The sequence below is a fragment of the Furipterus horrens genome, unplaced genomic scaffold (assembly GCF_987537825.1).
Source record: "Furipterus horrens unplaced genomic scaffold, mFurHor1.1.pri manual_scaffold_2, whole genome shotgun sequence".
NCBI lineage: Eukaryota > Metazoa > Chordata > Mammalia > Chiroptera > Furipteridae > Furipterus > Furipterus horrens.
The window spans coordinates 4,439,124-4,540,572 of record NW_028327172.1 but is presented as its reverse complement, the minus strand read 5'-3'; the positions used below and the strand labels follow the sequence as shown (position 1 = coordinate 4,540,572).

The following is a 101,449-nucleotide window of genomic DNA, read 5'->3' as shown; positions in this document are numbered from 1 at the left end:
CTGGGTTGCAGCCAGGTCCTTGGTCGGGGACGCGTAAAAGTCAGCCAGTCGATGCTTCTCTCCCTTCCCCTCTCTCTAAAAATATATAAAATCTTAAGGAAAAAACCCCACACACCTCCTAAGGGCAGGTGTACAGGGAGAACCTAGGAGTTACTGGGCAATGCCAGATGCCCCAGAGTCCCCACCCTGGGCCTTTCCTGAGGCCAGCTAACTCCTGACCTGGGGTTCAAGAGATACTCCTGTATCCTCCCAAGGCACTGCGCCCCCTTTTAAAGTTAATCTGTCTTGAGTTGATTTCTTTACTCACAAGTGAAAGAATTAATCTAAGAAGTGAAGTGCTTGGCACAGGGCCTGGCACACGGTAAGTTAAAGGAGCAGTGGCTGTGATTCTGAGGCCAGACCAGGCCCTGGAGCCGCCCCAGCCAAGCTCCGCTCTCAGAGGTGGCCGATATCCGATATCCGAGGTCCGGTGTGGGAGACCGGGGATGCTGGGCCACCCCGCTTGTCTGCTTTGCCCCCGCCCCTGCCCCCACTGGACTGTGTCAGGCCTGCTCATCCATGACACAGTGGGCTGTCAGATTACAGACTTTGCCCTTTCTGCTGTCTGCAGGGGACCAAGTGGGTGGTGTGACAGTCGGCCTCCGCTGAGACGTTCCTGGCGCTGCTCCCACTCTCCAGGCCCCGCCTGGCTCCCCAAGGGGTGCTGGCTCTGCCTCCAGCCCCAGACCTCCGACCCTGCTCTTTCTTGCCTAACGCACTATGATGGTTGCTTTCCAGCTCCCCTTGTTTCCTGGGGAACCAGAGCCTTTTCATCCTGGGACCCAGGTGTTCTTGAAAGGCCAAGTGGGCCTCCTCCCCAGAACTGCTCTTTGGACCCCTCCCACAGCCAACCCGGGACTTCCTCTAGCCTTCCCGCCTGAAGGACAGCTGGATTTAACCCTTTTATGGCTAAACGCCTTCCCATCCTCTACCACTCTGTTTTGACCCCTAAGGAATCAACATCCCATTAGTTTTTCTTCTAAACTCTTAGCTCTGTGCTTTGCAAACTTTGTTTTTAATCACAGAACACGGTCTAAACATCTTGAAGCCCCATCTGTAAAGCAGAAGTGGAACTGTCCTGGCGCTCCAGGGAGCACAGTTGGAAAACCGTTGCCAAATTCAGGCATTTTTGTGTCACCTCTCAACTTCTGCCGTGTCCTCAAAGAAACCAAATACTTTTCTTTAAACTAATTTACTTTTAAACTTACTTAAAAAGGAAATTGTAATCATATTAGCTAATATGCACCTATATAGTGATTATTAAGTGCCAGGCTGTTCTAAGCACTTTACATGCATTAACCCATTTAATCCTCATGACAATACTACAAGGAAGGTAGGTTCTATTATCCCAGGTTAAGATAAGGAAACTGAAGCACAGAGTGGTTATGTAACTTGCCCTAGGTCACACAGTAGTAACATGGCCCAGGTGGTCTGGCTCCAAGTCTACACTCTGAACCACTATAGTGGTCCTCATTGTAAAGTATGGAAGGCAAGATTCATTTGTCACAGAGAGAAGTTTGCTAGAAAAAGAATGTACATGGCTATTAAAATAAAAATTGTTTGACCAGACCCTGGCCCAGTGGCTTGGTTGGAGCATCTTCGCATACTATACACCAAAAGTTTGAGGGTTTGATCCCTGGTCAGGGCACATACCTAGGTTGTGGGTTCAATCCCTGGTCAGGGCATGTACGGGAGGCAATGGACCAATGTTTCTCACATGGATACTTCTTTCTCTCTCTCAAAAATAAACATATCCTTGGGTGAGGATTTTTTAAAAATTGTTCAGCCAGGAGTTGCCCCAAATGGTGTGTAAACTCAGCGGTTTTTGCACTGCAATTCAGGAAACACACTTTCTTTTGCCCCCTGTTCTCTCAGCCCCCATTTAGTTATCTCCCCTCCCCCTGCTGCTTTCTCAGGGGCCCCCAGCACCAGCCTCCTTGTCCTCATGCCTTTGGGACTTCCTGTCTCTCGCCCTCCTTCCGCAGGCCAGAGTGTACCCCTTCTGGCATTCCCTCCGCAGTTATGCCTGGGATTCCACATTGTGTTTTGTAGAGCTGTGAGCATTTAAAGAGCCTTTGTTGTCCCCAACTGAATCGCAACAGAGGAGCCGATCAGAGCCCCTCTTCAGAGCGCTGGCAGAGCCTCTTTTCAAGGACTCCTGGCTGTTTCTGAGACAGGAAAGTAAGAAGCTATAAAAATTCCCTGACAGGTGGAATAGGAAAACTGAGACAGACTGTTACAGAGTGGAGGTCTCCAAAAATCCCCAGAGCCTGCGAGTTGGGGGATGGGGAAAAGGGAACAGCTTTTAAGATGCCTTTGCAGGACTATAGCTAGTGGCTAGTGTCTTAGTTATGCAAATGGTTTGGTTCTTCCAAGGCCCCAAGGAGATGGGAGGGAATTTGACTATGAAATAGGGAGGGAAGAGCACACAGTTCTGTGAATGGTCAGAACTGGTCACCACTCCCACTGCGTCACAGGAGGCAGTCAGTGATTTAAAAATAGGCGGCAGACATTGTAGCTAGAAGAATACCATGCTGCTTTGAAAGGGAAAGGAACGCCATGCCCCTTTGAAAGGGCAAAGGGGAGAACCGTTTGTGTTCTCCTGGACTGTTATAATGAGGCTGATGACATCGTACCCCAGATCCTGAAGAAGAGAGCTGACAGATAAGGGATGGGGAACTTCTGGGAATGTTTTTGGCTTCTAGCCTTTTGGGGAGCAAGGGAAGTGCTGGGTCCCGTGGGAGAACAGGGCTCTGAGCTGAAGTGCTCACTGCCCTCCCCAGTTTGGAATACTGTAAATAAAGACCTGTTTTCCTCAACACCAGTTGCTGGGTTTTACACCAAGGCGCCACATGAAAGAACCCTCATTCACTCTGTTAACAAGATGGCTGAACAAACTGGCCAAGCAATTTGCAGCCAGGTGCAGACAGTCACCAGGGCAGAAGGCCTGGCAGGGGCAAAGCTGGGAGAACGAGGAGGACCTTGCCCCCAGGGTAACCTTTTCTCCCTGGAGATAGCATCCAGGCCACGAAAAGCAGCAAAACCAGGTGGGCAATGCCAGAACCAACTGCAATGACTAAAGAGCTGCCCTGGCACTGACCAATCAGTGGAGACCATGACCCTGAAAGGGCACACGTGGAGAACTGATGAATATTCTGCTGAAACCCTCCCCTGATGCCTCCCTTAAGACTCTCCTGCAAGAGAGAAAAACTCTAGACAAAGGATCCAGCACATGCGGCTTCCCTCTGGAAAGCATCTCATGCCATTCCCTCTCCCTCTCTCTAAAAATAGTCTAAGAAAAAATACTAAAAAAAACCCAAAACATTTTCTATATGATGTCAAGAACCCACACACTACAGCTGGCCCTAGGCAGCCCCGCTCAGGGCCAGGCCCCTGCCCAGTAACATTTCTACTACCAGTGGCTCTCAAGAGGGGGCCCTTGTTCCTGGACCAGCAGCATGACTGTCACTTGGAAATGTTTGGAATGCAAATTCTGGGGCTTTCACTCCAGACTCACTGAATCAGAAACTGTGGGTGGGTAAAAAGAAAACAGCAACAAAAGGAACAAATTAAAAAAAAAAAAAAATTGTCAGAATGTAGACACAGCCAGGATGCAAACCTAGTCAGAACAACCAGATGCAAATGATCTACTGAATATGCTAATGAGACAAACTCACCCCCGCTGAAGTGTGTGGTGGGCAAGTTTAAAAAGCGTGCCTGCAGAAGTCTTGGTGGGACTTCTACGGGCCCGTGTGGAGGATTGGGAGTCCCCGTTCCCTTGCTCCCTATTCCTCTTGCTCCTACTGGCCCCCGAGTTGGTCCAGGTGTTGCCTTTCCCCTCCACCCCCTTCCGCTTTTTCCCTCAATAAACCCCTTGCCTGCTGTTAGGGATAAAGAAGCAAGCCAGTGACTCTCAAACCAGTAGGAGGTAATTAACAGAGGAATCATGGAAAAGGGGTGAGAAAATTACATTCCTCAGCCCCTCTTACATATCTCTGGGATCAAAAAGAGGAAGATGTCATCACCAAACAGAGAAATGGGAAGATGTAGCTAGATAACTTTGCAAATAAATTGGAGATAGACCTATAACTAGATTACCCTTACTTAATCACACCCTGAGTTAAGTAGTTTATTGAGTTAGATTGTGAACCCAGATTAACCAGTAATGAAGAAATAGGGAAGAAGGAGAGGGGAGAAGGTGCTAATCGCATTAGGGAGGAGGAGCTAATCGTATTACTATAAAACCAGTTTTCTTTGTCTACTTCATGCACACATGCTCCTGGCTGGCTGTGCGCCCGGCTCTGCAGACTCGTGAATAAACGCTTTGCTTTGCTGCTCAGGTCCTGTGTCCCAGTGTTTTATTGTGAGCATTTCCCAGAGGAGGGAGAAAGGGAGAGAAACATCAGTGAGTGGTTGCCTCTGATGCGCCCCCAACTGGGGACCTGGCCTGCAACCCAGGCATGTGCCCTGACTGGGAATTGAACCAGTGACCCTTTGGTTCACAGGCCAGCACTCAATCCACTGAACCACACCAGCCAGGGCAAAGAGGGAAAATTTTTAAATATTTATTTATTTATTTTTAGAGAGAGGGGAAGAGAGGGAGAGAAACATCAGTGTGTGGTTGTCTCTCCTGTGTGCCCAACCAGGCGCCTGGCCTGCAACCCAGGCCTGTGCCTTGACTGGGAATCGAACCAGCGACCCTTTGGTTCTCAGGCTGGAGCTCAATCCACTGAGCCACACCAGCCAGGGAGAAATTTTTTTTTAAGATTTTATTTACTTACTTTTAGAGAGAGGGGAAGGGAGAAAAAGAGGGAGAGAAACATGGATGTGCAAGAGAAATACACATTGGTTGCCTCTCGCATGCCCCCAACTGGAGTCCTGGCCTGTAACCCAGACATGTGCCCTGGCTGGGAATCGAACTGGTAACCCGTCAGTTTGCAGGCTGGCGCTTAGTCCATTGAGCCACACCAGCCAGGTTTGTTACCATGTTTATAACAGTTTATGTTGTACATTAGTGGTGTCATTGCACTGAAAAGACTATTAGCGGTTACTTATTTACTTATTTATTTATTTTATTACTATGATAGGTTGATAATGGCCCCAAAGTTATCAGGTCCTAAACCCTAGAAGCTGTCAGTGTTACCATATTTGGAAGAAGTAACTACATAGGATAGTCTGAAATTAAAATTAAGAGTAAGTCACGGCAGGTAGTCAGTCATGTCCTAGGCCTGTATCTTTCTCGACAAAGGTCAAACTTTACCTTAACTGAGCCTATTTTACTGTGTTTTTTCATCTGTGATAACATACCTTTGGAATGCCAGAGTAATTTCCTTTTTCCGGACCCCTCAGGACACAATCTCCCACTGGAGAAGGAGAACACAGAGCCCCTCATTGTTATTGTTCTTATGTTAATTAACTGTTCACAATTCTATACCCACCTACATAAAAGAAATATGGGTCTAAAAGAGAAAAAAAAAGAGAGAAATATGGGTCTATTCATTCTTTTTACTTTTTTCCCAACCCCAGAGATTTCCCAGGTTTGCTTTCTCCTGTCCCCTAGTCTATCACCAATCCACTCAGCCACAGCAGCCAGGGCTGGACACTTATATTGACACCAAAGTTTAGTTTACTCTAAGTTTACAGAATTTGGGTTTAGGTCATTGGTTTTCTTTTTTTAAACATATATTTTATTTATTTCTTTTTAGAGAGAGAAGAGAAGGGAGAGAGAAAGAGAGAGAGAGAAACGTTGATTGGTTGCCTCTCACACGCTCCTAACTGGGGGCCTGGCCCGCAACCCAGGCATCTGCCCTGACTGGGAATTGAATCGTTGACCCTTGCTTCGCAGGCCGGCGCTCAATCCACTGAGCCACACCAGCCAGGGCCAGGTCGGTTTAGGCTTATCTTGAAGCATCCTTTGACACTATTGACACTATTTGCTGGTGGATGTTTCCTTTTTCTTTTCGTTTTGTAAAGATTTTATTTGTTTATTTTTGGAGAGAGGGGAAGGAAGGGAGGAAGAGAGGGAGGGAAACATCCATGTGTGGTTACATCTCGCACGCCCCCAACTGGGGACTCAGTCTGCAACCCAGACATGTACCTGGACTGAGAATCAAACCAGTGACACTTTGGTTCGAGAGCCGGCACTTAGTCCATTAAGCCACACCAGCAATGGCTGCTGGTGAATATTTCTGAGTGTCATCTTCTTCCCCACTCTAATTCCCCACACTTGGTTCTGAATGACATGGGGTTATCTTTAAAAATCAGATGCATCACTGTAAGAAACAAGGACATAGTGACTCCCAAACCAGTAGAAAATCATTAGTAGCAAAGGGAAAATGTAATTAGAGGGTCTTAAGGGACATCCTGAGGGGGGAAAGATAGTCATCACCAGACAGAGGGAAAATGGGAGAAGGGAGTTGACAGTAGTAACATATTTACAAATCACAATAGGACATTTAGATAATCTCATTAAATTGTAATTCCGGAGTAACCGGTAATGGAGAAACTGGGGAGAAGGAGGGAGGAGGGGGAGCTAATCGCGTTAGGGAGGGGAGCTGATCGCATTACTATAAAACCAGTTTTCTTCATCTACTTTGCGCCCACACTCTCCTGGCTGAGGGTGTGCCTGGCTCTGCAGACTCGTGAATAAACGCCTCGCTTTGCTGCTCAGGTCCTGTGTCCCGGTTTTTATTGTAAGCATTTCTCACATCACCAATGCTAAAGTTCTGTTTTTCCAAATGATGTCTTTTCAAGATCTGAAGGCCATTTCAAGAGGAAGGCTAAACCTACACTAGCCAATATGGCAGCCATTGGTCACATGTGGCTACTAAACATCTAAAATGTGTGTTCTGGCTGGTGTGACTTGGTGGATTGAGCACCAGCCTTCAAATTGAAAGGCCCTTGGTTAGATTCCCAGTCAGGTCATATCCCTAGGTTGTGGGCTAGGTCCCCAGTTGGGGGCTTGTGGGAAGCAACCCAGTTCGGGGTGTGTGAGAGGCAACCTACTGGTGTTTCTCTCCCTCTCTTTCTCACTCCGTTCCCCTCTCTCTAAAAATAAAAAAATAAAAAACAATTTAATTTAATTTAATTTTATTGTTTTTCTATTAGTTATCTCCTTTTCCTCCATTTGCTCTCCCTTGCTCCACCCACCTCCCCCCTCTCCCACAGTCAATCCCCATTTAGTTGTCCATGTCCATGGGTCATTCACATTAGTTCCCCCCTTTTTCCCGCTCCCCAATAAAATCTTTAATAAACATCTGAAATGTGGTTAGACCAGATTGAGATGTGCTGTAAGTATACAATACACATTGTATTGTATTGAATTTCAAAGACTTAGAATAAGGGAAATAATGTAAGATATTAATAATTTTTATATTGATTATATGGTTATAGTTTTTAAAGAAATATTGGGTTAAATAAAGTATATCACTAGAATTACATCTTTTAATTATTTTTTTAACGCGGATGCCAGACAAATTAAAGCACATAGGGGTTTTCCCATTATATTTCTGTTGCACAGTATTCTGACCCTGACCCCTACCAGCATTATTGGAACCAGGACGGAACTGCCCTCATGATATCTGTCAAACGGTTTTGCTTACTGAGTGGCCTGCTGATGCTCACTCTGGGAATACTGTCAGCAGTCTGGACTTGTGAAGACAGATATCAGAATGGTATCAGAGTGGTGCCCCTCTTTTCCTCCTTAAAATGTATTTACTTTTTGATTATAAAAGAATTAGATGCTCATTGTTAGAAGTCTAATGATATGGAAATAAATAAAAAACTAAGTCCCCATCTCATCACCTTGAGTAATTAATGTTATTTCTCTATGCTGAAAAAAAACAGATGCACTTCTATAAAGGGTTTTCCCCCTATGGCATAGGAAGACATAACATTATATAATTATATTGTATTTTTTTCCTGTTAAGTTACAGTTATCCTTCCATATCAATGAATTTTGAACTATTTGTTTTAATGTGCTTCAGGCATGAAATAGCTCTGGCCACCAACACAGGCATCAAGCTAGGATGAACTAAGGACTGTATGTCTGCTTTGCTCCTGACTGATATAGAGCAACACCACCGATCAGATATCTCTTTTCCCATTGTCAGGGGTTTTGAACTATTTTTAATAGCAATAATGTTCTATCATAAAGCAATACCTAATTCCCTTATTAATGGACATTCAGGTTGCTTTCACCACTTACTACTACAAACAGTGCTACAATAAATAAATTTATGCCAATACCCTTATTGATGAGTTCTTTGTAGGCCAGATTTCCAGTAGGATTATTATGTTAAAGGTTCACCACATTTAAGGTTTCAATATTGCCAGAATACTTCCCAAGAAGGATGCAGAGTTCACACAATCATCAGCAATGCGTGAGTGTATTTTCTCATACCGTTACCAGCAATAGATAGAAATCTTCTAATATTCTTGCAAATCTGAGGGATGAAAAATTTCTCATTTTCTCAGGAAATTGCATTCCCCTGATTGCCAATGGAGTTTCTTATTTGTCGGCCATTTGCGCTTTCTCTTTTTAAAATATTTTATTTTACGGTTGTTCAATTACAGTTGTTCCAATTTTCCCCCATTGGTGTCTCTAAAAAAGTACAAAAATACAAAGATTTGAAAATGATTTTTTTTTCGCTTTAAAAAAATTAAATTTATCGGGGTGACATTGGTTAATAAAATTATCTACATCATCTGCATAGTCATCTGTATATTTGCATGTGTGCCTCATCTGCCTTCTTTTCCTATAGAATTGTCAGTTCATATCCTTGGCTCATTTATCTCATCTTTTTTTCCATATCAATTTGTAGGAATTCTTTGTACAATACAGATATTAGCTCTTTAGATTCACAAATTTATATCCTCAACACAGACCCTTTGCCCTGAACAGCAGATACATATCTGCCATTGGTATCTGCACTTGGATGATTTAGAGGCATCTCAAACTCATCATGTTCAACACTGAGTTTCTGGTCTTCCCCAGAAAATCTGTTCTGCAATAGTTCCCATCTCAATTAATACTTCCGCTTGCTCCCTGTCCTCTCCGACTCCTCTTGCACAATGCGTATCCAGTTGCAGCTCTGCTGTCAAATCTGACCACTTCTCCTGAATTCTATTGGAACACCCTGATTCAGGTCACCATCATCTCTCACCTGGATTTTTTTAGTAGTGGTAATTTTTCTGAGCAAACAACTGTTTTCTCTTTGTTTTACCCATTTCTTTCTTTTTTGGGGGGCGGGGGTAGGAAATAATTTTTGTTTTTACAAGGTTACTTTATTTTAATTTTCTTTTCTTTATCTGTTTTTAGAGAGAGGGGAAAGGAGAAAGAGAGGAAGAGTAACATCAATGTGCAGTTGCCTCTCACATGTCCCCAACTGGGGACCTGGCGTGCAACCTAGTCATGTGCCCTGACTGGGAATCGAACCAGTGACTCTTGGTTCCCAGGCTGACATGCTCGATCCACTGAGCCACAGCCGCCAGGGGGTATGAAATAATTTTTAATGATTTTCTTCTTGCAAACACATCAGAGAATCATGCAATGCTGCCAGCACTGGATGCAAACCTGGACCACAAATCTGCACACTCCTTTGCAACTGGCCCCGTGATGGCAGAACCTTTCATTGCCCCTTTATTATTTACTATGACCCCTGCATTATCTTCAAAATTAAGAAACATACCATCTTTTCTCCAGTATGACTTTTGTGTCGAATTACTACCACTGGATGCACCTTCTTTCTGAGCTCTGATTTGCCTTTTTTGACTGTGGCCATCACCATGTCACCCACACCAGCAGCCAGAAGTCTGTTCAGTCGTCCCTTGATCCCCTTCACAGAGATGATATACAGATTGTTGGCTCCTGTACTGTCAGCACAGTTGATCAGGGCTCCTAAAGGAGGACCAAGGAAAACCCAGAATTTCTCACCACAGGACCCGCCATGTCCACTCTTCGACATCTTGAATACCAGAAAGGCATAGAAAGCATTTTCCCCCGTTTCAATAGCAGCAATATAACACTTAATAAAATAACCAAGGAAAAGTCCTAACAGATGAACCCCTCTGCCCTATGCTCTCCGTAACTTCCAGCCTAAGAGTGAAAGCCAAAGTCCTTCTACAAGGTGCTACACTTCCGCCCATCTCCACCCCCCATCCTTATGCTCTGTTATTCACTTGGTTTCCCACCTCCAGCCATACTGGCTTCTAGTAATTCCTTGAACAGGCTTTTGCCTTTTAAATTTCTATTGTACTTTCTGACTGGAATGATTTCTCCAAATGACTTGGTTACTCCCTTGGTTACTTCAAGTCTTTAGCACTAACCAACGGGCTACATGTTTACTTGTTAATGTCCCCCCACTATAATATAAGCTCCAAGAAGGTGGGGAGTTTTGTTACTTTTTGTTCACTGCTGTATTCTCGGTGCTGCCCACATGGTAAGTGCTCAATAAAATTTGTAGAATGAGCAGGTAGGCAAATACTTCCGAGTTTGTCACATGCTTTTGTTTTGATATCTTCTGCCCACAGGCAAGACCTTTATTTACATCTGTGGGCTTTGAAATGTTTCGTTTTATGCTTTTTTAAAGACTCGACTTTTGCTCCCTCAAGGACAGTTCTTTTGATCTCATTTTATATTAAACTTTTTAATGTGGAATATGTCGAACGTACAGAAGAGCTACATCTCATTAACTCTCGTTTGTAAATTCCACAAAGGCAGAGGCGTGCTCTTATCTTTCGTGTCTCCAGCGTCTGCCAGGACCTCAGCAACCTCGGGAAATGTGTTCTCCCGAGGCAGATGCCTTTCAGATTCCCTCAGATCGCCCTGCACCGTCCCAGAGGCGGTAGTCCCGGGAGCCGTTTGCTGATTGAAGGAGTTTGTTCTGTTTTTTCCTGCCAGGCCCGGCCTTCCCGTGGACCTAATTCCTGCCACCTCCAGACGCACGTTTGGCTTAAGCTGCCAGAATGGGAGAAGCTCTGACTTCCGATTGAACCAAGTTTTTCCTTGGGGCCCACCGGTTCCGGCCCCACCCGGGCCAGAGGCCAGCTCTAGCACTAGGCCGCTCGACTGCCTACGTCCCTCCAGCCCTCCCTCCCCCCGCTTCCACCTCCCCCGCCGGCAGTGGCGGTTGGTCGCGGACACTCTTCCCTCTCCCACCTCTCTACTAACGAGCGGGCGCAAGGCCTTCTGGGATTGGCTGCGCTTGCGTGAATCTTCTCTCAGACTCTCTGGTTGGCTACAGGGCGCGCGGAATGCGAGTCCTGATTGGTTAGATCAGAGCGCCTGCGCGGCGGGGTTCTCCGTCGCCAGCCATTCCTGGGGAGGACTGCCGGCTGGGCGGACGTGTCGCCTGTAGCTTTAGGAGAGGTCCAGGCTCTCCGGGAAGGCGGTTGCGGCGACAAAATGAAGATATTCGTGGGAAACGTCGATGGGGCGGATACAACGCCGGAGGAGCTGGCAGCCCTTTTCGCGCCCTACGGCACAGTCATGAGCTGCGCCGTCATGAAACAGTTCGCCTTCGTGCACATGCGCGAGAACGCGGGCGCGCTGCGCGCCATCGAGGCCCTGCATGGCCACGAGCTGCGGCCTGGGCGCACACTCGTGGTGGAGGTGTCGCGCCCACGGCCTCTTAACACTTGGAAGATTTTCGTGGGCAATGTGTCGGCTGCGTGCACGAGCCAGGAATTGCGCTGCCTCTTCGAGCGCCGCGGACGCGTCATCGAGTGTGACGTGGTGAAAGGTAACGCGAAGGCGCGCGCACGGGGCACTTTGCTTGTTAGCCATTCCCTTTTCCCGGGGGTAGGTCACTGCGAGGTGGGGGTTGGGGGTGGCGAGAAGTCCGCGGGAGCGAGGTCGGAGTTGGGGGCGCAATGGGTAGAGCCATCCTCCTCCCCTGCGGTCCAGGCACCATTCACGAGTGGGAGGAAGCGGCTCGGGGGGACGGGGGCGGTGCGGTGCGGCGGCCACTGTTGGCCGAACTACGGGGCCGGGGACGCGCCTGAGAGACTTGCGAGTGTACCGGGGGCGCGCCTTCTACTGTTCTCCTGGGCCTGGCACCGAGCGGAAATTGGGAAGTGACGGGCACAAGCCGGATCATGGAGCGGGGAAGATCTCTACACTTCCCCAGACGGCGGTCAGAGCGAGGGAAGAGGGAAAAGGTGGGGGCTGACGCCCCAAGACCACCCTCGTGTTCCCTCCTGGTGAATGCTCCCGAGCGGAAGGTAACGGGGCCCTTGGACGTTTCTTGGGCTGGGGTCATTTTAGTATTCTGTGGCATGGGTGTACTCATGGGTATAGATACTCATCGGGACAGGAGGGGGCCCTTCCGATCCACTTTGATCTTTCAATATTGTTAGGTGGGTTAGGCGTGGCAACTCTGCGCATCCAGCTCCTTCAAATTTGGGTTTTTTTAATTGGGGCTCGATTTTGCATCTATAAACTGGAAATCCTGATCTCTCGCATGTGGAAGGAGGCCTGTTTTATAAAGACCCCTTCTTAGACTTTACTTGCTAAACCTGTGCCTCAGGGCAGTGTCATTCTTTTAATAAGCGTGGTGATTTTGCAAGGGGGCTTACTCTGTGGCTGAGGGGAAACGTGGGAAGGGGTCGGTGAGAGGTCTTCCTTGATCCCTTAAACGGTGGTTAAACAGATGTACTTACTAGTTGTCTTTGCTTGATTAGCCGGATCCTCAAGACAGATCCCTAGTTTGCCTTTTAAACTTTGGGAAAAATGTATCACCATAATTTCGGCCCGACCTCTTTTTTGGAACCTAGTTGATTTTTTTCATAGTATGGGTTCTTATTCCCTAAGCTCTATTTTATGTTGGCAGGGTTTGGTGGGCCAGCCCTTGTGTGTGTGGCTGGTCTCTGTACCACTTGGGAGCAGATCAGAGTTAACTTTGCCCTGCCATCTTTGAGGATGCAACCTGGGAGTGTCTGATGCCCTACTCCTGGTATTGGATCCGTACGTGCTCATGACCCTCTGTGAGAAGTTTTGAGGATAAGAATAAATATGGGTGTAGGTGCTATTTAATTCCCACCAAGATACTTAAGTTGCTGTCCCGGAGAGACATCTTTTGGGGCATTCCTTGTCCTTTCCGTAACTGGGGCAAGTGTAAAGGGTTGTAGTCTCCACTCCTAGGATCACTTCCTGGTTCTGCATTAATACTGCATTCTATTTTCCTCAACTCAGGTTATGCAAGTTCACGACTATCCGGAATCGGACTCCCCTGCTTTGAGGCAGGCTGTATGGCGCACGGATTCTTGCTTTCGTTTAAAAGAGTGGGAAGGGCCTCAGATTGGGCACCTGGCCAGAAAATGGATGGGGATGTATGGCTTATTATGAGAGTGCTGTGTTTAATTGACCTACTGTTTTTCTTTTGTGGTTCTTAGGCAGGGTGGCTACTAGATTGGAGTCTAGAAACTAGTATCTTCAGGGACAGTCTCCATGGAACTTGTTAGTCAAGAAGCTGGCTTTCAGATGGTAGAACAATCAGAAAATTTGCCTAAATTTGCTTGGGATGGACACTTAAGTGGCCGTGGGAGGCAGGGTGAAGTGTACAACTGCATGTGATTTTTAGAACTCTCGATTGACCCCTTGTGATAGAAAGTTCTGTGCATTTTGTCCCTTTGTAAATGTTTGAGTAGTAGAAATGCCTTGACTTCTTCAGGGAGTGGTCGTCAGCTGTTCGTTGTTTGCTGATGCGTAACACTTTGGTATAAGAGACTGGGAAAGATTTGAACGTCGTATTTTTCACGCGTGCCTTTCTGTGTCTGCGGGATGAAGGAAAGTGAGGTTTTTAAGTTGGAAATGTAGTAGAAGAAACTAGCTCTGGCTCTATAAATAGCTTATTTCTTGGGATGGGAATGGGCATTTTACTGAATCTTGTGCTTGGCTGTCAGGCCTTGGAAAAGCACAGAAGCTTGGCACAGGACAGGACAACCAGTTCTGTTTTATTTCACAGGGGGAAAAAAAACCAGAGTTGCTTGGTTACCCCAGGAACTTAGATATGACTTGATTTGTAGAGTAAAAATTTCCATAACAACAGCAGATTATAACCACTCTCCACAGCTACATTCTTTTGGTGTTCAAAGATGAAGTAGGAGAGTCCCTTACAGCTGGGAACCTTCTAGACCTCAGGGGAGTCTGAAAGGCAGAGGAGGAAATTGTCTCCTCCTTTTTTGTGGGTGGCCACTCTTTTCTCCAACACACAACACAGCTCTGGTTTCAAGTTAAGAGTTTTTTGCTCTTCTCAGGATAGGAATACTAATTTTTCTGGATTCTCTTAACTTGGTACTGGAGGAATTATAATGCCACCAAACCATTAGGCGATCTCTAAAACATTGCTTGCTAGTCCCTTTAAGTGCAATGGATTTCCTTCAGAGGTCACCGTTTCCTGAACTCTCTCCAGGTCTCTGGAGTTCTCGAAGTCTTGTTTTTTTCTTTATTCTCCTAGTAGATGGGTTCCAGGAATCTTCGATAGTGTTAGGTCTGTGTTTGGCTTTTCACTGATAGGATTAGTTAGCCTGATGTGATTGAGTCAGCTGGACAGCCTATTCCCTCACGTATCAGGCTTAGGAAATTTCTGATTTAAACTGGTTACAATCTTATCTGATGGCTTAAAAAAAATCAGTTGAGCTGTCAACTGAATTGCTGAATTGCGCATGTGAAATCTCAGTTTTCAAATTTCTCAACTTGATCCCTTGATAGAACTCAACTAAATAGGGAGTAGATAGTGGGATGCCTTGTTGCTCTTGTAAACACATGAAAAATTTTTTTGTTGGGTGTTCTTTTCCCTAGCTCATTCTAGTTTCAGGTTAGCCAGGGATATAATATGCTTCTTTATTATTCCCTCGTGGTGCCTGGAGGTTTTTTCCCATTCCCCTTAATCTGCCTACAAGCTCCTGGTGGTTTTGCCATTCTCCTGAGGGTCAACTCAGCCTCTTCTTTTTAAAGAGATCTCCCACCACGGGCATCTATTTTTGGCTCTCTTTATCCAAAGTGGGGGTGAGAGATCAAAGGATAGTTCTAGTGCCCTGTGGCTAGGCTGGAAGGAACACTGTAGCATTTCACACTTGGTAGATAAGGAATCAGGTTCTGGCCAAGTGTGAGAACTGAGAGTTGTGATAGCTGGTTCTAAGTTCTCAAGCACAGTTAGCATTGTATCGCTATTTATTTATTTTTTATTGATTTTAGGGATAGGAGGGAGGGAAGGAGGGGGAGAGAGAGAGAAACATGGATTGATTTGTTGTTCACTTATTTATGCATTCATTGGTTGATTCTTGTATATGCCCTGACTGGAGATCAAACCCACAACCTTGATATATTGGGATAACGCTCGTATCAACTGAGGTACCTGGCCAGGGCTGTGGCATTGTATCTCTGGTGTTTTATTAGAGATGACAGATAATATTCTGGAGGGAAATAAGCCTATTTCTAGGCTTGAATAATCATAATTCTTTATATAAGTATTTAAGAAATTATTTTTATTTACTTATTTTTAGAGAAAGGGGAAGGGAGGGAGAGAAACATCGATCAGTTGCCTCTTACACAGCTCCAGCAGGGGACCTGGGCTGCATCCCAGGCATATGCACTGACTGGGAATCAAACTGGTGACCTTTTGATTCTCAGGCCGGTGTTCAATCCACTGAGCCACACCAGCCAGGGCTATATAATTATTTTTATTTTACCAGGCACTTGTATATTCTCATTTGAATCTTCTAACTCTGAGGTAGGTAGGACAAATTTGTCAGGTGAAAAAATAAATCAAAGTTCCTTAAGGGCTTATAGCAAGTCAGTGATAATCTGGATCTGTAAATGAAGCCTTTTAGCTCCTAGCCAAGGATTCCTTGTGCTGTACCATACTTCTGACTTATACCTGTTGATTAAATTTTTATTCTCATGGGAGCTGGTTGGTGGCATTGCCTTAGATCCAGGAAAATGACTTTCTCTGTAGGAGCAGCAAGAGAGGGCATCCCAGTATGTGGAAGTTTCTAGAAATTAGGACACTTATTTAGAGCCGATTTAAAGGGAATTCTTATCTTCAAGAATGGGACCTTAGTAATTTCATTCAGGAAGTTCTTAACTTCTTAAACTGGTGTTACGAGAGATGGGGTCCTGGTACTGGACTATATCTTAACATTGCCATAGGTCCGGGTGGGGTGAAGTGCATGGCCTTATTTCTCACAATCGTGGTCTTACCATTGTTCTTCATATCCTCTTTGTACCATCGTGGTTTGTGAGTTTAGATGTGAACAAGAATTTCTTCCCACCTGTCCCCTTCCTAAAATTTTCTTTCTAGATGCATAGGTCTTTGAGATCAACATCCTGTCTTATAGTCTATCCCACCAAAGCTCATTCAGATCTTGAATGAGGACCTCAGGGGTAACCTGTTTAGCAGAGCTAGCGTGCTGCAGTAATTGCAGCAGCTTCTTTGAAGCTGAGAAACCAGATCTTTCCTCTAAACAGTTTGCTCTGTGAACACGGGCCCAAGGGGTAAGGTATACCTTTGCCCCTTAAAGAAGAACCTGGTGGAGGATGTAATGTAGCTTGTGGGAGGAGGCTTGAGCCTGATCTCAGCCAGGAGGCTCAGTTTGCATTCCTGTACCTCGTTGGTTTACACGGGGTCCAGCTTCTCCCCTTTTTAGTCCTATTACATAGTCCTGCCATATACATTGACTTCTTGGGGGTAGACTGGTGTAGTGAAGGGCATGGAGAGCTGGGATTCTGTTCATGGCTCTAACACGTTTTGATTTGGGGCAAGCCATATCAATTCTTTGAGCATGTTTGCCCACCTGTGAGCATGAAAGCGCTTTGGGAACTGGGAAGTACTGTGGGAAAGGGAGAGATCATTTTGGAGAAATTTCATGCACTGCACATTGCAGTCTAGCTCTGTTGGCTTAATTGGCCCCTAGGATGAGATACTGGTCATGCCAAGACATAAGAGGTCATTTCCAGGGTTTGAGAGTTAAGCCTCAAAGGTGGAGCAATAGTATTTGGTGACCTTAGAGAATACTGAATTATTAAGTGATCCAGGCACCCTTTCTGCGTTTTTTTTTTCTGCTGGTTTATACTTACAGGAGCTGTGAAGATTTTTATCCTGTGTTGCAGTTCATCTTTGCTCTTTCTTCTCTCACCAGGAAGTTGGGTGAGGTGGCAGGGGGAAAGGGAAGAATGGGAGAAGACCACAGGCAAAGATGGCTTCTTGGGACAGTCAGAAACTTTGTTATATGGGAACCACATTATATGACATAACTCGTGGAGAGGAGGGTTTGGAGGCCTGGAGGTAGTTGGCAACAGCTGGGTGCTGTTGGTGTGTCCAATTTGGGACCCGTTGGGTAGCATGCCCTACCCCCCTAATTGCTAACCCTCTGTCTGCTGCTTTATCAGACTATGCGTTTGTTCACATGGAGAAGGAAGCAGATGCCAAAGCCGCCATCGCGCAGCTCAACGGCAAAGAAGTGAAGGGCAAGCGCATCAACGTGGAACTCTCAACCAAGGGTCAGAAGAAGGGGCCTGGCCTGGCTATCCAGTCTGGGGACAAGACCAAGAAACCAGGGGCTGGGGATACGGCATTCCCTGGAGCTGGTGGCTTCGCTGCCACTTTCGACTACCATCAGGCCTTTGGCAACAGCACTGGTGGCTTTGATGGGCAAGGCCGTCAGCCCACACCACCCTTCTTTGGTCGCGACCGCAGCCCCATGCGCCGTTCACCTCCCAGAGCCTCCTATGTGGCTCCTTTGACGGCCCAGCCAGCCGCCTACAGGGCCCAGCCCTCAGTGTCGCTGGGAGCTGCCTACAGGGCCCAGCCTTCTGCCTCTTTGGGTGTCGGCTATCGGACTCAGCCCATGGCAGCCCAGGCAGCCTCTTACCGCGCTCAGCCCTCTGTCTCCCTTGGGGCCCCATACAGGGGCCAGTTGGCCAGCCCTAGCTCCCAGTCTGCCGCAGCTTCCTCGCTTGGCCCATATGGTGGAGCCCAGCCCTCGGCCTCGGCCCTTTCCTCCTATGGGGGTCAGCCAGCTGCGGCTTCCTCGCTCAACTCCTATGGGGCTCAGGGCTCCTCCCTGGCCTATGGTAACCAGCCATCCTCTTATGGTGCGCAGGCTGCCTCGTCCTATGGGGTTCGTGCAGCTGCCGCCTCCTACAATGCCCAGGGAGCAGCTTCCTATGGGGCCCAGGCAGCTTCCTATGGGGCCCAGTCTGCAGCCTCCTCACTGGCGTATGGGGCCCAGGCAGCTTCTTACAATGCCCAGCCCTCAGCCTCTTATAATGCCCAGTCCGCCCCATATGCTGCACAACAGGCTGCTTCCTACTCTTCCCAGCCTGCTGCCTATGTGGCACAGCCAGCTACAGCTGCCGCGTATGCCGGCCAGCCAGCCGCCTATGCTGCACAAGCCGGCACCCCGATGGCTGGGTCCTATGGGGCCCAGCCAGTTGTTCAGGCCCAGCTGAATAATTATGGGGCTCAGGCATCAATGGGCCTGTCAGGCTCTTATGGGGCTCAGTCAGCTGCTGCGGCCACTGGCTCTTATGGTGCTGCAGCTGCCTATGGGGCCCAGCCTTCTGCCACCCTGGCAGGTCCTTACCGCACTCAGTCAGCTTCATTGGCTGCTTCTTATGCTGCCCAGCAGCATCCCCAGGCTGCTGCCTCGTACCGTGGCCAGCCGGGCAATGCCTACGATGGGGCAGGTCAGCCGTCTGCAGCCTACCTGTCCATGTCCCAGGGGGCCGTTGCCAACGCCAACAGCACCCCGCCGCCCTATGAGCGTACCCGCCTCTCCCCACCCCGGGCCAGCTACGACGATCCCTACAAAAAGGCTGTCGCCATGTCAAAAAGGTACTGTATGCCCCCCCGCCTCTGCCCCAAGCTGGGGCTTGGGGCAAGGGGCTGAGGTTGGCATGGGAGGGGAAACTGGAGCCACTGGCCCCTCCCTCGGTCTTCTCTAATCCTGTGGGATGTCCAGAGGCTGAGGGGTTGATGTGTGTGAACTTCCCTGGTCACCAGGGTTCAGGTGGAGCATAGTGCTCAGACTGGGGTGGTATCAGCTAGTCAGGCTGGGAAAAGTGTCACCTGTCTAGGTGAGCCCAACTGCCATTGGAGCTGCCGCCTGCAAGCTTGTGGCCCATAGCCTTTCCCACTGTCTGTAGGATCCTTAAACCTGTTACGTGGTTGTCCTGGCTGTGGTGGGGGTAGGTCTGAAAGAGTAGTCCCTTTGGCACTCATTGGCTGAAGGCAAGGTATATGAGGTGCGTCCACTCTGTGGGAAGTTGGGGACCTTGCTTTCGTCCGCCGTTCTACTGATAAACAACAGTCTTTCTGTGCAGGGCCCTGGGGTGGGAATAGTTTGTGGTTTGGGAAAGCGGACCAAAATCCACCTCGGCCAGTTCAGAAGGGAGGGCTTCAGTGGCGGGCTTGGTTTCCCACTGAGTTGAACCAGGCTTGATTTCTTCCCCTGGATAGGGTGATGAGCCTTCTGACAAGTCTTGTGTGTTGGAGACCAGTCTGATCACACCCTCCCTATCCCCATTGGCATCTCCCCCATGCACACCTGGAGCCCTCCCCTCAATTGTCTCATTCACCAACTGTCTTCTTCTCTCGACTAGGTATGGTTCCGACCGGCGTTTAGCCGAGCTCTCTGATTACCGCCGTTTATCAGAGTCGCAGCTTTCATTCCGCCGCTCGCCGACAAAGTCCTCGCTGGATTACCGTCGCCTGCCCGATGCCCATTCCGATTACGCACGCTATTCGGGCTCCTATAATGATTACCTGCGGGCAGCTCAGATGCACTCTGGCTACCAGCGCCGCATGTAGGGCCGACCTGGGATGGGGCACCACTGGGAGGGGAGTAGAGAAGTGGGGGAGGGTGCAGACCCAGGTTATAACCAGTGGCCCGTACCTCTCCTGCGTGTGGTTTTTTCATCCCTTCTACCACGTGGGTCTTCCCCAGGAGACGATCCATTTGAGTGTTCGGCAGTAACCTACTTTGTTCCTTCGCCTCAGCAGCAAATCGTGCTCTTGGCTCTAGATCTGCGGTTTCCCCTCTCCCCGCCTCCCATCTCCCCAGGATGGGAATTTCTTTTATGTTTTTATTTTTCCTGGGCTCCCTTTTATTTTTGTGCGCGATATTTAAGGTCGTCTGGATGGGGAAGCAACCTGCAGCTGAGGTCGGCAGCGCCTTTTTCTTCTTAGATATGAGGGAGGCCAGGAAAGGATCAGCTTAACCGTTTCCTGTGCGCCAAGCTGTGCCAGCAATTCAGGGCTCTGACTGTCCTAGACTGTGTTGAGACTGAATTCCTGTTGGAACAGTCAGTTGGTGTATGTCCAAATTCCTACTGATGCCTGATGTTCTAGCTGATGCAGAGTGGCACAGTCCCACTTCCCTATCTCCCCAAGTAGGTGGTGTTAGAAAACCTAATTTTTTTTCCCTTTTGTATGGACTACAAATAAAACTTGGGGCAATTTGCAGTTTGGAAACCTGGTTGTCATTGTCTTGATTGCACTCAGTTTCAGAGGAGCCAGTTTGACATCCAGGAAGACGTGACAGCCAAATGGAAGGCAACCAGAGAACCCAGAGCAGATGAGGAAGGGGGATTGAACATGGAAATTAGAATGCTTTCCCTGCTGCCCAGTGGGATTTAGCTCATCGTTGGCCTGCTGGTCTGCCATCCTTAGGAATGGAGAGTCCAGATCAAGTTGCTTGGGTGTCTTCAGCCCTCGAATTGTGTTAATCACACCCGGATGCAGTAAATTTATTGCCCATTTTCCTCTGCCTGTGTGTGAACGTTTTCCCTGGCTTGTTTCCAGTTGAGAAGCAACCCGTGCTCCAGCAGCATGGTTCTGGGGTTTGGCTTCTCAAGTGAGAAGTGGGGAATGGGCTGCTTTGGTGCTTATGAGGCAAGTGGATCCTTTAGGCCATGGGCTCGAGTGAGTGCTGGGGCTGGAACCCGAAAAGGAACCAGTAGTGGGGTGGGGTGATGTCTGTGTCTGATTCTGCCCTGTGGTTGGAAAGGGGGGGCGGGGCCATTGGAAGAAGGTATGGGAGAGTCCGGTCACAGACCCGATGCTTCGCCTGTTGAACATCACCATGGAGTGTCCTTCCTGCGTCCTGCCCGTCCCCTACCATCATGGTCACCTGATACTCACTTTCCCTATGTCCATTCTTTAGCGTTTCCAGATGTTTACTTGCTGGGTTTATATTTGAAGCTGTCATGGTAGACTCCGGGAATGGGTTGAGGTGCTGGAACAGGGTGAGGAATTGAAGATCCTTTCTGTACTTATATTTAGGGGCTGGGGGTTGAGAGGACCTGGGTGAAAAAAAAGTTCCAGCCAGGGACAAGATGGGAGACTTGGATTTAATGATGGATGAATGGAAGAAGACTCATTGGGTAGGGTGGTCACGAGACAACCTACTGATGATCCTTGGGGTAAGGCAATTTTCGGGATGTGCGTGTGTCATGGAATCCAGGTGGGTTGTCTTCTGCTTCCTTCCATGGCTTGTGAATTTGCCCGTGACAAAGTAGTTGCCCCGGATGTTCTCTCTGCACAGTGGGCAAAAGCATATGGATAGTCTATAACCATGAACTCTTGTGGATCGATTGGATCCTTACTGGGGTGATCTCAGCAGGGCACTGGGGCCATAGCTCTTTTTCTTTTATTTCTGCTTCCTGCTTTGCTTTCAGGTGCTTTGCTGCTCCTTTTCATTTCTTTGCAGGACTGGAAGGGGGAGTTTGCTAGGTTTCTTGTCACTTGTCTGCAGTGAGGGTGGGTTATCTGAGGGCCAACCTAACAAGCTTAGAGCTCTGGTTATTACCCTGGAAAATGGAGTGTTGGTTGATTGTAGGCCTGTGTATTTGTATTTGTATTGTTTGTCAGTGTGGCTTTCTGTCATCTTTCTTTCCAGTGAGGGTTCCTGTGAGAAACAGCTCATTGTGCTCTTGGGGCCAGTGTTGATGTTCTCTGTATTGTAGCTGAAGTTCTTCAATGTGACCTTGCCTAGACAATCACTATGCATGTCTTCTCAGCCCTCAGGCTTTTTCATTGTTTAAGCCAGACTGAGCTACAAAGCTAAATCATTTGTCACTTTCTTCTTGCAGACTTTTAAAATTCCCTCTACTCTTAAATTATACCACCTGTGTTAATCCTGTAGTCTACTCATGCTTTGCTTTTTGTGGATTTCTGATTTTCAGGGTCCTATAACTTTGAGATGGTTGGGTTGAGTAAATGGGAGGACATACCTTTGTGTTTTGGGAAAAGGGGTGGGGAATATGGGTTCCCAGTATCTTTTAAATCTTCGCCCTTTTGCATCTTTCACCTCTACAACTTGGCCCTCATTCATTGGAGACGTTGTGGATGATTTGTTCCTGGACAAGACCACGTAGAGGCTTCTAGCCTCCGCCTGCTTGAGGTTTGGACCTTGTTTCAAATTTTGTGGAGCCCCATCCCTTCATTTAACTGGAGGTAATGGGACTTGTGACTAAGTGGTCAGCCTCTGTGGTAGGTGACCTTTCTCGTCATGCCTATCAGTTAAAGTATGCGGAAGTCCATGCACAGATTGTTGGTTCTCTGGTCATTTTGTTCTATCAAGCCAAGTTGACTACAACATGGGTTGGCTGAGGTTATAATGAAAATAAATTTACTAAATTTATGAACTAATATGCCATGTAGTCTAAATTCTATAGGTACTTTTAAAAAGGTCATAAAGGGGAGAATCTAGAATTTCCCAGAAAAAGTTCTTAAATGACTTAGTTCTTCACGTCTGGCTCTAAATCATTTGAAATACTGTGTCCAGAGTGCTGAAAATATTGTGTAGGTAGCTGAGCCCTTGGGCTGAGCCTAAGGAACTGACAGTCTGGGTAGGAAGAACCTACTTTAATGAACTAGTTATAGTAATAAGCAATGTTAGGGAAGAACATAGGTACAGGGAGAATGACTGAGGGGTGCTGGCTCTAAAATCAGGTTTCCTGAGTGAATCCTGGTTCTACCACTCAGCTGTGTGACCTTGGACTCTACCTGTTTTTTCATCTAAAATACGAGGGTAATGGCTAACATTTATTGAACACATGTTAAGCATTGTTAAAAGTGTTTTCCATATAATAACTTATTCTTCATTATAACCCAACTGTTCTAGGTATTCCTAGATCTTTTTATAAATGGGTAAGTTGAGGCTGTAGGTTAATAACTTCTTAAGATCACATGGTTAGAAAATAGTCAATCAAGGAATTGAGCCAGCCATTTTGAACCATCCTGGACTTTGCTTGTAATCAGTATGATAATACTACTGTTGGAAGGATCAAATGAGAACATGTGACAAGTATAGGGCCTCATATATAGTCATCTCATAGAAATGAGTTAGAACATTCCAGGGAGATTGTGATGGCCTGCTGGAGCACACAGCTGAGCATAGAGTTTTGTTTGTAGGCGTGAGTGCTGTACATATGAGTAACTGAAGGCAGTGGATTCTGTAATGCCTGGTACCAGTTTTGCTACCTCCAGCCTCAGACAACACTGTTCAGTGTCTCAGGATCAGATTTCTCCTGGATATGGAGAAGAGAAATAATGGGCCTGCAAAGACTGTAAGGGGAGGTTAAGAATTTGTAGTTCGGAATAGGATTGGAGGCATAGGAAACTTGCTTAACTGGCCTAGTGGCTCCTTCCGAACCTCCCTGGAGAATACTGGTTTTTATTTTGAGGCCTTATAAGACTAGTAATTCATTTCTGGACCAGGACCCAGAGTTATTTATTAGGTGTATAAAGTATATTCACCCCTAAGGGTGTGAAATTTACACAAATTGTTTACTCATATTGGAGTTTTTCACTGGCACCAGTGTTTCCCTTCCTAAATTTGGATTCGTCCCTAATTTTCCTTTCAAGAGTCCAGGGTCCAGGCTTCTTTCAAGATCTGTAGCCAGAATATATATTAATTCTTGACTCTGATAGAACATAAGCTGTCTAGATGACTTTTTGGACAAATCACTAGGGCCTGCTAAACTGGTCAGCAAATTAAGAATCAGCAAAAAGGCTCTACAAGTGTTCCAGACAAGGTACTTCTAAAACATCCCATTCAATCCCATTTTCTAAGGTTAGGTTTGTAAGGTAGAGGATTTGGACTAGATGTCTTTAATTAAATGAAAATAAAATAAGCTATTAGTTTTAAAGGGACAAACATTAAAGTTCCTTTAGTACTCGATAAAATACATTGGTTAGATGAACATTGGTATGGAGACACTTGAGCTATAAATCTCAATACCTAAAGCTCGATTTTGTAGCATTTGTCAAGCTGGTAATCCGGGTTATGAAAAGCTGTAGCATAGGTTACCCCCTGGCTTTTGGGTACCTGCTTTTTCGGTTTGAGGGAGACTGGAAAGTGTACTTAGCTGATGGGAGTAAAGGTGCTTGTTTTTAGTAATAAGTATCAAGAGATTAACTCCTGCATTCATTTATCCATTTGTTAACTTAGTCAACAGATAAATATAAGTGTCTACCATATTCCAGGTGCAGTTCTAACACAGGGCATAGGGGTTAATAAGAAAAGATCCCTATCTTTGTAGAACAAGTATTTGCTTGGGACAGAGGGTGGGAGGAAGGCAGAAAATGAATGAACAAGTAGGGTATCAAGTTGTAAGTATTTGGAAAAATAGCATGGAGTCATCATGGGATAGAATGCAAGGTCGGGTTGGAGTAGGGGGATGTTTTTAGATGGGTGGACAGAGAAGGGCCTGGAGAAAGAATGTCCTGATCTGAGCTTGGGACAAAAAGGCCAGTGTGCGGGAGCAAATAGTTAGGGGTGGGGGTGATGCGTTGTGGGGCAGTTAAGGAGATTGGGAGGTTCTGGCAAGAACCAGATTGGGTAGGGTGAATTTGAAAGTGTCACAATTGAAGTGGGTTCTAAAAGAGCCTGGGGGTGATTTAATGTGGTTTACTCAGTTGGATAAACTTGCAAAATGAAACAATAACTGGATCTGGAGGGCTTTCACATGGTAAATCAAGTAATTAGGCTGGGAGATGGGAGTGGTCTGTGGTCTGCAAACTGGCTTAAATTGTGATCCGGAGAAGACTGATATTTCTGGTCTCCTGTGGACTTGGAGAGATTCCTATTTTCATAGTGAGTTGATCTCATGCTTTGGCATTTTGAAAGAGAGTTTATCTCCAGGGCTATTTGGACACAAAATATTTTGGAAGATCAAACTCAAAGGTGCTGAGAGGATTTTTTTAAAAAAAACCCAGATGTGTTTCCCTGCTGAATGCCTTGTGACCACCTCCTGACGCTGGCCCCCTCCAAAGGGTGGGCACCCAAGGAGATGAGTAACTTGGAGTTAGTTGTTTCTCTTCATCACTGATCATATGGCCTTTACTGGGGCCCAGAATGAGCTTCAGAATCCACAGTGAAAATGGACCAAGATTAATGGCCATTAGGTCCTTAACCTTTTCCCACTTCAGAAGGTGGAGTCATGGCGTTTTTATTTTTTTAGTTTATTTTTAGAGAGAGGGAAAAGGAGGGAGAGAGGAGGAGAGAAACATCAATATGTGGTTGTCCCTCACACTCCCCCAACTGGGGCCTGGCCCACAACCCAGGCATGTGCCCTGACTGGTAATCGAACTGGCGACCCTTGGGTTCTCAGACCAGCGCTTAATCCACTGAGCCATACCAGCTGGAGCGTATGGCAGGTTTATAAAGCCACTTACATAGCCTTGCTTCACCTTTCTCTTTATGATCCCGAACTTCTGTGCGGGGGTGGGGTGGGAGTGGGGACTGCTTTTGGAGGGGAGCATGTTCTACTTAACGTCATTTCCACTCCTGATGATCCCTTTTCCTCAAACAATTCACTGATTTTATCATGTTTTAAGTTCGTATTTTAAATTCTTCACCCAGTGTTTGTCAGTTCCCTCTTGCTCTGCAAAAGCTTCCTTGTGAAGGGGTCATTCCTTGCTCAGTGAATATGAGGTTGTATGAAGAAGTGGGAGGATGAGAAAGAAAATGTGATGAGGGAACCGGGACCCTCTGGAGAACGGTGCTTTGATTGTATTTTGTTTACAGCTGGTTGTGATTAGGCTCTTCCCTCTAAGGTCCGTTCTAGGAGTTTAAACCTACAGATCTGGCTGATGGCGCCCAATAAAATAAAACAAAAAACTTCTCTGCTCCCGTTTTTTCTCAGGGCAGGGTTGGGGGGTTTTCTCTGTTTCAATGGCCACAGACGCATAAGCCGCTTCTTTATCTTGGACTCCAGGAGACTGGTTCCTCGGGGTGGAGCTGGGTGGGGGGGGGTGGCTTGTCTTCTCGGCACCTCTTAAATAATGCTGCCGCAGCCAGGCCGACCTCCGGGCTATTACCCTATTTGAAGCTGCGTTCATTTACCTTATAGAGAATTCTTTTAATCACTATGAAAAGTTTAATTTGAGGGAGCTCCTGGGACTCCCAGGGAGACAGTATGAATTCTTAAGAGTTGATTTGGTAAGGTGAAACGCTTTGCTGTTTTTCTTACCGGCTTTTGGGTCTGCGTAAAGCTAACGTCCGCAGCGTCCTGGCTGTGAGGGGCTGTTCTGGGAGGTTTGAGGGGGAAATTTGGAAAAGGCAAAATGGAGCGTAGAATCCTATCGGTATGCACGTGGAAGTGGTGAAATGAAGTTTTAACAAAGTTGGCGCCATAAAGCTAAGGCTGCCACACCTGGATCTAACTTGCTCCGCCTAATGGCGGGTCGAACATTGCCGGCGGAGCTCACGTTTGTAGTCCCTCCCCTCGACGCCAACGTCTTAGCCAATCAGTGGCTCTGGCTTCGCGAACTTCGTGCTCATTGGCTGTCGCGTAAAAGCTCGGGGTTACTGACGTTTCCACCTCTTCCCGGCCTCTCAGGTAATGGGCATTCCTGGCAACCAATCAGGAAGGGGATCTGGGCGAACGCCGGCCTTTTACTTTACTGACTGACCAATGCGGTGGTAGGCTCACCTCCCCCTCTACCCAGACTCACTGCTGCGGCCGCCGCCATTTTAGCGTTTTGTCAGAAGCACCCGCGCCGCGAGGAAGCGTTTCTGTTGATTTCCGTGCGGGTGAGAGACTTCGATCCCTTCCACGGTCTTTCTTTTAATCTGCTAAATCTTACCTCACACCCTTGGGTTTCAGGGGTGTCTCAGTGGGGTCGCGGCCTCCGCACCGATAATAGCTGATATCGGTGCTCGATACTTCGCGGTAAGCCTGAAGCGTCCCTTCCCCCACGACCTCCTCCGGGAATACCTTGCGTTCTCCCACCCCACCGTGTACCCGACTTGGCTCGGCTTTTTGCATCGAGGTTTCCACCGAGAGAGCCGCTCTTTCTTTAGACTTAGAAATTATACCCCGTTTCGAGAATTTCTCAGGCCTTTATGCACTGGTGCCTTGGCTCATGAAGCTGAAGCCCCCTTTCTCTGGCCGCGCATTTTCCATTATGCAGGAGCTCTGAGAGAGGCGTTCCCCATTCCAGCACTTACTGTGTTCTCACCCCTCGCGGTCTGGGCCTAATCGCCCGTTCGCTGCTTCCAAAGGAAGCTCTAAAACGTAGCTGTTACGAGGCCCACTTTTCCGGGAACCGTGGCTACTCGGCTATGAGAGGAAGAGCCGATTCATAATGGAAGGCAGTCCAGCCAGCAGTTAGACCGTCGTTTTCTGACGAGTCCTGTAATGGATAGAAAAGCCCGATTCCGTCAGCGCTACGCTTATGCTCTCACTTTAATTTCCATTCCCGTTTGAAGCTATTATCCATCTCGTACCAAACCCTTTGTGTACTAAGTAGCCTCTTACATGTCTCTTGTTCTTTTATTATTTTATTTTAAGATAGTATTTATTTTTAGAGAAAGGGGAAGGGAGAAAGAGAGGGAGAGCAACATCTATCAGCTGCCTCAGTTACCACTCTCTGGCCCCCAAGTCGGGACCTGGCCCACAACCCAGGCCTGTGCCCTGACTGGGAATCAAACCGGTGACCGGTTGGCTTGCAGGCCGGGGCTCAATCCACTGAGCCACAGCAGCCAGGGCTCTCCTCTCCTTAATAGGTCTGTGGCCGCTACTGTAGGGGGCCTCCTTAATCCCACTTCTTTTGTTACTGTCCGGAGGCGGGTGAGTGGAAGGGCGTGACAGTATGTGTTTTTTAAATTGATATGAGCTTAAGGTCTTTTTAAAATTGTTCTCCTCCAGGCAGAGATGGTGAAGCTGTTCATAGGAAACCTGCCGCGGGAGGCCACGGAGCAGGAGATCCGCACGCTGTTCGAGCAGTATGGGAAGGTGCTGGAGTGTGACATCATAAAGAACTACGGCTTCGTGCACATAGAGGACAAGACGGCGGCGGAGGATGCCATCCGCAACCTGCACCACTACAAGCTGCACGGGGTGAACATCAACGTGGAAGCCAGTAAGAACAAGAGCAAAACCTCCACAAAGCTGCACGTGGGCAACATCAGCCCCACCTGCACCAACAAAGAGCTCCGGGCCAAGTTTGAGGAGTACGGTCCCGTCATCGAGTGTGACATCGTGAAAGATTACGCCTTCGTGCACATGGAGCGCGCAGAGGATGCGGTGGAGGCCATCAGGGGCCTCGACAACACAGAGTTTCAAGGTGAACCACCACCCTCTTTGGGAAGAGGGCTGGACACAAGGCTGTCTCTGTGCAGAGGATAGGTGGGATAAGTAAGGGGGGGCTTTGGGGTACAGGTTCGGCTGGTGGCTGCCAGAAGTTAAAGGATTAAGTGTGGGTGACGAACCTGAGATGGAGAATGCACAGGGTTTAGAGGCTTTACCTTGGGCGACTCAAGACTGGGGGTAGAACCAGTTGGCTTTCATTTGGAGCCCCTAAGGCTTTTCTGCCTGTTAGTGCAGAAGTTCTTTCCTCTGAAGACTGACCCAGTTGTGTTGTCTTTGGGGGGTGGGGTATAGAGCACTTCGTAGTTCTCCCTCTGCATTCACTGCCTCAGCACGGCCCAGGCGGGCCTCAGCTCTGCAGGTCCAGGCGCAGCCTGCTGCGATAACGTGGGCATTGGCCTAAACAGCGGGTCAGAGTCGAGCACGTTTGGGGGAGGGTCTGGCCTAAAAGTTGGGAGGGAGCAAAGCAACATCTGTGAAGCACAATAAAGCAAGGTATGCCTGTATCAGCATTATTCTTTAATTGATGAAGAACCTGGCAAAAGCTGTTTAAGTGGCGCATTTAAGAGGAGGAACCGTGTTAAGCTCCTCTGCCGTATCCCAACTCACAGCTTCTCATAAAGGTGATGAGTGGTTAGGGAATGGGGGCCTGTAACGGGCCACAGCTCTTGTTTCTTGCACCAAGAGGTTCTATTTTGAGGATGAGGCTAATTTCAGGGATTTCTGAGGAGAAGGTATTGAGATGCTGTGGGGGGTAGGTCAGTAACGGCAGTGCCTGGACGCTGGTTGGGGGGGGGGTTTGACCTTCCTTTATGAATAGAGCACTTAGATGGGTGTTGTCTTGAAGCCTTGACTAGGTGTTTCGTTTTAGTGTGCATGGAGGTCAGCCTGAGGGATGCTGTGGCCTGTCCCTTTATTTGCAAGGTATCTTTTCTTGGTTTAAGATCTAAGCTGCTGTGGCAAAAGTGGTAAATCATGAAGGGGTTGGTAACCATGGTGAGTTGTTAATTCTTCTTTCACTTCATTTGGGTCCACAGTGTCAAAAACGCTTTTTCCCTTTGATTCTAACTACTTCCAAATTGTTGGGTATTTCCACAACTGCTTGCTACATTTTTTACCTACGTTTCAACCCTTTTAGCCCAAACCAAGGTAGTGGCTTTCCCTGAGCACTCTTTTAAGAGTAATTGCTGCCGTCTTTGCTGTTTATTTCCCTTAGATTGGACCTTTCTTAGAGCTGGAGGTGTGATCATCATTCCCCCAAGTAACAGGTGCTCTGTGTCATGGGTATTGCTGTGCGTTATTAAGGAGACGTGTCATCGGTCTCTTGGGTCTAGTTTGTTTTCCTTTTCTAATTGGTAAGTTGAGAATTATTTTGTGTCAACAACTTAATTGGGAGCAAAGACTGCTCTTGTGGAGGGTTTGTGGTCTGATCCATGATTTTTGGACAAAAAGACGTGTGGTGTCTGCTTGTAGCAGTTACACGTGTAAGGGAGGAACAGTGTGGACTGATTCAGGACAAATCCTTTAGCATTTGAATTCTAGCTTCTCTCTTTGCCGTTGCTATTAGACATTCCCAGTACTGCCACGCAGACTTCTTTGTGTATGCAGAGTAGTGGTGTTTACTAGTGGTCTTTTCCCCTTCAGTTTCTCAGTTTTGGGTATACAGCTAGGCCCACCCTCTGCATAAGGGGATTCCCACCCTCAGGTTGAAAATACAGTTGAATCTTGAATAATACAGGTTTGAATTTTGTGGGCATAAGTGCACCCATGCAGTTCAAACCAATGTTGTTCAAGGGTGAACTGTTTTTATCGTTTGCCCATTAAAAAAAATTATTTTGGGCCTTCTAAAAACAGCTTTTTCTAGATTGTATCAGAGCATTTATTAATGATCTTTTATGTCTTGAATGTGTTTGGTTGGTTCATCGGTTACTCGTATTTTCTCAGATTTTGTTGGTGCCAAAGTGGCCCTGTGAGCAAATGCCCAGGGGACACAGGTTAGCACTTTAAAGAACTCAGATATTTAATGGCGTATCTTAGCTCTTAGCTTGCAGCCTACACTTATCAGAACGTAGTGTTTAAACGAGGACTTTTTGGTATTTTGGTCCTTCCACCCCTTTTACCTTTTCTAGCTCTAGGACCTTAATTTTACAAGTAAAGTTGTGTATTTACTACTTTCTGTAATGTTAGATGGACAGATGACCTGTTGACTCTCCCCTGGTTTTAACCATTCACTTCTTTGACATCTGCCATGTTTGGGTGCATCACAGCCTTATATTAGAAAGTTGTTTTGGAATTTTGCATACCATGAAATTGGTAGGTCTTGTTAGGTGGAAACACTTCTGTGAAAAGGTTTAAAACTCAAACCTTTTCCAGAAGAGTTGTGAGGTTTTTGGAAGTGATATTTTGCATTTCCAGAATACAAATTGTAGTTTTCAGCAAAAATAGTAATAAGTGCATATTCTTTGAATATCAGGTCCCTAGTTTAAGGTGAAAACACAGTAATCTTGCTAAAATGAAGTTTGATCCGCTGCCTGATATTATTGGTTACTCTCCACTTCTCTACCCCCCCCCCTTTTTCTTCCATGTTTTTCCTAATCTTTAAAATAAAATTCAAGCATCTTGTGAACTCCCTGCCCTGTTTCCTTTGGTTCTACCAGGGGTCATCAAGGTTAGTTGTCAGGTTGTAAAGTATCCTTGTTAGGATGAATAGAAGAACCAGCAGTTCAAAGAATCCAGCTTACAGGGTGGGCAGTCCCTCAACTTGTATTTTATTCCTCCTCCCCTTGTTCATGAGTGTTTTTTCCAAAAATCTGAAAGTTGCTTATCGTGCTCAGCCATGGATCAAGTCTGGACCACTCTGCCAGTGGTCACTTTATAGTCTTATTCTCTTCTCTCTGATTTTGGAGTGGGGTGGGGTCTGGGGGACTGGTCTTTGCATTCTCCTGCCTAACGAAATCAAGAGTCTTGATGGCAAAGATTGGAAGTTCCAGAATCTTGCTGAGTACACTAGTGGTTTCTTTTGACATTGGGCCATTGTTCAGAGTAGTTTTTGTCCACAGTTACTTGGCAGAGATGGAGATGCTTGTTTTTGAAGGAGTAGTTTCTTTCTTAAGCATTAAACTAATGATCAGTGTTAGATGAAAACATTTCTTCATCTTATCTTTGTCTGAAATCAGGTCATTATACTAAATTTATGTATTGGACTTAAAAAAAAACCTTTCTGGCATTGAGTCCCACATTAGCGTTGTGTAGGTAAAGCCATTGCTATGACCAGTATCTGGGGTAGGGGCTGGGGCTATGACTAAGAGTGATAGCAACCCTTCTTGCGTCTGTTTCTTCAAGGCAAACGAATGCACGTGCAGTTGTCCACCAGCCGGCTTAGGACTGCGCCCGGGATGGGAGACCAGAGCGGCTGCTATCGGTGCGGGAAAGAGGGGCACTGGTCCAAAGAGTGTCCGATAGATCGTTCGGGCCGCGTGGCAGACTTTACCGAGCAGTATAATGAGCAGTACGGAGCAGTGCGTACGCCTTACACCATGAGCTATGGGGATTCACTGTATTACAACAACGCATACGGAGCGCTCGATGCCTACTACAAGCGCTGCCGTGCTGCCCGGTCCTATGAGGCAGTGGCGGCTGCAGCTGCCTCCGCGTATAATTACGCAGAGCAGACCCTGTCCCATCTGCCACAAGTCCAGAACACAGCCATGGCCAGTCACCTCACCTCCACCTCTCTCGATCCCTACGATAGACACCTGTTGCCGACCTCAGGAGCTGCTGCCGCTGCTGCAGCAGCCGCTGCTGCCGCTTCTGCAGCTTCCACTTCATATTACGGGCGGGATCGGAGCCCCCTGCGTCGTGCTACAGCCCCAGTCCCCACTGTTGGAGAGGGCTACGGTTACGGGCATGACAGTGAGTTGTCCCAAGCTTCGGCAGCCGCGCGGAATTCCCTGTACAACATGGCCCGGTATGAGCGGGAGCAGTATGCGGATCGGGCGCGGTACTCAGCCTTTTAAAGCTTTGAGGTGAGAGCGGTGGGGTGTCACCTGTTCTGGTTTTGCCGTCCCTCCTGCAGCCTAAAGGCTCCAGTTAGGCTGCCCTGCTTGCTTGCTTTTGCAGGGTTACGGTAAGGTTCAGAGGCTAGGGAAAAGTCCTAACTAGTTAACTTTTTGAAATATGTAAACATCCTTGGCCCTCATGGCAATTTTTTCAGGGCTCTTGGTAGTGGGAGTCAATCTGATTCTGTTTATGTCTGGAAAAAAACAAAGAATGGTGTGATGAATCTTGGGTCACACCTGTGTGCTGTAATTGAACTGAAACTGAGACCCAGACATTCAGACTCTCAAGTGTGCTGTTTTTCAGAGCCTTTGTTGAAATTCCTAGGTCTGAAAGTTCCCTGTTCTGCTTTGTGCTGTGTGAAAGGTCTGATATGACCTGTAATGATGAAATCAATAACTGTATAGTTACCTGGTCATTACTGCTCAGGTCCCAGTTAGTATGAAGACTACCCAAATGGCATCTTAATCTTGAAGCAGCATATTTCTGGTATTCCTGAACAGTTCACTCCCCTAATGAGCTTTATAGGAAAAAAAAAAACTTCCTTGATGTTAAGTTGGCGCTGAGAGGAATATCTTTTAATTTATAAAAATGAGCTCAACAAGGAATCTGGGGCATGGATTCAAACCCATGTTCTCCACGCGCCTCAGATTCATTCCCTGAATAGAGTGCCCACTCCTTTGCTCTACCTTTGAATCTGTCCTGTAAGAGCCTTTTTACTTTGTTCTAAACTCCTCACAGTGTTAGATTTGACATTCTCTCCATGTCTTCAAGATGGATGATAATGTAAATATGCATGCACACCTGTAAATTTTACTCTTTGATAATGTTGAAATATACAGGGGTGGGAGTTTTGCCTTAAGCCAGTGATTTTCAACCAGTTGTGCCACGAGAATTTTTAAAACCTGCAGTACCTCACTACTTAGTCAAGGGCACTGACTGCTCTTTCCTTAGATTGTCAGATAAAAAAATAACAGCCACCACAACAATAGCTGTCTGGTGTGAATGAATGAAAATTATACCTTTTTTTGGTGAGATCAGCAAAAATATTTTTTAGCGTGCCACAAAATTTTATTACTTACTTTATGTGTGCCATGAGATGAAAAAGGTTGAAAATCGCCGTTTTAAACAGATCGCTCCCTTCATCTTCCCACTAGTTACGGGCATTTAATCCTCTTGAACAATCTGCTCTACCTTGAGTCCTCTGGCGACCTCCTCTGCTGTGCATTTTGAACCTCATGATTCATTTGGCTCGACTTGAGGATATTCTCTTTCGATGCTTGCCAGCTTTGGACTCGAGGTGTGGGAGATTGCTGTTGTATTAAAGGGTGATTATTCTCAGTGCCCTTTGTTTTGAGTCTCCCCTAGTGTGTCCCAGTCATTGATGCAAAATCCTGCAGTGACAGGGTGGGTGGTACTCTTGTCATCTTTTCCATTAGGGCAGAAGGTATGTAATGTAAATCACTCAAAGGGTTCAAAAAGAAATTTGATGTGTAGCTTACACTTGCCCTCCAGTACATTCTTTTAGTTGCTTCCCTAGGCAGGGTTAGATGCCCTCAGGTCTTAACAGTTTGTTCAGTTGATGCTACATTTGCCTAGACTTTAAATGATTTTTAACTTGGACCTTGGTAGTAACTCCCAGATTCAAACGTAATTTTGACTTTTTACCCCAGAGAGCTTGATTGGAACCTTACCCTTTTTACTGCCTTCCAATGACAGTTGGTGATGTGGAATTACCTTCTCTGAGGAATGCCAATGTTCACATCAAGGGAAATGCAATGTCTTTGCCTACGCTACAGAAAAAAATTTGGCAATTTAAAGAAAGGCCCGATCTGGGATTGCTTGGCCTTTCCCAGTTACTCTGTCCGTCAGGCTCTTTTCACCGTTAGTGATTATTGTGATACCATACATGGGTACAAGTCCGTAAACCTACCAGAGTCAAGTTAGCGGGCTTTGTAGAGATGTTCTTTGAAGTTTTAAGTGGGAAAGCCCTTTTGAGCTTTGCTGTAAAGCCCCTGTGTTGTGCTCTCTTTCAGGTGGGATGTGTGTGGGCTGAAATTCCGAGCTGCGGTTGTGCATGAGAATACACCCTTCGTGGTACCCCGTCTCCGGGACGTTCTCGGCTCTGTGCGTTCAGTCCCTCAGGAACTATGGACCTTAATTGATCTTGCTAAGTTCAGACCACCTCTTCCTCTCCTCTCTCCTGCCCCTTTTCCTGTCCTTCGGTATTTCTGTAGCTCCCCATTCATGTTCTGTTCTAGCAGGCCTCATTGTGTGCAGAGACTGTGGTGGGGGCTGTGCCATCTCCTCACCTCCTGGCTCCCATGGGGGTTGGGTTTGGGAATGGCCCTGGGGAGTGTCACTGCTGCTGAGTCTTCGGCCCAAAAGCTTGTGGCAGGTGGACACAAAGAGTTGGATCACTTTTTTCTTTCCAATGAAATAAATGGTTTTTCAACTTAGGATATGTGTGCTTTGAGAGAATTCTTGCTTGGGATGTGTCTGGGTTCTTTATTTGTCCCTGAAAGAGAGGGGGGAGGATGTAAAGTCTGACATTCAGCTCTGAGTGGACATCACTTTATTTTCTTGGAGATAGACTTTCAGGTGCCAAAGGAAAAAGCAGTGTCATACAGAGGAACCCGGCAGGCAGCCTTGTCCCAGGAAGACCGCCGCCCCCTGGCCCACCTTTGTTGTAAAACCATTACTTACTAGGGGATTTGAGATGTAAGTCCTTTCCTGCCCGAGAAGCAGTCATCGCCTCCCTTTGCTGCTACCGTTCCAACCTCCCAATCAGTAGTACATCTAGCTGGGCTGACTTCCAGGGCACAGGTCTAAAAAAGGAAAGGTTTGAGGGAACTCTGTCACCTTTTACATCATGTAGAAAATTGTGTCTCCAACAGCACTCTATTCCTCTAGGCAGTAAGTAACACTTTTTAATCCCTCTCACCACCTATTTGTAGAGTTCTGACAAAGTCCAAAGAGTCCCACTGGCACCTCATTGCTTGTACTTAAAGTATTCAGAATACCCTAGCATTGAGTTTTAGATTATTTTAACAATGAGGATGGGTTGGTGAGTGCTGGGAAGAGCCCCTTCTTAGCTCTGTGCTTATGGAAACAGACTGTTCCAGATTTTTTTTGTCTACATTTTCTGCTCCAGTTTTAACATATATATATTTATAATTAGGGCATTTCCCAGAATCATTCCTTCAGCATGCTGAACACCTAACTATGCCAGGCATTGTGCTTCTAGGAAAAATGGATTATAGTGATGGGAGGTAAGAAAAAGGAGCTGGTCTTTACTTGGGTGATTTCCCAGATTTTTTTTTTAATGCTTCTACCTGACTCTTAAATCATATATGGCCTAGATGGGTATACCTTTGTTACTGATACCACTTGTAATTTATTGACTATTTGCTCTATGTGAGACCCCTTGATAGGTGTTTCATGTGTTCTTTAATGCAGTAAATTTCTTGTTAATTGCAATCTTGTTCTGCCCTGAAGACAAATATTTGCTGAACATGGAAGCTGTCTTTGGTGAAAGATTGTGATTAAGACAAGGGGTGGAAATAGCTCCAATGGACAAGAAGTGGTCAGCAATGAAGAATGCAACTGACACCTTGGCTACGTTGGGTTGGTTTCTCACCACTTGGACGGTTATGTCTTATTTTGATCCCTTTGTTTCTTAAAAGATTCATCACAAATTAAACTTGTATCGATATACCCCTTAGTCTGATGGGTGGGATTAGGTTTTAAAAGATGGAGACCTAACAGTATTCATTGATACAACAAATGTTTTGAGTGCTACACTGCAGGGTGTTTTAGGTGTTGGGGATAGAGTATTCCCTCACTTATCGCGGGCACTATGTTCTAGGACCCCCCACCCCCCCACAATAGGTGAAAATCTGCGAAGTAGGAACCTTACATTTATTTTAGTATTTATATATATTTTAAGGCTTTATAAACCCTTCCCACACACTTAGAAACTGTTCCCACTCCCTTACTAACCTTTTGCACACTTTTATAAACACTACTTATGTTCTTAAACACATTCTGCACTCTTAAACCTATGTAACTTTAACAACATATGTATACAGTACCGCAAAAGCCCGCAACAGCAAAAAATCTGCGATAGTTTAATATTAAAATCCCACGATACAGTGAGGCCGCGGTAAGTGAGCCACGATGTAGAGAGGGACTACTATACCTACAGTTCTGAAGCTTATATGTATTCTAAGGGGAGACAAAACCGTTTTTTAGATGGGAATGTCAGTGAAAGTTTCCAGAGGTAACATCATGGTAGATTAAATATGGCAGGAATAATAATTGTATTATGAAACATTTTGTCTAGTTGAAAATGTAAAGGGAGTCATTTTTGCTTTGTGCTTTGAGAGCATGGTCTCCCTGTAACGGAGCCTAAGCAATTTTTCGTGACTGCCAGAACCCGTGCTGGTTCAATGCTACATTTCCACGAAAGCTTTTTAAAAAGCTGATTACTTGTTAAAGTGAAAAGCCCTATTAAGGACAATGGAAAAATAGTGAATTCTAAAACTTGATTTGAAATTATTGAATTTAACATGCTGATATTCAACATTATTCCTGAAATGACTTAAGCTCCCAGTCAAATGTGTCTCTTGAGGTGAGGCCATGTAGTCTGCTCTGTAATTGACAGTTATACTGTCATTGCCATCACTTAGCTCAGGAGTTATACAGCTTTTCAAGAAGTATTGTATTACTTTAAAACACTGATTTTTCCATAGCCTTCCATCATCATCCATTCTCCTGAGTTATATGTGATTCACATTCACCTCAGAGCTGGCTTTGCACGTAATGAAGTACCATACTTGCTGGCTGCCTAGGGAGTGGAGAGTGCAGGCCTGAACCAGGGCATGGTGACTGCCTCCACAGCAGTTTTCTGTTCAGGTCTTGGGTGTGCAAATCATGGGGGTATCACTGGAAGTCAGGTGGGGATGGGAGTGGTCACATCCTGTAGTGATGGCCTCTGGCCTAGCCTGGTTCTGGATAGGTAACAGGTCTTAGGAGGTCAGTTTTCAGGATGATTTGGGGGTTTGGCTTGGTGTTAGATCTCTTAATGTTGACTTAAAAGTCTAGACATCCTCGAAATTGGGATTGACTTGGGTGAAGGCCATATTAAACCAGGCTTCTTACTGCTGGTTTTATGCTGCATCAGAATTAAACTAGACTCTAAGGCAGTGGTTCTCAACCTTCCTAACGCCGCGACCCTGTAATACAGTTCCTCACATTGTGGTGACCCCCAACCATAAAATTATTTTCGTTGCTACTTCATAACTGTAATTTGCTACTGTTATGAATCGTAATGTAAATATCTGATATGTAGGATGTATTTTCATTGTTACAAATTGGACATAATTAAAGCATAGTGATGAATGACAAAAACAATATGTAATTATGTGTTTTCCGATGGTCTTAGGTGACCCCTGTGAAAGGGTCGTTCGACCCCCAAAGGGATCGTGACCCACAGGTTGAGAACCGCTGCTCTAGGGGGTAGATTAGTGAGGTAGACTTTGCACTGTGGTATTAAGTGCTGTTGTAAACTACTGGAGGAAAGTTTGCTCAGTACTAGAGTTCCCCACATGGTCTCATGCTGAGAAAAATGGAATTCCCAGAATGATGGCAGCAGGAAATCTGAGGACTGCTTTATGCGGAGAGCTTGGAGAACAGTAGTCTAAGCTGAAGCAGGAGACAGTAGAGTTCCAGAAGGGGAAGTCTCCAAGACAGAATTAAGAAATTCCTGTATGTGAATATTTTGAGGAAATTTTGCTTCATTTGAAGAGTTCAGAGCTGAATTACTGAAAAGTACATAGAAAATAAAAAGGGTAAAAACTCAAGAGTAAACAAAAACTTGTAAAATATTACAGAGTTTAACCTTGTCATAATCATGGCCACACTGTAATAAAATAATTGTCATTTAAATTTGGAGCGTGGGGAAGTGCAGATGGGTGAGTAATGAGGTGTGTTTAGTAGCAAAATCCAAATTCCATAATAGAAGTCACTAGAGAATTTTAAAAAGTGGTAAATGAGAATTATGAGCATCTTATCTAGACACAAAGGTAAGGAACAGTTGAAAAGAGCTAAAAGCCACTACTTCTGGGGAGGATGGAGCAAGAGACTTGAAAGCCTTTTATTATTTGCTTTGTTAAACCATGTTCGTTAATTATTTTGATAAGTTTTTTTTTATCATGTTAACAGTTTTTCTCTCTGAAGCTTTAGCTGGTGGTGGCTTACCACTCAGCGTTCCAGTCTCTCACCAAATGTGAGTAGGGACCAAGAGTAGGGACTTCTGTATTATTTTATTGGCAGGTAAATAGCACCCCTGAGATACAAGGCAGTTGTCAAAGAGATAAGATACGCAAGGAAGAGGAAGTGCATAGCTAATGATACCTAAACCTTAAAAGCTGAGTTGTTTTATTATTGCTCTTGTTTTGTCTGACTTGTCAAGGCCAACAGAGGGGAACAGTGCCCTGTGTCCAGCGGAGCTGGTCCTTTACTGGGCTCGCGGGTTACCTTCAGTACCTACATCAGACGTGCCGAGTTTGTACTCAGTTATACAACCCGGTGGGACCTCCTGTCAGTTTCCCTTTGTAAGGAGCATTGAAATGAGATTTGAGAGTTTGGAGCTTCTTAGTGTAGAACTTACATTCTGATCTATTTCACCCAGGCTATTGCAAGGGGAGTGAAGATACTTTTTACCCACTGACTTGAGCTGGATTAGGACATTCTGATTTATTTGTACTGTAGACTCAAAATGGTTTGCAGAGCAGACTTTAGTAGTCAACAATAAAAGTTTTTCCTGGAAAGCCAGAGAAGCATCCTGGCCGCTAGGATGCCCCTGCAAAAGTTTTGTGTGCAATTTCAGCGTGGTACATTTATGAAACGCAGAAGGTCCAGCAAGGCAGCGGATCAGATTTAAATATCCACCTCAATTAAGAAAAGAATTATGGGATGAAATTAATAGGTTATATAATCCTTATATTTTGCCCACATTTTTATTTTATTTTTTTAGTTCTCACCTGAGGATGTATTTACTGATTTTAGGGAAAGTGAGGGAGAATTGATCAGTTGTCTCTTGCATGCATCCTGACCAGGGACCACACCCACAGTGTAGACATGTACCCGACTGGGAATTGAACCTGTAACCTTTTGGTTGATGGGACGATGCTTCAACCAACTGAGCCACACTGGCCTGGAGCTGCTCACATTGTTTAATGTCTCAGAAATTTAAATGTATTGATATTTGTAGTTTTAATTGGCAGTGTTTTGGTTTTAGTGGTACATGAATTAATGATGCATATTAAAATCAATGATATACCTTAAAATCAATGGCATTGGATTAGTTGAAATATGGTTACTTTGCATGAGTACAAGTATATGTGTAAACTATTCCTAAAGATGGAATGGTATTTTCCATTTTGCTACATGTTGTCAAATTGTTCTCAGAAGTTATTTGACTTTGTATTTCTACCAGTAAGGGATGAAAGTGTTCCCTTAAGCCCTCATCAATGCATCTGTTGATCTTGTCCAACCTGATGGGTTAAAATGGTATCTTATAGTTACGCTTAGCATCTGTTTTTATGAGTGAGGTTGGTATATTTTTAAAACTTGATTGTTGACACTATTACAGATGTCCCCATTTTCCCCAGGTTGTTCATTTTTATATTTTAAAGAGCCATTTGTATTTCTTTTTTTGTCTTTTCATATCCTTAGTCTTTACCTGTAAAAACATTGGATGTTGGTTTTACTAATTAGTAGCAGTGTATAGATTAAGAAACTAACTCTTTGGGATATGAGTTGCTAGGGTTTTTTCCAGTTTGTCATTTTTATTTCATGTTTTTGCCCTGCAGGAAAATGAAATATATGGTAGTTGGATTTCCAGTCTTGTCTTTTTAGGACTTTAGTATTTTGTATCATACGTGGGATTTTTGCACTTGAAGAACATAGGAAATTTTGTTTTTTCTGGTACTTTTATGGTTTTATTTTTTAAAACAAATATACTTGAAAATTATTTGATATGAAGTTTGAGGTAGGTATCTAGCTTTGTGTTTTAAGGTGGTCACTCAGTTGGGGATCAAATTGAAACAAATTGCAGTGGAGCTAAAGGGATGAAAATACTGTTATTAGAACATCATATCTCCTTTTCTAATTATAAGAAATTTTATCACCCTTTTGATGGAAGACCAGAATCAGCAGGACGTAGATGACTTCTACCTACTCTAAGAAATTGTTTATCCAGGTGGGACCACTGCCGTTAGACCAATTAAATCGTAGTCTCTAGGGGTAGGCCTGGGGAGCAGAATCAACTCCGATTGCAAATTCGTGCTTAGAGCGGTACTTACGCTTTATGGAATGGGTTAATCAGATTGTTGTGATTTGGCATGCCTGATCTCCAGGGACTCAATTTGTAGGATTCAACCTACAGAACCTGCTGAAGAAACCCGTGGTGCCCACCAGTCCTGTTGTGATGATGCCCAAGGCTGTGGGGACCCACCCCTGTCTGTTGATCAAGATGGGATGAGAATAACATTTCTCTCACCTTTTCCTTCTCAGACAGGTTAACACTGTTTCCGTCTCTGGTGGACAACATACAGACCCATTTGGGGTTAGATACGTAAGTTTTAACTCCTTAATTTCTGAAAATAATTTTCTTTGGCAAATTATCCTCATTGGCAATCTTAAGACAAAGCTTTTATGTGATTTTTAGCATCTCGTATTTGGTGAAAGAGCTCATTTTACTTGATTTGCGATAATTCTGCTCCAGTTCCATCTACGTGCATTGCCATCTTGGCCTGCTCATACGTTTGTTCTATTCTTCATTCAGGTCCCATGGCCTTTTTCTTGAATTAGGCTTCCATACTGTTGGTAGCCTCTTATGATATGTAAGTTGTCTGGTTGCAAGATAAGCCTTTAGACTTGGACCAAGTTATGGTGCCATTGTGCTGGCTTAGGTGGATATCTTGTCCCTCAGGTTTCCTGCTGGGTGGAAGACTTGCTGAACCTTTACCCAACTGGCTTTCTGTAATGCTTGTAGGTCAAGATACAGGTTATATGTTAGCAAATGCCTTTATTTTTTAAAGATTTATTTTTTGAGAGGGGAAGGGAGGAAGAGAAGAGAAGCATCAATGTGTGGTTGCCTCTTGCACACCCCCAACTGGGGACCTGGCCTGCAACCCATGCATGTGCTCTGTCTGGGAATCGAACCAGCAGCCTTTTTGTTCACAGGCCAGCACTCAATCCACTGAGCCATGCAGCCAGGGCTATTAACAGGTGTCTTAATTTCTTGGTGTTCAAAGCCATGTTTTTTCTGTCTCTTGGCATCCAATTCTGGTACATTGTCTTGCTGCAAACAAGAACAGCCCTTCCGTCCCTCCCATTTCATTAAAATTATTTGACTGACTTTACATGGCTTGTTGTGTATAGAACAACAGTCCTATTGGTTGGTCCAGTTGGTCATCAAAGACTTAACTTCTTAATGTAGTGCATATAACTTTGGATTTAGAAAAAGTCATATTAGAACATATTGATTTGCTTTACCAAAATAAGTATTGAAATATAAAAAGTACCTAAGCATCATCAAAAATCAAATTGGTCATAAATATTTTTTAAAGGTTTTATTTATTTTTAGAGAGGGAGAAAGAGGGAGAGAGGAGAGACATCAAGGTGTGTGAGGTAAGCATTGATCCGTTGCCTCTCAGGGCCCCACCCAGGGACCTGGCCCGTAACCCAGGCCTGTGCCCTGACTGGGGATCAAACTGGCAACCTTTTGTTTGCAGGTTGGTGCTAATTTCACTGAGCCACACCAGCTTCTTTAAATAAATTTCCTTTAGATTTTAGTGTTGGATCTCTCTTCTGATGGGTAAGAAATCTGGCTGACAGTATTTTCCCCTTCACCAAGGGGACTGGGTAAATCATATTAGTGGTGCGCCATTCTCAGAAACCAGTTGATGTGAAATGGCGTTTTGTTTTGGAGACAGGCCTTGCTCCTCCTTTCTTGAAATGTATTTCTTGTCTTTATCTCAGCCATCTTCTGTCTCTCCAGATTTACTATTCCAACCCTTTGATCTCACTGGGGCATCCATTCCATTGATCCAAACTGTGGTGGTTCTTCACCTTCTCAGTATTATCGCTTACACCTGACCTGAAATGTACAGCTAGTAACTTACTCCTTTGTCTACACCACCACTTCCTTGCAAGCCCCGGGGCTGCCCAGTTCCCCAGCTTCATCATTCTTGCTTGGCAAAACCACATCCCAGATTAAACCTAATTTATATCTTCACCTGACAGGTGAGGCTGAACGGGACTGGAGAACAACAATCTCAGTGACTAGTCTCACTTTAAGTAAATGGTCACCAACTTTGTGTAGACCCATAATTCTGCCAAGCAGTCCGAACAGATCCCTGGTCCATTTCTCTTCCCTCGTGTTCACTCAGCTCATGGCCTGCTTCATACTTAACCGAGAAAACAAAAGCAATCGGAAGAGAAATGGAGCATTGGCATCACTCACCTTCCAGCGTCTGCACCCGCATCATGTTCTCTCTTGGGAACTGCTTTTATGTGAGGCCAGTTGCTCTGTGTATGCGTTAGGGCGGCCCGTCCTCCTGCTCCTGCAGTTCTCGCACGTCGTCCGATCAGTGTGAACATTGCTAACATTCTGTTCTTTTCATGAAAAAAGTTCTTGACTATTGCCCCTGCCAGTTATGACCACTTAATTTCTTCATTCCTTTGTGTAGCAAAACTCAAAAGCCTTTTCTGTGGTTTGTGTCTCCAGTCATTACCTACATTTTCTATTCAACTCTCCTTCGTCAGGCTTTTCCCCTGGCCACTGCACAGGAATGTTGCTGGTGACTTCATGTTGCACAATAATCTGTCATTTATATTGTGGTTTCTCCTGTATGTTTTCCTCATGATCCAAACTAGTGGAGGTGCCAAAATCTAAAACTTACACTCCAGCCCAAAACAGACTAGGACATAGTAAGTAAACTGTATGTTAGGAGGTAAGAGCTTTGTATTAAAGATAGAGTTGAGTAAGGATTGGGGGAACTGGAACAGTGCATGTGTGTGCAGATTAATAAGTAGGGTGGCCAAGCCTCACTGAGAAATTGACATTTGAGCAGAGTTGAATGAGATGCAAGTTAGCCAAATAAGACTTCTTTTTTTGGAAAATTTTTTGATGTTAGAGAGAGGGGAAGGGAGGGAGAAAGGGAGAGAAAAAAAATTTTTTGATGTTAGAGGGGAAGGGAGGGAGAAAGGGAGAGAAACATTGATGTGCAAGAGAGACATTGATTGGCTTCTTTCTGTACATGCCCTGCTTGGGGACTGAACCTGCAGCCTGGGCATGTGCCCTGACCGGGAATTGAACCAGTGACCTTTCAGTTTGCTGGACAGACCCAAACAAATGAGCCACTTTAGCTGGGCCCAAGGAGACTTCTAGAATTCCAAGTAGAACAGGTTGAGCAAGGGCCCCAAGGTTCTGGATTGTAGCTGACCTGTCCTAATAGCAAGGAGACCAGGGCAAGAGTGGGATGATAGGGGAGGAGCAGTAGGAGAGGAGGTCGGACAGTTAGGTGATGATTGTCCAGGGTCTTCGCTGAATGAAATAGTTTTGCATTGTGTCTAAGCAGAGGAGTATTACTATGTGATGCACTTTTTAAAAAGTGGATTTATTGGGGTATTTTTATACAATAAATGACACCATTTTAAAGAGCATACCACAGTCAAAATATAGAACATTTTTGTCACCCCTAAAAGCCCTTGTACTGCCTTGCAATTAATCCCCCTCAGTCTCTGGTCAGTTCTTAGTCTTCATCTACCTGTTTATATCTTTGGTATTAATATTTTGACATTGTTAATTAGTCTGTTCCTTAACATTTAATTTATTTGAGTTTTAGAACACAATACTCTTGCTTTTCCTATCTTCTCAGTTTCCTCTGCCGATTCCTTTTCCTTTCTGACCTTGATTTTGGAGGCTCCATAGTTCAGATCATGGTCTTTGGTGATTCTGTGGATTCAAATGCCATTCTATATACAAAAATTCCCAATTTATATCTCCAGTTTAGATTTTTCTCCCAAACTCCAGATTCATATCCTACTACCCATTTAACATTTGATATATTTTTGCTTGGGTGTCTGATATTTCAAATACAACTTGCCAAAAACTTAGGGGGGGTATATTCAAATCCACATTCAGTCTGTTTGGAAACCACCTGGTTCTGTTTCTTAGTCTCCCTGCCGGCACCCTCGTCAGAGCCACCATCATCTCTCACCTGGATTTCCTGAGTTCTTTTGTAATTGATCTCCCTGCTTCTACATTGTCTTCCATTTATTCACAATATAGATGCCAGAGTGATTCTTTCTTTTCCTTGTTTCCTAATCCTCGCTTGACATTTTTTTCATTGCTTTTAGAAAGAGGGAAGGGGGAGAGAAAGGGAAACATTGATGAGAGAAATATTGCCTGGTTGCCTCTCTTAGGCTCCCTGACTGGGGATTGAACCCATGTGTGCCCTGACCAGGAATCGAACCTGTGATCTTTTGGTGTGTGGGACAATGCTCCAGCCAACTGTGCCATACTGGTCAGGGGCCAAAGTGATCCTTTAAAAACAGAAGTCAGATAAGGTCACAGCTACCCCCTCATCCCAAGGCATTTTCATTCCGAATAAAAGTCACAGTCCATGGACAAGCCTGTAAAGCCCTGGGATCTGTCTGCTCCTCCTCCTAGCTCTCTGACTTGATCCTCCTTTTCCCTCACTCAGCTTCAGCCATACTATACTGGATGGACTTTTTGTAGATCTGTTGAATACACGCCAGGCCCTTCCTCCCTTAGCATTTGCACCAGCTATTCCTCTGGATAGTTTAACAGCAGATTTGGGTTTTCAAGGTGAAAAGTTGACAAGCTTCCGGGGCATTAAAAATGAAGCTATGTCTCTATCCTCTCTTCTCCATGCTTCTCTTTTATAGACAGTATCACCAATTCCCTTGGCTTTACCTGCTGTCTAGACTATGAAGATTTCCAAATGGGTACCTCCAGCTCCAAATTTTCTCCTTTATGCTTCAACAAGCTGCATCTGGTCGAGAGGCTACGAAAGCTTGATACTTGAATCTGCACTCCTGGTTCCTTCTAATTCGGATAACCCCCAATCTCCAAACAGGTGCATAGAGTTTCTCTTTGAGGACAGTGGGCATCAGTTATGCTACTAGTTGTCAGAGAGGAAGGGGTCAGGAGAGGAGAGAAAAACTAGATTATATATGAAGTGACAGCGGGGGAAGACCTCTTGATGCTGCCATTACAGACATTGGTTGGGTTTTTCATGTGCTAGAAAGAGGGCCTCTGCAGTTTCCACATGAAATTCCCCTACCCCTTCATTCCCCGGGAACCTATAGTCCCTAGGTCAGTGATGCTGAACTTCCTACAGGGTGCCCCCTGCCTCCTCAAAGAAGTATCCAGTCCCAAATGTCAGTAGTGCCAAGGATGAAACCTTGTTCTAGATGATTTCATCAATTCCTTAGGCTTTGTATGTACCATCTGAAGTAGTGCTACCAGTATGACAGCCGTAGCCACATGCTATGGGTGTAAAATACCCATGCTATTTCAAAAGTATGAAAAAGAATGTTAAATACTCATTTTTAAGTGATTGTTGTATATTAAATGCTGTTTTGGGCTGCTCCCTGGCATCTCATTTCCTTCTTCCTTTCTTCCCTTTTCCTTCAGTTTACTCTCAGTTCAGTAGCTGGGATGATACTGATAACTAAATCAGATTGTCACTCCGTAACTTAGCTTTCAGCAATGTCCCATTGTAGTTAATATAAAAGCCAGTCCCCTGCCTTGGCCTGAAATATCTGGCCTCTACCCCACACTCCAGCATGATTTCAGGTCCTTTCCTCAACCATTTCTAACCATATTGGCTCTGCTCCCAGACCCCTATACCCCACGTACTGTCCTGCTGCAAGGCCTTGCCACCCGGGAGAATCTCTCTAGACGACGTCAGGGCTAGTTCTGTTCCCTTCAGTTCTTAGCTGCAGGATCAGGCATCAGAGGGCTCTTACCATTTTCCCAACCATTACATCCAGTTTGTGGGTTTTGTGTGGCAGTCCCCGCTCCCTTTTTTTTTCTTACTATTTTCCTCACAAAATGTAAAGCTAGGGGTTGGGGGATTGCCCCAGCGCCTGAGACGAACAGGCCTTTGATGGCGTGTGTCCGTGGAAGCTGGCGCTGAATAACGGACTCCCCTCGGGAGCACACTACCCTCTGCCCCCACCCACTCACTGCCCTAGTGCTCACCAGGCACTCTAGAAACCGCCACCAGCACAGGGCCGGCTGTGGGGTGGGACCGCGGGTTTGTGGGTGGCTGCGTTAGGGCTGGGGGCTTGCCCACCCCACAGTGTTCAGCCAAGAAAGCAAGGGTCCTGGCTGGTGTGGCTCAGTGGGTTGAATGCAGGCCTGAGAACTGCAGGGTCGCTGGCACAGGCCTGGGTTGTGGGAGGCAGCCCATCGATGTTACTCTCCTTCTCCTCCTCCTTTCCCCTCTAAAGAGTAAATTTAAAACAAAAGGAAAGGAAGAGATGGTGGAACTGTTTGAGAACCTAGGAGGGCCCTTTAGTTGAGATTTGGTGATCTTAAAATGCAGAGCTTGAGTGGGTTTTTCTCTTGGTCCCACAGCTGGGCTCTTTGGAAGGACTGAGGAGGGAATGACAGCTCCCTCCCTTCTGTGTCCCTGCAGAGACGGTATTTCACAGCACCTGGTACTCGTCCCTCCATAGCATTTTCACAGCTGTCATTAAGGCCTGCCTCTCACCTCATGGCTGTCACCACCCAGACCCTGGCTCATAGTGGGGACTGTCACCACCCAGACCCTGGCTCATAGTGGGGACTGTCACCACCCAGACCCTGGCTCATAGTGGGGACTCAGATGAATTCAGTGACTAGTAGTGCGAGAGGCCCAAAGGGACTCTGAAATGGTCTATCTTGGCAAATAGATTTTGTACCTACAACATGCAATTTCTCATGTAAGAGCTGAGGTTTAGAAATACACGTTTGTTCCGATTCAGCAGTCTGACATTGGGTTAAAGCCCCTCTCCCAATGTTATCCAGTTTGAGGGAATGAAAACATTTTTTAAAAAAGATTTATTTTAGAGAGAGGGGCAGGGAGGGACAAAGTGGGGGAGAAACATTGATCAGTGGCCTCCTACCTGCACCCCGATGCGGGAACTGAACCCATAACCCAGGCGTGTGCCCTCGCTGGGAATTGAACTGGCAGCCTTTCATTTTGCAGGAGGTGACCCAGCCTTGAGCCACACTAGTCAGGGCAGAAAAAGAGTTTCTAAGGGAAAAGTATCTTGATTCTGCAAAGCTTTTCCCCTTCATATAAGGAACTTACTTTACTGTCTAAACTCTGTCCAATACAGTAGCCACTAGCCAGCCACATACGGCAAATCAGAGGATAAAAATTCAGTTTCAGTTCACTAGCCACATTTTAAACTAAGTACTTAGGAGCTACAAGTCGGACAGCGCAGATGTCATCCAAAACTTTATCAGACAGTGCTGATGCAGAACTGTTTGCAGAATCGAGTTTTTCTTCTTGCTTGTCCTGGCCGAAATCAAGATAGATTAAATTGCCCTGGCTGGCGTGGCTCAGCGGATTGAACGCCAGGCTACGAACCAAAGGGTCGCCAGTTTGATTCCCAGTCAGGGCACGTGCCTGGGTTGCAGGCCAGGTCCCCGGTTGGGAGCACATGAGAGGCAACCACACGTTGATGCTTCTCTTCCTTTCTTTCTCCCTCCCTTCACCTCTAAAAATAACATAGCAGTTTAACTTTTTACAAAATTTAAAAAATTTTTTAACACAGGACGATCGACCAGAGATTTTGGTGAGGCTAGCAAAACCTGTACATATTCATTTCTGTGCCTGATACTTTGCAAATCAATCATGAGGAAATCCCAGTATCTTTGCTTTATTCTCCCTTTTTGTAAAACAGGACAGTCCTTCTCCTTGGGGAATGTTGAAGCTGAAAAGGGTCTTGTGTACTTCGCCACTAGCTGGAGTGTCTGCACCAATCGGTTAACCTCTAGGTTGTACCTACCCTACTGCTCCCCGCAAAAGGAAAAATTTTGCTTCATCTATGTTAGGGTTATTTTAAGTATAAAGTATGTGGGGAAAATGCTATATAATTATATTCACAGGTAGTCAGAATTTACATGTCAGCATTTCCATATAGGGTAGAATTATGACATGTTTCTCTTTTGATCTGTCATAACTAATTTATTTTAGCCAAAGTCTAACCCTAGCAGAACACCATGGGAAGAGAACTCTTAAAATAGTTTGGAAGTGAATTTAAACATACTTTGAAGTCAAATGGAGTCAACCTGATAGGTCCTTGGTGAAACTCTGGCTCAGCCTTCTCCCGGGGCAGGATTCTCTGTGTGGGGCTTCTCTCACTGGAAAGCACATGTCTGGTTATTGAGAAGGAAGGAGCGTATCTATCAATGTCTCAATGTCTAAATCCTTCCTTCTACATTTAAATTTCAGGCATTGATTCTTTTGAATTCTGTAGTCTGAGCAAAACTGAGAAAGAACCATAAGGCATGGTTCTAAGTCACACAAGCACAAAAAGATACTTAAGTGTTAGAAACGTTTATTTGTCAAAATATCTTTTTAAAAAAAGTGGGAGGGGTGGAGTAAAACAAGACTGAGTTTCAGCCAACTTCGTGTCACGGTCACAGACAGAAAACAAAACAAAACAAACAAAACACCCCGCCCCAGGGGTCCTAGCAGTTTCAGAGGATTAGCTTCAATGTAAGAGTCCAGAGCTAACAGAAGAGCAAAAGGCTGCCTGCCACTACATGGTCACTGTCAAGGGCAGGGAGACGTTGCAGGTAAGGAGAAGGGCTCGACTCCTAAGGAAAGCAAGGTAAGCGGGGTTCCACTGTACAGGAGAAGGGGGGATGCCAGCATAATCCTTACCTAGGGCTGCTCAGGCTAGGAATATAAGGAACAGTGAAAGGCTACAGAGACTTGTATCAGGAGGAAAGAAAAGTCAACTTAGAAGCATTAAATTAAGAAAGAAAACAGTTGGTCACAAACTCCTTTGTTTACTGAAACATGAAGCAATGGGAACATCCCGGCAAAGGGGACCGCGCAGAGCAAGTTCTCATATATGACCGCAGCCCGAGGGTTCAGTCCGCAATTATCCTACCTGAAAGAGAGCACAACACAAGAGGCTTACACAGTGCCTGGGGGCGGCCTGGCTCCGAGTGCAAGGGCCCTGGTCCTGTCCTGTGTTCCGGAGGGAGAAGAAAGAACAAAACAAAGCCAAGTCAGACGGGATCAAACACAGCCCATGTAATTACCCAGGAGTCTATTATGACTATACTGTATGCATATAGGAATCTACTTAATAGCAATAATGGAACAAGAAGCAATCTTATCTGGAAGACTGCTGTGTTGGTGATAATCTTATTCCTCATTTTCTTATCCATCTTTTAAGCAAGACAACCTCTGTGATACAAGACTACTGTCACTATACCAAAGGGCATACAGATATTATCAAGTACCATAACTTAATTTCTGGGTCTAGAAAAGCAGATGATGTCAAGATTTCAAATACGGCAACTGCACTATTTACTCTTTTGTTTCATTTTAATCTTTCACAGTAAACAAGTTTTCAAAAGTAATCACAGGATATTCAAGGAGTGTTTATTTACCCTCCAATATACCTACATGTCATAGTCATAGATTTAGAGCTATAATTCTAGTAATTCCCCTAACTGACCACATCTCCCTTACCAAATCAAAAGAAATCCTAAAATTTTCTAATTCTTCCACCGATGATGGAAGCTCCAGACACCAATGGCTGGGGGGAAAAGAAGTTAACTCACACCAAGCTCCTCTACTTATTACAGACAAAGGGCCAAATCTTGGTCTTGATCTGTGCCAATCGACTTCAAAAGTTGTGACGTTCTTGAATCAGTTCTGCTAGGGAGAGACCCGAATTTGGATTCCCCAGCAGTTCTGGAGTATTTCATTCTGGCAGCCTCATTAACATCAGGCTCCTGGGACTGCAACCAACTCAGGGTTATTCAGTCCATTTGAGGTTCACACCTGGAAGGTAAGTTTCTTTAAAAGTCATCTCTAAAAAGAGGTTAGTTGAACAACCACTGCTTGCAGTCAAAATTCACTTTAAAATACCCAGGCAATACCCTTTAAAGACTGCATATACTAATTTAACATTGAACTTTGAAGCATTAAAAAGAAACAGCAGTTATGTGATTGATGATCCCACCTTACTTCAGAGGCATATCCCACTTCATGGCAGACTTGGATGCACTGGAAGTAAAAATCTATGGCAAGCTACACAAGCAGTAGGTTACCCACTTCATGCACACGAACATACACGGCTACTCGGCGGTCTCAGGAAATCTCAGTCCGGCCATGGTCATACAGGGTGTATCACTTGCCACCAGTTCATGCCATATTTGCTGCTTACTATGAGAAAGGCAAATTCCTGTCACTTTGTTTTCTTCTAAACATACACCAAAGGAACCCCGGAAACTCTGGTAACTAAGTTTAACTTTGCTACTAGGCTTCCCTTTCAAGTGATTCTCAGTTTCAAGGTACAAGGAAAACCACGAGAATACAAAGTTGTCATGGTACTATTTCCAGTTGGATGAAGAGATTTATCAATCTCTAGATATCCCAATTATTCTTGCCATCCTAACATCTTTGGTATACATTTTCTGACATAGGAAAATTTAAATTTCCAGGCTCACCACCAATGAGATTTTATATACATCAAAAAATTACCCGATTTATCTAGTTTCTTAAATATTCCTTTCAAACAAAAAACAAAACTTGCTGGAAAAAATGGGAAGCAGCGGGCTCTGCATGACAATGTCACCGGCTCTATGTGGCTTAAGTGCCCATGTGGAATGAGATGCTCCGAATACTAATAAGGAGGGGACTTCATGGGACAGTGGCATCAAAACACTCTGCTTTCGAGCATCTTCTAAGGAGTTTTACTAGCCAACTGGAAGTCTATAGTTATAGTGAAAATTCTCCCCCTGACACTAACTCCAGAACCTGTACTCTTCATTCTACACCACAGTGACTTTAGTGGGAAGAACAGGTTTAGGGGTCAGCCTCTCGATTACCACATGACTTCAGGCAAAGTACTTAACCTCTCCGAGGTCTAGCTCCCGGCTCTGAAAAGAGAACATACCTTATTGTGTAGATTAAATGATTCGCACAGAGGGCGCCCAGCAAGTGTTCATTCCCTCAACTGTGTTCCTGTAACCCAAACCTGTTTACACCTGATGAAAGAAAAACGATCTCACTCACAAAATGAGTTTGTTCTCTCAGAAGGAAAAAGATGGCTGGAGTCATACACTAAAACCTCAACAGGTCGAATGACCCTATGACTTAAGCTAGAGAAATATTAGACTAACATGTAATTTCGACCTTCTGGATACTGCTGCCCTGACCGCAAACAGGTGGCTTCAGCTTCCCCTACACAGCGTGGGTCTCTTTCAAGGCAACTAAATGGGGTCTCTTAACTGCCCCCACCCCACTCTCACCTCCAGTTTTTAAAAGGCTGAGTACCGCGCTCGGTCCACATACTGCTCCCGCTCATACCGGGCCATGTCATACAGAGAATTCCGTGCAGCTGCTGAAGCCTGCGACAGCTCACTCTCTGGCCCATAACCGTAGCCCTCTCCAACTGTGGGGAGCAGAGATGCAGCACGACGAAGCGGGCTCCTGTCCCTTCCATAATAGGAGGAAGTGGTGGCAGCGGCAGCAGCCATAGCACCTGAGTTTGGCAATAGGTGTCTGTCGTAGGGATCAACAGAAGTGGAGTTGAGGTGACTGGTAACAGCTGTGCTCTGGACTTGAGGCAGATGGGACAGGGTCTGCTCTGCGTAGTTGTACGCAGAGGCTGCTGCTGCTGCTGCCACTGCCTCGTACGAGCGGACCCGGTAACGCTTATAGTAGTCGAGCGCTCCATACGCATCGTTGGGATACACGGACTCCCCGTAGCCCACGGTGTAAGGCGTGCGCACTGCTCCGTACTGCTCGTTATACTGCTCGGTAAAGTCTGCCACGCGACCCGTACGGTCTACTGGGCACTCTTTGGACCAGTGCCCCTCTTTCCCGCACCGATAGCAGCCGCTCTGGTCTCCCATCCCGGGGGCAGTTCGAAGGCGGCTGGTGGACAACTGCACGTGCATTCGTTTGCCTTGAGGAAATAGATATGAGATTTATTATAACTCATTGGCAGTCTTTATCCTGCCCAAAATGAAAGTAAAGTAGTTGGCATAAGACACACACACACAGACACACTCCTGAGACCTTATTTCAGCAATCCTCTCCAAAATAAGTTCAAGTTTTAATACAGATTAGAGCTAGAAAGTTAAGACTCCTCAGAGACCAGCCAATACCTTCTACTTACCCCAGGCAGACCAGATTCCCTCCTACTTCTGTCTCTACAGCCTCCCCCACCCCCCGTGCCCAACAGACTTGAGTTTTTTTTGATGGGGGAAGAGTATTTTTTAGGGGACTGAGATTTTAACAGTTCTGAACCTGCCAATTCTTCCAAATCAAATATCCGACAAAACCTGAGTTATGTTAGGGTTACAAAGTATCTCTCCCCGACTTACTCAGGACCACATTAGGTCTGAGCATTTACTGCAACTTAAAAGCCACAGCAAACTTCTGTCCATCTTGTTTCTTTCAGCCATTACTGCAGGTGTCACAGCGGCTATGTTGGAGACACAAATCACACCCGGCTCATCATATGCTTTACTTGGAAGTTACACAGCCCTCCAGATTTCAACCTCACGCCCAACTTTTCAGCAAGGGTGAATCCATGCCTCCTATGGAAAAGAAAACTACCTGACCAAGGTCTCTCAATAGCAAGAATTAGATCTTGAAATAGCACTGGTTTCTCAGGGACAATGTAATAAAATGATTACCATTTCATCCTGCCATCTAGTTTACAATTCTTTATAGCGGATTATCTACTTTTTAGAAAAATGCAACGTTTGTTTAAAGTCCTCTGGGCACCGATACAAATGAGCCGCATCTAGGGATATGACCAGCACTAGGACAGCTAAGAGAAGAGCAGTCTTTGTCCTGGGTTTGTGTACCACCAAGCCTAGGGAACCCTTACTGATGAAAGCATTTAAGGTCTTTAAAAGGAGTATTTTGGCAATATTTAGTCCCAAACTGCATAAGACTTTGGAGATCAAGTCGGTGCTCTTCAAATTGTAGCCACAACACAGCCAGTACAGACATAGGGAACAGGCTTTGCATCACTCCAGGGCTGCGCAGAACAAATCCCCCCTCCGCCATCAGCAAGTTGCTCTCTCTTTGACAGACCTTGTTCTGGATGCAGTTATGCGATAGGAGGCCTCGCGCTCCATCCACCATCCTGTTGGAAACAGCCCGATTCAGGACGGCAGCCAGAACAGCGCCATGCACTGACCCTGAGGGGAGCGGGTTAGTGCAGTAAAATCACTTCAGTCAAACTCATTTCTGCCCAGTGTCTAAGGTTCCTCCCACCCTGGTTTCCAGCAGTGACTGCTTCTAACTCAAGACCCTTTATTTAGCCCTTGCTGGTGTGTGGCTCTGTTGGTTGGAGCGTCATCCCTTAAACTGAAAGGTTGGGGGTTTGGTTCTGGTCCGGGCACGTGCCTGGGTTGTGGGTTCAATCCCCAGTTGGGTGTGCAAGGGGCAACCTATCAGTTTCTCTCCCTCCCTCCCTCCCCTCCCCTCCCCTGTATAAAGTCAATAAGCATGTCCTAGGTGAGGATTTAAGCAAGAAACAGAAACCTTTCTTTAGCAGCTGCTATCAGAGAGGCTGCTAGTAGAGGCAGCCCCCGCCATCACTACTCATCCAGTCAGCAGATACCAAATGGCAACAATTCTCTGAAAGCATTTAGCCATCTCATTGTTTCCAGATTTAAAAACTTACTCTGATGTTAAGGGCCACAGGCTAACTATGCACAGAACAGAAACACACAGATTTTTGCCCCAATTTATAGCGCAAATGTAGAATTCACCATAATTTAGACAGTGGGATTACAAATCACTTGTTTGTCAACCACGTATGGTGACATTGATTTGTGTGACAGAGAGAAACTGTGCCGCAACTCAGGACAGAGGAAACACACCAACCTAAAAGGCATCCAGTCCAAAGCCTGAGAAGTACATTTTAAGGAAAAAGTTTCAAGTTAACTTGCTCTTTACTTTTATAGATCCTGGGTGCACTTTTTCTATTTTTTTAAAGAAACAAAACCCAGTGATTTTTCCTTGGTGTTTCTGTTACTACATCCAATCTTTATCCCTGCTTTATTTAGAGAGAGGAACTTCTAAGTTTATAAATATCTGTGGCAAAACCTACCTCTTGTAACTATGAAAAGCACTTAGGTAAAATCCTTTTTACCTAGAACTAAAAGATCTGCCATACCAATTAAAAGTTTTTTCCCACACAATCTTCCCAAAGATTGTAACTATGCTTTTAATTTCAATCCCCCAAAGTTCTTATAATAATTGAAACATACCGTGCTTCTCTATTACCTTAAGGAACCAGGGCAAAGGAAACAAAGTTAAATCCTACCACTCTCCTACACTTTGGAGAGGCCAAAAACTTCATAAAAGATTTCCCGAGCTCTTCAAAAGTTACTGAAACCTACTGCCAACATTTTCCATAAAACTAGCCCAATAAAAGTGTTTTCTTTTGAAGTCTAGAACAGAAAAGAATATTAAAATGCTGAGGTGGGCAACCTGGGATCCTGACTGCTGAGCTCCTATCACACCCAGTACCCAGGAGGCGGGAAACGGAGCCGACACACAGTAGTACGTACTTGAATTTAATGCTTGTTTACACACTGGGGAAAAACAGGAGACACCTGAACTCTTACGTATCCTTCCCAGTTCAGCTGCCTGGACGGTTCCGTGGAAGGCCTAAGGATTTCCAAAGCACACAGTTTGCTGACTCAGGAGGGGTGCAGTTCACTGTTGCCTGTGGCAAGAGATCAGATCCTGAAAGACCCTGGTCCTTTCAGAAGTCATACAACGTATGACCTAATGCTAAACTTTCTCCTGTCTTCTGGAGAGAAAAAGAACGGGTTATAAAATGTCTATGATGTGAAACTCAGAGTAGAGTGCTTTTTCCAGAGGGGCCAGGCGAAGATCATCAAATAAAGGATTTTTCTTTTCCAGTGATGACATTAAAAAAATATCTTATGGCTCATGTGTTACTCAGATACCCACTTCTTAAAGTAATTAAACGTGCTTTATTAAGACACTGCTCCCAAGCCAGCTCCCCCAATTAACCAACTCCCACAGACACTGTTTTGTCCCCGTCCCTTTATTCAGTTGCATATCAGAAAGGGAAGGACGCGCAGTATTACATGACTAGGGCATCTCTGCAGTTTGGACCTGATGTTCGCTGCATTCTTCTTACATTTTGTGTATTATCTGTCAAGCGAGAACCCCCATTTCTCGCTGCTACTGTCCATTCGTGATCCCCTCCCCTATCAAATGAAAATAATTAAGAATATGTTTGAAGCTGTCTGAAGCGCAACAGCTTTACCATGAAACAAAAACAAATATAAAGAAGAAGAGCTATCACACTTAAAGCGTTTCTAACCGTAACAGAAACGCACTGCCATGACCAACACTCACCTTTCACCAAACAGTATTTTTACTGTCAGAACACTCTCCTGTCTCTACCTCCTTCTAGCCTCACTGACCATCCTGAGAGGGAGGCACCGCAGGGGGCGGTAACTCTATTGTGAGTGGGGAAGGCGAAGCAGAGGTGAAAACACTTGTCTGCAGTCCTATGACTAGTGAATGGTGGCAAGTATCTAGGACTTTTGCCCTAGGCTTTAAACAGCAGCTAAAGGCCGGGGCACCACTGGCTGTGACCACAGACGTTCGGTGCACGAGCTGCAATCTCCACTATTTGCAAACTTTCTTACCCTTTTCTGGTCCACCTGTCCTCTTCTTCCATTTCTTTTCTCCCCGTTTTCTAGGTTTAGCAGAGGACCCTTAAGTACTCCTTAAAAACCCTGCTACTGGCACTCAGAGAACAGTGTTGATTTATGACCCTGAAAAGTGGCTGTAAATGTGTGCTCCAAGGTTATGCTGTCAACAAAAACCTTGTAGAACAGCGCTGTCCGACGGAACCTTCTATGACGACGGCAATGCTCCGTATCTGCACTAATACAGTAGCCGCTCACCTCACGCTTTCTGAGCGCCTGCCATGTATACAGTACCATTAAGAAACTGAATTGTAAATCTTATTTAAAATTTCAATTTAAACGCTACACATGGCTAGAGGCTACCATATTAGTATAGTTCTAGAGTCATCAGACAACCTCCTGTGGTATTAATGACAATATATGTACCCTTATTATTGGTATAAATAACACGTTATTTACTAGACTCTTACTGTAATCTCCTTAGAAGCAGGACCATCATTCCCATTCAACCTAATCGTTTTAGAATTTATTTTTTCCTTTAGGATTAAACAACAGGCAGAGCAGAATCCCGTCAGTCCTCGACTTACAATGGTTTGATTTTATGATGGTGTGAAATGCATTCAGTAGAAACCATATTTCAAACTTCGATCTGTTCCTGAGTTAGTGGTACGTGGTGCAGTGCTCTCGTGACGCCAGGCCATGGCACACGGTCACGAGGGCAAACGAATGATACTCTACAGTGCGGTGGTACATGTGTTTCAACATCGACTTACGATGTTTTCAACTTACAGTGGACTTACTGGGACGTAACTAGTCATAAGTTGAGAAACATCTAGTCCATGGTATGGGTTTTGGCTCTGCTGGAGCTGAACAAATTTGAGCATTCAAAAGATACGCCCCCAAATCCAGGGCCACCACCCAGATCTATAACACAGGGGTTCCTCAGGTGTCTCTGTTCCTCTTCCCCACAGTAGTTTAAACTCTCAAACATGAGGCTTCCTGGTCCTGACCAAAGCAGCAGGTGAGCCATGGCCTTTAGCCTCCCTTCTCCCAGGAGGGACTCATTTGCCCACGCAGCTTAAACTTCCAACAGCACTGAAGTGAGTGAAGCCTGAAGGACAGACCCCCCAGTTCATGATTCTATGCAGTTGCTGACAACCTAAAAAGGAAGCTGGCAAATCTGAAAAGGGAGTAACCGAAGGCACCACCCTACCAGCCTCATGGTCCTGTGTCCTTGCCTACGTCTCGAGCCAGACCCCACTGAGTTCTGCCACCCAGACCCCAGAGCAGTTCACCTTGAAACTCTGTGTTGTCGAGGCCCCTGATGGCCTCCACCGCATCCTCTGCGCGCTCCATGTGCACGAAGGCGTAATCTTTCACGATGTCGCACTCGATGACGGGACCGTACTCTTCAAACTTGGCCCGGAGCTCTTGGTTGGTGCAGGTGGGGCTGATGTTGCCCACGTGCAGCTTTGTGGAGGTTTTGCTCTTGTTCTTACTGGCTTCCACGTTGATGTTCACCCCGTGCAGCTTGTAGTGGTGCAGGTTGCGGATGGCATCCTCCGCCGCCGTCTTGTCCTCTATGTGCACGAAGCCGTAGTTCTTTATGATGTCACACTCCAGCACCTTCCCATACTGCTCGAACAGCGTGCGGATCTCCTGCTCCGTGGCCTCCCGCGGCAGGTTTCCTATGAACAGCTTCACCATCCTGACAAGAGCCTGGGAGGGAAGCGGCAAGATTTCCAGAGGTTAGGGGTGGAACAGGCGATCTCGGTGCGTTGCTTTGGGGTCACTCTCTCTCAGACCTTCACACAGGCGCCCACTATTTTGTTCTCAGCAGAGGGAGAAAGGTGTGTTCCTAAGGAGTGCTGCGTGGGACATGAGAACGGGAGGTCGGGGATCAGCAGCCACTGCACCCTGTCATCTCCGTGAAATGAGGCGCCTTAAGTCACTGGCTGAGCTGTCTCACGCCCTAAAATGCTCTCTGGGGGGCAGGAAACAGCAGCGCCCGAACCAAGGCCGAGAGACATGTATGTGAGTGTCCCTGGTCACAAGGTTTTGGAGGGAAGTCTGTGTACCTCTCCTGCATGAGGTTTCACTTTTCAAAATACTCTGAGAATAAAAGGGTCCCCTTGGCCCCAATCTGGGGACCCCACAGACCCTCCCCAGAGGCACAGCCTCCCGTTCCTTCGCCCCAACAAAGACTGGACCCGACCCTGCCCCGCCCCCTCCGGAGACCCGGCCCCGCCTCCTCCCGTTGTCTCGTCCGGTTCCCCCGAGGAGGAACCCAAACTGGGGGCCGTCTCCGTCCGCTGAGACCCGGCCTGGCCCGCCCCAGCCCGCCCTCGGGCTCCCCACACACCCACAAGACGCCCTCCTACCTCCGGGCGGCGGCAGCGGCTCCCGCGTCAGAGACAACCCTACAAAATGGCGAAGGCCGCTCGAGCCTCAGAGCGACCCGACCCTTTCTCGCGCGCCAACTCACGCACGCGCGAGTGCGCGCTGCCTGTCCCCTCCCCCTTCGGGCCGGGCGGCCAATCCCACGGCCGCATGTAAATGACTGCCCCAGGTTCAGCTCCCAGTCGCTCCGGCGCGGGGGCGGGGCCAGCGGGTGACGGCGCGGCGGGGCGGAGGTCAGCCAGCCCCCAGCCCCGACTAGCCAATCATTACCCTGGAAGGGGTGGGCGGTGCTCTGGCGTCAGAAGGGCTCCGGACGCAACGATTGCCGTGGTGAGCTCGGGAGGCCGAGGTGTCACTAAGAATCCCAATGGATGGCGCTCTGAGGGCCCGCGGAAGCCGGGGCGGTGGGCCGGCAGCTGATGACGAAGGGTTACCTCACTGGGTCCCCTAAAAGAGAGCTTTCTTAGCGGGCTGGCTAACTTCTAGCGCAGCTTGGGACATTTTAAAAATACAGACGCCACATTTTAAGCAAACCTAGTCATTTTTTGTAGAGCTTTAAACATAATTAAACAGTTTATTTTATTGCAAACATGTTATTCGTTGGTGATGAAACCGAACCAAAGACGGCAGAGCTGGGACGGCTCTGGAAAGCATTCTCTGCAGGCTACCCTCAGGCCCGTTCTGTTTGCTCACGTGCATACGTGGGCTGGCTTCTCTCTAGCAACGGTGTGCCCCTCACAGGTCCTGGTCTGGTGAGCACACCAAAGGAACACTGGGTGCAAAGGTCCAGAGGGGTTCCTCGTTTGGGTGTGGGACAAGGTCTGCACGTCCACGCGAGGCAACGGCGAGTCCTGGGCCACTTTCCAGCATTTAAAATGTAGCTGTGGTCCAAGGGCACCTCCTGGTGGCCAAAGGGGAACTATTAGCTGTATTACTCACTCAATCACTCACCCTTGAACGAAGAATAGACGTTTCTAAAGATGGATGGATTGAGTTTATCTCGGAGCAGAGCATGCCAGCGTGATTGTCAATCGCCCTTCCTCTCTTGTGGTGGCTCCATAGAATCTTTTCTGATATCATCAGGCACAGATTCCTGAGGCTGCCCTCTTCCTCCTCAGCTACTTGGATGTATTTCTTTCAGTAAGTTCTTTCAGAAGAGGCACCGTCCTTGCAATTTTAATAACATTCATGCTTGTCTCCCACCTAATTCTATCTACCTCTCTCCTTACAGTTTCCAGTCGTTTCCAGTCTCTCTACAGTCACTTTTAAAACGTGGGTAGGGACCTCCTCACCCATTTCTGAAATAGCTTTCAATCATCGTCACCACACTGACTTCACTAATGGAGGTTCTGAACCTGCTATCACCCACCTTCATACACTGTTTTGGGTTCTGTTACCGTTTCCAGTTCCTAGAATTTTCCAAGATCACGAAAACTAATGTCCTTTGAACAGTTTTCACCATGTAAAAAATGTCATTTCATTTACCACCCTTTTCCCCTGTCTTTATACTGTTTCTTCGCAAAGCTCTGACTGCACCATTCCATTTCCTTCCCCCATCTATTCCCCTACTCTTACTGATTCCCTTTTATCTCCTCTCCCCATCCCCCATAGGCAACCATTCTAATGAGTTACATGTGTATTAGTTTGTGTTCTCAGAGAAGGAAAACTCTGATTCCAAAAAACCTCCGCTGCCTTGCGGCATACCTCTTCAGGGAAAGGCTAAGGGAGTAAACCCCGACAGAAAATCCGAAGCCGGAGTCCCTAAGGCGGTTTGACGTTGTAGTCAACACCGGCAACTCCTGCGGCGCACCTGAAGCCAAGCTGTATTGACTCCGTCTTTCCCTTGGATCCTTCAGCTGCGAAGAGAGGGGGGGTCTGCTGCATGGGCAACAGCAGACCCTCCATATCACCCTGCCCAGGCTCTGTAGCTTCAGCTTCACTGGAGAGGACACTCCAGCGTCATCGCAAGATGTCGATTCAACACGGGAGGAGACAGATACCGTGTCACTCCCGAGTCGGACTGCACAGCCATTTTCGGCGGTGCAGATAGACTCTTAAGAAGCTACACCATCGTCTCTCGAGACGGACGGCTGCCGAACGAACGAGTTTGTGTTCTTGCAAGACATCTTTTTAGTACACGATCACTTTTTCCATTTAAAAAATGTCTTATGTGAAAAATTTCAAAAAGGCACAAATAGAGACTATTATAATGAACTCCTATGGACCTTTTACCCAGACTAACAATTGTCAGCATTTTGCCCATACTTCATCTAGTGCCTCTATTTTTTTTTTTTTTTTGGAGGGGAGCTGGAGTTTTTAAAAGCAAATCACAGACATAATGTCATGTCTCTTATTAGTACTGCAGTGTCTGCCTCTAATTAAAATGTCCAGTGTTATGCTCTGCTAATATTATCTAATATTTATATTTGAACTTCCCCTAGATTGTTGCAAATGTCTTTTATAGTTGGTTTCTTCTAATATGGATCTAAACAAGGTCCCCTGATTGTGCATTTAGGTAACTTATTGTAATTTATGTAAATGTGTTGCAGAACTCATTGTTTTCTTTCTCACTATGTGCTATGTTGCTGTATCATATCTAATCACTGATAAATATTCCATAGGGTACCACCACCATATTTTACCTGTCCATCTCTGGATGTAGGACATCAGGTTGCCTTCAACCCTCCACCATTATAAACAAGGTTGGAATTAACATCCTTATATTAATTATGAATGCCCTAATGGATCCATGCAAGAATTTGGGAGAGTGTAAGCCCTGGGTGAAATTGCTAGGTTTTTCTCTGGAAAAATTGTACCAGTTTACCCTCCTACATACAGCACACAGGGGCCCTGTATCTCAACATCCCTGTTAATGTTTTATATTATCTAGTTTCCTCATTTTTGCCAGTCTGATACAGTGGCACATAAACTGCTGCTTTAGCCCTGGCTGGTGTGGTTCCATGGATTGAGCATCAGCCTGCGAACTGATGGGTCACCAGTTTGATTCCCAGTCAGGGCACATGCCTGGGTTGCAGGCCAGGTTCCTGGTTGGGGGTGTGCGGGAGGCAACTGATCGATGTTTCTCTCCCTCTCTTTCTCCCTCCCTTCACCTCTCTCTAAAAGGAAATAAATGAAGTGTTAAAAAAAAAAAAACTGTTGCTTTGATTTGCATTTATCTGATTACTTGATAAGTTATTTGGTTTTACTTTTCTGTGAATTTCCTACTTATATATTTTGCCCATTTTTCTTGCCAATTTGCAGGGTTTTCTTGTATATTCTACATATTAGTCTCTTTTTGGTTTCAAGTATCTTCTTTCATTCCACCAAATTATTACCTTGATATCCTTCAATGAACAGAAATCCTTGATTTTTTATGTAATCAAATTAATCAATTTTTAAAGTTTGTGTTTTTGAAGTTTTGTGTAAGTTTTCCTTTTCTACCCGCAGAGTCATATATATTCTTCTACACTTTCTTCTATTAACACTGTTTTTACCTTTCACATTTAGGTCTGTAGTTCATTTTGACCAGTGCTGTTCCAAATAGAAATATGTGAACCACAGATGCAATTTAAAATTTTCTAGTAAACATATTTAAAAAGTAAAATGAACTTTAATACTTTTGAAACCTAATATAGCTAAAAGACCATTTCACCATATAATCAATATAAAAATTCTTAATGAGATATCCTAAATTCTTTTATTCCTCTTCAGTCTTTGAAATCCGGTGAGCCTTTTACACTTAAACACGTCTCAACCCAGACCAGCCACAGTCCCAGAGCTTAGCAGCTATGTGTCGCTCACAGCTACTGGACCGGACCGCACAAACCCAGCCGTCACCCTTGGAGGTGGTGGTAGGTGAGAACGCGAACAGGTCTTTCTCTAAATAATGAATGCGTTTTCAGCTGTCCGTATCCCCCCTGCCCCCCACGGATTTGTGGGGCCCGATTATTGTGCTCTAACCCATCTCAGGTTCCTCACTGCTCCGCACCATTGTCATCTTCCTTGGAGCTTTTCTTCCACTTATATACAGAGGTGTCTCCCAAGACTGACTTCCTGACCTTGTGCTTATCACCTTCTATGTCCCGTCCTCCAGGCTTTGTGCTAAGGCTTCGTGCGCCGTGGCAGCTTCAGCTGTGTGTGTACGTGATGCTCAAACCCCGTTTTCATTCTTTCACCGTTCACAATGACTGGCCGCATTCTGCAGGACCTTCGCTTGGCTGCCCTATTCATGTGTACATTTTACATGTTAAAATGATCATTTCTCCATTCATTTCTCACCTCCATGTACATTTCCTCCTAATATTTCCAATTATCAGCTCTTCCCAACCCCTACCCGTGCTTGCCATCTTGGTGTGTAAATACCCAGATTCCCCAAACACACCACGATGCATGACTTTTCCTTCATAGAGTTAGCATTTTATATTTGCACCTGAAGAAAAAGAGGTTGTAGTGCTAATGTATTCTTCCATTTAGTCCCATGACAGATTTTCTAGTCACATTTATTTACATGTTTACTGTGGATATTTCCAAATCTGCTTTTCTTGAAAAAGAGATAATTATTCTGTGGGCTATTTGGTCTACCCGATCTCATGGTTGGTGATCATTCTGGGGCTGTGTTGTACTAGTCCTGGGCCTGCACGCACCTAACCCTGCCTGTCTTTGTCATGGCTGATGATGGTCAGGGTCAGCCAAGGCCCTCGGCCAACAACGCTAAAGATGGGGCTGCTTTCCTGGAAAGATCATCTCTGAGCCCTGAAAAGAAATGGTTGTTTGTGTGTGAAGGGGAAACAATGAAAGAGCAAAGCTCTTTCTGAAGAAGACCACCAAGGCAAATACCGCCGACCTAATTGCCAAGCGAGAGACAAAGCAGATTCCTTTTTCATACTTCACTGGATTGAGCATATTCTCCAGTGTGTGTTTGTGTATTTACACACTCAGGATGGTTTCCCAGGGTGTCGTCATTCTATTGGTCAGTGGACTTGGAACCTGCTGCTTATCTGATCCCTGTGTAAACTCCCATGACCCTCCCCATTGGGGAGCAGACAGAAGGAGGGTCCATCATCACCTTGTATGTGCTGTTCTCCACTGCCAGGCTGAGCAGTGGCTGAACTTAGGTTGTGGCAATTCTTTCCAGTCTCTCCTTTTTAAAATTTTTTGTCTCTGGCTTTTGAAAACAGTTGAGACTCATGAGTGAGGAAAGTTGTGCACCAGGGAAGGTGCTTTTTAACATTAATTCTGCTTGTTAACATCGCTCTGACCCATGGTGAACTTCTTTGGTCAAAACAGAGGCTTGACATGGGTCAACCAAGCAAACCAGAGGCCATTATCAAAATTATGTGATTCTTCGAGGGCTTGGAGGCAGAGTGGAAACGTGCCACACAGGAGACCAGAGCCAAAGGGAAGAGCATGGGCACAGCAGAGAGGCTGGTGGGCAGGGACGCAAAGACACCCAGAGGCAGTGTGAGAAGCTGAGCTGTTTAATCACCTCCTTGGCCAGACGCAATCAAGGCTGTGGGTGTCCCTGAACAACGCACACCTGGAAGCCATTGAGAGTCCCTGGAGATGGAGTGGCCACTCGAGTCAGGGGACGAGGAAGGATGGGCAGGGGGAGCTTCGGTGTCTCCAACTCCATCATCTGGCCACCTTGCCCCCAGGTCCTGCTTCAGCTCTTAGAGGTTCCTGGCTGGTTCCCAGGGGCAAGGCACCAGATGGCGTGCCCCCGCTGTGGTGGGAGAACGACCCTGAGGCAGGGGCAGCCGTTCCCCATGTGGCCTATACTGAGGGTGCGGCACTGTCCGCACTGTGGTGGGGAGAGAGGTGTAAGGCCGGGGAAAGAGGGGGTAGGGGAGGAGTGGAGTCGGGGGTTGCCTGGGTCCCACCACCAGTCTGGAATTAAATAGCAGAAGAGAAGGGTTGCCCTTGGGAACACTGGCTTGTCCCCAGAGACAGTTCCTGGTGATGGGCTGACCTTGGCAACAGACCCTAGCAGCAGGCAGTTGTCCTGACAAGAGGGTGGTCCCTGTTGACAGTCCCTGGCAGTTTCCTGAACAGAGGGAGGGAGCTGGCCTGGGAGTCTGGCCGCCAGCTACTTATTCTTCTTGAAGAAGCTGAAGCGTTTTTCTCGCTCTCGTTCTCTGCCATCCTTGCCGCGAAATACCACAGGCCCCTCAGCCCCGACGGGCGATACCGGGGGCATGGTCATGGCCCGTGTCATGCCCCGGGTGGCACTGGGCACCGCTGGTTCTTCAGGCTCTCCGGAGGTGGAGGACGCAGTGGCAATGGCTGCATTCACCACGCGCAGCCACGAGCTCATCTCTGCCTACAGGGAGCGTGGAGAGATGACCGGTCAGCTGCACGGTCGCTGTGCTGAGGCAGCCAGCCGGTCTGTGGATGGCAGGGAAGTGGAAGAGGAGGAGGCAGAAAAATGATCTATTTCATCTCATTGGAGAAAAAGACCCCTTAAGAGAGGGACCACATTTTGGAGCGGCCTTCACACACATTGCATCGGCATGTTGTGGACTGTCTGATTACAAAGAATGAGACACGTAAGGAAAAAGCGAGCGAAGCCTGAAGAAAGGGGAGGCCGCAGTTGGAGGGTTCTAAGAACAGCAATGGAGTGATGGGGGCGTGGGAGGAGAGAGGACAGCTCACCTCGTCCTTGGCTTGGAATAAGTATTCTTTTCCATCCTGTAAGCTGTAGAGAGAGAGAGAAACCTCAGGGCAGGGCTGAAAATTTGGACTGGCCCAGTCAGTGCTGGGGAGGACTCAGTTACCACCCAGAGACCAGGCCGGAGGCCGCGCCCGCGGGGGCTTCCAGCCAGATCGGACACCTCCCGCACATTCTTCAGATTCCCAGGGCCGTGCAAAAGCAGATCCTTCCTGATTGGCTACCGAGGGCCAGGGTGAGCTCACCGCCATCCCAGGCTATGCCCCCAGCTCTGGCTGCTTCCTGGCAGGTGGGGGCAGGCCCCTGGAGTCCCCAGAGGCAGGGAATGCCAGCACCCTGCCTTCAGATATCCCATGCAGGATAATTTTCAGCTTGACATTGCCAGCCGTCAGGCCTGAGTCTTGGAGCTCCTGCTTCCCTTAGTGTGGAATACAGCTGGACAGCCCCCACTCGGACCTCTCCCTCCTCTACATCTCTGTTCCCAAATGCCTGGCTCTGTAACTCCATCCCTTCCAGCCCTAGCTCATGGCAGCCCTTCACCTTGTATCACTCTGACCTCCCCTCCCATCCCGAGGGCATGGTTCTGTTCCTACCCCAGCTTGAAGACATGTTTGCGCTTCCGATAATCAAAGGCGACACTGCCCTGGGCCCTGGCCAGGCTGACAGGCACTTCTCCGTGGTATGGCACTCCCGCGCTGGCTGCCTTTGCATCCTTGTAAAAGCCAAGGCTCCCACGCCGCAGGACACAGTACACATTCTGCCATGACCTGGGAGGGAGGCGGTGCAGGTGACGAGGCTGGACAGGCCACGTGACCAGCTTTTGTGGGGCTGGTCACCCCGGGAAGAGCATGGGTGTTCTAGGACTTCCAGTGCCTCTCCTATCCTTGGGCCTGTCATCTCTACATCCTCCTGGCCTTCACCTGAGGCTCCATTCTGCTTCTGCGCCCTATCCGTTTCCTAGAGGACACTCCTCCTCCAGGCCCCAGCATCCCTGCACTCCCCCCCACCCCCCGCCATTTAGGAAGGGGTTCTAGGCAAGCGTCTCCGGAAGGCAGTGAATGGGGAGGGCACAGCACTGTGTGGCCAGTCCTGGTACCTGTTGGCAGCCTTCTTGCCAAAGGCCTCCATCTCCTGTTTGCGGCACAGCATCCCCTCCATCTGTTCCTGGGCAGAGAGCTCTGGGCCTCGTGGGGGCAAGGTGGCAACACGGGCTGACTCGGATGACCTGCTCTGGGGCATGCTAGGAGGGGCCGAGCCCTGTGTCCGGGTCTGCCGCTCTTCCTGTGGCCCGTTGGCTTCGTCCCCTGTGCCAGACCCCTGTGGGGAAAACATTGTCTTGGTCAAAGGATGAGGCGGCACGTACCTAGCCTGGATGTCATGAAGCTTGAAGTCTAAGAGCTGGGCCTTCTGCCCCCAAGTTGCCTTTGGGCCTCTGCCCTGTCCTGTCACAGTGTCCCCACCACCCAGCTCATAAACCTCTTTGTCACTCCAGATATCACACCCACTCCTCCAGGAGGAACTCACAGGCCCTACTGGGAAGCTGCCCTGCCCAAGCCTCTGTGGTTTCAACAGGGGCTACAAGGACCAGAAGCTCAAAGAGGGTGTGCGAGGCGGGGCTGAGATTCCGATGGGGTGCAGGGGGCGGCAGGCTCACCAGTGGGGACTCTCTATCTGTGCAGACTCCATTAACGCTGGCTGGCTGTGTGGATGCTGGTAGCTGGGGGTCGGTTCTGGAATGGCAGGAGGTGACACAGAACAATGTAAGTCCTTGGGTTGCTCAGGTTCAGCCCCACCCTCCTCCCCAAGTGTCCCAGTTCTGATCTGACCTCTCCCGAGAAACATCAGGAGCTGTCCGGCCGTCTACCAGGCCCCCTTCGGGCAGACTGGCTGCGGGCTCTGGAGCAGGCGGCTGTTTCCTCCGTGCTTCCTCCTCCCTCTTTCTTTTCCGCTCCTTCTCCTGCTCCTCCAACTGTCAAAAGATTCTGAGGTCAGAGCATAGAACGTCTCATTGAAGAGGACCAGGGGGCTGAGGAAAGCTGAAACACCTCAGCTCTGACGACACAGGATGGAAAATGGAATTCTAAAAGAAGGTAGGCATTAGAAGCAACTGGGGAGATGGTCTTGCTTAGCGTCACCCAGGGCAACCGACGCCCCCTAAAGCTCTGGGTGCGAGCCTAGCACTCTTGGCTCACATCTGGGAGATGCTGGTGCAGTGGGAGGAGAGGACCTGTCTTCTGCCAGCAGGAGAGCGCACAAGGCTTGGGGCAGCGGGCGGGGGCGTGGCACCCTGGGTCCTGTGGAGCTCACCATGGTGAGCTTCTCCAGCGCGCTGAAGCGCTCCTCCCAGGCCACCGCTGACTTCTGGAAGGCCTCGTGCCGCTTGATGAGGCTCTCGACTTCATCGACGGTGCAGCCGAGCTCAGCACTCCGCACCAGTGGCTCTTGGCTGCACAGCCAGGCCTCCGCCATACCCGCATCTCTCCCAAACATCAGCACCTCCAAAACTGCAGGGATGGAGGGGGTCACAGGAAGATGGCAGGTCAGAGCGGGCACTGGCAGAGCACTGTGGCCACAGCACATCAAGAACAGGGACACAGAGAAAGCTACTGCCCCAAAGCAGGAGCAGAGGACATAGCCAGGCAATACAGTACCAAGGGTGGGCGCCTTGAATCTCAGGCCCAGGATTCCTGGTCTTACTCTAGAAACTGCAGGGTACAAGACTCCCAACCCCTCCTCCCGGGACCTGGTGCCCTGAGCCAGTTTCCTGGTCCCCAGAGTAGCTCACCAAGCTGGAGCCAGTCCATCTTCTCCTGCCATTTGTCCGCTGTCTCCTGGCGCCGTGCCTGCAGCTGAGACAGTTTCTCCGAGATCTGGGGGCAGAGATGTGAGTTAGCGCCCAGCTGGGCTATTCCGGGTCCCTGGAGGACTCACACAGGGGAACCAGTGATTTCTGATTTCAAGAGGCAGACAGTTCTGGGGGGAAGACAGGATGGGAAATCCCGGAACAACACTGAGGGAGAGAAAGAGGAAGGTTCTAGAAAGAAAGGATGAGAGGAAGCAGAAAGACTCGGGAGAAGACTCAGCATTCAGGCCTCTGCCATCAGGATGACCCGGCTGTGCCCAGGCCTCGCCCACCTCCTCTGCCGCATAGTGGTTCCTGGCCAGCAGCTCCTGCCCCATGTCGATGCAGGAGGAGAAGCGGTCGGCCCTGGCCTCTATCTCTGCTTTGATGCCCTGGTGGTTCTTGATAACCAGGTCTGCGGAGGACACATCCCTGGGGGTACAGAGCCCATATCACACTCTGCTGCCCACAACGCCACGCCGGCGAACAGCCCACAACCCCCATAGGCCTTGGGCACTGCAGGCCTCACCGGGGCCGCTCCTGGGCATCCATCTGCAGGTTCACGCCGTCCATCCAGAGCATCAGCTCCCGGACGGCCACGAAGAAGCGGAACTTGTCCGTGGTGTCCAGCAGCAGCTGACGGCGGGCGGCAGAGCTTCCCTGAAGCTGCGCCCAGGCCTCAGCCACAGCCTGCATGTGGCGGCCGATCTCCTCGGCCTTGTCTCCGGCGTAGGCCTTCTGGAGCCGGTGGCCATCGTCTTGCACCTGCTGGACCTGCAGGGCCCCAGGCCAGAGTCAGGCAGGGCCGCAGACTCCGAGGGGCTGCAGTCCCCCTCCCCGCCCGGGGCTCTGCTCTCCCCCGCCTGCCGGTTTTACCAGCCACACAAGCAGACGAGGAGCAGGGCTGATGACTGGGAAGGATGGCGACTGGGGCTTGGGGTCAGCCTTGCCATACTCCGCCCTGTTGGGTCTCTTCTGGGAGCCTGGGCTTAGCCTGGGGAGCCGGCCATGAGCCAGCTGGGCTTTTAGAGGCCTGTCCAGAATGTGAGGGACCCTAAATAATGCTAGATGAGATTTTCACCCTGAAAAAGGGACATGGGTGGGGTCTGACTGGGTTTAAATGGCTGCAGGAGGGATCTATGCTTGGTTTGTGTGGGACTGATTTTAGTACAACATGAAGAATGCTCTTGGCTCTTGGGACCATGTGAATGGCCTTCAGGGAAGCTTGTCATTAAAGGTGTGAATGCGGTGGTGAGATGTCCCTGGCCAGAGGTGTTTATCCGGATCAATTCTACCCCATCCCTAAGTGGCCTTCCAGAGGATGCCAACCCCCAGCCCGTTTCCCACGAAGTCTCCCCCAAGCCACCCCTGACCTCACGTGCTTGAGTCAGACCTGGGCGCTGAGGGCCTGGATGTCATGCTCGAAGGCGCAGTGCCGGCGCTGCAGGGCCTCGGCCGCGTTGAGGTCCCGGCCGGTCCCGTCCGGGAGCTGCTGCTGCTTGTGCTGCACCCGCGCCAGTGCCTGGCGGGCCCCGTGCAGGAAGCGCTGCAGCTCGTGCGCAGCCGCCAGCACCTGACCCCGCGTGTCTAGCAGCTCGAGCAGGTCAGCCCAGGCCTCGTTGAGGCTGTCCTTCCACTCGGCCACCGTGGCCCGGGCGGCATGGCCCCCAGCAATGAGCCCATTGGCCAACGCATTGGCGCTGTCCACACGCTCCTGGCCGATGGTACTTGTGTCCCGGGAGAACTCTCGGAACTTGTCCCGGAGCATCTGGTGGAGGAAACAGTTGACTGTACAGCTCTGACAATGTTCCTGCCTAATGGGTGGCGAGTCCTCTCACCCCAAACTGAGAACCCACTTCTCTCCCTGGGCCACGTGGGCCAAAATAGGTTTCTCCAGCTGGGGTGCGCTCTTGATCAGATGCAACCGGTTCCCAGTGACCGTGAATTTGACTAACACCCCGGCCCCCAGCAAAGGCAGGAGGGGCGCTTGGAGCCTTCGGCCTACAAACCAGGGTACCCTCTACTGTCAAGTCCTGTTGGGAAAGAGTGACTGGTCATTTCCTTCTTGCCCAAGGCCATGCACAGTCCCATGTCCTCCTTCTGGCACAAAACCCAGGAGGACAGCCAGCCGAACCTGGTTCGCACCCTGCCCCCCGCTGCTCTGCACAGGACGAGGCCCTAGGCTCCCAGTGGGTCCTCTGCTCTCCCAGGAGCTGATCTGCAGCTGGTGCCCCCCCCTCACCGTCACGTGCTCGTAGTCCTGGCCCAGCTCGTGGGAGGCCGCCACCACCTCGCGCTCCTGGATCCACTGCTCCAGGTCGTCCAGCTCCCGGCGCAGCTGGCACAGCCGCAGGTGCTCCTGCAGGCGCTCCTGCCGCTCCCCCGCCAGCTCCTTCAGGCTGGCGTACAGCTTGTCCACCTGGGCTTGGCGGATCGATATCCGTGTGCTGTGGGGTTGGGGGCGGCAGCACGGGGCTTAGGATGCACGGCTCCGGTCGCCCGCCTGTCCCACAGGGCCCTGTAACTGCTGGCCAAGTCCCTGCTTCTCCACCTTGCTAGACGCTTCTGTGTGCACCTCGTGCGCAGGCTCCATGATCCCTGCACCTTCTTGGAAGCGCCCCCCCCCGGCGCTGGGCCCGCTTGCTGCCGCTGTGCTCACCTCTCCGGGTGGTTGTGGTCAATCATGTCTTGGCTGCTGGCTGCCAGCTGGTGGATGGTTTGGGCATAGTCGGCCAGGGCTTGCTCCAAGACCTGATGCTTCTTCACCTCGGCCTGGGCGCTCAGCTCATCCTGGCAGATGGGACAGTGGGCATCAGGGAGTGCGGGTCACGGGGAGGAAAGAAGCAGGCACACAGCCTGGGCTCTGCCCTGGCTCTCACCTTGGCTTTCTCCTGGCCCATCATGTGTAACTCCTGCTCGCCCATCCAGGCCTCCGCCTCCGCTGCGTCGCGGTAGAACTGCTGGGCCCGCAGGGCCTCCTCGAGGCGCTGCCCTCGAAGCTCCAGCTCATGGCTCAGGCGCTTCCACGTTTCCTGTAGCTCAGCCAGCTCGGGGCCCGCCGCAGCCGCACCCAGGGCCCGCTGCCGCTCCGTTAGGTCCGCAATCCGCGGCTCGTGGCCCTGGATCTCCTTCTGCAGGGTCTGTCCCCAACAGCAGAGGTGGAATCGCTGACAGGCTTGCTAAGGGACCCCCTTACACCTACTCCCCATCAAACCCCCTCCTGCTCTTGGTTCTCTTCCTTCCTGAATCCTCTCCCTTCCCCTCCCTGCCGGCCCCAGGATGTGAGAGTAGAGCTCCTTCAATCCCCACGATCTACTGAGGGAACCCACCCTCCCATGGCAAGCAGAGTTCACCCCTGAAGTCTAGGGTTACACACACAGCATCGAGCAGGGGGTGGCGATGGGGAGACACGGAGAAACCCCAGGTCTTAAGAAGAAACAAATTTCCATGTCTAAGGAGGCTTTGGGGACCTTTGCCTTTAGCCTCTGCCTCACCTGGTTTTTCTTCATGAGGAGCTGGACGCTGGGCAGGTCCTTGCCGTGTTCCCTGGAGCTTGCCATGGGTAGACGCTCTGTCACCCACAACTGAATGAGAAGGGGTGGGGAGGTCAGGGGAGGTCTGGAGGGCAAAATGACAGCTAGGGGTTGGAGAGTGGGAAGAGCTGGGGGAAGGTTTGCCAGGGCTCCTGGTGTGTGTAGGACATGGTCACCTCTGCTTCTAGGGTAAAGGGACTTAGAGGGCATCTCCAAGTGTCCCTAAAGGGTTGATTTTCAATGTCAGAGGGAAGAGAACACTGTGGCATCTCCCCAGCACAAGGCAGGGAGCAGGCTGTCATGGTGACGACGACCCCATCCCCGACCCCAGTGACTCACGATCTCGTCCTCCACGTCCCGGTGGAACTGGTGCTGCTCGCGAGAGGCCTGCAGGCGCTGGCAGCGCTCCTTCATGGGCCGGCGCAGGGCCCTGAACTTCTCCTCCACAGCCCTGGAGGTCCTCTCCACCTCCCCTGCGCCCTGGTCTTCCTGGGCCAGGGCTTTTGCCTGGGCCTGGATCGCCTCCACCTCCTTCTCCCGCACGGCCATCTCCCGCTCCAGCATCTGCCAGCCAGGAAGAGGAGGGCAACGTTATCACCGAGCTTCCACCATCAGACTCAGAGGGGACCCTCGTCAGTATCAGGCCAGTCACCATGCCTTACCCTGGGCTCACCCCAGGGAGAGTATCTCCTCATGGCCTGCTCAGAGGCTCTCAAACTTTAATGTATGTAGGAGTCCAGGGAAGGGGGACGTGGCAACTGGGCCGGTTAGCAATGCCTCTCGGTTCCAAATCCACCTTCCCCTGTTCTAAGACATCAGAACTGCACGCCGCACACACTTCTCCCTCGCCGGCTGCTGCAACGCTAGGCCTTGTCAGTAGAGGGCGATGGAGGGACCCCACAACGCACAAGAGGAGGGGGCTTCTATTTGTGGTTCCAGTGTGCCTGTCTTCCTGTTCCTACAGACAGGCAGGAGAACCAGTGGCTCTCGCCCTCCAGCAAGTTTTGCTGGCATCCCTGCTTCGGCCTGCCAGCTTCAGACCTTCTCTGGCCCGTGATACCCCAGCAAATTTCTGCCGTCAGCGGGCCTCTGCCCTCTCTGAGGTCTGGAACCCAGCCTTGGGGCGGTCTGAGAATGGCTTCCCTGATCTCAAGACCTATAGCCACCCCCCCCCCCATCTCCTGCCCTTCCCCACCCGTGTCAAAGGCCCCTGCGCACCTGCTGCTTCTTGAGCAGAATGTTGACACCAGTGAGGTCCTTGCCGTAGTCGTCGGAGTGCAGCTGGGCCTGCAGGCTCGCCAGCCAGCTCTCCAGGGCGGAGCAGCTCTGGGCAAACAGCTCAGCCCGGTTGGCATCGAAGAGGCTGCGGGCCTTGGCCTGGGTGGTGGTCTCCAGCTCGTCCCAGCGCTTGTGCAGGTCCTGCAGCTTCTCTGACACCAGGGCTTTTAGCTCTGGCTTCTCGAGGCTCAGCTGCTGCCCTTCCTGGGTGGTGGACAAAGCAGAGTGCGGCGTCAGAACCGGACAACACCGAACCTCGCAGACCGGCGACCTGAGTGCGAGCAGTGATCCCAGGTTCTTGTGTGTTCTCCTTCGCATGCTCTTCTAGAAGGTTTAACCCCCTCTAAGCTTCCCTGTCTCGGTGCTGATCAAACCCGAAACCGCTTCAAGGTGCAGCTCAAATCTCACTTCAGTGAAGAAGCCACTGAGGTCTTCCCCATTTTTAGTGCCTGTGGCTTCTAGTGTTAAGTCGCACGTGGTCTTGTGTGATGTGCTATCATTTCAGCTCCTCCCCCCTCCCCCGACCTGCAGCAAGCGAGTCTCCTGTCTCCCCACTCCCAGCCTTTCTGCTGGAGGTCTTGTTTCTGGGGAGGCGAGGGAAGCACGGTCTCTTGATACTTGCGTGCAAGGCAGGCTGGAAGTGCCAGAGTTATTAGCCCCAGAGCCAGTGACACACTGGGAGTTGGTGGACAAACAGCACTTCTGTGCTTTGGGGGGTGGGGTGGGTAACTCGGATGCACCCTTGTCTCCCAGGGCGCACCACCAGCGTCCACTGGCGTAACTGGGAGGTAGTGGACCCTTTATTGACTACATTCCCTGCCCCGTCTCAGCTCCCCGCTGCCCTACTGCTCCTTCCCGTGGTCACCCCCCATTTAAGTGGCCTGCCCTGGAGGCCCTGTTTCAGGGGCTGCTTCTAGGGGAACACAAACCAAGACACATGCTGCCAGGATGGAGTGTCTGGTCTAGCACTGCTCGGGTGGATTCACAAACCTTCAGCAGAATCCACACTTTGATGGACAGTCGTTACCTGGTGACCAGCGCTTTTCATGACCCGGCCCAGGCTGTTCCCACCTTTTCTCCCATGGGGCCCCTTCATGCATTCTGTGCTTCTAGGGGGACTCAGCCTGTTCGCGCTGTTTTCTCCACCTGGGGATATCTTTCCTCCAATACCTGCTCATCCAGGTCCTACTCGTCCTTCACGACCACCCTGGAGGCCCCTGCTTCTAGGATTCCCTCACCTTCTCTCTCCTCAGCGTCCAGGCTTTACTGGCTCTCACCTACTGCACTCGGGATACAGCATTCCCTCACTTATCACGGGTATTACATTTTAGAACCCCCTGCAAAGTAGGAACCTTTCATTTATGCTACACCCTTAAACCTACGTAACTTTAACACCAGACATATACAGTACTGCAAAATCCCGCAGTATAGTGAAAAATACGTGATAAATAATTAAATATAATATTTTAAAAAATCCCGTGATACAGTGAGGCCGCGATAAGTGAGCCGTGATATAGAGAGGGACTGCTGTATTCCGCTTTGGGTTTAGCTCATCTGCTTGTGTGTGTGTCTCCTATCCTGGCTATGGTGCGCTCCTCAAAGGGGGGGGTGCCCGTCATGGAGGCCCCTGTTGCCCCTCGGTGCCTAACACAAGGCTTTGCGTACAGTAGCACCAAGTCAGTATTTGCTGAACAAAGGGAGACACTGAATATACACTGGACTCCTCTTCTGCCCAACCATTATGCCCACGGGAAGGAAAGGGTCTTTTCATACACCTTGCGGACCCAGCAGAGTGCTTGTGGTGTCCAGCAATACTTGCTGAGTAGAAATAAAGTTTCGCCTGTGCTCAGCCAGGAAGCGCTGGGTAGGAGACCAAATACCAGGAACAGCAAGACTCAAATGCAAGGGCTGGCAAACTGTGGCCTGTGGGCCACATCTGGCCCAGCCCTTGCTTTTATAAATAAAGGTTTATTGGAACGCAGCCACCCTCGTTTGCTTACGTATTCTGCATAGCCGCTTTTGCAGTACAAGGGCACAGCTGAGCCGTCCCAGCAGAAACCGGATGGCCCACAAAGTCTAGAGTGTCTACCATCTGGTCCTTTACAGAAGCTGAGTCCTGACCCCGCTGAGGTGCCGTCCCGCCCTGGACCCAGGAACAGTTCCTGTGCTGACCCCGAGCTGTAGTTGGGCTCCTCACTAATTCATGTTTTCTTCTAGTTCTGGGGTCACTGTCCCACGGACCCAGAACGTTTGGTCCTCAGGCTATAATTTCCCACTTTGGAGGTTTGGCACTGGAGGCGCCATGGCCTCTAATCCTGAAAGAGCCATATCCCAAAGCTTGGGTCCCCCCGTACTGTGGCTGGGACCCTGCCCGGGAGGGCTCCCAGGGGTTCTCTTCTCGCTGCTCCTGTCACACCGCTCACCTTGTCCACCTTGTCCAGCCAGTCCTTATTGGCGGCCAGCTCGGCCATGAACGCCTGGTGTTTCTGCCACTTCGTGTGCAGGTTGCGGGCCTCGTCATAGGACACATCCTGGGCCGTCAGCATCTTCTCATCAATCCAGAGTTTCAGCTGCACCCAGCGCAGAGGGAAGGAGGAGTGAGGCGTCAAGTGGGGGAAGGTGAGCCAGGAGAAGTGGGGGGTGAGGGAGGAAGCCACGGAGGGTTCGTGTGCTCAGGGGATACCGCGAGGGGGAACCGTGCTCACCTCGTGACAGTCTTGTAGGAAATGCTGCTGTTCTCGGTTGTCCCGAAGACGTCCCAAAAGCTGCTGCACTGCTTCTTGATTCTTCCTGTGTCTGTAATGACAGCCTCTTGTGAAACCTGAACTTGCTGTGAAAGGGTTATGACCCTCTAACTAAGCTGGAAGCCTCCAGTCCTCCTCTGATGGGGACAGTGCCTTCCAGGGGCCACTCTAAAACCACCAGGGATCCCAGGTCGAGTGTCAAGCTACCCTGGTAGACTTCATTTTGACCCTGTGTGAGGGAGGCAGACCTTCCCAGCCCACAGCTCCGTCCCTCTCTGACCACCGGGCTCCCCTCCTCTACTTTTCGTCAACTGCCAGCCCACCCGCCAGTCTGACTGCCACTGTCTCCACCTTCGAGGACACCCCGTTTTCACTTACTTCCCTCTTGGGCCCTTCCCTGGCCCGTTGCCCTCATCATACCTCCGCTCGATGGAGTCTGCCTTCTCCCGGATCTTCTCGGCATGGACGTTGCCCTCAGACACCAGCTGGCGCCCGGCCTCCAGGAGCCCGCGGATCCGCTCCCCATTGGCATCCATGGTGCTCACGAAGGCTTCCAGTTTTTTTATGGTGGCGTCAGCAGCCTGGAGTGTCCCCGGCATCTCCGTGTGAGACAAAACGTATTCCTGTGTGGGAGGGGAGGTAGCGAGCTCACTCCTCAAGACGGAATTCAGCTCTCCGACAGACATGGAGGCCAACCAGGGAGGGGCAGGGTGGGCCGTCCAGCTCTGAAGATGGCAGAGATGGCGCCTGATTGTGCCGAGTCTCAGAAAGTTACAAGGAAGCTGGGCTGGAGAACCCTGAACAGTGCAGACCCCACTCCATCTCATTCCTAGCTATTGATTCAGCTTCTCGAATAACTACGGGATGCGCCAGTTTAGGCCCGTTTTGGGAAGTCAGATTCACATCTTTTATTTTTTTCCAATCCCATGACTTTCCTCATGTGTCTTTCCTGTTGGTCCTGTTTCCTGCACTGCTCCGCCCGCTGCCATCCCCCTCCCACCCACCACGCTCCTCCCCCTCCCCCTCCCTTCTCCTTCCAGACTCCGTGCCCTGGGCTCTCACCTGGCTGCTGAGCACGCCCTCAGCCTGGCGAGCATCCCGCAGGAACCCCTGGAAGCCGTGGGCCTGGGCCAGGCGGCCCTGCCGGCTCTCCCACATGCGGCCCAGCTCCTCCCAGCCGGTCCCCAGGGCTTCGAGTCGCTGCCTCAGGAAGAGGCACTGGGGATCCGCCTGGTCCCGAGTCACCTCCTCACCCAAGGCCCGTAGCCGGCTGTACTCGCTCTGGGCCCGCTCCACCTCGCCCCGCAGGGCGGCGTGTTGGGCCAGGAGGGCCTCTGCCTCAGGCAGGGTGGCTGGCCCTTCTTCAGAGGCCACAGCGGTCTGCGTGCGACCTAGCCAAGCCTGGAAGTCATCCAAGCTGCGCAGGAAGTCCTGCAGCCGTCGCGCCTCACCGAGCGACTCCTCTCGACGTCGCATGGTGGCCCTGAGGTCCTCCCAGCCGGCTTGCACCTCTCCAAGCCGGGCATTGATGGCAGGGGCTTGGGCGGGGTGGCCAGTGGCCAGGGCGTTTGCCTCTTGAGTCAGTTCACCCACCCGGGTGGCGATGGCCTCCAGGTCCCGCTCAGTGCCGGCCAGCTTACGCTGCAGGGCCAGCACCCCAGCCAGGTCATTGCCCAGGCCCTGGGTGGACTCGATGACCTTGGTCTTTTCTCTCATCCAGGCCTGGGTCTCGGTGCACTCTAGGTGGTAGTTCTGGATGCTCAGGGCTGACATCAGAGCTGCCTTCTTGCCATCCGCCAGGGACTGGAACTGCTGCCACCTGAACGCAGAGGGTGGGTCTGAGTTCGGGAATGGCTCAGCTTCCCCGCCCTGTCCAGTTACATCTGTAAGCTTCTTCCCTGCCTCTCTCCCCCTTGGTGTGTCCTACCAACTGCTCCATCCTCTTGCCTCCATCTTGTCTCCCAGTCCCGGCCCAGCCGCTTCATATGACCTTGACCCCTCTTGTCTCTTTCATTATTCTCCTACCCCCACACCTCCCAGACCACCTTCCCGCCTCCTTTTTCGCCTCCATTCCATGCCCCACACAACTCTCTTCCAGCCCTCCCCAGCCACCTGTGGTTGAGCTGCTTCTGGGTGGTGACAATGCTGTCCTTGCCCGGGGGGTTGGCCTTCAGCAACTGCTCCGCAATGTCATTCACGGCAGTAATTCGCGCTGCGAGGGCATTCATTTCGGGCTCCAGGGTCTCAAACCTGAGGGGGGTGCAGAGCTGGGCATGATCGGTGGGAGGTGCTGATGCACCGGCCGGCCCTCCTGGACGCTCATGAGAACTCTTCTCCATCGATAGGAAGCTTATTTATAACGGCCTCCGCACCTCTTACGGACAGGGCTCATAGTGTCTGGAGGTCAAGGGGGAGCTCCTAACTCACTCCAAACAAGTAGAAAAACTATCATCTCTAGAGTTGCTCAAAAATATGTGCAAGTTAAAGGTCAGCAGCGGCTGTACAGGTTAACTAATCCTGGCACAGGCCCCACCCTCTCTCAGAGCCTCCCTTAACCCTCCATTGTTCCTCCGGGCCTTACCCCTTAGTTGCCTGCTTTGGGCCCGTCCTACTGATAGGTGTCAAAAATGAACCGATAACCGAACATATATAAGTGATAAAGACGTGAAGCATAACTGCTCCCAGGGACATTTTACATTCTCGTAGATCAGAGTCTGCAAACGTTTTCTGTCAAGGGCCACACAGCGAATATTTTAGGCTCTGTGGGCCACAGGGTCTTTGTCACAAGTGTTCAGCTCTGTCATCTCGGAATTAGTGCTCCTGGGAGATGCGCAGATGAATGAGTTTGCTGTGTTCCAATAAAGCTTTATTTACAAAAACAGGCTGCAGGCTGTATTTGGCCCCTGGGCTGCAGATTGCCAACCCCTGTCATAGGATAGCTTGAAAACTAAAAAAAAAAAAAGTCTTCTATTGCTATTTTTTTTGGTCCTATTCCCCCCCCCCCATTGCTCTCCCCTGCCCTGCCCACCTTCCCTGTCTCCCACAGTCAGTCCCCACCTTGTCTACTGCTATTTCTAAAACCACCAGGAAATCTGACTATAGACTGTGTAGTAGGTGATAGTAAGTAACTGCTTACTTGTTCTAGGTGATAATAGTGTTGTGGTTCTGTAAGAAATATGTCCTTTCTAAATGATCTTAAGATTATTCTGTAAATAAAGCTACTTTTTGAGAAGTCAATTGGTGTCTCTGTCTAAAAGGTTTATAACTTCAAAGCCTTCGCTATTTTAAGTCTACACACACACAATTAAAAAATAATTTGCTATATTTAAGAATACTTCTTGCAGTGGCTGGTGTGGCTCAGTGGATTGAGTGCCAGTCTGTGAACCAAAGAGTTGCTGGTTGATTCCCAGTCAGGGCACACGCCTGGGTTGCAGGCCAGCTCCTTGATTAGGGGCGCGCCAGAGGCAACCACAGACCGATGTTTCTCTCCCTCTTTCTCCCCTCCCCTCTCTCTAAAAATAAATAAATAACATCTTAAAAAAAGAAAAGAATACTTCCTCATATTTCTTAAAGGATAGCATCCGGAAGAATGTAGAGATGAAATGATAACATCAGAGATTTGCTTTTGAAAAAGAAAATCAACCAAACAGAGCAAGATACTGACTATAGAACCCGGATGGTGGGTATATAGGACTCTGCTGCATAATGTTTCCTACTTTGGAGTATGTTTAGCATTTTTCATTAAAATAGAAAAAAAGACTCAAAGGGAGATAGCAAAAGCCGAGGTTCACAGGGAATGCCTCATGCCCCCTCTACCCCAGGCCATCCCAGAGGGAGCTGCGAGGGTGGGGAGGGGCCTACCTTTGCTGCACAACCTCCAGGTCCTCCAGGCGCTCCGGCAGGGCCAGCCCGTTGAGCCACTGCTCCTTCTCCTCCACCCACAGCCCGCAGGCCCCGGCCTCACTGAGCATGGTGTAGCGCGCCAGGGCCGCCTCCAGGGCCCGAGCTCGCTCGCCCGCCCGGGCCTGCAGCTCCTCGTAGTGCCGCTCCAGGGTGGGCACCCTGCCCTGTACTTCCGGCGTGTGGCTCAGCGCCCTAGGCAGGGCCGCAGCCTGTTCCCTCAGGGCATCCAGTGTTGGCCGGTGGCCGCGGATCTCCTCCTCCAGGGCCCGGTGCTGCCGGGCCAGGGCCTGCGTGGAGAACTCCTCGTGCCCCAGCTCGGGGCTGGACACCAGGCGCAGCGCGTCCACGAGCCAGGCCTCCATGTCGTTGGCGTCTGCCTGGAACTGGTAGAGGCTGGCGGCCTGGGCGAGCCTCTGGGCGCGCTCCTCTGCCAGCGCCTCCAGCCGCTCCCACTGCGCTTGGAGCTCGGCTGCCCGGGCGGCGGCCTGGCCTGCCCCAGGGTGGCCCTCGGCCACTAACTGCTGGCCCTGCTCCAGCGTGAGCTTCAGGGGCCCCAGCCGGCCGCTCATCTCGCCCCGCAGGGCTGTGTGCTTGTTGAGCAAGCGGAGGACGCCCGTCAGGTCGCGGCCGGTTTCAGCGGAGGCGAGCAGGTGCTGCTGCTCCCGCACCCAGGCCTCCGCTTCGCCCACTTCCCAGAGGAAGCGCCAAAGGCGCCGGGACTCCTCCAGCCGAGCCCGCCTGGCTGCGGCCAACTCGCACAGTGCCTCGTAGCTCCGCTCCAGGGTGGCCACCCGCTCGGACACCAGCTGTGGGTCGCATGGTTTGTACTCTGGAAAAGGCACGGTGCGGGGTCTGGAGCTGTCACCCAGCCCTCCTGCGGCTCCCACATCCGTCCTGGTTAGGAATCCCTCGCCCTCCTCCCGTAGGCCCCCCTCCCAAGTCTGTCACCCACCATCCTCCCATTATTCCTCCTGTCCCCAGGTCTTCTCAGTCTTGCTCTTAATGTTTCAGCTCCTAATGTTCTCCTACCCGGCCCCTCCCTTTCCAGTGCCTTCCCTGAGGTCTCACCCTTTCCTGGGTCGCAGAAGCGCAGGGCAGAGGCGCTGACAGCCCGCACCCTCTCAGCCTGCACAGCGATGTCTGCCTCGACCAGCTCGTGTAGCTGCAGCAGGTCCTCCACTCCCGCCAGGTGCTTGCCCAGGTCCTGGGACTGCAGCCGGCCCTGCCAGGCACACGTGGCACACCGGTGTCCAAGAGCCGCCCAGCGCCTCCCCGCCGGGCGTCCTTCAGCACCCCCCCAACCCCGGGGCCCGCCTCGCTCCTTCCCCTGGACAACCGCACCTCCCCACCTCTCTGGGCAGCTCCAGGTGCCACTCCCAGGGGGACACACCTGCTCCCATCCGTCAGTCCTCACTCACACACACAGGGACACCCCAGTTCTCTCCGGCCCCCTGGCCTCTTTGTACTCAACTCCCCTGCTGTGAAAAGACCCTCTCTTACCAAATCCTGCCCGGGCACCTCCGCTCTCACGCATCTCATTGGCTCCAGAATTATCGCCCCCCTGTCATCACGGCTCGGTCCCTGGCCCCCCAGCAGCCTGCAGCACCTCTCCAGACCCGTCCGCACCCGTCTCTCGCCTAGACCACCACAGCAGCCTCTACCTGGTCTCTCGGCTCCCACTCTGGCTGCCCACAGCCCCTCTTCACACGGCAGTCAGAGGGTCTCTCCCCTTTTCCAAACCTTCTGGTCATGTTCGAATAAATACCAGTGAAAGCTAAAGTCCTTGACCAGGACTGTAAGGCCCTCAGTGTGCTGGCCACCGCCTTCCTTGTCTCATGCCCCTGCCCCTCCCCGCCCTTGCGGTCCCACCAGCCCCCTCTCCTGCTGACATGCCGCGCGGCCCAGGCCTGGGCTTCCGCCTGGGCCGCCCTCTCCTCAGCTCTCCCCACGCCGGCTCCTGCGTGATTCTGCGCTCAGCTCCAGTGGCGTTTCCTCGCGAGGCCCAGCAGACCACTCGGTCAGGCGGCCCCGTCCCAGCATCCTCACAGGCTTCGTGTCCACCTGCTGCTCTGCTTGTTGCTAGGTCCGCGGTTTCATCCTCATCACCCGCCTCTAGAACGTGACCCCATGAGGACCGGGACCTGCCTGCTTTGCTCATCTGAACTGGGGCCAGGGCCCTGCTCTGGAACGTCCTCTGTGAAGACCCACCGGGCAAGTGACAACCGTACCCCCAGTCATACCCCCACAACCCCGATCACCTGAACCCCACCACAGGCGTCCCGTTGGTACCTTCATCTCTTCCATCCAGTCCATGAGGTAGAGCAGGTCCTGAAACACCTTCTGCAGCTCCAGGTTGATGAGCAGCCGCTCCCGTCGGGCAGCCACCATCTGTCGCAAGAAGTCCCAGAGCCGCGCCACGTTGTGCTGCCGCGCCGAGATGCGCTTGATGTCATGGTAGCGCTCGGCAGCCAGCTCCGCGGCCACCGCGTCCACAGCCTGCACCCGGCCGCTGTAGGCCACGATGTCTGTCTCAATGGCTTCGTGCTTCCTCACCGCTGCCTCTACGGCCGCCAGCTCCAGCCCAAAGTTGTCCTGGGGCAGCAGAGAGGGGCGGCTGGGAGCTCAGGGACACCCCCTCTGCTTGCCCCACTGCCCTCCGGAGCATGTCTACCGCAAGATGCCACCCCCATGTTCTCATCTCGTCCCATCTTGTCCCGTCCCACCAGCCCTGTCTCCTATTCAAGCCTCGGGCCCTGGGACTCTTGGGCTTTCTATCTGTGGGATGCATTTCTCATTTGCTTAGCTCCCCACAGTGCCGGGCTTCTTACCCACCACTCGGTTCCCTCTTTTTCCCCGCCCGTCTGGACAGGCCAAGAGCCTACCTGGGACACAAGGCGCTGGTTCTCGCTAAGCCAGGTCTCCCGCATGGCAGCCTTGCGGTCGAAGCGGGCAGCCAGCTGCTCCAGCTTCTCCTGGCGGATCAACTCAGTGCGCAGGGCCAGCTCGCGTTCGTGCTCGGCCTTCTCCAGCCGCTCCCAGGCCTGGGGGGGTGGGGGGGTTGCATGATTAGCGCTAAGGGCCAGGGTTCAGGAAGTGAGGGCGGGGCGCGGTCATGGGGGCTGGAGTGCGCGGGGAGTCCCAGGGGAGCTCGGTCTGGTGCATCTGTGGAATGTGCTCAGACGCCTGTGCACGGCAGCCAGAGGGACGGGGCAGCGTGAGCGCTGTGGGGCCCCTGAAAGCCACGCCTCCTTATGGGCAAGGACCAGAGAGGAACAGGGAACAATGGAAACCCCTGGATTTGTTTGTGCTGGGGGTCCTGTGGGCGAATGAAACCTATCCCTTTTCTTAATCGCCAGGCTGAACAAGGTAAGGGACTGGGGTATGATTTTATTATGTGAATGCACATGGAGAGACAAGAGGAGGAGGGTGGGGTGTGCAAGACGCATGAGAGAAGGTGTGAGTCACGTCTGCACCGGGGTGGGGTGCAGGCATCTGGGAGCAGTGTCCCATTGGGGTGGAAGGGGCTGGTGCCAAGGGTGGGCCCCCTGTGCGGCACGGAGGGGAGGCCATGGACCTTGTTGATGTCGGAGATGAGCCGGCCCTCGCGGGGTGTGTAGACCTTCTGGTTGTTGGCCCGGAGCTTGCTCTGGATGGTGAAGAGCAGCACTTCCAAGTTCCCTTTCTCCGTGAACCTGGGGCAAGAGGCCAGGCCGGGGTCAGAGTCAAAGGCCACTCGGGGCACAGGGACTCTGTGTTTCAAAATGAAGTGTCCTGGGTTGCTTTTCTTCTCATAGAAGCGATACATGGAGGCCAGAAAATACTGGCACGTCAGAAGAACGTAACTTAAAAACAACTGAAAACCACACAGAAACAGCCTGTTACTCCCTGGCATGCACGTGCTTCATTTCTGTTTGACCCAGATGGGCTCAGGTCACAGCTGTGGCTACGTGTGTCCCAGACTCTCACTGCGGGCCGGGCCATGTGTTTGGGACTTGACACGCGTTACCTCGCTTAGTTCTCACTGACAGTTACATCCTCCTACTGTCCCCATTTTCCAGCTGAGGAAACTGAGGCGCAGAGAGGAAGACAACTCACAACTGCTACATGGAAGAGCCAGGAGCTGAACGCAGGCACTTTGAGCCTGGACACTTAGCCCTTTGCTCTCTGCTGTCCATTAAAAAACTGCTCTGTAAACTGCTTCTCCGCTTATTGGTCATGGACATCTTTTCATGTCAATGAACACACTTCTTCTGCATTATTGTCGGTGGCTGACCCATGACTCATTTTTCTTTTACAAAGGTCACACTGATGACCATCCTTGAAAACACCTCTTTGTTCAATGCCCAGAAGAGGACTTTCTGGGTCAAATCACCCCCAGGAATGTATAGAAATAGATGTTTTCTGGGTTAATATTAGTTTTGGAGCTAAAACATAAAAACACCAAAAGAGCTCAATAGTAGAAAAGCAGACATTTTAGCCTATATTGTACAGAATTGCCTAACAGCAGTTCCACACTTGAAAACGGTTAATTGCTGTAAATGTGCAAGTGACCAGCCCCGCTGCCATGCTGCCTGGCAGCTCCAGTCTCCCCGATCTGGTCCGGAAGCTGGGACCCTGACCAGTATCTGAGTGGCCTGCATGACTCTACATCCCTTAGCAAATCATTTTCACAGCATGATTTTTTAAAAAGTGGATAATCATTTTAAGAACTTACTTGGGAACTGCTTCTGGCGCTTCGAGCTAGGGAAACAAGCCTCCCCTACATTTATGCACTGCCAGCTTTCCCCCCGAAAAGGCCGCCCTGACTTAGGCTTCCTCCCTGGGGAGCAGAGCTCCGGCCAGGCCTGTGGAAGCAGGTCGCGGCCCAGGGGCACCTACTTGGGCGGCTTCTCCACAGTGCGGTAGGAGTTGAAGGACTGTAGCTGGTTCTGGACCCCGCTCAGGGAGTTGGCCAGCTGCCGGTCGTTGAGGGTCACGATCGTTTGCTCGATCCACTGCAGCAGCTCTGAAGCCAGCGACTCGTACTTCTCCACCAGGCGCTCCGCTTCCATGGCATGGTCTAGCACCTGCGCGACAGCGATGTGGGGTCCTGCCCGCAGGCCCCCTGGCCCAGTCCTGCAGTCCCCCCTGCCCCTGCTGGAGGGGAGTCAGACCCGAGGCCAGGCCTCAGCTGGCCTTCCCGCCTCCTGCACAGCGGTGGACAGTACCTTCCCAATCCTTTTGCCTTCCACAGCCAGGGCCTTCATCTTGGAGAAATAGTGATAGTAAGTAGCCACATAGGTAATGATTGATTTCTCATCTGGTTGGTCCACATTCACGTCTGAGGAAACAGCACACTCAGGTCAGGCAGAGATGAGACACCCGCCTTCAGAAGTACACCTGCAACCTGCGCCTCCTACCCCAACGCCGCACCCTCTCCGTCCTCCCGCTCCCTTCAGAGCAAAGTGACAAATAAACCAGATGGACTAAAAGGGCATGGAAAGCTAAGTTTTTTTCCTCCTAAAACGAGCATGGCACAAACCCCAGCAGCCCAAGGAGCTTTCCCAGCACTCCAGATGGAGACCAAATATAGCTGTTTGGAGGAAGCAAGACAAGGAAGCAAAGAGCTTCCCCGTGCGGGGATGGATCACAGGCTCACTGGCTGGAAAGGTGTGTGAGAAGTCAGAGGCACGCACAAAGCCTCCTGCGCCCGGGGCGTGCAGGGGAGGGGCCCCGCTGGCCCTGGGAGCAGGGCCAGGGGTCGGTTCTCATGGCCACCTCAGGGCATGGTCCCTGCTATTTCTGACCTCACTCCCAAAGTTCCACTGTGGGCCCCAGGAGCTAAATGTCCTTCCAGCCAAGTCAGCTCCCACCGCAAGGACCAAGGCTGACTATGACTTGGAGTCCCTGGGTTCCTTCCTGAGGCCACAGCGTTTCCTTCCAAAAAGGAAGATTATGGGCCTGGAAGCCCCCCTGGCCACCTCCGAAAACCCACAGGCCGGCGGGAGCCATCGCAGAAAGTGACAGGACACCTCACTTGACTTCCCTGGTCTTTACCCCAGCTGTGCTTCTCAAATGCTCTACAAGGAACCTTGCATTTGGCCTCCTCCCATCACTAGTTAGCTGGTATTTGTCATTCTGGACTAAGAGGACATAGGACATGGGGCTATGGGGGTGGGGATGGAAAATAACCAAGATCCAGATCTGCTTGGGGACCTTAAGAGGGAGTGTTGCCTGCAGGGATGTCACTGGGCCCTTCCTTCCTTCCCTTTCCTGGCTGCACCAAGACTGCCCTCTGCTCTCCAGACAGGGGGCTAAGGAAACAGGCTCTGCCTGAATTTGAATCTCAGCTCCACCAGCTAAGTATGACCTTGGGGAAGTCACTTAACCTTTACAGGCCCAGCTTCTCTTCCATTATCTGAGGATAATAATGATACTGACTCCAAAGGGCGTGTTGTGAGGATTAAATTAATTACAGCATGTCAAGTGCAGGGCCAGGTATAAAATAAGAGCCCGGTGGCTGTTACCAGTCTCATCAGCGTTAAGATCAGAGTCACCGGGGCCAGTTAGCAGGGTCGGCTGACTGCAAGCTCCGTGCCTGGGGAGCCCTCCAGGCCATGTAGCTTGACTTTGGAATAAGAAGGGCCCTTAAAGACAACGCAGGCCAGTCTTCTCATTCTGAAGATGAGGAAACTGAGCCACACAGAGGCCAAGCGACTGGCTCCAAGTCACAGAGCTGCTCCGTGGTAGGTCTGGGACAGAACCTCCTCCCAGGACTCTTTCTGTTACAGGGCTGCCGTTTGTCCTACAGCTTTAAAATTTTTTAAATCGAGATATAATTTTTACGGCATAAAGTTCACCCTTCGAAAGTATACTCTTCAGCAGCGGTTCTTAGTCAGCTCACAAGGTTGTGTAGCCATCACCACGATCTAATTCCAAAACGTTTTCATCACTCCCCAAAGGAACCCCCTGGGTCTCTGCCTGACAGCCTGTGTTTATATGGCTCCGCCCACCTTCAGGATCCAGCAGCTTCGTCAGGCCCAGCTCCTTCTCAGCCAGATTGAAAGCATTCTGCAGATTGTAGTGCGCGTTACACTTCCTCAGGGACTCGAAATCCAGCAGGTCTGGCCTGGGACGGAAGGAATATAGAAGTATCAAAAACAACTAACATCCTAACAAGGAAAAGCAAAGCCACTCTTTGTGTTACCCTGTCACTAAGTCCAGTGGGTCCAGAACCAGGCACCTGGGTCCACACTCACTGTTCCCGCGCCCCTTGCTTCCCATCGCCAGCCCTCTCTGCAACACCGTGCCCACGTCCTGGCTCCTCTCCCAGCGTCCATCGCTCAGGACTGCCACGGAGCTCGTCCCGTTGCCCGTCTACGTGTGGGCATACGCCGGGGTCATCAACCCCCCGCAGCTCCGCGGCCCGCCGGCCCCGCCCTCTCACCGGTGCTTGTGCACAATGGCGTTGAAGGCCAGCCCGTCTCTCCAGCTGGTGGTGAAGTTGTGCACGTTGACATTGGGATACCTGCGGGCAGAGGCCCAGGAAACCAGTGAGTCGGTCCCAGCCCCGGCCCGTGCCTGGAGGACAGACCCCCAGCCTGTGGTCCCTGCAGCCCGCCCTCCCCACTGCACAGCCTCGGGCGCCGGCCCCTCCGGGCCACGCTCCCGGGCAGCCTCACCCCGCGGTCTTCATCTGGCACCACAGCAGCAGCGCGTCCTTGGCAGACTTCTTCTCCTTATTGTCTTCTGTCTCCACACTGATGTCCTGGATCTAAGAGGGCGGGAAGGGAGGCCTTGACTCCCTGGAGAGGGGCTCCTGGAGTGACCGGAGATGCTCAGAGATACTCGGCAGGAAACTGCTCTTTAGACCCCTGCGAGCCTGGGGACCTTTCCTCCCAGGCTAGCGGCCATAAAACATCGGGTCAAAGGGGTAGAAGTCAGGACAGCGCAAGTCCCTTGAAGTGGAAGATGCAGGTTCCTCCAGGTGGGGAACTTCACGGGGACGAGCGAACGTTTTCTGAGAGTTGAGTTTCAAAGGTGAAGCAGACGGAGCTCTGCTTAGGGCTGGCAGAGCAGGGTGGCTGATCTTTTGAGGGAGGCAAGCAGTTTGAGGCAGGAGACTGAGCCAGTGGTCAGACCCCAAATGTAGTTCTAACACTCTCAGTGGTGAAGAACCAGCGTGTAAAACGTCTAGTACCTTTGGGACCAACATGTGGCCCTCCTGCACGTGACCAGAGCACAGACCATGACACAGGGAACTTGCCACATCCGTCTCTACCCGGTTTAATGAGGAGTCCTCCGATTGCTAACAAGGTTCTACACCCGTATGTGTATATTGATCACACCACGGATGGGCAGTGACCGCTCAGAGTGCAGCACCGAGGTGCTGGGCACTTCCTGAGTGACACCGGGCTGGGGTACCTGGAATCGAAGGATGATGGTCCAGACCAGCCCAAGGGTCAGACGATGGTTTCCGTCCACAATGTCGTGGGAGCCCATGTTTTCCAAGTGCACTTTCTGCTCCTTCAGAAACTGCAGGGCCTTGTCCACGTTTTCCAGGCAGTGGATCCGCATGCGGCCCTTCGTGGGCTTTGGCTGTTGAGGGTCAGGGCACACAAAGGCATGGAAGCGTGGGCCTCCTCCTTCTCCTTCCCTCCTGCCTCCCTGGGGCCCTGCTTTGTACACCTTCCCCGTGACCTCCCTCAGGAACATGAGGGCTGCCCTGGGGCTGGGCCCAAGTTCACGGAGCCAAAGCTGAGGTTGCAGATGAGGCTTGGGCCAGATTAAGATTCCCAAGGGAATTAATTGCACCCAGAGTGGGTGGGAAAAGAAATGTTTTCAATGGGGCCACTGTTTCTATCTCCATGAAGCAATGCTCCTGTTTAATCCATGCAGCAAAGCCTCTCAGAATGAAACCATCCTCTTGGCTGGGCGCAGCCAATGCTTTTTGCTCCAAGGCATCACTCTTGGAGGGACACTCCTGTGGTGTGTCCCCTTGACTACTGTTTCTCAGGCTCCCACAGCTCACCAGTGTTTCTCCCGAGAGCACCTCGAGGAGCCTCAGGAGGTTCCGTCCATCCCGGAGGTCGCTGTACAGGTCTCCCACCCGGCACGTCACCCGGGCCAGGTGTGAGTTCACCCACTTGGTGAAGGTTTTCTTCTGCACGGCTTCTCGCTCATCTGTGGTGGCAACACGGGGTCATTTCTGTCCTTAAGTACAGTTGCTTCCAACCTCCCATTGGTGGGGTTGTGGGGTGAGGGGGGTGGTGCCTGAGAGGCCAGAGGTGAATTCTGGGGACAGGGATGGGGGAGAAAGGTGGCCGAGAGGGAAATAACTTGAAGAGCAGGGAAATGAAGCAACTGGAATGAGATCATAGGCAAGGCAAAGGACAGAAAGAAGCAGGCTTTGAAAAGGAGGGCTGAGAGAAGTCAGAAGCAGCGGGGCACGGAGGGAAGGGCTGGAGTCTGGGACCAGGGTGCTGCTGTGTAACAGGAGGGAAACTGTTCCTTCCACCACCACCGCCTCACTTTTGTCTGTAAAATGGGCAGAATACTTTCTACTTCAGCGGGTCACTGTGCTGATTAAACGGGACAGACGTGTGAGGCACCTGGCACCAAACAGTCCTTCGATGAGTTTCTGTTCTACAGGTGTGATCTGACACCAAGAAAAGTGGCTCCGGCCCAGCAGGCGGGGTGGCTGTTCTCTTTGGGTGGGGGACAAATGGGAGGGCGTGGACTTAAATTACAGCAGCAGCTCTTCCAAGTGGCCATTAGAAGGATGTGACATTATGGAGCCTGCAGGGCTGCCTGAACCAGCTTGCTCTTCTGGGATAATTTAAAGAAGAGATGGGCTTTTCTGCGGCAGGTTCATTCAATGGGCTGCCAGGGATGCTGTCCCAGGAAGCCAACATTCCAACGTTGTTAAGAAAACTAAGGTCTTGCCCTGGCTGGTGCGGCTCAGTGGATTGAGCACTGGCCTGCGAACCAAAGGGTTGCTGGTTCGATTCCCAGTCAGGGCACATGCCTGGGCTGCGGGCCAGGTCCCTAGGTGGGGTGTGTGAGAGGTAACCACACATTGCTGTTTCTCTCCCGCTCTTTCTCCCTCCCTTCCCCTCTCTCTGAAATAAATTAAAAAATATATTTTTAAAAAGGATTTTTAAAAGAAAGAAAAATAAGGTCTTGAAGTTGGGAACAGAGAGAAGGGTGAGCCAAAGAAACATGGGGTATGTGTGTGTTGTGGGGCGGGGGAGGGGGGTAGTCAGGCAGAGTCAGGTGTCAATCATCTCAAAAAATGTGAGGAAATGTCCTGTGGCCTGGTCCACAGGGAGGGCCAGCTGAGGGGATGCTCTTAGGTCCCGCAGAAAAAGAAAAATTAAAAATGTCACCAATAACAAAGTGAGGGAAGAAGCTCAGGCCACTGGATGCTGCTTCGGCCAGTTCTCCCCAGGGGAGCCCAGTGCAAGGACCCAGCCCAAGTGGCCAGACCTGAGGAGTTGCTTGTTTCCCCTCTCAGGACCGGCCTCTCAGAAACCGAAAGACTCATCCCTCAACCTCACATTCCTGCGCACCTCACCCACACAGCACGGCGACACACCCATGTCTAGTCCTGCCTCTCCCACCGCCAACCCCTGCACCCGGGCCAACCTTGGGGTCCTGACAGCTGCCCAGCGCGGCACAGCCCATGCTCTGCAGCATCTGCGGGGAGGGTGCCTTTATGGCCTCTTTTCAGGGTCTATGGACTGAGCCAGGGATTTCCTGGACCACCGGCCATTTCTGGGTCTGCAGGGACTGTCCTGATGCCAGGCACACTGGGGTGAGGCTACATTGGCAGACGGGCCGAATCAAAGGGGAAGACATGGAAACAGTGGCAGCTCAGAGAAAAATGTGCAAAGCCAAGCGTCAAAGTGTCACTTTGTAAGGTGTCCACAACACCCCCGGACAAGCCCCACCGCAGAACACAGGGCCTTCCCGAGACACACTGAAATATTGGTGCCAGATGAACACACGCCCGCTCGGACGCATACCCGGGCCTGTCTGCACCCAGTCCCCCCAACACACTCCCCGGTCCCGCAGCATCGCCCCTCACACACACTCAGACACCCACGCAGAAACCCAGGGCAACGCTAGCAAGCCCGGGTCCCTTGGCCTCCTGGCTCACTCCCCCTCTCTGCTTCCACAAATATCCCAGCAGGCCCTCGTCTTCATGCCCACTGAAAGGGGACGCGTCAGGGAGCCGGTGCCGACGGCCTCCGTCTTTGCCTTTCCCGGCCTCGCCCGCGGCCTCCACGCCCGTGGTATTCGCCGGGGCTCACAGGCTGTGCCGCGCCCCGCAGGCCGGGCGGTCACACCCACTCACGCTCTCCCAGGCCCTTCCAGCGAGTGGGTCCCAGCCTGCCCCCATGCTGTCAGCATCCACGTATTTTCTGGCCACTTGTAATTATTCCCCTGGCACACTGGCCCCCAACACAGACGCCTGAGTCACAGCCAATGTTCCATTCTGAGCTCTCCGCTCTGGCTCCTCTCCCACGCCCCAGGTCCCCTCTCCCCACTCCCTTCTGCCCAAGCGGCTCACCTTGAAGCTGTTTGAAGCGTCCTTCCAGCACGCTGGCATACTGAGCGGGGTTGATGAAGGCGGCTGGTGAGAGCAGGAGCCCCCCGGGGTTCTGAGACCCCTCCACAGCCTCAAAGTAAAACTCACCAGCCCCGTTCAGGCTGTGCCCGGGCACCCTGCTCACTCCATTCCCATTCATGGTGCCTGCTGCCTCCTACAGGGCCTGGGACCCAGAGTCCATGCCCTGTCCGCACGGAGGGAGGGGGGGGCAGGGCAGCAGGTTCTGCCTCCCCTGGATCCTGGGATCGGGAGAGGCTGGGGTCCCAGGGGGTGGCGGGCGGAGGTTCAAGGATAGTAGAAGTTCAAGAAGTTGGGAAAAGGAGCTACAGGATGTCTGGGCTGCCGAACTCCCAGACAGGCAGCAGGGCGCACCTTGCTGTGGGGAGAAGAGACAGGGGCAGCTCCAGACAAACAGGTTGGACAGTCCCGGGGGAGGGGTGGGGGCGGGGCCTGCGGGCTGGGGCAGGGCCAGGCCCTGCGGGGGCGGGAGGGAGCCGCCAGCCTCTCCGAGACCTGCCCATCAGGCTCCGAGTTGCCTAAGAGCGCGGAAGAGCAACAGAGGGCTTCCCCAGACAAAGTCCTGCTTCCCGAAGGTTTTCACGTGCGACTAGGATGGCCCCTGTCTGTGGGACGCTGGGGGGTGCCCCGTTAGGACTTGGGCTTTGATCCCCAGCTCAGAGAGCAGGGAAAGAGAAATGGCGATGTCCCCTTATCTGTGAAATCAGCGGTGGTATCCCTCCCACTGGCTCGTTTTCGTCACCTTCAGTTCCTGCCCTTCCTGGGCACTGGGCCCACCAGGCCCCCAGTGTACCCGCCGCTGGGCACTCTACCAGACTCCCTTCCTCCCCCGCTCGGGCTTCAGCTCCTGTCCCTTACAGCCTACCCTGCCTCTCTCCCACCTTCATTCATTCAGCATCTGCCTGGCACCCACTAGTGCGGGGTGCCGTGCGAGGCAGAGCCCGTGCAGAGGGGCCTCTTCAGGGAGCCCAGCTCAGTGGTGGACATAAGCACCCATTGACAGCGCGGGGCACAGACATCGCAGCAGTCCCCGGCGTCATGTGTGGTGTGCTTGCAGACATCACGGCAGGTCGAGAGGCTACATGCATCTAAGGTCAGGGCACCAGGGAAGCGTTCCCCCAGAGAGGTGACATGCTCTGTAACCCATGTCTTCTGTCTCCTCCCATCTACAGAAGCACTGATAGGAGTATTTTACAAGCTAGCCTGAAGGCCCAACCAGAAGGACAGAGAAACCCAGGAGAAAATGATTAGGGGTCCCCAGACATGGGGGTCCTTAGCCTGGTGCTGGGCTGGCTGAAAAGAATTACCCAGAGAGCTTAAAAACCCTGATTTCGGGACCATGTATCTGAAGATTCTAATTCAAGTGTCCAGGAAGGGGATTGGGAACCTGCACTTACAAAATCAGCCCGGGTGATTCTGTAAAAAGGGTGGCCAGGCATGGGGACCACCCCCTTCAGTGTCTCCCTTCTTGCAGGAGGCCATCCCACCCATGCTGAAAGCACCGCCTCTCAGGAGGGAGTGGATGGGACCCTCCCACTGCACTGGGCTGGGAAGCCTGCAGATCAGTGGGAAAGACAAGGGTGGGATGGAGTAGGATAGTCTGATGGGTGGGTGGCCCTGGGGTGTGTGGGTGACTCAGCCCCACGCAGGCAGAACCAGCCACTGGTGGTGTCAGGTGGCAGCTGCACTCTTGTTGCCATGACAATTCTTCCAGGGAACTCAGGGAGGCCTGTCCAACGGGTTTGTTTGTGCTTGGAGGAGCGAAGGGGAGAGCCCAGGCCGTAGGGGAGGGCAGGAGCCAGGCAGAAAGCACACCAGGGAAACCAGGGGAGGGAAGAAGGCACCTGCTTCGGGGAACAGGTAGATGAAATAATGGGAGGAACAGGCAGCAGGTGGAAAGAACAGGTGGGGAGGGAGCGGAGAGGCTAATGGACTGAGAGGGAGAACAGGTGTGAGGGATGACAGTGGGAATCAATGAAGACACAAGGGGATGAAAGGTAAAGGACAGGTGGGTGGAAATGAATAGCAAGACAAAGGGCAAAAGAATTAGGGACATGACTCAGGGACAGAGGCCAGAGAGTCAGCATGACTTCTCTATGCTGTGGGGAAGGAAGCTGGGGAACATTCTGGATTGCATGAAGTTTGTTCTTCAGGCTGAAGTTGGGGACCCGGGGTTTGACAGGGCAGTCTGCATTTCCCACTCTAGTGTAGCAGCTTAGAAAGGAAAATGGCCTTCCCATGAAGTTCAGGGCTCCTCATGACAAGTTTCTGTCCCCAGCATCCTCGGCATCTCCCCAGGCCCTCCCCTGATCTCACCTGCCAGGGCCTTAATTCGAGACCTCTCAAAGAGGCGGGCTGAGCTGCTGTCATTGTCCCAGTCCGAGTCGGGCAGGTCCCAGCGATTGTTGATGTCACTGTACTGTCCCTGGATCTCCAAACTGTCGAAGTCTGTGGGTGACAGGGTGCTGCTCATGGTGGTGGGTGGCCTCCCGCTCCTGCAAGGGGGAATGTGGCTGGTGAGGGGCATCTTGGGGCCACTGAGCCCACCACTCACCACGTCCTCTCCTCCTGCCCTAGATCTGCTCGCTCTCCTGACAGCCGAAGATTGTGGTTGGTTTTCTGTCCCTGGAAATCAGTCCCCGGTGGGAGAGGGGAAGCTGTCAGGGGGAAGCAGAGGGACGGGGCACACATGGAGTGAGGCAGGAAGGCAACGGTGTCTCAGAGCAAAGCCATGGGAAGGACTCCAGAGCCTCAGGCCAGAGGGGGACAGTGGACAGACAGAGCCGGGGCTTTCAGTGTGGTTCAGGACAGCAGCGTGTGAACTGGGGTGATTCAGGAAGCAGGAATGGGGCCCTGTGAGCAGTAATGAGTATAAACCAGAGTTCTTCTATTCCTGGGCCCTACAAACTGTTCCGAGCCCCTCCTCTGTATCCTGCAGGGGATTTGAGATTAAAAGATCGAGATTCACCCTTGAGCTGTGACACACCTATGATGCACCCAAAGACTGAGGAGCTGCTAGGTTATATGGATAGGGTGCCCAGGAGTTCAAAGGAGGACACAGTGCGGTTCTCCCTTTTGTTTCCTGTGTGTGTGTGTGTGTGACAGGGAATGCTTCATAGGTGCTTGAAAAATGTCACCTGTGACACATGCATCACCTTATCACCCCCGTTTCAGAGATGAGGAAGCTGCCCCGGGAAAGTTAAGTCACGGTTCAGGGTCTCACAGCTGGAAGGAGCAGAGCTGGGTTTTGAAGTGAGTTTCTTTCTGACTGGGTGACAAGCTCTTAATCACAATATTTACATGTTCCTCGAACTTCCTGGAGCCCTTCCAAGCTCCCTGGGAGAGATCAGCCCCTAACGCTCCCTTCTAGGGCTCAGGTTGGGAAAATCAGGACCAGGTACGTTTGCCAGCACTACTTACGACTGTGTTACGCAAACAAACTCTGTCCTTCTCAAAACTAACGAATGAGCTTCAGGTTAGCCGCCAGGGATTGAAAAAACAACCTTCACTGTCCAAAGTTCCCGTGTAACTCACCACTCAGTGGCCATCCAAGGGAATGGAGGGGGCTGGATCTGCAACTTTATCCAAACACCCAAATTCTGCATCTCTCATCTTCCTAGTACCTCTCAAATACAAACATATATTTCAATCCTTAGAGCCACTTCCTAGGGTCGGGGCTATGATCTTGGTAGCCTCTGGTTCTGGAGAGGAGGTACAGAGAACCTCTTGTGTGGTTTTGGGGAAGGAAGAAATGGGGGAAGTGAGATGTTGGGATATTGGGTGAGGAGGGAGGTGTGTTCCCATGGGTGCACAGGGCAGAACTTGGCTTGTCTTTCATGGTTCCATGAAGCTGAACCTGACCCGCCCACGTGAAGGCCAGCACTGCGTGCCCCTCCCCTTTCTCCCACAAAGCACGCACAGGGGCTTTCCCGGGAGCAGTGCTGATGGGGTGGGAAGGAGCTAGGGTCTAAGTTCCTAGATTTTGGCTTTCATTCCTGTAACACGTGGTTCTCAACCTTCCTAATGCCGTGACCCTTTAGTACAGCTCCTCATGTTGCGGTGACCCCCAACCATGAAGTTATTTTCGTTGCTACTTCATAACTGTAATTTTGCTACTGTTATGAATCGTAATGTAAATATCTGATATGCAGGGTGTATTTTCATCGTTACAAATTGAACATAATTAAAGCATTGTGATTAATCACAAAAACAATATGTAATTATATATGTGTTTTTTGATGGTCTTAGGCGACCCCTGTGAAAGGGTCGTTCAAACCCCAAAGGGGTCGCGACCCACAGGTTGAGAACAGCAGCTGTAACAGGACAGAGAGTGTCGTTCCCACCAGGCCTCCTTTCTCGCTTAAAATCCATCATGTCCCCTAACAGATTCTTTGAATTTGCTCTGTAAATATTTATATTATAGAAATAAACTCTAGGTCAGAGTTGAGTCACCCTGAGCAAAGAGTGTTGTGGACAAGGTGTGACCTGAGCTAGAGTCACCTACTACTCTCAGCCGCTGAACGTGAAAGCAGCCCAGGACCATCTCAATTCCGTTCTTTGCGGCCCCTCCCCCGCAGCCACGCTCACGCTTAGCTCTGGGATGGGCATTTTTAGCACTCACACCCTCCCTGCACAGACCTCCCCATGAAGACGCCTACATACACCGCCCCTTTTCCTTTATATCAGGCGTCACAAACCTGTTAACGCCAGCCCCCACGAGTGTGGCCAGTAAACTGTCTAAAAACAAGTGATCTTGGATCCCTCTCAGGGGGGCCCGCACTCTCCATTTCTCTGCAGGCCCCACCCCTCCCTTTCGTCTCCTTCCCAGCCACACCATGTATTTTTATTACCTGCCTGGCCCGTGAAAGCCTGTGAGGTTTCCAAGTCCTGCCTTACATCTTTGTGCTTACTCCACAAAGAGCAGAAACTTAAAGAAGTGGACTGTCGCCCTGGCTGGTGTGACTCAGTGGACTGAGCACCGGCCTGAGAACCAAAGTGTCGCCTGTTTGAGTCCCAGTCAGGGCACATGCCTGGGTTTTGGGCCAGGTCCCCAGCTGGGGGTGTGCCAGAGGCAACCACACTTTGATGTCCCTCTCCCTCTCTTTCTCCCTCCCTTCCCCTCTCTCTAAAAATAAATAAATAAAATCTTTAAAAAAAAAAAGTGGACTGTCTGACCCAGTTTCCAAACTACTGTGTGTCCCTGGGGCCCCTGGAAGTTGACAAAACCTAAACATAGACTGCTTTGGCTTCCTTTTGGCGGCCCCACTTGGTCCTCCCACAGGATCATTTTGGGGCCTAGGCACGGGATCCAGCCCTTCCGGTGAGGTCCAGCTGTTGGCGCCTCTATGTGGAAGCCTGTCACCTGGGGGAGAAAGGTATGGAGTTGGAACCCCCCCTTTTCCCAGATAAAATTTCAGCCGCTTAAATGCTCCTTTGGCCAAATCAAATCTTGACATACGTGCTTTGCATCCTGGGTTTCTGAAGATGCCGCCATATAGAAAAGGAACCGAGATGGCACCGATGTCCTTAGGTCACAGCTCCTCATCAGGTCGCCATGTTGGGAGTTGGGACTCCACGGAGTGGGTTCCTATAGACTTGCCTGTGAACAGTGCTCTCTGGTGGCTCTGAGCTCCTATTCCCTTGTTTCTGAGTTTCAGTTTTCAAGCATTTGGGCTCCGCAGCCCCCTGGCCTTCTGGAGACTATGCTGTGTTCTCTGTCCCCTGCTGCTATCTCGGGATCCCTACAGTATTCCATTGGAGCGTCTCCTACGCAGATCCTGCCCTGGTTTGTTTTCACTGGGTGTCTTGTTCCTCCTCTACAATCTGGGTTTCCGTTTTCACACGTCCTTGGTCTGCTTGCCCCTCAGCCCGGGAACCCCAGTCTCTGTCTGTACTGGAGAATTGTCAGCCCTCTTCTCCTGCATGGATCCCTGAAGTCTGGACAGAGGGCGGCACAGCAGCTAATCCAGATTACAGTTCACCAGCACTTTATTCTTAGCCACTGACCTCGAGGCTGGACCCAAGTAGCTTACATTGTTCATGCTAGAATAAAGCCAACTTCTTCTGCCAGCTGCAAGCTGGGGGTCCCCCTAGATCCCAAATGCTTCTGACTGCAGCCTGCTCAGCTGGAGCCAGTGCCGAAGGATCCTCCAGGGCAGCTGCCTGCTTCCCCTTTCCCCAGCATTCAAAGCTAGAAATCCTATCCCTGGGGCCAGAGTCTGTCTCCTTCCTGATTTCCTCCCCTCACCACATCCTCCTCCTGATTAATTCTTGACCTCCCTCAGAGAGAGCTGGTCACTCCCCGCTCTGTGTTCCCGCAGCCCTGCAGCACGCTGCTATTATTGTACTTATCACATTGTATTACAGTCAGCTGTTTATGTGTCTTTCTGCCTCTCTGCTTTTAACACACTGAGGACAGGGGCTGTGTTTCCTGAGCCCGGCACAATAGGTAGTCAATAAAGAGATACTGAATGAATAGGCCGTAATTCCTGCTTGCTTTTCTTTCTGGTTTCCTTTCTGCCATTGAATTAGTCTTTCTCAGAGCTAGAGAAAAAGCGCAGGGAACAGAGGGAGCGGAGGAGCGGAGGAGCTCAGCCGGAGGGCTCTCAGGGCTGAGTTCCACAGTTCAGGGCCAGGGAGCTTCAGACCTGCATGAATCACAATGAGGAGGGGCGTGGGGGGTGGTGGTGGTGGTGGTGAAAACAGATCGCTGGGCCTGCTCCCAGAGTTTCTGATTCCATAGGTCTGGGGTGGGGCTTGGCAATCTGCATTTTTAACCTATTTCCAGTTGACTCTAAAGCTACTGGTCTGGGGACCACACATTGAGGGCCACATTATCCCAAGGTAAGGAGCACAGTTAGAATGGCTTAGAGGAGTTATGAGAACAGAGAAGACACAAAGTGAGGTTAGCTTCCCATGCTCAACCCAAATATAACTTCCCCTCAGAAACCCCAAGACCCAGAGAGCCGGAAGCCTTGGGCGATGAGGGGAAAATGAAGATGGATTGGGCTCTGGCTCTAAGGAGACAGATCGAGCTGATGGCCCGACACAGGCGAATCACAAATGTGCAGAAGGAGGGCGGCGTGGGTAGAGACGCCATAGGGAGGCAGGGCTGAACAAATGACAGCGGGGTGAATAATAGATTGGAAGAAATGGGGACTTCGGCAAAGTAAAAATCTTATTGACTCAAAGTATGAGTGGACCAGCAGAGAGAAAAACGGAAAAAGAAATCACAAACAAACAGAATCCCAACCGGGTTCTCTCCGGGCTGTGTTCCTGAAGAAGCAAGCACAGGAAGTGTCCCAGGAGGCACTGAGGACCTGGGCGGCAGAGAGGGGCTGTGTTTTGTTTGATCTCCTGTAGAATCCTCTCCTCAGAGCAGAATTATTCATTCCCTTGCTACCCCCTTCCCCAAGCCTGTGACCCACGGGTTACATCGGTTTCTCACCAAATCTAAGATCCATGTTAGCTTTTTCCTCCCTAGTCCTTTGCTGTTCTGAATACGTTGAGAGGTTGCCCAGTACCTCAAGCTAAGACACATATTTGGAATTCAACTCTGCCCCCTCCATCTTCGTGGAAAACTGGTTTGTGGGTACCCTGTCCATGCCTGAACCAGCTCTCCAGCCTGGAATTGTGGCTGCTTGCCGAGGCGAGGGCAGCTGAGAAACAGCTCACCGAGACAGCGTGTAGCAGGTTAGGACAGGGGCAAGCTTGCCGCCCAGACAAGCAGGCAGCGCCGCGGGTGTAAGGGGGGAAGGTCGTTGGGAGCCAGAGCGGGTGGTAAAGGCCGGCTGTGGCGCTGGAGTTGGGACACCCCAGCCGGGAGGCCTTGCCCGGGAGCTCTGTGCGGGGTGGACGCCAAGCCCTCAGGATGTCTCATCCACCGAGACACCTTACACCCAGCCTCCCCATCACCCAAGGGGGCTTCATTCTCTCTCTGCCAGTGTTCTGGGCACTACAGACAACGGTGTCCCCCTCTCACACACACTGTGAGGACGCATGAAGGAGAGCATGGAGCCAGTTGCCAAAGAGGCGTGCAGAAGCTAACCCGGGTTCAGGGGGAGCCGCCAGCCAGCCCCCCGAGAGAAGCCGGCGCTCGCAGACGAGCGGCAGAGCCGGCTCAGCGTGGCCGCGGCCACCGGACCGCAGCCGGCCGGTCCGCCCAGGAGCCTCAGCCACGGCCTGCGGGGTCGCACACAGTCTGCGCCCAGCCGACCCGACGCGACCCGACCCCGTGACGCGTTGGTCAGGCCCCGCGCTGCCAGGCTCTTCTCTCGGCTGCAGGCGGGCCCGCGCCGCCCGAGCCTTCACCCCCGCCGCCCGCACTCCGGCATCGGGGTGGCTGGCGCGGGACTCGCTCTTCTGTCCCCGGGACCGGACGGGAGCGCGAGACGGGAGCCGCATCCTCTCTCCGCGGCCGGACCCCGACCCCGACCCCGCGGCCCGCACGCGGCTGCACAATGCGCGCCGCCCCGCGGGCCCGGACAAAGCGGGCCGGGGCGCCGGCACCTACCTCCGAGCGGAGCTCCGGCCCCGCAGGCGGGACAAGGGCGGGCGGGCGGGGGCGCGCCTCTGGCCGCCGCGCCCGCAGCCCGACCACGAGGGGCGGTTGCGGGCGGCAGCGGGACGCCCGGCGGGTGGTGGGCGGGCGCTGTCACGGGGCGCTGGGGGCGCGTGGGGCCGGTGGCGGCAGGGCGCGTGGCGGCGTGCGGGCGCGAGCGGGGGGTGGGGGGGCTGCGGCGCCGCGGAAAGAGGACAATAGCCTCCCCCTTCCGCAGGCCGCCGGCTCCCGCGGGAGGCCCGGGACCATCTGGAGCGGGCGGCCCCGCGGGGCTCCGGGCGGGGTCCGAATCACCCGCTCCCCGCCCGGCGCCATGGCAACCGCGGCCCCTCCAGGCTCTCCGCGCAGCTTCCTTGCCCGGGGTCGCTGACCTTCCCCGGGGCAAATGCTGCGGCAGCTCCGCGACCAGCTTCCACCCCCTCCCCGCCTTCCCTGCGGGTGGCCCCCATAACCCCGCCTTTCGGGTTTCGCCAGCCCGAGTCACCCCCAGGCCGTCTGCCACCGCCTCCCCTCCTCCCCAGCTTACCGGGCTCGGTCTCCGCAGTTTGCTCACCCCACTTTGGTTCCTACTCCGATTTTCGTCCACAATCTGTATCCCCTGGACACGCAATCCTTCCTTTAACGGCACTCACCGCCCAGAAGGCTTCCCAATCTCCAGCCTGTCTTCCTTTTCAAAATTTCCTCTTTCGGCACCTCCAGCTCATCTCCCTTTAAGCATTTCTTCCACCCATCCGCTCTCTCTTCCGTCCTCCTTCAGGCAGGTAGGCCGGCTCTCTCTCCCAAAGCATCTCCATGGTACATGTGGTGGAGACCCGCCTTCTCGCAGATCAGATTCCCTGAACAGTCATCACCGCAGCTCCTCGCAGCTCCTTGCAGCTCCTTCTCCGCTCCTCTCATTTATCAGCCAGAATTCCGGCCTACTCACTGCCTTAAGAGGCAGTGGGGGTGGGGATGCACATTTCTGGGCCTGCCACAGCTGACTCCTTGGTTAGTGGCGTCTGAGTGGTCTAAGGTCTAAGGTCATTACCTAAGTCTGCTTAGGAGAGAAAAGAATTACGCTCAAGTAATAACAGAGTTATGAAGTGCCCTGTTGGTGATAAAAGTACACTTTATCTCCTGTGACCCTGACCCCCACCCCCATTCCAGCTCAAAGAAATAGGTACTATTCTTCCAGACTAGGAAACTAAGCTCAGAGATGAACCAGTAACAATA

General features: G+C 50.2%; 4 protein-coding genes, 1 long non-coding RNA gene and 2 pseudogenes across 11 annotated transcripts; 2 read left to right on the top strand and 5 right to left on the bottom strand.

Moving 5' to 3' along the window:
• Nucleotides 1-8,011: 8,011 nt before the first annotated feature.
• Nucleotides 8,012-8,155, bottom strand: LOC150017447 (small nucleolar RNA SNORA48; annotated as a pseudogene).
• Nucleotides 8,156-9,582: 1,427 nt separating this feature from the next.
• On the bottom strand, nucleotides 9,583-10,004 carry LOC150017446 (large ribosomal subunit protein uL14 pseudogene; annotated as a pseudogene).
• A 1,332-nt stretch (nucleotides 10,005-11,336) lies between these two features.
• RBM14 (RNA binding motif protein 14) lies at nucleotides 11,337-20,513 on the top strand. The gene is made up of 3 exons (XM_090257960.1): nucleotides 11,337-11,780; nucleotides 17,429-18,875; nucleotides 19,643-20,513. Exons 1-3 carry the CDS (start codon nucleotides 11,444-11,446, stop codon nucleotides 19,848-19,850), a joined length of 1,992 nt encoding a protein of 663 aa, XP_090114086.1. The 5' UTR covers nucleotides 11,337-11,443; the 3' UTR covers nucleotides 19,851-20,513.
• Nucleotides 20,514-26,962: 6,449 nt separating this feature from the next.
• LOC150017444 (RNA-binding protein 4) lies at nucleotides 26,963-35,157 on the top strand. Of its 3 annotated transcripts, none has more exons than XM_090257962.1 (4): nucleotides 26,963-27,081; nucleotides 28,199-28,616; nucleotides 31,982-32,664; nucleotides 34,732-34,797. In XM_090257962.1, the coding sequence occupies exons 2-3, from the start codon at nucleotides 28,205-28,207 to the stop codon at nucleotides 32,653-32,655; spliced, it is 1,086 nt and encodes a 361-aa protein (XP_090114088.1). In that variant the 5' UTR covers nucleotides 26,963-27,081; nucleotides 28,199-28,204; the 3' UTR covers nucleotides 32,656-32,664; nucleotides 34,732-34,797. The 3 variants fall into 3 exon arrangements, with proteins under 3 accessions (XP_090114088.1, XP_090114093.1, XP_090114087.1); XM_090257961.1 differs by having other exon boundaries at nucleotides 26,971-27,081; nucleotides 32,391-32,664; nucleotides 34,732-35,157; XM_090257967.1 differs by lacking the exon at nucleotides 31,982-32,664 and having other exon boundaries at nucleotides 26,966-27,081; nucleotides 34,732-34,819.
• Nucleotides 35,158-44,385: 9,228 nt separating this feature from the next.
• On the bottom strand, nucleotides 44,386-46,480 carry LOC150017443 (uncharacterized). 2 transcript variants are annotated; one of them, XR_016509157.1, is made up of 4 exons: nucleotides 45,744-46,480; nucleotides 45,244-45,313; nucleotides 44,989-45,120; nucleotides 44,386-44,723 (listed from the first exon to the last, which is right to left on the bottom strand). It is a non-coding gene; the product is annotated as an uncharacterized LOC150017443 (long non-coding RNA). The 2 variants fall into 2 exon arrangements; XR_016509156.1 differs by having other exon boundaries at nucleotides 45,244-46,480.
• Nucleotides 46,481-49,334: 2,854 nt separating this feature from the next.
• Nucleotides 49,335-59,196, bottom strand: RBM4B (RNA binding motif protein 4B). 3 transcript variants are annotated; one of them, XM_090257978.1, is made up of 4 exons: nucleotides 59,081-59,196; nucleotides 57,995-58,418; nucleotides 52,290-52,948; nucleotides 49,335-49,912 (listed from the first exon to the last, which is right to left on the bottom strand). In XM_090257978.1, the coding sequence occupies exons 2-3, from the start codon at nucleotides 58,404-58,406 to the stop codon at nucleotides 52,299-52,301; spliced, it is 1,062 nt and encodes a 353-aa protein (XP_090114104.1). In that variant the 5' UTR covers nucleotides 58,407-58,418; nucleotides 59,081-59,196; the 3' UTR covers nucleotides 49,335-49,912; nucleotides 52,290-52,298. The 3 variants fall into 3 exon arrangements, with proteins under 3 accessions (XP_090114104.1, XP_090114116.1, XP_090114112.1); XM_090257986.1 differs by lacking the exon at nucleotides 49,335-49,912 and adding an exon at nucleotides 51,787-52,025; XM_090257990.1 differs by lacking the exon at nucleotides 52,290-52,948 and having other exon boundaries at nucleotides 59,081-59,186.
• Nucleotides 59,197-64,560: 5,364 nt separating this feature from the next.
• SPTBN2 (spectrin beta, non-erythrocytic 2) lies at nucleotides 64,561-100,935 on the bottom strand. 2 transcript variants are annotated; one of them, XM_090257959.1, is made up of 36 exons: nucleotides 100,870-100,935; nucleotides 93,994-94,172; nucleotides 89,077-89,228; nucleotides 88,470-88,643; nucleotides 87,728-87,819; nucleotides 87,493-87,573; nucleotides 87,059-87,174; nucleotides 85,274-85,386; nucleotides 84,945-85,132; nucleotides 83,641-83,758; nucleotides 82,949-83,107; nucleotides 82,356-82,658; nucleotides 81,135-81,288; nucleotides 80,025-80,895; nucleotides 78,276-78,413; nucleotides 77,226-77,982; nucleotides 76,584-76,786; nucleotides 76,125-76,215; nucleotides 75,843-75,989; nucleotides 73,360-73,623; nucleotides 72,481-72,705; nucleotides 72,103-72,192; nucleotides 71,488-71,748; nucleotides 71,268-71,398; nucleotides 70,851-71,055; nucleotides 70,002-70,376; nucleotides 69,138-69,382; nucleotides 68,902-69,040; nucleotides 68,552-68,636; nucleotides 68,074-68,270; nucleotides 67,593-67,735; nucleotides 67,421-67,496; nucleotides 66,863-67,083; nucleotides 66,360-66,533; nucleotides 65,751-65,793; nucleotides 64,561-65,418 (listed from the first exon to the last, which is right to left on the bottom strand). In XM_090257959.1, the coding sequence occupies exons 2-36, from the start codon at nucleotides 94,148-94,150 to the stop codon at nucleotides 65,185-65,187; spliced, it is 7,122 nt and encodes a 2,373-aa protein (XP_090114085.1). In that variant the 5' UTR covers nucleotides 94,151-94,172; nucleotides 100,870-100,935; the 3' UTR covers nucleotides 64,561-65,184. The 2 variants fall into 2 exon arrangements, with proteins under 2 accessions (XP_090114085.1, XP_090114084.1); XM_090257958.1 differs by lacking the exons at nucleotides 93,994-94,172; nucleotides 100,870-100,935 and adding an exon at nucleotides 91,621-92,044.
• Between the last annotated feature and the right edge of the window lie 514 nt (nucleotides 100,936-101,449).

Coding starts and splice junctions, on each gene's coding strand:
- LOC150017444 (XM_090257961.1), top strand. CDS start 28,205: ATGGTGAAGCTGTTCATAGGAAACCTGCCGCGGGAGGCCACGGAGCAG. Junction 28,617..32,390: donor CGACAACACAGAGTTTCAAG/GTGAACCACCAC, acceptor TCCCTACGATAG/ACACCTGTTGCCGACCTCAG. Junction 32,665..34,731: donor CAGCCTTTTAAAGCTTTGAG/GTGAGAGCGGTG, acceptor GCTCTCTTTCAG/GTGGGATGTGTGTGGGCTGA.
- RBM14 (XM_090257960.1), top strand. CDS start 11,444: ATGAAGATATTCGTGGGAAACGTCGATGGGGCGGATACAACGCCGGAG. Junction 11,781..17,428: donor CGAGTGTGACGTGGTGAAAG/GTAACGCGAAGG, acceptor CTGCTTTATCAG/ACTATGCGTTTGTTCACATG. Junction 18,876..19,642: donor GCTGTCGCCATGTCAAAAAG/GTACTGTATGCC, acceptor TCTCTCGACTAG/GTATGGTTCCGACCGGCGTT.
- RBM4B (XM_090257978.1), bottom strand. CDS start 58,406: ATGGTGAAGCTGTTCATAGGAAACCTGCCGCGGGAGGCCACGGAGCAG. Junction 52,949..57,994: donor CGACAACACAGAGTTTCAAG/GTGAACTGCTCT, acceptor TATTTCCTCAAG/GCAAACGAATGCACGTGCAG.
- SPTBN2 (XM_090257958.1), bottom strand. CDS start 91,798: ATGAATGGGAATGGAGTGAGCAGGGTGCCCGGGCACAGCCTGAACGGG. Junction 73,624..75,842: donor GGCTGGACAAGGTGGACAAG/GTGAGCGGTGTG, acceptor TCCACCACCCAG/GAAGGGCAGCAGCTGAGCCT. Junction 67,736..68,073: donor CGCTGGAGAAGCTCACCATG/GTGAGCTCCACA, acceptor ATCTTTTGACAG/TTGGAGGAGCAGGAGAAGGA.